The sequence below is a fragment of the Myxocyprinus asiaticus genome, chromosome 2 (genome assembly GCF_019703515.2).
Source record: "Myxocyprinus asiaticus isolate MX2 ecotype Aquarium Trade chromosome 2, UBuf_Myxa_2, whole genome shotgun sequence".
In the NCBI taxonomy this organism is placed as follows: Eukaryota; Metazoa; Chordata; class Actinopteri; order Cypriniformes; family Catostomidae; genus Myxocyprinus; species Myxocyprinus asiaticus.
The window spans coordinates 3286728-3430906 of record NC_059345.1 but is presented as its reverse complement, the minus strand read 5'-3'; the positions used below and the strand labels follow the sequence as shown (position 1 = coordinate 3430906).

Sequence of the window (144179 nt, the reverse complement as noted above, 5' to 3'; positions counted from 1 at the left end):
TTATCTTCAAATTATATTTCATAGAAACCTTGATAAAAAATACATCATAAGACCAATAAAAAAAACATTTTTAGTGAATTGTTGGCCTTCTGGAAAGTATGTTCATTTACTGTATATGTACTCAATACTTGGTAGGGGCTCCTTTTGCTTTAATTACTGCCTCAATTCGGCGTGGCATGGAGGTGATCAGTTTGTGGCACTGCCGAGGTGGTATGGAAGCCCAGGTTTCTTTGACAGTGGCCTTCAGCTCATCTGCATTTTTTGGTCTCTTGTTTCTCATTTTTCTCTTGACAATACCCCATAGATTCTCTATGGGGTTCAGGTCTGGTGAGTTTGCTGGCCAGTCAAGCACACCAACACCATGGTCATTTAACCAACTTTTGGTGCTTTTGGCAGTGTGGGCAGGTGCCAAATCCTGCTGGAAAATGAAATCAGCATCTTTAAAAAGCTGGTCAGCAGAAGGAAGCATGAAGTGCTCCAAAATTTCTTGGTAAACGGGTGCAGTGACTTTGGTTTTCAAAAAACACAATGGACCAACACCAGCAGATGACATTGCACCCCAAATCATCACAAACTGTGGAAACTTAACACTGGACTTCAAGCAACTTGGGCTATGAGCTTCTCCACCCTTCCTCCAGACTCTAGGACCTTGGTTTCCAAATGAAATACAAAACTTGCTCTCATCTGAAAAGAGGACTTTGGAACACTGGGCAACAGTCCAGTTCTTCTTCTCCTTAGCCCAGGTAAGACGCCTCTGACGTTGTCTGTGGTTCAGGAGTGGCTTAACAAGAGGAATACGACAACTGTAGCCAAATTCCTTGACATGTCTGTGTGTGGTGGCTTTTGATGCCTTGACCCCAGCCTCAGTCCATTCCTTGTGAAGTTCACCCAAATTCTTGACAATCATAAGGCTGCGGTTCTCTCGGTTGGTTGTGCATCTTTTTCTTCCAAACTTTTTCCTTCCACTCAACTTTCTGTTAACATGCTTGGATACAGCACTCTGTGAACAGCCAGCTTCTTTGGCAATGAATGTTTGTGGCTTACCCTCCTTGTGAAGGGTGTCAGTGATTGTCTTCTGGACAACTGTCAGATCAGCAGTCTTCCCCATGATTGTGTAGCCTAGTGAACCAAACTGAGAGACTATTTTGAAGGCTCAGGAAACCTTTGCAGGTGTTTTGAGTTGATTAGCTGATTGGCATGTCACCATATTCTAATTTTTTGAGATAGTGAATTGGTGGGTTTTTGTTAAATGTGAGCCAAAATCATCACAATTAAAAGAACCAAAGACTTAAACTACTTCAGTCTGTGTGCACTGAATTTATTTAATACACGAGTTTCACAATTTGAGTTGAATTACTGAAATAAATGAACTTTTCCACAACATTCTAATTTATTGAGATGCACCTGTATATTTTGAAATGTTAAAGAATTTCTATGTTAAAGACATCATGTATAATAACATTAATATTTTTCAGTTAACATGCCAAAAATATAGATCTTTTTACATGTATGAACAGCTAAGAAGTTTACAATGAGCTACAATATGTTTTTTTATGAAAACAATTGGATTATGAATGTTTTATAAGCTTAAACTCCACCGGGTCAAAACTGACCCGTGAATGCAAAAGGTGCATGCAGATTTTGAATGCAATAGGAGGGTTAAAAGTGTTTCATAATTGTTACCCAGTATATTAGAGACTGGGGGATTGTAAAGTGTTTTGGACTGACTTTTCAAACTTTGTAAAATAAATAAATAAATTAATATATTAAAAAAAACGAAAATATCCCCTTACTTTTGTATTAGTCAAAAGCTGTTTTTCCCTGGATAATCTTTGAAGTTAGATCATTTTATGTTTATTTTACAATTAATTTCTAAAATATATCAAAACTTCACATTTACAAGTGCAAACGTTCAAAGAAAAAGCCTGATTATTTTAGGTTTTTTATGGATGCTGAGTCATGAGTCACAACGGGGCTAAAGTCCCCCCTTAACTGGTTAAAGGACTGAGGCTGCACTGGGCCTCCCATTTGTGTAGCTCAGCAGAAATCAAGATTCATCAGACCAGGATATGTTTTTCCAGTCTTTAACTGTCCAGTTTTGTTGAGCCTGTGCCCACTGCAGCCTCAGTTTTCTGTTCATGGCTGATAGAAGTGGAACCCAACGTGGTCTTCTGTTGTTGTAGCCCATCTGCCTCAAGGTTCGACGTGTTGTGCATTCTGAGATGCTATTCTTCTCATTACAATTGTACAGAGTGGTTATCTGAGTTACCATAGCCTTTCTGTCAGCTTGAACCAGTCTGGCCATTCTCCGTTGACCTCTCTCATCAACAAGGTGTTTCCGTCCGCAGAACTGCCGCTCACTGGATGTTTTTTGTTTTTGGCACCATTCTGAGTAAATTCTAGAACTGTTGTATGTGAAAATCCCAGGAGATCAGCAGTTACAGAAATACTCAAACCAGCCCATCTGGCACCAACAATCATGCCACGGTCCAAATCACTGAGGTCACATTTTTTCCCCATTCTGATGATTGATGTGAACATTAACTGAAGCTCCTGACCCATATCTGCATGATTTTATACATTACACTGCTGCCACACGATTGGCTGATTAGATAATCACATGAATATGTAGGTGTACAGGTGTACCTAATAAAGTTGTCAGTGAGTGTATATATATCATGATCAAAAGCACCACTGCTTTTATCAAGAGTATAATCAGCAAACGTTTTGTTCTGAGAAAGTTGAACACAATCTGTTGTGTGATGCCTGCAAGACTTTCCAAATCACTTATTCAGAGACCATCTGTTTAAGGCTTTTTATCAAGGGCACGCCACTGCTGTGCAAAGATGTGAGTAATATTCGCTGGATAAAGACTGAATACTGTTTCTAACACCAACTGTTTCTTAATGAAGGGATGCTGACACCATGTCTAAATGAATTCTCATTACACTAGATGTTTACTAAATGATTTTTATTTAAAATGAAAAAGCAATATATTCCCAATGTGTATAGTTTTTAAAGAAAATGTATGATCATATGGACTACTTTTATGGTGTTCTTCCAAATGTTTCAATCAGATGGTTATTCTCTTTTAAAGCTGCATGTTTGGTCAACAGGTGAGTTGGAAGTCCTGACACATCATTAGCGCTTACACTACAAATGCAATGTGGTCACGTGCATTTCTGACTATTTTTGAATGTGGTTTATCATTCACTAAACATTTTGGACCCCATTTGCACCTGTATTTAGAGCTGCTAATCTACAGTATATAGTGTACATAGCGGGGGCAAAAGTTATAGGGCACAAATTGTCAACTTAAAATACTTTTGAGACAACAAGATGCTTTTTTAGTAACACATTAAGATGATGCTTACTCAAAATAACTATTTCAGTATAGGGTGCATCAGTTCATGTTCATTTCAATCACATTTGACATTTTATAACATCTCAAGTATTCTATAAACAAATGAATCTACATTGTGATTGAATTAGTCAATGTGAGCGCACTCTGAACATTTTTAAGAATATATATATATATATATATATATATATATATATATATATATATATATATATATATATATATAACTTCCCCCCACTTAAGAAAAACAGTGTGTTTAATAGGAGCCTTTAGCCCCTGGAACAGGGGGGCTTTTTACCCCAAATACTATCCTGTCAATTATTGGACAGTTATTGAAATTTATTTCAAAATAAATGTGATCATTTCCAGGATATTCATTAGCTACATACATTTACGACATTTAAAAAAATATTAAATATTAGATCAAACTGCCTCAAAATCAACCTTTAGACATTACACGCAATGATCTTATGGAAGAGGAAATAATTGCAGTGTATAGTGACAAACAGGTGTTTAGGAAAGTAGGGAGTTTTTGATGCTATTTAGTGTTCAGATCAAAGGAGCGTTTTACCCCGTTGTACCCTACTGTTTACATTTGGATGCTTTTTAGTATTCTAAAAACTATTCTAGAAAACTAACAAATGCAATACCTGTAGTAGGAGGTACTTCACACCTTCGTGCTAGGCCCTTAAAAATAGAAAGCGTGTGTGGTTAAATGAGTTGTTTGCTGACCTCTACTGGTTCTAATTTGACAGTGCAAGTTTACAACCATTATTAATAATAATTGTATTTATTTATCACACATTTGCACATGTACAGTGAAATTCTTTTTGTCACATATCCCAGCTAAGCTGGGGTCAGGTTGCATGATCAGCCATGATATGGCACCCCTGGAGCAGATAGTGTCGAGGGCCTTGCTCAGGGGCCCAACAGTGGCATCTTGGTGGTGCTGGTTGCTTGAACCCCTGACCTTCTGATCAGTAACCCAGAGCCTTAACTGCTGAGCCACCACTGCACCTATGTTTTTTTCATATGCAAAAAATCTCAGAAATGCATTTGAACTGAAATGCAAGGGTACAGCAAACATTGTTTTTATTTACATATCTTTATGAAATGTCTTACATTTTCACAGGTAAGGTTCACTACTGTGCCAAGTGTTCTCCATTTGGAGATGATGGCTCTCACTGTGGTTCTTTGGAGTCCCAGAGCCTTTGAAATAGCTTTGTAACCCTTCCCAGACTGATGTATTTCAGTCACCTTTTTCCTCATTTCTGGAACTTCTTTCAACCTTGGCATAGTGTGCTACTGGGTGAGATCTTTTAGCCAACTTCATGCTGCTGAAAAAGTTCTATTTAGGTGTTGATTTGATTGAACAGGGCTGGCAGTAATCAGGTCTGGGTGTGTCTAGTCCAGCTGAACCCCATTATCAATGCAGTGTCATAGATTTGGGGATTTAGTAACTAAGGGGGCAAATACTTTTTCCACACAGGCCCAGCTGGTATTGGATAACTTTTTTGCTTCAATAAATAACATTATCATTTAAAAACTGTATTTTGTGTTTACTCAGATTGCCTTTGTTTTATGTTTGAATTTTTTTAATAATTTAGTATGAGATATACACAAAAACAGAAGAAATCAGGATGGGGGCAAATACTTTTCCACAGCACTGGATAACTAAAACATGAACTAATCTGAGTTAAATATGAATTGGCAGAAAGAGAAGAAAAAACAAATGTTGCAAAAACAACACCACAGTGTTCAGTTGTGGTGACTCTGAGAGAAGCATTTTTACATTTTCTTAAGTAGACTATGTCTAGCATTCATGGGGTAAGATGAGCCGATTTTTTTTTTTTTTCTTCATATGTTGTCTCTTCTACAAGGCAAGATTAGACAGAGGTCAAATTAATAGAGCTACCTTTATTTCAGGGTGTCTGCTATCACTTGATATTATAACAATTTGTCTTTGGCCGTAAGCCACAAACATATGGCCTTTTAAAAAAATGGATCCATTGGGTCAACTTGCTCCAGGCTAGGGGTAAGTTGCTCCTGGTTAGTGTGGGCAAGATGAAAATGGCCTACGATGATTTAGAAAGAAGTATGATGTCTGACGAGATATCTGTTTAAGAGCGTTTCATCTGGAAAACATCACAATCGAATTAACATCTGCAAAACATCTTAAAAAGATTCGATTTATGAATATTCTAAATCATAAACGTCTCAAATTCTTCTGCTGAATGTCTTATTGACATACGAGAGGAAACGTCTTATAGACGATTTGCAGATGAGCAAACAGCCTAAAAAACACACACACATCAAATAGACATCTAGGTGATGTACGCGTACTATATGGGCTAACCTTGTGCGACCCCGCGGCCTCATGCGAGGACTCACTATTTTGGATTTGCTATATGCAACGCATAATTTAAATTCATTTAAACCCATTGCATACTGTTCAGGAGACTCTAAGGAGTCATTTAATGGTTAAACTTCTGACATACAGAGTCACGTGACCAAACACCATGACGTCGATTTCCGTGAACTGCTTCTATGGGTGCAGTGCCAACAAAAGTGCCTCTGGTAAGAAACCTCTTCAAAGTTTTTCACTGAAACCTGTTTGGGTGTAAAGAGTAGCGTCTCTAGTTTAATTTGATATTCCGCTTTAAAAAAACTGTTCATTTTTCACACTTTGGAGCGCTGATAAACATGATGTACACGGATGAGTGCTGTGGAGCAGTTTTCTGACAGACGTTCCAAAAACATGTTCGTTATTTTGAATAACTTTTCACAGTAACAAATCTGTGGTTCATTTCGCTTCATTTTAATCTAAATTCTGTTATATTTTTGTTTGTTCTCACTGTACAATACGGTTCTATTCATTAACATTAGTAAATGCATTCCTATACATTCACTGTGCATTATCACACTGAGAATCAATGGGTTCATCCAAAAGCTGAACAATGTTGCTTTCAGAGGCTTTATATGGAGTTAGGAGGAAAATAAGGAGCATTTCGAACTGTTCTGAGATCAGTGAATTCAGACAGCACACTGGAGGTTAAGTCACTATATAGGGAGCAAGGGTGCATCCTATAGCTTCCCTATGCAGCTAAGTGCATTCAATCCTGTAACGTCTCAAACACATGAATAACCAACACTCCTGGACACAATAAACAGTTTAATGGAAACAATCTGACTTTCCATAGCCTGGTATTCCTTAAAATTTCACAACTTAGTTTTCAAAATTTCATTTTTTGATTTGTAACTAGTAGCACCTAATAAACAAGCAAAAAAAAAAAAAAAAACATCACATGTACATAAGTATTCACAGCCTTTGCTCAATACTTTGTTGAAGCACCTTTGGCACCAATTACAGCCTCAAGTCTTTTTGAGTATGATGCTACAAGCTTGGCACACCTATTTTTGGGCAGTTTCTCCCATTCTTCTTTGCAGGACCTCTCAAGCTCCATCAGGTTGGATGGGGAGTGTCGGTGCACAGCCATTTTCAGATCTCTCCAGAGATGTTCAATCGGGTTCAAGTCTGGGCTCTGGCTGGGCCACTCAAGGACATTCACAGAGTTGTCCCGTAGCCACTCCTTTGTTATCTTGGCTGTGTGCTTAGGTTCATCTTCCAACAGGACAACGACCCTCGCCCCAGTCTGAGGTCCAGAGCGCTCTGGATCAGGTTTTCATCAAGGATGTCTCTGTACATTGCTGCATTCATCTTTCCCTCGATCCTGACTAGTCTCCCAGTTCCTACCGCTGAAAAACATCCCCACAGCATGATGCTGCCACCACCATGCTTCACTGTAGGGATGGTATTGGCCAGGTGATGAGCGGTGCCTGGTTTCCTCCAGACATGACGCTTGCCATTCAGGCCAAAGAGTTCAATCTTTGTTTCTCATGGTCTGAGAGTCCTTCAGGTGCCTTTTGGCAAACTCCATGCGGGCTGTCATGTGCCTTTTACTGAGGAGTGGCTTCCGTCTGGCCACTCTACCATACAGGCCTGATTGGTGGAGTGCTGCAGAGATGGTTGTTCTTCTGGAAGGTTCTCCTCTCTCCACAGAGAAATGCTGGAGCTCTGCCAGAGTGACCATCGGGTTCTTGGTCACCTCCCTGACTAAGGCCCTTCTCCCCCGATCGCTCAGTTTGGTCAGGCGGCCAGCTCTAGGAAGAGTCCTGGTGGTTCCAATCTTCTTCCATTTACGAATGATGGAGGCCACTGTGCTCATTGGGACCTTCAATGCTGCAGAAATTTTTCTGTACCCTTCCCCAGATCTGTGCCTCGATACAATCCTGTCTCGGAGGTCTACAGACAATTCCTTGGACTTCATGACTTGGTTTGTGCTCTGACATGCACTGTTAACTGTGGGACCTTATATAGACAGGTGTGTGCCTTTCCAAATCATGTCCAATCAACTGAATTTACCACAGGTGGACTCCAATCAAGTTGTAGAAACATCTCAAGGCTGATCAGTGGAAACAGGATGCACCTGAGCTCAATTTTGAGTGTCATGGCAAAGGCTGTGAATACTTATGTACATGTGATTTTTTTTTTTCGTTTTTTATTTTTAATAAATTTGCAAAGATTTCAAACAAACTTCTTTCACATTGTCATTATGGGGTAATGTTTGTAGAATTTTGAGGAAAATAATGAATTTAATCCATTTTGGAATAAGGCTGTAACATAACAAAAAAGTGAAGCGCTGTGAATACTTTCCAGATGCACTGTATATATATATATATCAATAGATAAAATCAATCAATAGATTTTATTCTTGTGTACATTTAGTGAAAATAAGCATGGAAAACAAGTCATTATTATTTTTGACTAGATGAACATTTAACATTTAAAACACTTTATCTTCTTGACAGTGGCTGTTTGGTTGAAATGACTGTTCCTCTGCCATTTCAAGCTATCCCAGAGCAAATGCATAAATAGAGATTTAATATCTGTTATATTTTTCGGTATATCGTTCAGCCTTAATCACAATACATTGTCAATGTCCTGTATAGTGTAATCTTTGTCTTCATTAGTAGGCATTTTACAATTACTTTTCCACTGTTGCCACATGTCCTTGAAGGTATTGAATAGATTAATAGGCTGCACACACACTCACACATACAGCACAAGCCTACACATCTCCCTCAACAGCTGAGAGAGAGAGAGAGAGAGAGAGAGAGAAACAGGGGGATGGGTGATGCTGGAGACAAAGAGAGAGGAGGAGAGATGCTGAAAATATTATGCTATTGGCTGGACTGCATGATGAAATATGAATACGCAGGAAAGGCATCATCCCTGACAACATTGACTCTGCAAAGCGTTTATTTTCAAGTAACGGTTTCTTTTTTTTTTTCCTATTGTAAATCATATAGCAATGTAGGTGAATGCATGAATAAGGGGAGAGATATACAGTAATAAAAATGCAGCATTTGTCAAGTGGAGGTAGACAATATGCGTCACATTTTTATACTGGATATAACAGTGAATGGACAATACTGGAACTGCATGTGCTGTTAAAATTAGAATTTCGTCTAAACTGATGTATAAAGTGGCTCACATGGCCGACACAGAAATATGACCAGCTGTCAACACAAATCCATGCTGCACTGCACACGGAATGGACTCCAGCGGTGATGAAAAACAGGAATGGACAGAGGACCAATGGGAGAAATGGTAGGAGATTGAGTGGTAGATTCAGTGGTAGATTATGTTGTGTCAGAAAAACATTGCTGTGGTAGTGTCTATGTTATGGTGGGTAGGATATGCACATTCTTAAGCTACTAGTGTAAAAGCATGGTGAGAAACAGTGTGCTTAAAGGTCATTGAATGTGTGTATGTAACAGTAGCTAGCTGGTAGGTTGCTGTGCAGTGTGTAAACCTCACACCCCTGGCCTCAAGAGGTGCACTAGCGACTGACGCTAGAGGCTGTAGCCTTTAGCCTCCTCGTTAGCGCACCTGCCTCCCATGCCGGACACCCCAGTTCAAATCTCGGTCCAAGCAGGTCAAGCAGCACCAGGCGCAGTGGTGCCGTGACCCGGACGGGAGTGAGGTTTAGGGGGTGAGTGTAATGGTAGCCAGCTGGTAGGTAGCTAACCTCACTCCCCTGGCCTCAAGAGGTGCACTAGCGACTGATGCTAGGGGCTGTAGCCTTCAGCCTCATCATTAGCGTGCCCGCTCCCATGCCGGAGACCCCGGTTCAAATTCCGCACAGAGAGGGTCGACCAGGACCGGTTACATGTACACATAGTAAAGTTCTACTTTTAAATCAGGATTGAATCCCTTAAATTATCACTCTGTGTGGCCATGTGCACACTGCCACTAAATAAAGTTATTTTGTGTTTAATCTTGTTCTGTACTCACTCTGAGATGTTTCTGATTTAAAATGTTTGTAAATCTGATCTTTTTAAGATGTTTAGCAGATGTTAATTAGAATATGATGCAGATGGCACATGTACATCTCCGAGATGTCTGTTGAAGTCAAGTAGGTATAGGCCAGAGACCTCCAAATGGGGCGGAATCTCCGAAAGAGGGCGGGGTTACACAAAAGGGGTGGGGTTACTCCAAAAGGGGGTTGCGCCAGCTCCAAAAGGTTTAAGGTTAGGGAAAGGGTTAGGTTAGGGGCTCCCTACATCTTTAAGGCTGATTTGGAGCTCACGCCCCTTTTTGGAGCTATGCCTGCAGCTATACCCTTCTCGTTGAAGAGCATTTCATCTGGAAAGCATCGCATTCTAATTAACATCTGCTAAACATCTTAAAATGTTTAGATAAGATTTACAAACATTCTAAATCAGAAACATCTCAAAGACATCTGCTAAATGTCTTACTGACATCTGAGAGGAAACGTCTTATGGACGAATTGCAGATGAGCAAACAACCTAAAAAAGAGATGGTTTCAGATGTAAACACACACATCAAATAGACATCTGGGTAATGTCCGTGTGTCCGTCATATTTACTAGTTGAGCGCTGATGAATGCCACCAGAAAGTCGAAATTATAAGTGGGAAACTCAAGATTTTCCTTGAGCACTGACTCTCTGAGTTTGGGGTGTGTCAATTAAAGAATCATAGCGGAAACAAATCGTGATCAAATTATGGAGAAAGGACCCCTTAACGCTATTTGATGAACAAAAAAGCCCAGATGGGATTTTATTTTACCACAGAATTTTAAATTACCACAGAAGCATGCCAAGTCTTAACTATCACCAAAACGCAGAATGAGACGTTTTTGTCTGTAGTGCTTTTAATGTGGAGTTCAAAGTGATGCTTGACACTGGATCATGAATGCAGCTTCACGATTGCTGTAACAAAGCGGATAGCCACAGTCTACCAGCAGATTAATATTATGGAGGATGAGTTTAAGGGTGCTTTCACACTTGGTTCGATTGCTTGGACTGAACCCTAGTTCATTTCTTCCCCCTTCCCACTGCCCCGGCTGGTCTCTGTTGATGTCATATTATTTGGGTCTGAACCATGGTCCGATTACTTCATCCACCTGAGAACAAGCGGTAGCTGTTTACCACTAACTAGGTATGGAAGACATCAATTTCACTGTAATATTAAAGTATTTGTCTGTTTGGATTTACCACCAAAACTTTACATGCACAGAACGACACTTACGTTTGTCTCCTGCGGATGCATTGAATGTGTCATGATGTGAAAAATATTAGCGTTCGTCCGCCGCAAGCCCGCGGATGCATTGCAAGAGATGTGAAGAATGTGAGCTGCTCTCTGGAAGGAGATATATTTTGAGACAAGCAGGTATAAGAAATGAATTGGACCATAATAATTGCGATCGGGAGCCTGCAAAGACGTTAATTATACGTCATCACAAGCAGTTCACTTATGATTGCATTCATATCAGCAGCACCTTTTCAAGCGGACTTGGGTGCGGTTCCCGGGTGCGCACTGGAGTTCGGAAAACACCGAAATCTGACGTTATTCGGACCCAAGTGCGCACCAAAAGTGCTAGTGTGAAAGCACCCTAAGAGATTTAATGCCCATTGTAATGAAAATGCAACCTATGTGGGGACTCAAGACTGCGCCGAGTATGGCTGCTGCGTTGCGAGCTCCGACACAACTTAGCAATGGTTTGTTTGTTTTGTTTACAATTCTTATGTTTCTTGTCTTGGATGTTGCCTGCCTTATTGTCTACGACAGACAAACACTTTTGGACATTGGCTCAGCGATCTCACACCGTAAACCGGACTTCACATTCCTCAATGCCGACCCGCTGTTTACAAACACGCAAGCGGAGCCCTTTGTCTGGGCAGCACGGCCGCGGAAACGCAGGAGGAAAAGGGGAAACAGAGCCGGCGTTCTCATCAGAGTAAGACGCCGCGCAAATCGACCCCCGCTACCCACTATTCTACTGGCAAATGTTCAGTCTCTGGATAACAAGCTCTGCGAGCTGAAAGCGCGGATCTCTTTCCAACGAGAGACGAGGGACTGCTGCGTTATCTGCCTTACGGAAACTTGGATGTCTGCGGAGATTCCAGACTCAGCCATTGAACCCGCGGGGTTTTCCATGCTCCGAGCGGACAGAGCGAAAGACCTCTCAGGTAAAACTAGAGGAGGTGGTGTATGTTTTATGATCAACAAATCCTGGTGCGATCAGAGGAACATACATTCTATCAAGTCTTTCTGTTCTCCTGATCTGGAATTTCTTATGCTTCTGTGTCGACCATTCTGGCTACCGAGGGAATTCACAGCGGTCATTATCACTGCTGTGTACATCCCCCCACAAGCCGACACAGACCGGGCACTCAAGGAACTGTATGGGAGTATAAGTGAGCAGGAAACCGCGCACCCTGAGGCCGCGTTCATTGTGACCGGGGACTTTAATAAAGCCAGTTTAAAATCAGTCGCACCAAAATATCACCAGCACATTAGTTTCAACACACGAGGGGACCGGGTTTTGGACCATTGCTACTCTCCGTTCCGGGATGGCTACAAATCCCTCCCCCGCCCACCATTTGGAAAATCGGACCACTCTTCCATTCTGCTTCTGCCCGCTTACAGGCAGAAACTGAAACAGGAAGCACCCACCCTCAGAACGATCCAGTGCTGGTCGGACCAATCAGACTCTACGCTACAAGACTGTTTTGATCGCACGGACTGGGAGATGTTCCGGTCCGCCTCTGATGACGACATCGAGCTTTACGCTGATAGCGTAATGTGCTTCATCAGAACGTGTGTAGAGGAAGTGATTCCGACCAGAACTGTGCGAATCTATCCGAATCAGAAGCCGTGGATCAACAGCGATGTTCGCGCAGCACTTAATGTGCGGACCTCCGCTTTTAATTCCGGGAACGCGGAGGAGCATAAACAAGCCAGTTATGCCCTCCGAAAAACTATCAAAACAGCAAAACGCCAGTACAGGAGTAAGATTGAGGGACAGTTTAACACCACCAACTCTAGAAGCATGTGGCAGGGAATTAACATCATCACGGACTTTAAAGGGAATAAAAACTCCGCCATGAACACCGCTGCCTCTCTCCCAGATGAGCTAAATACTTTTTATGCTCGTTTCGAGGGAAATAACACCGCCCTCGCGGAGAGAGCTCTCACGGCCGAAGCTACAGAGGTTAGTTCACTCTCCGTCTCTGTAGCGGATGTAACCCGATCATTCCGACGGGTGAATATCCGCAAAGCCGCGGGTCCAGACGGCATTCCGGGCCGCGTCATCAGAGCGTGCGCGAACCAGCTGGCTGGTGTTTTTACGGACATTTTCAACCTCTCCCTCTCTTTGTCTGTAGTCCCCACATGCTTTAAAACATCCACCATTGTGCCTGTTCCAAAACAATCGAAAATAACTTGTTTAAATGACTGGCGTCCTGTTGCTCTGACCCCCATCATCAGCAAATGTTTTGAGAGACTAATCAGAGATTACATCTGCTCTGTATTACCACTCAATCTTGACCCGCTGCAGTTTGCTTACCGTAACAACCGCTCCACTGATGATGCCATTGCATCTACAATACACACTGCTCTCTCCCACCTGGAAAAAAAGAACACTTATGTGAGAATGCTGTTTGTAGACTACAGCTCAGCATTCAACACCATAGTGCCCTCCAAGCTAGATGAGAAACTCCGGGCTCTGGGCTTAAACAGCTCGCTGTGCAGCTGGATCCTGGACTTCCTGTCAAGCAGACGCCAGGTGGTTAGAATAGGCAGCAACATCTCCTCATCACTGACCCTCAACACTGGAGCCCCGCAGGGCTGTGTTCTCAGCCCACTACTGTATTCCCTGTACACACATGACTGTGTGGCAACACATAACTCCAATGCCATCATTAAGTTTGCTGATGACACGACGGTGGTAGGTCTGATCACTGACAATGATGAAACAGCCTACAGAGAGGAGGTGCACACTCTGACACACTGGTGTCAGGAGCACAACCTCTCCCTCAACGTCAGTAAGACAAAGGAGCTTGTGGTGGACTTCAGAAGAAAAGACAGAGAACACAGTCCCATCACCATCAATGGGGCACCAGTGGAGAGAGTCAGCAGCTTCAAGTTCCTGGGTGTCCACATCACTGAGGAACTCACATGGTCCGTCCACACTGAAGTCGTTGTGAAGAAGGCTCATCAGCGCCTTTTCTTCCTGAGACGGCTGAGGAAGTTTGGAATGAACCGCCACATCCTCACACGGTTCTACACCTGCACTGTGGAGAGCATCCTGACTGGCTGCATCTCCGCCTGGTACGGCAATAGCACTGCCCACAACCGCAAAGCACTGCAAAGGGTGGTGCGAACTGCCAAACACATCATCGGAGGTGAGCTTCCCTCCCTCCAGGAAATATATACAAGGCGGTGTGTGAAAAAAGCTCGGAGGATCATCAGAGACTCCAGCCACCCGAGCCATGGGCTGTTCTCACTGCTACCATCAGGTAGGCGGTATCGCAGCATCAGGACACGCACCAGCCGACTCCATGATAGCTTCTTCCCCCAAGCAATCAGACTTCTGAACTCTTGATCTCCCACGATCAAAATACATCATCCCTGCACTTTATTACTCTTTTATCTCACACCGGACTGTCATAAATTATATTACTGTCATTATATTATGTCTCTCTTAACAACTGACTATCAACCGACAGCCTGAATGTCAATACAGTACAATACTGTACATTCTATATATATACTTTTTTCATATATATTTTAATTTTTATTGAATAATGTGTATCTATATAGTATCTATATAGTAAAAAACAAAACAAAAAAAAAACAAAAAACAAAAACAGCATATTGTATACTGTGCAATGTATGTTATTATTGTATATTGTTGAGTGTAATTGTGTATAACAGATGTTTAAATTGTGTTGTGTTAATTTGATGTTTTAAGTTGTGTAATTATGTATAACAGATGTTTAAATTGTGCTGTGTTAATTTGATGTTTTAAGTCGAGTTTAATTATGTATAACAGATGTTTAAATTGTGCTGTGTTAATTTGATGTTTTAAGTCGAGTTTAATTATGTATAACAGATGTTTAAATTGTGTTGTGTTAATTTGATGTTTATTGTAGATTGGCGTATGTCTCATCACTGTCACGACTGCTATGTTGATCGGAACTGCACCCAAGAATTTCACACACCATTGCACTTGTGTATATGGCTGTGTGACAATAAAGTGATTTGATTTGATTTGATTTGACTAATTCTTTCAATTAGTCAAACTCCCACTTGAATTGGTGCTATTTTAGTGCATTTCTATCTTTATACTGTGGACGAGTTTGTTTGGAAAATGTTAATAAAGCATTATATTGTTACATATTGTTTTGTTTTCTTTCCTAAGAAGGAAATAAATGCATTTTGACTGGAAAAGATGTATATATATAGTGTCAGATTTCAGCACTTTCAAAATCTGTGATTAATCGTGATTAACTACAAAAAAAAAAGTGATGCGATTAATCGCGATTGAAAATTTGAATCGACTAACAGCACTAAATATAATACAATCATTTTAGTAGTTTTATGTTACATTTGATTACCTTTGTGTTCCTTTTTTTTGTGTGTACTGGGATGCTTGATACTTGTGTTAGATACCTGAAAAACTTCAAGCACTGTTTACTTCTTTTGTGACTTTGTTCAATTGCTTTTATTTGTTTTATTGCTTGTAACTGGTTTCTTGGTTCATTTTATTTCTGCTAACAGTTAACAGTTAAATAATTAGCCAACTTGAAAAACTTGAAGCAATGTTTGCCAAAAAATAAATAAATAAATGAATATATATATATATATATATATATATATATATATTATATATATATATATATTTTTTTTTCTTACACATTAATTATGATCCAAATACCATATAATCTGAATTATACCTATATAGAAACCTTAGGATGTCTCCTACAGTACCTTAGTCAAAAGCAACAACTAAACACTAGGAACAAGAACCTCTGAAGACCCACTTTTGACCCAATTTATTTAGGCACTACTGGTAAAATGGGACACTTGTATGGTCAAAGTGGGACATGACATTTTATCCAACCTAGGCTTACATAAAGATTCAAATATTCACTTGTAAATATCCATCAACTTAAATGAACAAATTCAAGTTGTTAATTCTCTAAATATTTGTAATGTTTTAAAATACTACAAAACATATTGCAAACACAAGGAAAACAAAATCCATTCCTATAAAACCTCAGAAAACATGCACATCCACAACACAACGGGACAGGTGCTCAACTAAAACAAATCATTAAAAAGAGACAAATAGGCTACATTTATTTGTATTTCATATTTATGCTACGTAAAAATTAGAATGTGATCAAGAAAACATATTACATATAAGTAATTCTTTTTCCTTTTATTGCATGAAAATATGCTGCATTGTCACTTCAGTTTCATTTGATCATTATTATTGCTATGAAGTTAATAATAAACTCATAATTCCTGTTTAAATGACTTGAAATGCTGTCCCACTTTGCCAGTATGCTTTTTGGTAAAGTGGGACAGAGGAAAATTATCCTATAAAAAAAAACATAAAAAAATTTTCAGATGCACTTTTACACAATTATATATAACATTTACTAATATAAAGTCAACTTTTACCTTCTTATAGCCTTAAAAAGTTCTAGCTGAGATGTCTGTAATTTTCCTGACCATTGCTTTCCACAATGGTGGTTTTGAAATGAGCTCTGCCACACATCCCAATTGAACATCTTGAACTTAGCAAGCCAAAAAGTTAATTGTTTACTTCCTAAAATTTGTTTAGCAATGATGTTTAATCATATAAGGAAATACATATGGATATTATGGGGATCAAGCTTTAATGTCCCACTTTACCTAAATCAACATTTAACTTGATTTAAATCAAACAGTGTGGTTCATTAGCATATTACCTTTTGCTGTAGTGTTGAAATTGAGAATCGTAAAACTGTCATCGGTATTGACTAAAAAGCAACCCCAGAACTGAAGTATGTAAAACAGTATGTTTTGATTCTGTTGACAGGTTGACTCATGACATCGGTTTGGATGAATTTGAAGATGAGGATCTGTCTGAAATCACAGAAATCACTGATGAGTTTGTTCTCAGGGGACGCTGCCACGGCTCCGACATCAAGGTGAGGAAATGGTTTGTTAAAAGGATAATTCACCAAAATAATAGTATTCCAGAACGTCCTGTAACAACCTGCACTGGGGATCGCTGTCTTACCTTGTACGTCTGGTCTGGCTGCTAGTATAAATATTACACCATGTGTACAGTAATTAGGGTTTGTATTGTGTGTTTTCTTGTTTAATGTTCATTACATGCTGGTCATTTATAGCCTCATTTTGGTTTAATACATTATTATATCTGTTATCAGTTTCAGTTCGTCAGGATTACTGTAAATAGGCCTACTCATATAAACGGGCACAAACAAGGATTACCATAAATACACTATTAAAAAAAATACATTAGCCTATTTTTCAGATTTACACATTTCTATTTCATAAAAATTCCATCAAATTGAATTGAGGATTTTTAACAAATTAATAAACTTAAAATATTTATATTATTTTGTTAAAGATTACTAAATTAAATTTGATGAAGTTTGATGAAATTGAAAAGTGTAAATCTTGAAATTCTTTTTTTGTATGTCTGTAAATGGGCATGTACAAGGATTGCTATATATACTCCAATGGGCACCATACAATTTATGCAAGTGTATTGTCATTTATTTCTCATCGAAGCAGCATAAATCTGTAACATAGTCACATTTATGGTCCATGTTACATCTGCCAAACCTTAAATAGCACCTGTTAAGAGTTGGTTCGATTGTCAAGTCCAGATTCTAAGATTTTTAAAGGGATAGTTCACCCAACAATGAAAATTCTCTCATCATTTACTCACCTTCATGCCTTCACAGATGTGTATGACTTTCTTTCTTCTGTTGAACACAAATGAAGATTTTTAGAAGAATATTTCAGCTCTGTAGGTCCATACAATGCAAGTGAATGGTGACCAGAACTCTGAAGCTCAAAAAAGCACACACAATCTTAAAGTGAAATTTAAAGTTGAGATTTATAGTAAAAAAGGACTTAAAAGGACACACTTATCATCTCACTTCTAAAGAAATTGTTTTAACCACTGTAGTCTGATGGATTACTTTTATGCTGACTGTATGTGCTTTTTGGACCTTCAAAGTTCTGGTCACCATTCACTTGCATTGTATGGACCTACAGAGCTGAAATATTCTTCTAGAAATCTTCATTTGTGTTCAGCAGAAGATGACATGAGAGTGAGGGAATGATGAGAGAACTTTCATCTTTGGGTGAACTATCCCTTTAATTAATCCTGTGCATAATTGCTTGATGGATCATCATTTATTCACCCTCATGCCATCCCAGATGTGTATGACTTTCTATCTTCTGCAGAACACAAATGAAGGTTTTAAAAGAATATTTCAGATCTGTAGGTCCATATAAGGCAAGTGAATGGTGATCAGACCTTTCAAGGTCCAAAAAGCACATAAAGGCAGCATAAAAGTAATCCATACAACTCCAGTGGTTAAATCCAAGTCTTCAGAAGTGATATGGTAGGTGTGGATGAGAAACAGATCAATATGTAAGTTCTTTTTTTACTATAAATCTCCATTTTCACTTTCACATTCTGAAAGTGGAGATTTAAGCCCAAAGTATACTTCGATTTTGTCACGAACACTCAGCGTCTGTGTATAGTCGAATGCGAGTCTGTTAAAGTATACTCCATTTGATGGTGCGCGCATACAGAGGCGTTTGGCGCATGCGTGCTATGACTACCATGAGATGCCAGACAATTTCTCTTCAGGAGTTTAGACCCATAAAGATGTCTTTGTATTCCTTCAGACATGAGTAATACAAATGCAGGTATCTCCTGACCTGATATGCATGAAGAATGTGAATCGCCAAAAACTGTGAAAGTGAAAGTGGAGATTGATAGTAAAAAGGACTTAAGTATTGATCTGTATCTCACCCACACTTATCATATCGCTTCTGAAGACATGGATTTAACCACTGGATTCCAAAAGGTCCAAAACGTTTCTTGTCACAGTTAACAACCACGGCAGTGACCAAACTTAAATGTAACATATTTTGCAAACTGTTGCACACAATTGAAGCTGAACGCAGGCATAGTTGCATGTGTTAGTGCATCTTATTGTGCTGCAGTGTGTTCACAGGCAATATGAATAGTCTTTGTATCACACCCCTCCCCCTGTCTCTTGTTCTCTCGGCTGAGCTGGCACTGAAAATGCCACCGCCTGATGTCATCTCGGGCTCTAATGGTTTGCTCAGTGGCCCCCTGTCTCTCCTCTTGCTTTATCATACACTCTCTTGTTTGATTGACAACCGATCTGTCCAATCCCTGTAGGATCATGTGAAGAAGGCACCCAGTAGTGGTCTGGAGGAGATGGAGGCGGGAGCAGTAGCTCAGATTCAGTCAGAGGAACAGCCCTTACATCTAATTGACGCTTTGGACAGGACTCCGAGAGCGGCCTGTCAACACGACAGCAAAGCACCCACTATGGATTCACCTGCTCTTCCTGTCACCATGGATACCTACCGTCCAAAAAGACCCACCACTCTCAACTTATTCCCGCAGATACCCCGCACTCAGGTAATGAACACTGGTGGATGAGTGTGTACAGATATGACTGATAGTTTTGATATTCAGTAGGGGTTTAAACAGGTCTATGGGTGTGAATTTTGTTTTCATGGAAAATCTATATTTCATGTTGCCTCAAGCACTTTGGTATTTGTCTGTGTTTGATGACATATTCTGCAGTGTGACATGCTAAACTCCATCTAAAACTATTTTACTTACTAATTCCTGAAAAATGTCATTCTTAATTTAATTGAATGTAATTTTTGGAATATTTCTATATGAACTATATTGTATTTTAAGCATTTTAAGCATTTTACTCATTCTTGTAAAACATTAAATTCTTAATTTAATTTAATGTAATTATAGGAATATTTCTATATAATCATAATTATTGGAATATTCAAACTTTAAAAAAAATTATTTGTCACACCACAGGAGCATATAAAATGAACTAGTGAAGGCAAAATGTTGAAAATCCACAGGACCTAAAGTATACACTTTTCCCTATGTATGTTCATATAGATTTTAACCTAAAATCTTAAAATTGATAAAAAAATAAAAGAAAAAAAGTTATTGGACATGTTATGTGTTACATATCCAAATACAGAATACTACATCCTATACTATTTTTCTGATTTCACACAAATGATTTATTATTCAACTACTATATATAATAATTCAAAGAGTTATGCTTTACATATATATATTCTAACTGTGCAGCTTAGCTAAATATGCAACAGGTAAATGACCAAAAACCCAGTGTCCAAGCAAGGAAATATTTCAGCCACTGAAGCAGAAAGTTCTTGACAGATTCAGTTGTTTGGTTTCAGTCCAATAAACATTAATGCTTAAAAAATATAGCTTAAAAGATTGTGTGATTATATAGTTATAGAACGATAAATTCTGTACAGATTCCTTACTTATTTGTTAGTGAAAAACAAATACATATATATATATATACACAGTTGTGCTCAAAAGTTTGCATACCCTGGCAGAAATTGTGAAATTTTGGCATTGATTTTGAAAATATGTCTTCTATTTAAGGATAGTGATCATATGAAGCCATTTATTATCACATAGTTGTTTGGCTCCTTTTTAAATCATAATGATAACAGAAATCACCCAAATGGCCCTGATCAAAAGTTTACATACCCTTGAATGTTTGGCCTTGTTACAGACACACAAGGTGACACACACAGGTTTAAATGGCAATTAAAGGTTAATTTCCCACACCTGTGGCTTTTTAAATTGCAATTAGTGTCTGTGTATAAATAGTCAATGAGTTTGTTAGCTCTCATGTGGATGCACTGAGCAGGCTAGATACTGAGCCATGGGGAGCAGAAAAGAACTGTCAAAAGACCTGTGTAACAAGGTAATGGAACTTTATAAAGATGGAAAAGGATATAAAAAGATATCCAAAGCCTTGAAAATGCCAGTCAGTACTGTTCAATCACTTATTAAGAAGTGGAAAATTTGGGGATCTTTTGATACCAAGCCAAGGTCAGGTAGACCAAGAAAGATTTCAGCCACAACTGCCAGAAGAATTGTTCGGGATACAAAGAAAAACCCACAGGTAACCTCAGGAGAAATACAGGCTGCTCTGGAAAAAGACGGTGTGGTTGTTTCAAGTTGCACAATACGACGATACTTGAACAAAAATGAGCTGCATGGTCGTACCAGAAAGAAGCCTTTACTGCGCCAATGAAAAAAAGCCTGGTTACAATATGCCGACAACACCTTGACATGCCTCACAGCTTCTGGCACACTGTAATTTGGAGTGATGAGACCAAAATAGAGCTTTATGGTCACAACCATAAGCGCTATGTTTGGAGAGTGGTCAACAAGGCCTATAGTGAAAAGAATACCACCCCCACTATGAAGCATGGTGGTGACTCACTGATGTTTTGGGGGTGTGTGAGCTCTAAAGGCACAGGGAATCTTGTGAAAATTGATGGCAAGATGAATGCAGCATGTTATCAGAAAATACTGGCAGACAATTTGCATTCTTCTGCACGAAAGCTGCGCATGGTACACTCTTGGACTTTCCAGCATGACAATGACCCTAAGCACAATGCCAAGTTGACCCTCCAGTGGTTACAGCAGAAAAAGGTGAAGGTTCTGGAGTGGCCACCACAGTCTCCTGACCTTAATATCATCGAGCCACTCTGGGGAGATCTCAAATGTGCGGTTCAAGCAAGACGACCAAAGACTTTGCATGACCTGGAGGCATTTTGCCAAGACGAATGGGCAGCTATACCACCTGCAAGAATTGCATAGACAACTATTACAAAAGACTGCACGCTGTCATTGATGCTAAAGGGGGCAATACACAGTATTAAGAACTAAGGGTATGCAGACTTTTGAACAGGGGTCATTTCATTTTTTTCTTTGTTGCCATGTTTTGTTTTATGATTGTGCCATTCTGTTATAACCTACAGTTGAATATGAATCCCATAAGAAATAAAAAAAATGTGTTTTGCCTGCTCACTCATGTTTTCTTTAAAAATGGTACATATATTACCAATTCTCCAAGGGTGTGCAAACTTTGGAGCACACCTGTATGTATGTATATATATATATATATATATATATATATATATATATATATATATATATATATGCAGTAGCCTAAAACAATGCCAAAATAGCCATCTGACTATTAGTTAATATTTCCCAATAGCTCATAGGGCTGCAACTAACTATTATTTTTATAATCGACAAATCTAACAATTATTTGAACAATTATTCAGCTATTTGGGCAATTATTGCAACAATTATTCATTCGTTCTTAACCGACTATTCAGCTTGTGCCTCGACTTAAATGTTGTTTTAAACATTTTTACTAATAATTAAGAGGACAAAATAATCTTTTAAAAACACCTATCACCCTTTCGCATGTATGATCAAACCAATGTGATTACACTAATCTGGGCTCAGATGTGTATGATCAAACCGGTGTGATTACATAGGCTGGGCTCAGATGTGTACGATCAAACATGTGTGATTACACTAGGCTGGGCTCAGATGTGTATGATCAAACCGGTGTGATCTGCATTCAGCAAAATCGGTTGTCATAATGACTGAAGCGGTTGTTATAATGAACCAGCTACTCAAATAGTCTTTTCAACATCAAAATATCTTTCTTTTTATATGTTACAAATTTTAAAATACCACTAAATAAAAGTATAAAGCCGTTACCTTCGGAGCGCACTGTTTAGATGTAGAGCTCTGGCCATGTTTTCTGACGTCAAAGAATATACAAACTAGTCAGTCCACTCGAGCCTTCTCCCATTCCGTCCATCACAACCCTTCCAGGGCTGGGAGGGTGAAAGAGCTAGATTTTTAGAACCTTCTATGCTCCTTTTACATGCTTCTGTGATGTTACAGACTTAGAATCCCATCTTGCATTGCAAAGAAAATATGGCGGGGCGCATAGCCGGCAAGTGCATTCGCGATCGCATCTTATCTATCATAATCAATCATTATAAATGTCTAAAAAACCACATTATATGTTTGATAATATATAGTCTGTCCTCCAGTGCATCTGCTGCGGAGTGTAAGGTAAAATTTATTTTAATTACAGTGTGCATTAAAGAACTCACGCTGGGAGATCTGTTAGTACAGAAGAAACTCACGTGCTTATTCATGCGATTAACTAATCAGCCAATCGTGGGGCAGCAGTGTAATGTATAAAATCATGCAGATATGGGTCAGGAGCTTCAGTTAATGTTCACATCAACCATCAGAATGGGGAACAAATGTGATCTCAGAGATTTTAACCTTGGCATGATTGTAGGTGCCAGACGGGCTGGTTTGAGTATTTCTGTAACTGCTGATCTCCTGGGATTTTCTCTAAATACTTTAGTTACTTTAAGAGGTACTGGTAAAGAAAGGGCTATTTACAGAAATAAAGAGGGAGAGTATAAGGGGGGTGGCATGAGTCTTTAAATGCCACACACACACACACACACACACACACACACATACACACAGCACAGACAAAACACTACTGTATTCCACTGGTTTGTGCTCAGTTTATGTGCCAGAAAGGGTTTTATTTAACATAGAGGGTTCAGGAGACCCACCGCTCCCATGAGTTTAACCCTGAGAATTAGAGCAAAAATAATAATCTTTTCCAACAGTTTTCTTGAACACTACACCCATGTCAGATACAGATTGTCCCTTAAACTCACACCACTGGTTGAGCTAATGTTGGTGTGTCTGGCTACATTTACATTACATTTATGCACTTTGGCAGATGCTTTTATCCAAAGTGACTTACAGTGCACTTATTACAGGGACAATCCCCCCCTGGAGCAACCTGGAGTTAAGTGCCTTCTTCAAGGACACAATGGTGGTGGTTGTGGGTATCAAACCAGCAACCTTCTGCTTACCAGTTCTGTGCTTTAGCCCACTACACCACCACTGGCTAGATGGGTCGCTCATACAAACAGGGTAATGTTTTGATAGCGCCACAGAGACACAGTGTTTACAGTTTTCGGGAAAAACAGCCTACAAATGGTTTACTTGTAGTTGTCCCTGAATATTAAGATGGGATAGGAGAAATAATTGTAGCTTGTTTATCTTAGTTGTTTTCTTTATTTCGCTCTTTCTTTCACATGAGTTTGGTTTCATTCCCTCACTTGATCACTCAGAATGTCTGTTCATCTCCTCTACAGGACACTTTAAACAACAACTCATTTGCAAAGAAGTTCAGCTGGCAGGAGAAAATCTCTCAGTCCTCATCGCCCCTAAAATCAGGTGAATGTAGTGTCCATGTTCACTTTGGAAACATATTTTCTTATTAGGGAAGTTGACATGACAGCAGTGTGACATGCTGTACTTCATCTAAAACTATTTTAAACTGCTTTATTATTATTATTATGTTCATACATATCGAGATGACCTCATATTCATTTAGACACTACAATATATGTATGTACATAGAACATTTATATTTGTCACTCCAGAGGACTATCTATGTGAACTGCAAAACTGGTGATAAATGTAAAAGTTATGGCGGCCTGTTACTATGAATCTTATTTTTTTGCCAATCTTAAATAAATAAATATGTTAATGATACAAATAAAAACCTCATTAACCATTTCATTTTTACAAAGTGTCTGCAGATTATGTGCCAAAATTAAAAATTAAATTAAACTAATCAATTTTAATTTTCACAGTGGCATTAGTAAGATCTTTAGCATAGAACAAGCTGTAGATCTTCAACATTCCTTTTAATTACTATTATTGATCAAGTAAATTAATAACATAATTTTGTTTATAATTAATTATTAAAATAACAACCCTGATATACAGTGGAAATAAAAAGTATGTGAAACCTTTGGAATAACCTGCATTTATACATAAATTTGTCTTAAAATCTGATTTGTTCTTCATCTAAGTTACAATAATGAACAGACACAATCTGTTTTAACTAATAACACAAAAATTATTGTTCTTGTACATACTGAATACAGCATTCAAACATTCACAGTGTAGGGTACAAAAAGTATGTGAACCCCTAGGCTAATGATGTCAACAAAAGTGAATTAGAGTTGGCAAACCTGGCATCCAGTTAATGTAACGAGATTGGAGGTGTGAGTTAGAGCTACTTTGACTTATAAAAAGCACTCAAACATTTTGAGTTTGCTATTCACAAGAAGCATCTGCTGACATGGACCATGCCTCACAAAAAAGAGATCTCAGAAGACCTACGATCAAGAATTGTTTCTTTGCATAAAGCTGGAAAGGGTTACAAAGTTATCTCAAAGAGCTGAGATATTCATCTGTCCACAGTTAGACAAACTGTCTGTGAATGGAGATGATTAGTACAGTGGCTACTCTCCCTAGAAGTGGCTGTCCAGCCAAGATGACTCTATATAAGATTATAATTGTGTGTTGTTATCTTAAGCACATTGTGTTTGTTTATAATTGTGAGTTTGATGAAGATGAGATCACATTTTATGACCAATTAATGCAGAAAACCAGCTGATTCCAAAGGGTTATCATACTTCTTGCCACTGTTCACGTCTATCTCTCTTACAACCTGTCTGCGGCCCCTAGTGTGAGAACCACTGTATTAAAGTATCCTCTCTTGAGCACCACCCACTCATTAACATAAACTGTACATGTTGACTTTGAAAATGAAAATTCCAAAACATTTAAAAATAAAATCTAAAATAAATAGAAAAGTACATTAAGACAATGCTTTGGAACAAATGTATTTGCAATTTGTTTTTCACTTTTGCATTTTCATTCTAAAATTGTCAGTCTTGCCTCAAGACTGCAGTGCAAATGGAATGTCAAATGATCAATTGCATTTTAGTTTTTATTTTGACAGGGATGTTGCATTGTCACTATGAAAATAAAAATTAATTCATTTTATTTTATTTTTAATTTTGGCACATATGTCACAGACATTTTTGGAAAAAGAATTTGTGTTCAAATTGGCAGAATATAAGCTCCACACCTCTCCCTTACATATTCATAGACATATTTAACCTACAATCTTGATGTAAAGAAAGCATTTTTCATTTATAATAATTTTGTCAGATATCCACTCATGTCAATTATACTAACTATACAGTATTTTTTGTTGCATGATGTTTGGTTATAGTGACAGAAGTGTCGTTTGGCACAGTATGTGAGCTCAGTTCACTGTATGCAAACTTTCACTTGCTCTGTTATCTCAATGACAAAAGGCCAGCCATGTTTGGCTGCCAACTACAGTCATGTGAAGTTGATTTAGCCCAGTCATCGACAAAAATATGTTTGCATGTGCAAAGAATCAGTCTAGCCAAACAATGGATCGCCACAAGAATGCACACTGACATTTTTTGCTTAGTGTGCTTTTTTGCTTTTGATTTGTCCTTGTCTGTTTCAATAACAAGAAAATTGGAGAAAAATTAGTATTCATTTTAGGTTCAAAATGTATGATTATGTGCCATTATTGTTCCAAACAATGATTTTTGTTACTCCGTGGAACACAAAAGCAGATGTGAGGCAGATTGTTAGCCTCAGTCACCGTTTACTGTCATTGTATGGAAAAAAAGATGTAATGAAAGTGAATGGTGACTGAAGCTAACATTCTGTCTAACATTTTTTCTGTTCTATGCAAGACAATAAGTCAAATGGGTTTGGAACAAGATGAGGGTAAATTAGTTATGACAGAATTTTCATTTTTGGGTGAACTTAAATAAATAAATATGATAACTAAAGCTAATTAGAGTCAGGAGTTGGCAAACCTGACATCCAATTAATGTAACGAGATTGGAGGTGTGGGTTAGAACCACTTTGACTTATAAAAAGCACTCAAACATTTTGAGTTTGCTATTCACAAGAAGCATCTGCTGACGCGGACCATGCTTCGCAAAAATATATATATATCTCAGAAGATAGATAAATAAATAAAACAAAGAGGACCCCTTTAGATCCTCATGAGTGTGTGTAAACTTTTTAAAAATATCAGATATTTTGACATTTATATGAAAGGCACATTTTGTTCAGGTCAAATGGAGTAACCCTAAGAAAACTCAAACTCAAAAATGCTATTTGTAAAAAAAAATTATTTACTTTGCAAAATATGTTTGAAAACTTTTTTGAAATTATTGATTAATGCACTCACATGTATTCAATGTGCAAAAAGTATTTTAATAGCTTCTACTTGATGGTTACACCACTTGACATTATTTGTATCATTACATTTTAAAATTCGATCTTTTCTCTCTTTTTTTGTAGAAAATGCTATACATGTTTTTGAAAAGATTATGAAACCAACATGGACACAAAGAAACCAGCATGGACACAAAGATTACATTTCTATTAACTTGACACATTTTAACTACATTTTTAGAAGATTTCTCAATTTTATCATCTCGGACAACCTTACTTGTCAACGACCAATAAATCATTATTATGGAGTGTTTGGGAGAGAAATTATCCCTTTAATCTCTGAGGGTCTTTTTTAAAGATTTCATGTTTCAGTTGCAAAAGTTACAGCAAAACAAAAATATAATAATAATAATAATAATAAAATAAATAAAAATCCTAGTGTCCAAAAATGTCTCCAAGTTTTCAAAAGCCTCTCTAAACAAATAAAACATAATAATAGTACATAAGAACAAATAACACATACAAATACAACAATGACTAAAGGTTTGCATAGCATGTAGATATGATTTCAGTAATGAGATTTCACAGAATGAGTTTCATTCTGTGCCATTTGAGTCATCAATAAATCTTTGTCATGTACTTGGCACCATCTCCTGGAGGCCATATGTAATTACAGTAATTGATCACATGACTCTCTGCCCCAATATGGAGGACTATCATCACTGGTTGGAGCAATCTGAACCCAATCTGGTTAAAGGGTTAACCGCCTATTATGTTTTTGGTATGTGGACTTAATTAGTAATAAATCAATTCACAATTATTTTTTTCCTTTAATTTTGTTGTATCCAGGAGAGCTGACGCCATCTCGTGAGCACATCTGTCTGAGCGATGATGAGAAGCTCCAGCAGGGCGGCAGTGGAAGTCGGGTTCATCTGAAAGACTGTGGCACCTCGACTGACAAGCTGCCCATCAGTTGCTCCTCTAAAAAGACTCTTGCTTCCTCTATGCCACCCTGTAAAGCCAGCGTTCACCGAGAGGCAGGTCACTGTGAGCGGATTCGTTATCACACCGATGTTTGTCTTGAAGCTACAGAAGAAATCTATCTGACGCCGATCCAGCGTTGCACCGAGGCTGTGGAACAAGAGAGAACCTCGGCACTAGCCCAAGTCATCGAGAAAAAGCCAACGTCCGTCAACTCTGACAATGAAGCACCTCCACCATATGAGCCCCCTTTTCATGAGCATATAATTCCATCCATCAGAGAGCAAGAGGAGATGCTTCAACCACCTTCGTATTCCTCATGTGTGGAAGCTTTGGCCACTCGAGACCTTGACAGCAGCAGTGAAGATGTCTTCGGAGATCTGTGTTATAAAGATTGTGGTGCTGGAGAGGCTCATGCTCCTCACGAGTGCTTGCCAGGAACTCTGATTCACCCTGGTACTCTTCGGATGTCTGAGAGCAACTCGGATGCAAGCGGACTTTCTTACGATTCTGTGAAGTACACACTGGTTGTAGACGAACATGATCAGTTGGAGCTGGTCAGCTTGAAAGAGTGTTACCGTGGCTATAGTGATGATAGCGATTCTGCAACGCTCTATGATAACTGTGTGTCCTCTCCATATGAGTCAGTGCTTGAGAAAGAGTACGAGGAGGATGAGGATGAAGACAAGGGAAAAAAACTGTGTGGGATCCAACGCAAAGCTTCAAGCTGCCCTTCAGAGGACTCCACGCCTGAAGCTGACATTCCGTTTTCTCGGAAATTTGTTAATGTCATCATGAATGGCTGTTCACGCTCTTCCAGTAGGTGCTTTTTGTGGAATTGCAATTGTCCTTTTTATATCTCAACTACTCCCTTTTTCTTTTCTGCATTTGAAAAAGCTTCAAAAACTTTACTTGTATAAACAGGGTTCCCACTCCTTTTCGACCAGTGAATTTACATGATTTTTCCATGACTTTTCAATGTATTTATCGGTCATTTGGATTACTGGATACAGGGTTCCCATTGTTGTGAAAAACCTGGAAAGATCAGAAAATTCTAAAATGGAGATTTCTAGGCATGGAAAAGTAATGGAAATTTCAATAGTGAATATACATTTTTCGAACCCATGTTAAATTAGGTGTCTACTATGCACTTAAGCATTTTATACAATGTACTTATTATGTACATACAGTACATGTTGTTGCATTGTGCTTACATTTAAAGTACCTGCATTTAATTACATCTGTAGGTACACTGTTAACCTTACCACTAAGCTGAAAGGCCCAGATATACTTCATGAGAAATCGAAAAAACTAATGGGTATGACGTCATTTAAAACAAAATCTGGCCAAAAAGAAAGTGTTTTTGCGTTCGTTTCTGTGGTTCTGGGTTAGGAGCCTTCTTTTAGGAAAACTTCTAAGCTGCTGCTAAACACCTTCTTGCTGCCATTGGTCTACATCATTGGTAGGTACATTTACGTATTTCAGTCAGTATTCAACATGAACACACCAACGTGCAAGACCATGTCATGCGATTTTTTGCTTAATTAGTCTACAAAAGTAATCAAATCTACTCAGATACTCTCAAGTGCCCATTCACTCGTGTGCCATCTGCAGCGAAAGCCATTTACACATCTGTTTAAAGTAAGATTATCATTATTCTTATGTCTGTATTCTGCCCATACACCTATCTTTGCAGTAGTATCTGTGCCATCATAAATTACAATAACAGAATGTAATCTGCGCATATTATGGTAGCGTATAGCATGTTAGCGCATTAGCGTCAGGAATTTAGAATCTATACAAGACAAATAAAAAATGTGCTACTGCATATATATTACTTTAAATCATCATCAAGAGGTTAAAACAACTTCTTTTACTGACCTCATGTGAATTCTACTTATCCCTAATATTTAAATGCACTTCTAAACGCCTCCCACAGCGGTATGGTGGGTGTCTGAATGTTCCCAAATAATAAACCGCTGCTCAACTGTTTAGAACTTCTTTTTGCCCCTGAACGAAGAACAAAGAAGAAAATCTCTGGAAGTATATCGAGGCCTTAAACCTAACCCTACCCCAACCCTTACCCTAAACCCTAACCCCTAAATCTGCCTGTACCTCAACCTCAGTAGCAGTAAATGTGAGTCTTGTGAGAATTTTGTAGAACAACATATAGTTACACAATAAGTACATCGTATTGTATGTATTTTAATGTTAGTACATAGTAGTTAAAGGCACCTTATATAAAGTGGGACCCATTTTTCTAGCTACGTTAATTAGCTACGATTACTAAAATAGTTAATTGGCTAGAAATTGCTCCTCAAGTGTGCAATCTCTTTGAAATTATTTTTAAAAATCCTTATCTGTAATGTGAACAACTTGAGAGATCATGGAAACTGCATGGAAATATCAAGAAAATTAATGGTTAAAAAAAGTGTTGGAACCCAGTGGATAGAGATTTTTTTTATCATTTTATAGATATACTATATGTTGCTTACGTTAGTTCCCTGCCAAGTTATGACAAGCGGCATCCCCCATCAGACATTTATGCATCAATTCAAGCATGAACACATTTCCCTCTAGCGCTACTGATGCGGGTTTTGGTGTCGTGGGAACAAGGAAGTAATTGCATTCACACAAACAAAGGTGAGCATGATTCTGAGGCATTTTTGCTCTAAGATTAAAAGTTTACCCTATTGACAGTTAGATTTACGGTAGGGGTTTGGGTGTAGGGTTCATAAAATATGCATTCTTATTGACTGTATTACAACATTTACAAGTTAAACTTCAACTTGCTATTGGCGCCACTCTGTGGACATTTCACATGGAAACTGTAGCTTACAGTAGCTTACGGTGTTCAACAACACTTCCAGCTTCGGCCACTGGGAGGCAGTGATCTGAATTTCAATAAGCACCAATTTGAGCAGCAAAAATTTTGACCCACTGTTGCCGAATTCACTGAATGTGATCAGTCTGCTGGAAATTCCCTGATATTATCAGGTTTTCCATGACTGTGGGAACCCTGTCTACATCCCCAATGCATCTCCAAATGGGGGGGGCGGAATCTCCAAAATAGGGCGGGGTTACTTCAAAAGGGGGTTGCGCCAACTCCAAAAAGGGCTGTCACTTCCACTCACGGTTAGGGGCTCCCTATATCTTTAATGATGATTTGGAGTACATGCTTCTTTTTGGAGCAATACCTGCAGCTATACCCTTCTCAGTTTCTGGGTGAAATGTCCACAGAGTGGCACCAAAAGCATATTTTATTAACTACGCAGCCTAATCCAAACCCCAACGCTAAACCTAATCGTAACTGGAGTAAAATTGCAATTTTAGAATGAAAAACGAACCTCCGAATTGTACTCACCTTTGTTTATGTGAACATGATCACTTCCCGGTTTCCATGGGACTAGAACCTGTGTCTAAAAGACTGCACACACAACACGTTCCTAGGGTAAACACATTTGATGCAAAATTGTCTGATGGAGGGTAAATCGGGAGAATGGGGTCGATTTAAAGGTACATGAACATTAAGAAGCAGCGTGTCGATTTCCTGCGTGATCATGTTGAAACTGCACCCTACAACACTTTTGCAATTGTGTTGTTTGATTCACCCCAATTTCTTTTTGTTCCGAGAGCTTTCAAAGATTTGTTTTTAGAGCTTTTAGAAATCAATTGTTGATAACTACTCAGTCAAATGTCATTTGGAATTAGACCGAATCTTCAACTAGTATGTAGAGTTTTCTCTAATGGGACAGTGGCAGTTCATGTCCACTCATAATCTCAAATCAACATCCTTCATGAATGGGGACATGAAGGGCTGATGACTGGATTAGAATAGACATTTACATTTAGTCATAATGACATGCAATCGGACAGGAATAGCATAATATAATACACTTTGATCAAATTAGAACACTTCTTGTTGATTTTGTGAAACTGTTTTGTATAATACACTCTGCTGATGTCTTTGTTCACTGTAGGTACAGAATCATTTGGCTTGTTTTCTTGCACAATTAACCGAGAGGAGAGGGAACAGACTCACAGAGCTGTCTACAGGTAAAACTGATGAACAAACATTTGCACACCACATTTACGTTTAAATGATCATCAAATAGATAGTCCTGACTTGTGGATGAATGCACAGCACAAAAGCTCCTTTATTTGAACTCTGTTATTTCTGTTTTGTGAAAGTCGGAGGTCACAATCATTTCCTGACCTCATGACTTGTGTTTGTTTTTGTTAGATTTGTTCCTCGTCATGACGATGAGCTGGAGCTGGATGTTAATGACCCTCTTTTGGTGGAGGTAGAGGATGAGGATTACTGGTATGGAGGCTACAACATGAGAACAGGAGAACGTGGTATCTTTCCTGCCTATTATGCCATTGAGGTATTCAAGGAGCCAGAGAATTTAAAAGGTAACGAGTTAAGATATATATACGATCTAACCCTAACCCTAACCTAACCCCAACCATGTCTACACTTATACATTTTTGTTTGAAAACGCATTACTTTTGCTACGTTTACACCTCTCATCCACACTAGAATGGCGGTTTCCTCCACCAAAAATGGAGCGTTTCAAAAACACTCTCAATTACCACCAACTTTGGAAACAATGAGCACATGTTTACATGCACGTTCTTACAGCAATTATGCTTGATAAGCCGACAATGCGTGTGGTCATGTAAACACAATAAACAGCGTTCCTTTATCGGTGTAAGGTCATAAAAGGTCGACACGTGTAGATTTTTGCCGATTACGTCGATTTCGCATGGCATGTAAACACCTTTACCAGTGTTCTCACTGGCTTATCCAATGTGCACACGTGTTGAGTGTATGTCTCTTCACGGTTTGACGTCAAACGCAAAGAATAACGTATTAGTGTTGATGTGGCCTTAATTTTTCTGCGTGCCGTTTTGTCTCACACATGTTCGAGTGCTCAGTCTTTCCAAATATACTCCTCTGATCATGAGCTCCCATGGACGCAATCAAAGCATACAAACTATGGCTGCTTTCACTGTAAAAAAATGAAATAGCATTTTATCCAGGGGGGTTTTTGAATATGTGAATTATTTCGTCAACATAAAAACACATGTTAGACCAACAATATTACCCCAAGTGTTGTCCCAACTAGGCTAACAGAGTTACAATTAGTGTTATAGTCTTATTTGTTGCTTTTTATTGACTTTATTTATGCTGTTATTGTTGTTTTTTGTTGCCACTGTTAGTCAATTGTTCTGTGGTAATGTTAGAAGTAGGGTTGCACCGCTATTAAATTATTTGGCTGATACGATACCGATTTTAACAAAAACCTATAGGCAGATAATGATACCGATATTTTGCAACTAACTTTATTTTGTTATCAGATCACTGTTTTACTATGGAATTTTGCTTTAAAAATGCACACAGAGATACACAAGCTTTTTTACTGTTCTAACGGTAAATTATTTCCATTGGATCTGTTGAACACATGACAGGCCAACATTTTCAAGAGAGCCACAATGAAAGATAATAACAAGATAAAAAGATTAATAATAATAATAATAATAATAATAATAAAACGAAATATGATAACATGATGATTATATGAAAAAAGTTACTTTGTACTTTTTTAAAAACATTTTTGCACTTCTGTTTTTGCAAAAACTCAGCTTTTTACGGTTTAGTTATCGCACAAAGCCATATTGCAATTTCAATGTTAATTCAATCAATCGTGCAGTATTAATGGATATCATGCCGGTATCTCAGAAGTCAAAGTGTTCAGGTTTCAAAGCGTTTTGGATGGTTTCCCTCATCAGGTGGCCTTTAGGTAAGTGCCATTTTCACAACTGCCGCGTCCGTTTATGGTGTTTTTTCCGCATTAATATGAGAAGGAGAAAATTTAATATGAAATGTCCTTAGGAGTGACAACCCTTCTACATATTGTGGCTATTATTATTTCTGGATTGTACATTTTAATTCACAGAGTTTTTTGCGAAGTAAGTTGCTGTTTAATTATAAATAAAGCAATTGGCTTATGTGACGAGGAGGAGGGCATGGCCGGGCCGTGATGATGCACGGGCAGCGCTGAATCAGGCGCCAGTTCGAGAGAGAGAGATGCACGCGGCCGCGCTGCATGTGTGTCTGCGTTTATGTTTGTTTTATGTTGAGTTTCTCATTAAATTTAGTGTTGACTGTTCAGCCGCTTCCCGCACCCTCCTTGCCCATCCTTTACCTGTTACAGCTTAATACTGATATGACTATGGTTTTAATTTGGTCAATAATTGGACGATAAATATCGGCAGTCAATACATCGGTGCATCCCTAATTAGGAGCTCATCTTTTAACTTAACGAGGTTTGTTGCTTGTCAACATGATTAAAGTTTGTATGTTAAGGGTTTAGGTCTATTGCAAGACATACCTCTATTCAGAGGCAGTTAACTGCATGTAAAAATAATTGAAATGGTGAGAAAATTAAAGTCCTCGTATTGCAAATTGATAACTGGCTGAACAAGAAATTAGTAGTTCTCTCAACTAGAATTTTTGCATTAAGTGAACAAGCAAATTCACGTTGACTAATCAAAGCAATGTTATTGAGGACAGTTATTAAGACAGTTGTTGAGAGAACTCAAAAATTGTACAGCATCATGTTGCCTTGATTTATTTTCAGCCTCACCTCGTTTTTAGATTTACTTAACTCAAAGCTCTTGCTGTGCATGCTCTAAGGTGAGAGTGAACCGGATTTATAGACATTAGAACAATGGTAAGAAATCATTTATGTGTGTACAGAAATTATGCATCTGAACACAAGTATGCAACTTCAATGCAGTTAGTGAATTCAGCCTTTTAGTTATTTAACTTTCAGAACCGTTTACATTCTCTCTCTCTCTCCATCTTGTTTTCATTAGTAGCAAGTTCTGAATGGGTGGAGCAGTACAGATTGAAATTTCTCGGCTCAGTCCAAGTGTTGCAGCACAAAGGCAATGATGTGCTGTGTGCAGCCATGCAGAAGGTTCGTATAAGATGTACACATTTTGCCTGGGCCAGATTCAAAATGAACCTTAACTCTACTGCTCTTTATAGGTATCAACTTTGGGTTAAACCTCAAAATGATGACATTGAAATATTCCTCTCTACGATTGATTCCAGATTGCGATGAACAGGAGACTGACGGTGCACTATAATCCACCCTCATCCTGTGTGCTGGAGATAAATGTAAAAGGACTGAAGCTCACAGTGCAGGACGATTATGAAAGAGTAAGAAAACACACAAACACATTTACAGAAATGAAACAATCCGATGAATGCAGCCCAAATACTTCGGCTGTGAATTAGGTGTGAAATGTAAATGCGTCTCACAAGAGGGAAGTGAACGATACAACAAACATGTATGTCACACTTACAGGCTGTTCTGTGCATACGGCTCTTATCCATACAGCCTTGCCTTTAATCAGTCTCATTAATTAGTTAGTCATTTAAGTCTCATTTTAATTAAAGCAAAGAGGTATAGTTAAGAACTTTATATTAGTTGGCTTAACCACCTGAGACCTGAGCGTGACTGCTGTGTGCATTTTCCATTTCCCTTAACGTTTTTTTTACTTTTAAAGAAAAGTGGTGCCAGTTTCCACATATGTGGACATCATGTTTATCAGTGCGCTGACACGCGAAAAATGGACGGATTTTTTAAAGTTGCATATCAAACGAAACTAGAGGCGCTACTCTTTACACCCAAACAGGTTTCAGTGAAAAAACTTGAAGAGGTCTCTTACCAGAGGCATTTTTGTTGGCTCTGACCCATAGAGGCACTTCAAGGAAATCAATGTCATGTTGACTTGATGCATCAGCAGTTTAACCCTTAAATGACAGTCTAGAGCAGTGGTTCTCAACCCTGTTCCTGGAGGCCCCCCCAACACTACACATTTTACATTTATGCATTTGGCAGACACTTTTACCCAAAGTGACTCACAGTGCCCTTATTACAGGGACAATCCCCCTGGAGCAACATGGAGTTAAGTGCCTTGCTCAAGGACACAATGGTGGTGGTTGTGGGGATTGAACCAACAACCTTTTCCTTACCAGTTCAGTGCTTTTGTCCACTACGCCACCACCACTCCACACCACCTTTTTGGATATCTCCCTATTCAAACACACCTGATTCAACTCATCAGCTCGTTAGTGGAGACTCCAAGACCTGGGGCACGTTCAATCTCAAAACGGTGTGTATGTTTCCTCAACATGTTTCCTCGAAACGGTGTGAAACGGTGTGCAACGGGCTTTGAGGTACGTTTTCTCTCGTTTGGTGGGTGTGGCAGAGGTGTTACCCAATCAGCAGTGACGTGTATATAAACCCCGCCGTATTAAAAAGGCAGTGCGCACAATGGATCCAACTAAAGTCCTTTACAAATGTGTCCACTGCAGCTTGGTGTATGCAACAATTGAAGACATTAGAAGAAATGTTTGCCTTGTCATCCTGAAATGCGAGGCAAATGTTGGATCACCATAATTAGGAACCACAGTTTCCACATATCCCTTCATTCGATTGGGATGTTCTCTACTATTCTGGACAGCACGGGCAGTGACTGTAACATTGAGGGTATTTTGTAGTATTAAACACCTATTTAAACTGACTTCAACAGGCTCAGAAAATTCTTCGAAAAGAATGCAAAGAATGGCCTTCTCAGCTGCCATAGTTGCAACGCTTGTGTAACACAACAGGGTGTTCAGCGCACCACCGTTTCCATTTAAATAAACGTTTTGCTACGTTTTGTCAGGGCTGAACGTGCCCCTGAATTGGGTGTGTCAGAAAAGTGAGATATACAAAATGTGCAGTGTTGGGGGGCCTCCAGGAACAGGTTTGGGAACCACTGGTCTAGAGTCTTGTGAACAGTATTCAGTTGGTTAAACTTAATTTAAATTATGCGTTGTGTATAGCGAAGCCAAAATACAATGTATACGCATGTGGACACGGGGTCACACGAGGTTAATGATTACTGTTTAATGTATCAATTCATTATGTGTACAGGTTTGTGAATATGTAATGCGAAAATTTCCATTTTATAAATGTTTCTAAAATGTGTTTCCACAGAGCAGCCAATATAGTCACTTTTTTCATTTGAAAAACGTCTCATTTTGTGGCTACCATCCCAGAAACAGAAAGTAAGTCAACCATGTTCTTGCATCCTTTGAATTTACGATTCTGTCGAGAATTTATTACTATGATTATTATTATTATTATTATTATTTTCTTTTAAACTTGTGCATCTGCAGGTATTTTGGCTTCATTACAAAACACCCGGCTGACGATCGATTTGCCTGTCATGTGTTTGTGTCCGAGAACTCCACTAAACCGCTGGCAGAATCTGTGAGGTATGACATCTTATTTTTAGTAATATGTCATAAAAATAATAAAAAAAAGTGCTTAATGGAGACAATGAACTTTTTTTTTGTATAAATGCTCCTAGTTTTGTGCGTGTTAATCCAAAGGAAAAAAAATAAATCAAATTTATAATAAAAACAATTTTACTTTCTGAATCTTAATAACAGACTTTCTGGATGCCATCTACATTTCTTTGTCTTAAAAAGTGTGTAATATTCACATCAGTATATTCTCTATGTCTTTATAAACAGGAAGGCGTTCCACTTATACTACAAAGTGTTTGTGGATGTCACGTGTCCAACAGAAGATATCTACCTGGAATAAACCTCATCACCTCTTCACTGCAAAGAGCTGTACAACAGTACATAATACCTACACTACAGGAATATATGAGAAATAATATCAGAAAATAATCAAAGACTAATATATCTGACAAACAATAAGGACCAAAAACGAGGTAGAGAGCTGGTTGTAAACGTTGATTATATGCATAAATGAATTGATGAATTTAAGTGATTCATCCTCTAGTCGATGCACAGAGGAACTGAAAAAGCATTATGATACGATATTAAAGACTGACATTATTTTCCAGAACGCTGAGGATTTTGAAAGCTTTGCGAGAGTGCTTATATAATTTTTTACTGATTTAGTGTGTTGTGATTCTGTGTTTGCTTCAAGCTTAACAGAGATAAGAAAGAGTTTTGTTCTATTTGTAATAGCACAAAACACACTTACCATATTCTCTGTAAAATACATCTACATTCATTCATGTGTACCAGTTTCCATGTGATTAACAAAACCGCCTTTTACAGGTTTACCAGCATAATTAATATCTTCCTGTAATGTGAAACTGATCAACGTCATGATAATTCATTTGAAATGCCGAAAAAAGGGTTCCTGCTCAAGCTGGTCACCAAAAATAAAAAAACACAGTGCCATTCAAGAGTTTGAGTCCACGGTGAAAATCAGGGATTTAACTGAAACCTGCAAATCAACAAAGTTTTCAGATTTTGAAAAATGTAAAACAAATAAATGTTATGACATAAATAAGAAGTATTTCAGATTCTGCACTTTTTCTAAGTCACTAATTAAATGTAGTGCATGCTGTCATAAACGGAATATTCCAGGTTCAATATGAGTTAATGCCAATCGACAACATTTGTAACATAATGTTGATAACCACAAAAATTACTTTCGACTCGTCCCTCGTTTTCTTTACAGTAAGGGACTTACAGTGGAGGTGAATGGGGGCCAATCCGTAAACATTTCAAAAGTATAGTCACAAGACGTAAACAATATGTGTGAAAAAATGATTTTAGTGTGATACAATCGCTTCCTAACCGCATCTGTGTAAATAGCCAATTTTACAACTTCGTTGCCATGATAATGACAAAACACCATAAAACATATAATTTAAACTGCTTTTAAACAACTTTACAGGGGACTCAATAGGGAGAGTAAATGTTAAAATGAAGTGTTGATTGTGTAATATTAATGCAAAGGGGGATACTTGTTAGTGTTTAATGTTTTGATATGTTGAGATTTAGAAGAGTTCTTGTAATGTTGGAGTTTTGGGGGTTACCATTACTTTGAAGAGTGGAGATAACAATAAGGACAAGTAGATGTTGCACATATTTTCGCTGAGCCATCGCTGTGTTAACCATAGCATACTTACTAAACCACATTCTGTAGTACTTACCAGCATTTATTTAACATGCTAACATTCACTTTGACTAGTTAGTACATAAAGAAATAAGAGATTTATTTACACGTCTAATTTTGTTGGGTTTACCCAATTCAACTAGGTTCTTTCTACACAAATTGATGGTGTTGAGATTGCATAAGAATTTTTAGTTAAGAAAACTAATTTCAAACAAGTGGAACCACCGTCCACGGTTGAATCAAGTTCTGCCAAATAGCTATTTATTTTGAGTGCAGTATGCACTACACTTAGTGGGGCAAATTTGTGACATTGACCATGTGAACAATGCAAAATACACACGCTTTCACATGTGGACTCAGATTTTGAATGGCAAATATACAGTACTGTGCAAAAGTTTTAAGAACTAGTGAAAAATGTTGCATAGTGTGGATGTCTTCAAAAATAATGACAAATAGTTTTCATTTATCAGTTAACATCATACAAAGTCCAGTAAACATAAAAAAGCTAAATCAATATTTGGTGTGACCACCTTTGCCTTTAAAACAGACCCAATTCTCCTAGGTACACCTGGACACAGTTTTTCTTGGTTGTTGGCAGATAGGATGTTCCAAGCTTCTTGGAGAATTCACCACAGTTCTTCTATCTATTTAGGCTGTCTCAATTGCTTCTGTCTCTTTATGTCGGTCTCTTTATGCTCTGTGGGGGCCATGACATCTGTTGCAGGGCTCCCTGTTCTTCTATTCTAATCTTTTCTATTTGCAAAAGTAATGTTTGGGAGTCTAACATTTATATTTCCTATTGACACACTAAAGCTGAAGATATAAATGACCATCTTAAGACAAATGCTTTTGTGGAACATCTTATGTGCCTAAAACTTTTGCACAGTACTGTATAATTTAGGAAATATTTATTTAAAATCCAAGTCCATAATATCACAACATGCCAGTAGGTGTAAAGCAATTCTCATTTGTTTATCCCATAATTTTACTGGTAATTGTTATCAAATCCAAAAGACACCACAGTGCCATGAACTTCCCTAATAATACAAAGTAATAAATGGTCTCCAGTAGAGCTGTCTCTTCACTGTTGGGTTGTTGTGTGAGATCACCAGAGCTTCAATAAACTCTTATCCTGAGGTATTTCTTGTAAAGCAAGTTTTGAGCTTAAATCATGTACAGATGATGTGTGCTCATTAAAGGCTTGTTCAAGGAAAGCTTGACAATTGCATGTATAAATACAGATATTTCCCCTCCTCAACCCAAAAGTTCTATACCTGACATACACTGGCGGCCAAAAGTTTGGAATAATGTACAGATTTTGCTCTTATGGAAAGAAATTGGTACTTTTATTCACCAAAGTGGCATTCAGCTGATCACAATGTATAGTCAGGACATTAATAACGTGAAAAATTACTATTACACTTTGAATTTTTTTTCAAAATTTCTTAAACTACTTCAAAGAGTTCACATCAAAAAATCCTCCACGTGCAGCAATGACAGCTTTGCAGATCCTTGACATTCTAGCTGTCAGTTTGACATTTCACCCCACACTTCCTGTAGCACTTGCCATAGATGTGTCTGTCTTGTCGGGCACTTCTCACGCACCTTACAGTCTAGCTGATCCCACAAAAGCTCAATGGGGTTAAGATCCATAACACTCTTTTCCAATTATCTGTTGTCCAATGTCTGTGTTTCTTTGCCCACTCTAACCTTTTCTTTTTGTTTTTCTGTTTCAAAAGTGGCTTTTTCTTTGCAATTCTTCCCATAAGGCCTGCACCCCTGAGTCTTCTCTTTACAGTTGTACATGAAACTGGTGTTGAGCGGGTAGAATTCAATGAAGCTGTCAGCTGAGGACATGTGAGGTGTCTATTTCTCAAACTAGAGACTCTGATGTACTTATCCTCTTGTTTAGTTGTACATCTGGCCTTCCACATCTCTTTCTGTCCTTGTTAGAGCCAGTTGTCCTTTGTCTTTGAAGACTGTAGTGTACACCTTTGTATGAAATCTTCCGATCTACAATTTCAAGCATTGTATAGCCTTCATTCCTCAAAACAATGATTGACTGATGAGTTTCTAGAGAAAGCTGTTTCTTTTTTGCCATTTTTGACCTAATATTGACCTTAAGACATGCCAGTCTATTGCATACTGTGGCAACTAAAAAACAAACACAAAGACAATGCTAAGTTTAATTTAATGAGCCAAATATCTTTCAGCTGTGTTTGATATAATGCCAAGTGATTTTCTAGTACCAAATGATCAATTTAGCATGATTACTCAAGGATAAGGTGTTGGAGTGATGGCTGCTGTCTAGATTTGATCAAAAATTACTTTTTCAAATAGTGATGGTGCTGTTTTTAGCATCAGTAATGTCCTGACTATACTTTGTGATCAGTTGAATGCCACTTTAGTGAATTAAAGTACCGATTTCCTTCCGAAACACCAAAATCTGAACATTATTCCAAACTTTTGGCCAGCAGTGTATATGACACACTTCCATACCTCAAACATGAATTTTGAAGCCGTAATTAATTACATACTGTTTTTTTAAAAACACACAGTGGCTTCAAAATTCAAGTTTGAGGTATGAAAGTGTGTCATTTATGTTATTTCAAAAACCCCATTATAAAAACCCATAGGAAAATCCCGAGGGAATCCATAGCGAATTCTCTTTCAGGTTTTTGGACTACAAGTTGAACAGCTATTCTCTAAATGCACCGCGAGGAAGCTTCCTAAGGATGCTTGAGCGAGGAAGCACAGAAATGGGGCTTTGAAGTGAGCAGGACATTCCAATTTACAAATCAGTGTTGTTTCGATTCCTCCATCCTCTTTTCCTTTCCTTCCATCCTTTCCTCGTTTCCTAAGAAGGTTGAGCTAGGAAACGAGGAAAGGAAGCAAGGAAAGGAAACGAGGATGCACAATTTAAGAAGTGAGAAGCACCCAGTGATTCATTCATAACATACACGGATAAGCCAAAACATTATGACCACTCACAGGTGAAGTGACAGGTGAAACAAGGCCACATGTCAAGGTCGGGGTAGATTAGATGGTGAAGCGAACAATCAGTTCTCATAGTCAATGTGTTGAATGCAGGAGAAATGGGCAGCAGTAAAGACCTGAGCAACTTTGACAAGGATCAAATTGTTATGTCCAGACGACTGGGTCAGAGTATCTCTGAAACGGCAAGGATTGTGGGGTGTTGCCGGTCAGCAGTGGTGAGTACCTACCGACAATGGTCCGAGGAGGGACAAACCACAAACCGGTGACAGGCTGTTGGGTGCCCATGGCTCATCGATGCACGAGGGCAACAAAGGCTATCCCGTCTGATCCGAACCGACAGAAGGTCTACTGTGTCACAGAAAATTTCAGTGATGGTTACAGGAGGAATATGTCACAACACACAGTGCATCACACCCTGCTGTGTATGGGGCTGCATGGCCGCAGACCGGTCAGAGTGCACATGATGACCCCTGTCCACTGTCGAAAGTGCCTACAATGGGCACACGAGCATCAGAACTGGACCTTGGAGCAGTGGAATTAGGTCGCCTGGTCCGATGAGTCCCATTTTTTTTTTTTTATATCACGTGGCAACCGTGTACGTGTGCACCATTTACCTGGGGAAGTGATGGCACCAGGATGCACTGTGGGAAGACGACAAGCCGGTGAAGGAAGTGGGATGCTCTGGGCAATGTTCTGCTGGGAAACACTGAGTCCGGCCATTCATGTGGACGTCAATTTGACACATGCCACCTACCTTAACATCGTTGCAGACCAGGTACACCCCTTCATGGCAATGGTATTCCCTGATGGCAGTGGCCTCTTTCAGCAGGATAATGCACCCTGCCACACTGCACACATTGCTCGGGAATGATTTGAGGGACATGATGAAGAGTTCAAGGTGTTGCTCTGGCCTCCAAATTCCCCAGATCTCAATCCAATTGAGCATCTGTGGGATGTGCTGGACCATAAAGTCCGATCCACGGCAGCTCCACCTCGCAACTTACAGGACTTGAAGGATCTGCTGCTAATGTCTTGGTGCCAGATACCACAGGACACCTTCAGGGGTCTTGTGGAGTCGATGCCTCGGCGGGTCAGCGCTGTTTTGGCAGCACGTGGCAGACCAGCAGCAAATTAGGCAGGTGATCATAATGTTTTGGCTCATCAGTGTATTTAAGACATAATTTAATTTAAGACTCACTCATAACATATAAAAGACACTCATTTGATACCATCTACAGGCGTAAAGTTGATCTGCAGAAATTGTGACTAAATCTTTTTGGTGAACAGATTCAAAAGACCCAACTACTTGACAGTCAGGGCCGTAACTACTGAGGCGAAAGGTGGTCTTTAAGAGCTTTTAGACCTTCTTGCTCAGCACATTGTGGACATGGTTCTTTATTTACCATGATGCACGTGAAACCGTATTTAATGTACTGTTCATCATACTTAAAAGGTTGTTTTGTCAGATCTTTTTTGCTTTAAGTATGCCTAAAAACAGTAGTGGTATTTCATTTGTGAATCAATTAGTGTTTTTGGACTGATCTTTTACTGAACTAATCATCCTCGTTAACTTTGTTTCAGTCTTGAACGACTCGTGTTTTATCTCCAGGAGATCAGCAGTTACAGAAATACTCAAACCAGCCCGTCTGGCACCAACAATCATGCCACGGTCCAAATCACTGAGATCAAATTTTTTCCCCATTCTGATGGTTGATGTGAACATTAACTGATGCTCTTGACCTGTATCTGCATGATTTTATGCACTGCTGCCACATGATTGGCTGATTAGATAATCACATGGATGATTGTTGGTGCCAGATTGGCTGGTTTGAGTATTTCTGTAACTGCTGATCTCCTGGGATTTTCACACACAACAGTCTCTAGAATTGACTCAGAATGGTGCCAAATACAAAAAAAAACATCCAGTGAGGGACAGTTCTGCGGATGGACACACCTTGTTGATGAGAGAGGTCAACAGAGAATGGCCAGACTGGTTTGAACTGACAAAGTCTACGGTAACTCAGATAACCACTCTGTACAATTGTGGTGAGAAGAATATCATCTCAGAATGCTATTCTGAGATGCGGGTTGGCGCTGTTTTTGCAACACGAGGGGGATCTACACAATATTAGGCAGGTGGTTTTAATGTTGGGGCTGATTGGTGTATACACACACACACTGTACAAAGTGTACAGTATATTTGAAATAAACAAAGACTTCAATTTGAAAGCTTTATTTACATGGTCAGACAAATCAAACCTTAAGTTACAGAAACTGCATGTTTTTACTGAAGTCTTGGTAAAACATCAATGGTGTTAATCCTCAGTACAGTCTGTGGTTGTATTATGGCTGCAAAATAAACAAAAAAATGTGTGCATTGGGTGGAACAATGTCAAAAAAGACAATAAACATATTTGAAATGTGGATTTAAAATCCCACATACTTCTCTTTCTTTGAAATCGATGTCTCTTCCAGAACCTCATGTGAACCATCGGCCAGGATTCGGTTTTCTCAATGACTGTGGCCTGGACTCTCACCAAATCACTGCTGTGAGTTACACAAACACAAGAGTTTTTAGTTCATACGTTTGTCTTTTACCTTAGTCTATATTACTATTTTTCCAAACTTAATTTAGACTTGCATCTCACCCAAGAAGTGGCTTTCCAATAAGAGTGAAATCATCTCCTCCAACTAACAGCACCTGCAAAAACAGAACTGTTAGCAACCTGTGCATTAGAGGTAGACCGATATATCGGTTTAATATGATTAATCGGAGCCGATAGTTGCTTTTTGGAACTACCGTTTATCTGCAAAAATCTGTCGATAGTTGCCAATAGTTTTTCATAATTTAGTCATTTCAAAATAAGAGTCCCAAGACTATATATAAATCAATTTGTAAAACTATTGGCCAATTAATCGGTCTTTCCCACCACCTTAGTTATCAGTAACACTAAATCCACTATCGGTCGACCTCTACTGTAGATTTCTGTAAAATTACTCCTTTTGTGTTCCATGGAAGAAAGTCACTCTGGTTTGGAACAACATGAGTAAATGACAGAATTTTAATTTTGGGGTGAACCATCCCTTTAAAAAACAAAATTATGAATGCAGCAAAGGCGGCAAAAGCTAAATTAGCTTTAGGAGTAACAGCAAACCTTCTCCAGTCTTATTCTGTCTCCACACTCGGCATCAATGTGGTTTTCAATGAGAATCAGGTCTTCATTTGTCACCTTCCACTGACGGCCAGCAAACTGAACCACAGCAAACAAACGCCCGTATTGTCCCTTCTCAATGAGACCATTTACTTCCTGTACAACCGCTGTGAAAAGAGATTAAGCTGTTAACATCCAATACAAAAAGGAAATAAATTCAGATTCAAAATAAATTACAAAAACTGTCCAAATGAGCCTAAATTTATTGTTTTGTTCTGCAGTCACTGACTGAACACAAGCTATTAACATTGGCAGAGGTTGCATTAATCCTCTATGCCGGTACGGTGAAGCCATGTGGCAAAAATGTAAACACAGCAAAAAACGAAACTTCCTCTCACTTTCAACTGCTTTTATTTTCAGCAAACTTAGCATGTGTAAATATTTGTATGAACATAAAAAGATTAAACAACTAAGACATAAACTGAACAAGTTTCACAGACATGTGACTAACAGAAATGGAATAATGTGTCCCTGAACAAATCTGGTGTGACCACCAGCTGCATTAAGTACTGCAGTGCATCTCCTCATGGACTGCACCAGATTTGCCAGTTCTTGCTGTGAGATGTTACCCCACTCTTCCACCAAGGCACTTGCAAGTTCCCAGATATTTCTGGGTGGAATGGCCCTAGCCCTCACCCTCCGATCCAACAGGTCCCAGACGTGCTCAATGGGATTTAGATCTGGGCTCTTCGCTGACCATGGCAGAACACTGACATTCCTGTCTTTTAGGAAATCACGCACAGAACGAGCAGTATGGCTGGTGGCATTGTCATGCTGGAGGGTCATGTCAGGATGAGCCTGCAGGAAGGGTACCACATGAGGGAGGTCTTCCCTGTAATGCACAGCATTGAGATTGCCTGCAATGACAAGCACAGTCCGATGATGCTGTGACACACCGCATCAGACCATGACGGACCCTCCACCTCCAAATCAATCCCGCTCCAGAGTACAGGCCTCGGTGTAATGCTCATTCCTTCAACGATAAACATGAATCCGACCATCACCTCTGGTGAGACAAAACCGCGACTCGTCAGTGAAGAGCACATTTTGCTAGTCCTGTCTGGTCCAGCGAAGGTGGGTTTGTGTCCATAGGCGACATTGTTGCCGGTGTGTCTGGTAAGGACCTGCCTTACAACAGGCCTACAAGCCCTCATTCCAGACTCTCTCAGCATATTGCTGACAGTCTGAGCACTGATGGAGGGATTGTGCGTTCCTGGTGTAACTCGGCAGTTATTGTTGCCATCCTGTACCTGTCCCGCAGGTGTGATATTTGGATGTATGGATCCTGTGCAGGTGTTGTTACACGTGGTCTACCACTGCGAGGATGATCAGCTGTCCTTCCTGTCTCCCTGTAGTGTTGTCTTAGGCGTCTCACAGTACGGACATTGCAATTTATTACCCTGCCCACATCTGCAGTCCTCATGCCTCCATGCAGCATGCCTAAGGCATGTTCACGCAGATGAGCAGGGACCCTGGGCATCTTTCTTTTGGTGTTTTTCAGAGTCAGTAGAAAGGTCTCTTTAGTGTCCTAAGTTTTTATAACTGTGACCTTAATTGCCTACTGTCTGTAGGCTGTTAGTGTCTTAATGACCGTTCCACAGGTGCATGTTCATTAATTGTTTATGGTTCATTGAACAAGCATGGAAAACATTGTTTAAACCCTTTACAATAAAGATCTGTAAAGTTATTTGGATTTTTACAAAATTATCTTTAAAATACAGTGTCCTGAAAAAGGGAAGTTTCTTTTTTTGCTGAGTTTATTTTCAGAAAAACCTCAATATGCAATGCATTGTTATAAATAAAAGTGAAATCTTTGAAGTAACCAATAATATTCTGTTTTTAAGCCACAGACACCTGCTGACATGCTCCACAAATTGCTCCATTAAACACGGTATGTTTCTTTAACAACATGATTTTAAATTTTTTGCTGCATCTTTGATCAGTTATTCAAGATGTTGTTGTTAAATGATCAACTTTATCAAACATAGTTTTACAGAAAATTGAGAAAATATAGGGGGCCTGGGTAAACAGTAAGGTAAACATCAGAGCATCTTTTTACAGCTCAGCAGACAACGGTGCGGTGGTGGATTGTGTCTGTTGAGTGTTGATTTCACGCTACGTTGTTACCTAATTGGTGAGACGCAATGCTGGAAAGTAAATAAACAACATCCATCTTTTACTCTCCGTGACAACAAGCTTATAGCTAACTAGCTAACCACGTAGCTACTTTCATTGCTTGTCAGCTGAGTGGAAGCTAATGTGTAAATGTGTATTCATCAAACTGTTTTGTTCAGGATTTGCAGTTTGGTACCCCCTTCAACCAAACAATTCCAGTCATGCATTTATAAAATGTAATATTTAAAAGTCTGGTTTTCCATCGTTGAAAGTTTCCCCTGAACTTGTATAGCAGAATACGGTGTAACACCGCTGCCGCTGTTTATCTCGACTCGGCAGCAGCGAACCATGAGTTATTGTTTGTGACTGTTTTGTTATACATTAACAGTGAAATATTGCAGATGATGTTTTGATAAGCAAGAAAACTGTACTTTAGTACAATTTAGAGGTACTTGTACTTTACTTGAGTATTACCATGGCATTTTCTATTACTTTATACTTCCACTCCACTACATTTCAGAGGGAAATATTGTACTTTTCCCAATGTATAATTATAATAATGTCAAATATTCTTTGATAAAAATATTTTTTTTTAAGAAATCAGCCATCTGAGTACCTTTGTATAGTCATATCGGTGCAAAATCGGTGCAAAATCCACATAGAAATGGTCTGTTTTCATTCCAGCTCAAATTAAATATATCGGCCACCATATCAGTAATCTGTGAATTTTCCCCGTCTAAAATTGGTATCAGTCGTGCTCTAGTCTGTTCTCACCCAAAACCAATTGGATCGCTTTAGAAGACATGGATTAAACCACAGGAGTCTTATGGATTACTTTTATGCTGCCTTTTTGGAGCTTCAAAGGTCTGATAATCATTCACTTGCATTGTAAGGACCTACAGAGCTGAGATATTCTTCCAAAAATGTGTGTGTTCATCAGAAGAAAGAAAGGCATACACATCTGGGATGGCATGAGGGTGAGTAAATGTGAGAATTTTCATTTTTGGGTGAACTATCCCTTTAAGACTAAAAGAGCTCTTGATACAGATGTTCTTGTGATCACATTAAAATACCAAACGTTACAATATTTTACTGACGGATAAAAACAGAGCATGACAGAAAATGTATAACCAGTCTGTAAATTGACGGATAATTATTTGTAGCACAACCCCTGAAAAGTCATAGGAAAGAACAGGTATTTTAAAAGCATCAATGCATCTCTGATTCTAAATTATTTTAGCAACTTGGGAGTAGTGTTCCCATCTAGTAGTTCATATCTGAAATGAATCCTGCAACATTTTTAACACAGAGCCAATATTAAACTTCGAGGAAACTTGCCTTGATGCTTTTTAACCTCTTCTTCAGGGTCAAACACCGCTAATTCAGGCCACGGCGGTCTGGATAGTGAAGTCTGTGGTACATAACTGAGAATAAATATAAATGAGGATGAGTAAATCATGACAGCATTTGGGTGAACTACGACTTGGAGTTAAAAGTATTAATTTACACCAAAAATTTTACACACACAAAACTACAAGCTGTTTACCTTGAGGGATACGAGATGCTTGTAGAACTTTGACAGCATGTCAATGTTGGAACCAAACACCCTGAAAAATATATCAATGACTGTTTAGCATATTATATAGCTTAACTCCTGTGAGTCCACAGTGTTATGATCAACCCTGATTACTTAAAGGTGCTATATGTCATATTTTTACTGTACTAAATCAAAAAATGACCATAATATGTCAGAGAATTAGTAAACATGCTAAATTTAAATACTGGCTTCTCCGATAACAATGCTACAGCCAGTATATTCTACTTTGAAGCTTCCATTCCGGGCCGGAATTTCTGTTTATGTTTTGGCCTGTGTGATCCCGCCCACTGCCTACTCACCAATAGTATTTCGACATTGCCAGGTTGCCAGATTTGAACAAGTTTGCAGGCAAACAACACTGCGTGCTGCCGCCATAGAAACCAGCAAACGAATTGGATCAGAGATAACAGATTCCACCCGACCTAAAAAGCCTCGCCAACCGTCTAAAAACCACCATGACCAGAGGCGTAGTAAAACAAGGATAAATATTGGAGATGCCTTTGGAAGACGGAGACAGCTTAAAGCCCAGCAATCCTTTAAAACGGATGCTGAGTTGGCTAATTCTGGCAACCCGCATGAGCTTCGAGTCTGGGGCGGGGCAGACAACTCTCCAATATTTTGAATTTGGCTGCAGCACCCATTTCAAACGCTTGTTGTCAATCTTACATATAGCACCTTTAATCATTATAACAAGGCTCAAACACATATCTAAACTGTGGATATGCACAATATTATGTGGGACTAGGTAAAAATATCAATTTTCTGATGCATCGCGATCTTCATTTGTACGATCTCGATATCAATTCTTAAATCCCAAGATTGATCTTTCACTCTATGCGCAACCCTCCACAACAACATGAGGAAATCACTCGCATTTGCGAACACACTTTGTGCTATACTACTATAAATATCTGTGATTAGCCACTGGCTGCTAAATGTTTAGATTTTACTAGTGATGAATAAGTTACAGTGGCAAGAAAAAAGTATGTGAACCCTTTGGAATTATCTGATTTTCTGCATTAATTGGTCATAAAATGTGATCTCATCTTCATCAAAGTCACAAGTATAGACAAACACAATGTGCTTAAGCTAACAACACACACACACAATTGTAATTATATAACAATAATTTTTTTGAAGCCATTCTATAGTGGATTTACTTTGATGTTTAGGGTCATTGTCCTGCTGCATCACTCAGCTTCTACTGAGCTTCAGCTGGTGCACAGCCACCCTGACATTATCCTGTAGGATATCTTGATAAACTTGGGAATTCATTTTCCCCTTGATGATGGTAAGTGTTTCAGTCCCTGAAGCAGCCCCAAATCATGATGCTCCCTCCACCGTACTTCACCGTTGGGATGATGTTTTCATGTTGGTATGCGGTGCCCTTTTTACACCATACATAGTGCTGCGTGTTCTTACCCAAACAATTCAACCTTAGTTAATCAGTCTACAAAGCATTTTCCCAGTAGCGTTGTGGAGTGTCAAGGTGGACTTTGGCAAACTTCAGGCATGCAGCAATGTTTTTGTTGGAAAGCAGCAGCTTCCTTGTGGTGTCCTGCCATGGACACAAGGGATGTGCACGAGTAGTCGAATACTCGAGTATTCGTTCTGCAATAATTCTTTGAATAGTAAAAATACTATTCGAATTTCGCAAAGTTTTGCTTTGCTGGCCATATATACAGTGAGATGCATGTTAAATCCTGAACTCACAAACTAAAACTGGCAGTTATAACAGAATGCACTGGGTGGCGCTGTTGAGTGTGGACAAAAGTTGATCACATTTGATGAGCAAACCGTTCTGTCAGTACGTTTAGATGGACACCAAAAAAGCGGGTTATTGTGAGAATGTGGCTTACTGTGAGAAAGCTGGGTTCCTGTTTAAATGTACTGGATAAGCGGTGTACACTTTACTCCCGTTTATGTGCAGCTCGACATAAAGCATTTTCCCCGTTGCAACATAATCCCCACGACGCTTCTGTAAACAACAAACATGGCATCCGAGAAAGACTTTGCTAGCTGAGGTAAGGGACATTCCATCATTTAAACTGGTGTGTATAAATGAGTTGTCTACGGAGCATGTGGATAAGCTTGTTTTTCTCAACAAAAACATGAGATACAATACACACATGATAACTATTATATGCCGAGTGTTTATAGTCATCCTGTACGTTAATTACGTCAGTCTACTTTATTAGCGATTTTTTTTTCTTCGCTTTGCGTGAGCTTAAATGCTTTCATTCTATACTTTTTTGTTTTCACGCACTGCTTGTTTAAAAGTTTTCAAAAAAACAAAAAATACAGGACATAATATAAGCTTGTTTTTTGCTGTAATTAGAAGCTTTTTTTTTTTTTATGGCGACGCAACCTTTATGACTAAAAAAATAATTTTACGTCTCTTTCTCATTAATTACCTTCATTTAAATAATAGAATATTCGAATATTTGTTTTTTATGAGCTTAAATATTCGAATACCAAATTATTAATGAATGCCCATCCCTAATGGACACCATGCCTGTTTAATGTTTTCCATATAGTAGACTCATGAAGAGAGATGTTAACCAGTTCCAATGATTCCTTCAAGTCTTTAGCTGTCACTCTAGGGTTCTTTTTACCTTATTGAGTATTCTGCAGTGTGCCCTTTGAGTCATCTTGGCTGGACAGCCACTTCTAGAGAGAGTACCCACAGTATTAAATCATCTCCATTTATAGACTACTTGTCTAACTGTGGACAGATGAATATCTCAGCTCTTCGAGATAACTTTGTAACCCTTTCCAGCTTTATGCAAAGCAACAATTTTTGACCATAGGTCTTCTGAGATCTCTTTTTTGTGAGGCATGGTCCACATCAGAAGATGCTTCTTGTGAATAGCAAACTCAAAATGTTTGAGTGCTTTTTATAAGTCAAAGTGGCTCTAACCCACACCTCCAATCTCATTACATTAATTGGATGCCGGGTTTGCCAACTCCTGACTCTAATTCGCTTTTGTTGATGTCATTAGCCTTGAGGTTCACTTACTTGTTCCAACCTAAACTGTGAACGTTTGAATGTTGTATTCAATATGTACAAGAACAATAATTTGTGTGTTATTAGTTCAACTTGATTGTGTTTGTTCATTATTGTAACTTAGACGAAGATCAAAACAGATTTTAATTCAAGAGGGTTCACATACTTTTTCTTGCCACTGTATAATTGATTTAATATGTGAGCAAAATGGACAATGTAACAGAAATATACCTATATGAATTGATATCGAAATCTGAATCGAGAGCTTGTGTAATAACCAGCACTTATTATATGATATCAGAAGTGAAATGCACTTTAAAAAAAAAAAAAAACACCATTTATTTTCATTTTAAGCTATTACATTCATGTAAAACAGGATGGACATTTTCTTATGGTATAGTGATGGTATCTGATGGAAATACTATACTGTATAATCATGGCACTGAATGATTGCCATATCAATGGCTTTAAATGTATATGGTATAACGAAATATATATATATATATATATATATATATATATATATATATGGCACATATGCGATAATGTTGTGCGTTAACACATTTAAAAAGTGTTGATGTCTAAATGTCATTGAATGAGCGTCACATGACACAAACACGAGCCACAATAACAATAACAATAACAATGACAGTGCATGATGTAAACATATAAACTCATACACACGTTTAGCAGCAGTCTGTGGTAAAAATGTTCCGGTTGTGTGTAAAACTCTCAGTATTCCTGCGATTTTCCCTCTCAAAGTCACCGACATGCTGCCAACAGCCGGAAACACATTGATAAACAGTGAAATACGGTCGTCTAGAAACACCGAACGAAAACAAAGGTTCCTATCAAAATAATTCCCGTCACCGCCGTTGTATCAGGAAATGTGTAACGTTTAAATTTTTTTTAGAAAGCCTACTAACTGTCAAAGTAGCTCTAACCCACACCTCCAATCTCTTTACATTAATTGGATGCCAGGTTTGCCAACTCCTGACTCTTTTTGGAGGGTTTAAAGGCAGAAATGTGAAGCTTATAATTTTATAAAAGCACTTACATGAATTCTTCTGTTAAACTGTATTATTTGAGGTTTTAAGTTGTTTACTTATTTACTATTCTGTAAAACCGTTACAATTTATTCTTTAAATTTGCCTTTAAAATGTATCTTTGTTCATGTATGCCTGGTAGGTCACTCTATGGCAAAGTACTTTAAAAGCATAAAATCTTTGTTCGTTGCACTGTATTTAAACCATCATACTGAATTTCTTTGCAAAGATTAAATCACATTTTGTGGCGAATCAATAAGAAACAAAGATATTCTAAATACTTTTTTAACCTCTCCCACTCTGCGGACCAGCCGGCGTGTCCAAAAGGGGGCGCTATGTTGCGAAAAAAGATTATGCTTAAAATGTTAACATCTCTGAATACAATAGTCAGGCATATGAGGTATCGTTTGAAAGCTTAGAATCTGAATTTTCCATAGATAACCATCACTTCTGCATTAATGTTACATAATATAAAATAAGGCCTGAAAACATTCACGTCAAAAATCAGCGCCATCTAGAGGTCATGTGATAGAAATATTGATATGAATATAAAAGTCTTTCAGATAGCACTGAAATAGACAAGTCATATATCAAATAAAAGCTCTCCTTATCAATAACATGACTGTACAGTTTATTTTGTTGCCTTAATACCACAGTTTAAAATATTTTCAAAAGAATCACAAAGTTAAATATGATTTCTATTAAGTCATCAAATACAAACGTCTCTTTTATGTGCTGATAACTGCTGCTGTTAGCCCCAAATAGTTAAAAACTATTATATCTGCTCTTACCTTAGAGAGTTTTCTAAAAACTGAGCCAGTTTTCACCTGTCTGTGAGTTTGCTTGTGTGAATAATCCAATGTTATATCTTAGATGTCCAGAACAAAATATGCAGTGCCGCAGGAAAAGTATGCAAAACAAATAATCAGAAATATATGTTATACTTCATCACAAAGGGGAAGATCTCAGCTTCCTAATGACACCTTGATTGATCTTCTAGTCCACTCAGAGGCCGAGATATTTGATGAAACAATTGGGGTGGTGCTTGGACTGAAAATGAGATTGAATGTCTATGGACGAGCATATCTGTGGGGCTAAAAAGCGTTAGAGCGCCACCTACATTTCAGATCTGTATATTGTGATGGAAGGTGATAGAGGACAAATTATTATGTCTAGTACTTGCTGCCATCTAGTGGAATAAAATAAGACTTTTTGAAGGGAGATGAGTGAACAGAACCAGAATTATATGCTTGCAAAGTTAGGAAAGGGGGTTCTAAACAAAATAAAAATAAAAATAGACACATTTTTGGCAATTAGTCCACAGTATGTGAATGGTGAGCTTTTTAATTTGAGTTGAAAAAATGTACACAGTTGGACATAAGACACAGGGAGACACTGTCCTGTAATACATCATTATTTTATCATTATTACACATACACACACACACACACACACACACACACACCACACACACACACACACACACACACACACACACACTCACACACACACACACACACACACACACACACACACACACTCACACACACACAAACACACACACACACACACACACACAAGCACTCACACACACACAAACACTCACACACACACACACTTCATAGTGCTGGAATGGGGATATTTTGAATAAACTGCAGTAGATCAAGTGCGTTTGTAATGATGGCTACACATTACTCAACTTATAAAGCTATTAATTGATTCACCAGAAATAAATAATATTACAGCTGATTCCCAAAACAACACTGGAAATCCTTGAAAGAACATCCAATTTATATTTCAAATCTAACTGTATAAACTGTATGGACGGACAAAAACATCATAAAAAAATAAATAAAAACAAAACAAATCTTTTTAAATGGCTTTTAAATAAAACATTTTCTTTTTGGGGGATGCAATGTAGATATTCAAAGAAAACGAATGCAAAACTAAAGCAACAAGTTGTGTTCAACGGCACATGCATTGTAGGGATTTACATGAAATGGATGCAAAATCAACAGTGTGATCATGTAATAGAGCTGGCAGTCTAAAAGTATGTGAGGGATGTTTGTCAGGTTTGGCAAACATAAACTTAGCACCACTCAAAACTGAAGAGCATGGCAGAAAGGGTCTTGCATTCAGTTTACAGCAAACTTTGCTTCTGAAACCACCTGGATATGAAAAAGAAACTATTTCATGCTCTTTATATTACTATAGCTTGTACTTGATGTGATTACTTCTCATTACAAACCTGAACAACATACAGTATGCACCTTTAACAGTATAGGCATATATTTGTGTCTTAAAGCCATCTTGCTATGTACTGTTCAAAGTCTTAAATATGCGAGAGACCACTTGCACAGTTTAGTTCCTGGACAGAGCTTATAGTTACTCGTATAGATGAGAAAATCATCCTTAAATGGATCTTATTAAACCTGTCAAAACATGTCTTGAGTCATTTTCCACCCCAAAATCAAAATCTAAAATATTTTGCATTAGGATGTTTTGCATGTGTGACATTTTCATGTCAGTTATAATATGGGACTATATTTGTGCCAGTTGTTTTGAATGTATTGAGATGAGTTCTCACTGGCTAGTGAGTTTTTGACTGACAGCTCTTTGACCTGGAAGAAGAGGTCAGTCAGTGGAAGGGGCTTTGGTTCAGTTTTGCATGTAAAAGTACGAGAATCTGCAAGCCTCTTCATAATTCATTCACGATAAGTGATGTATATTTAGGCGTTTGCTTTTGTATTATATCTGTATTTTCTTGCGATAAGCTTTCAGGAGCAGCACTGACGAATGTCGTCATCGTCAGCATCGTTTGTTTTTTGTAGTAACCATAATTATAATGATTATACATTATAATTAACCATACTTTTACTCAAGGATCTCTAGCTTTACTACAGTAACCGTAACTAAGGTATTTGTTGTAAAACCATAGTAACTACAAAATTATGATTTTTATTACCATATAGTTTTTCTTTTTCTATGTTATTACTATGGTTTGACTATGAACATCATGGTTAAAATATGGTTACTATAGTACGGTACTATGGTTTTACTACAAATACCTTAGTTCGACTATGGTTACTGTTGTAAAATCATTGTTAATTAATTGCAAGGGACAAAAACTATTTCAGAAAAACAATCCCTCTCTGTCTCATTGAGCAGAACAGTATAAGGCAGTTTGATCTTGGTTTAGCCCGTTCTTTGATTATATTATGTTTAATTGTACATTAGTTGTCAGGACATAGTTATTCTAACCCGATTAAGGAATGACTTATATTTGTATGGATTTAGCAAATGAGAGTTCTGTAATTATTTACATGTATGACGTTATGAGTCAGAATGTTATAATTCAGTTTCAGTACTTTTTTTTTTTCTAATATATACAATGAAAGTGAACGGGGATGGCGGCTGTCAGTCCCAAACATTCTGCCTAACATTTCCTTTTGTGTTCCATGAAAGAAAGAAAGTCATACATATAGGGCTTGAAATAAAATGAGGCTATGAAGCCATTTCTTTAACAATTTTTTTTAAGAGTAGCCACATCCACGTTCTAGAAAATCGTTTTAGAAGTAATCAAAAAACGAATAATATTAAACAAATACATTAATCATTTAGATCAGCCATTTGTAGTGTTTAACTATAATCTCTTTTCCTTTTCATTTCACAGCATACACAATATTCTGATGACCCAGAGGATGGAGTGGTGGAACCAGAGATCCATTGCCCCTTATCAGACTAGAATCTTGCTATTCTGCACGGATAAATACATCCCCTGATATCACCTTTGAATGACCTGGAGCTCCAGACACTATTATACTGTGATAGTATGCAGACTCTGTTCTGCTTAAACTGTTTTGCGTTCTAGATTCAAACAAACCCAGTTCACAAGTACACAAAGAGTTACACGTTATTAGACTACACTAGACACTACATACTCTAGTCTCTGACTAGTACAGGAACACTGAATACATAAAAAGAAACAAGCCCCTAATGTGTTGGCGTCCTCATGAATGTTTCACATATTTTGGTCCATATTATTTATTGTTTTATTGACTGTATATTGTGTACAATGTGTGTAATATGCATATTGTGTATTACGTGTACATATTGTTCAGTGAGTGTTGTGTATACTGTATATCTTCTGCATGACTGCAATGTTGATGGAACTGCACTAATAAAGTGATTTGAGTTCCACAACAATTTTAATCAAGTTTAATCCATTCACATTTTAAAGTCAATCACTAAGCTGGTTTGTTAAAAGATCACATTTTGAAGCACTATTTAAAATGTCTTTAACAAAAACATTTGGATTGAATACCCATGCAATGCAATACCCTTGAAGGTCTACATCCTGTGAAACAAGCTCCATGCTTGATTGCGATTTTCATAATCTGTTTAAATTTTTCAGAATTAATAATATTAATAATAAAGTAATTGTGATGAATTGTGATGGTTTGAGTGCATGCGCCGACAATGGGGTAATTAAATGTGTTTTCATGATGACGACATTCGTCAGTGCTGCTCCTGAAAGCTTATCGCAACAAAGTATTAGGAGAAGAAAAAACAACTGATATAATACAAAAGCAAACGCCTAAATATACATCACTAAACGTTAATGAATTACGAAGAGGCTTGCAGATTCTCGTACTTTTATATGTAAAACTGAACCAGAGCCCCTTCCACTGATTGACCTCTTCTTCCAGGTCAAAGAGCTGTCAATCAAAAATTCACTAGCCAATGAGAACTCATCTCACCTCATCTCGCAAACTGCAGTGAGTCCAGTGATGGAGGCAGCACAGAGCAGATGTAATCTCTGATTAGTCTCTCAAAGCATTTGCTGATGATGGGGGTCAGAGCAACAGGACGCCAGTCATTTAAGCAAGTTATTTTTGATTGTTTTGGTATAGGCACAATGGTGGATGTTTTAAAGCATGTGGGGACTACAGACAAGGAGAGGGAAAGGTTGAAAATGTCTGTAAAAACACCAGCCAGTTGGTTCGTGCACGCTCTGATGACGCGGCCCGGAATGCCGTCTGGACCCGCGGCTTTGTGGATATTCACCAGTTGGAAGGATTGGGTTACATCCGCTACAGAGATGGAGAGTGAACTAACCTCTGTAGCTTCGGCCGTGAGAGCTCTCTCCGCGAGGGCGGTGTTATTTCCCTCGAAACGAGCATAAAAAGTATTTAGCTCATCCGGGAGAGAGGCAGCGGTGTTCACGGCGGAGTTTTTATTCCCTTTGTAGTCCGTGATTATATTAATTCCCTGCCACATGCTTCTAGAGTTGGTGGTGTTGAACTGTCCTTCAATCTTGCTCCTGTACTGGTGTTTTGCTGTTCTGATAGTTTTGCGGAGTGCATAACTGGCTTGTTTATGCTCCTCCACGTTCCCGGAATTAAAAGCGGAGGTTCGCGCATTAAGTGCTGCACAAACATCACTATTAATCCATGGTTTCTGGTTGGGGTAGATCCGTATTGGGGGTGGGATTTGTAGCCATCCTGGAAGAGAAAGTAGCAATGGTCCAAAACCCGATCCCCTCGTGTGTTGAAACTGATATGTTGGTGGTATTTCGGTGCTATTGTCTTGAAGTTGGCTTTGTTAAAGTCCCCAGTCACAATTAACGCGGCCTCAGGGTGCGTGGTTTCCTACTTGCTTATGATCCCATACAGTTACTTGAGTGCCCGGTCTGTGGCGGCTTGTGGTAGGATGTACACAGCAGTGATAATGACTGGAAAATTCCAGATCAGGAGAGCAGAAAGACTTGATAGAATGTACATTCTTCTGATTTGTTGACCATAAAACACACACATAGCATTTTTTTATTTTGTGTCTAATTAAGGTAATGCAAATGTGATCTTTTTCACATTACATTAATGGTAATGTGATTTTTTTTTTGCATTTTACAGTAATGTGGATTGGGGGGAAATGTGCTTTATTGTTATGAAAACAACATCACAATGCAAAAAAATGGCTTCTAATTTTTTAATTTTTGTTTTGATTTTGGGGTGAAATATGACCTGGATCTGTTCTTGACAGGTTTTGTGACATTCACCCTAATGTTTTTTTTTTTTTAAAGTTGCAGTTATAACTTTTCAAGCCACTCCTTTAATTCCTTTCTAAAGCTAAAATGAGCATCATCCCCTGAATGAATGTGCGTCAACAATCACTGTCACTAATACAGAGGATGAAGTGATTGAGGCACAAGGGAAATTAAAGGATGAATGCGGAAACACGGAGGAAATAGAGAGAGATTAAATGTCAAGGTTAAAAAAGGGAGGAAAGCAGGTTCCACTTTCTTCTTTCACTTTCAACTTTGTTGATGATGTCATTATACACATTATCGATTTTTAAACTTTCACTACGCCACCTTAAACTCACTGCCGTTCACGAAACGAAGTGTTTGTCTTTTTAAAGGCAAGTTGGTCTGGACTGTTTGAGTTCCTTTGTGATGGTTTGATGTTCCCCTCTTGAAACAGAAGTGATGTCATCACTTAAGGTTATGTGGTCAGTCTTAGATGGGTTTAAATGATCACGTGGGGTTTCAGGTTTAACCACTGAGAGGATCCTCACGATAGTGGATGGTATAGCATAACTTCTCCAACATCACGTCCAGGGATGAGTACTGAGGCAGTTTCACCATGAACATGCAGGTCTCCACGTGAATGTAACGCAACTCTGGAGAGCCTGAAACACACAGATACACCCACATAAATCATAAAATGTCACCAACAGTCCTTCAAAGACAGTGACCAAAAGTATTTCAATATTTATGTCACGCTTAATGTTGTTGAATTAGATATAAAATATCAGAGCAAGTGTTATTTATTTAAAGAATGAGTGCAAGCACACTTTTCCAAAAAAATTAATTAGATGTTTTTTTTTTTTAAATTTACAAAAAGAAGTTTGAAATGATAATAAATAGCTATTACAGTTCAAAATGAAGAGAAAGAGTACTTTGTAGTTGTCAAATGTTGATGAATCTAGTTCCAAAAACATCCATAATATATTTGTTTATCTACATCATATATGTGTTCTTCATAGCAGCATCATTCACATAGCTTAATCATTTCAATCCACACTCTAAATTTTGCTGGGCTATTTTTTAAACCAGAATGCTGGGTTGAGTCTGCGGGGTCATTTTGTTGGATTATTTTCACAGTGTTGGGTAGTTTTTAACCCTGCTTTGCTGGGTTAATAGTTGGGTCATTGTCACTGACAGTAAAATTCACCACAGTCAACTCAAGCTGCTGGGTCAAAATAACCCACTGTGATCGAGTATGCTTCACGTCACGGCTGTAGTCGTGTCACCCGTTTGTCAGGATGTGAAAATTCAATGTCCAACAGAGACACAAGGTAAAGCTCTTTTTCTTCGACATCACTTTGTAAACATGTATATATTGTCATATATTGAACTGGAACTGACAGTCCTACTGATTCCGGTTGTCTTTCCACAGGTACCAGTTCACTGAGGTTGCTCCTTTTGCTTCTGCCACCTCCTAAAACATAATATAACTGCTTTTCCTTAAAGGGATAGTTCACCCAAACATTTCAATTCTCTCATCATTTACTCACCCTCATGCCATCCCAGATGTTTTTGACTTTCTTTATTCTCCTGAACACAAATGAAGATTTCTAGAAGAATATCTCAGCTCTGTTGGTCCATACAGTGCAAGTGAATGGTAGCCAAAACTTTGAAGCTACAAAAAGCAGAAAAAGGCGGCATAAAAGTTATCCATAAGACGCCAGTGGTTTAATCCATGTCTTCTGAAGTGATCCAGCTGGTTTTAGGTGAGAGCAGACCATAATGTAACTCCTTTTTCACTGTACATCTTGCCTTTGCAGTCTCTAGATATGATCATGATTTCAAGCTCAATTACTCTTCCTAGCGCCATCTAGCGGCTGTGCTCAAGCGTCAAGCAGTAGGAAGCATAATCGAAGATACTGATATTACAGAAGATATTGATTAAACCACTGGAATCTTATGTTTTACTTTTATGCTGCCTTTTTATGCTTTTTAGAGCTTCAAAATGTTGGCACCCATTCACTTGCATTGTATAGACCTACAGACCTGAGATTTTCTTCTAAAAATCTTCATTTGTGCACTGCAGAAAAAAAATAAAAAATAAAAAAATAAAGTCATACACATCTGGGATGGCATGAGAGTGAGTAAATGATGAGAGAATTTTCATTTTTGGGTGAACTATCTCTTTTAATAATTACAGTGCAGCATACATACAGTATTTACATTAGGTTGGCCAGTCATTTTATTTATGATTCAAGTACAACCATATATATGAAAACATTTTTACAGTTTACAATAATTAGTGCTGTAAAGAAGAGATTTACAATAGTTTTTACTTTTGAATGCTTCTAACAGGAAACTCCAAATAAAGTTCTCTACAAATGAACATATCATGGAAAAATATAAAAGAGTAGCATCCAGGCTGTCTGTTTATTATATGATGAACTGTTTCCATACAAAGGCAGTTTATTCAGCCCATACCCCTTATTTTCTTTTCGATCCCATACCAAGTACCATCAAGGCCAATATAACCGATACCAATACAGATACCACTAATAAACTGTTGTTTGTTTGTTTTTAGTGCAAATTCTATGGATAAAACAGGTCATTTAAATATTATTTTGAATATATATATTTTTGTTTACATTTATAGGCCTAAAATGGAAAATTATTAGACTTCTGTTTCGTTTAACCTTAGAAATATTAACATGGTTCTTCTACAGTAACCACCTATCTATATATTTATATTATCCTCATGAGTCCCCTTGTCCACATGCTTGGATGATGTATTTTATAAGTGGGAGGCCCCGGGGTGCGCCCTGGGCACCGCCGGTGAAATACCACTGCTCTTATCGTTTCCTCACTTACCCGGTGAGGCAGGGAGGCGAGCTTCTGGCATCAAGCACCTGGCGCCCCTTGCGCAGTGGTGGTTCTATCTTGTGTGGCGCCTTGGGCAAACCCCCCCTTGCGCACCGTGCCGCCCCCGCCAAGGTGCCGTCCCGGGTGGCTGCCCATGTCACCCATGCCTAAATCCCCCACTGCCCTCGCGGCACAGGTGCGACCTGCCCCAGGGGCAGTGGCAGGTGGGGAGTTTGACTGGGGCAGTACACCTGTCAAACAGTAATGCAGGCGTCCTTAGGCGAGCTCAGGGAGGACAGAAACCTCCCGTGGAGCATAAGGGCAAAAGCTCGCTTCATCTTGATTTTCAGAATGAATACGGGCCGTGAAAGGAAAGTGGGGCCTCACGATCCTTCTGGCTTTTTGGGTTTTAAGCAGGAGGTGTCAGAAAAGTTACCATAGGGTGCTGTATATATATATATATATATATAATTTATATTCTTTTTTTCAGCAAATAATCAGTGAGCGGAGGTGCTTAAAAATTTTGATTGTAAACTAAATATTATATGAGGTGTGTTATTGTCCAATCATTTAATATGAGGTTTGGTTTTGGGACGTGTCTAAATCACCAATATATTAAATATAGTTTAAAACCATAATTTAGTCTAAATTAAACAGATAGTTCACCCAAAAAATGTATTCTCTCATCATGTACTCATCCTCATGCCATCACAGATGTGTATGACTTTCTTTCTTCTGCAGAAAACAAATGAAGATTTTTAGAATAATATTTCAACTTTGTAGGTCCATACAATGCAAGTGAATGGTGACCAGAACTTTGAAGCTCCAAAAATCATGTAAAGGAAACATAAAAGTAATCCATATGACTCCAGTGGTTAAATCCATATCTTCAGAAGTGATATGATAGGTGTGGGTAAGAAACAGATCAAAATGTACGTAATTTATTACTATAAATCTCCACTTTCACTTTCACATTCTTTCACATTTTGAAAATTGAATTCAACAGATCATGTCAAAATTATGATATATTTATATGTGGCATCACTCATGTTTGAAAGAGATTTCAGAGACAGAGACAGTTTCATAAGTGTGTATAAGAAGAGCTGAAATAATGATTGCAAGACACAGCTACAAATGTGTACATTTAGTGTAGGTAAGTGACAGTAATGCATATGAATTAATTTTTATTTCGATGTATTAATTTCACCAGTGTTTATAAGAAGCTTTTCAATCATGCATATAACTGAGTTTCACTAATGTTTAGATCAATAACTTAATTTCACAAGTGTTTGTAAGAGGCATATCAACAATTATGGCCCACATGGCTCCAAACACTGTTCTTTTTATGCTGCTTTTACATACAGAATCACAGTACAACTGTTAAACCAATTCAACAGAGGATTTATGAGTCAAGCACTCCACAAATTGATTTCCATCCCTTGATGAATTGGGCACAGCTGCTGAGGTTTCCACAACGAGCTGTCACGGGCGTTGACTAAGTCGAGAGAGCCCCCCACACATCTGCTTACAGGGAAATCAGGAGTTTGTGCAGTTTGATGTGCAAAATCATCATTAACACGCGCATCCTCCGAAACCAACCGGCTCTCTTCTGCATGCGCATTCACTGGCTCGGCGCTCACTACACGGACATCACTGAATAGTGCGCATTGTTTGCAGTCGCCCTCAAGAGTGGGCTTTTGGCATCAGGTAAGGACACTAAGACATTTTCAAGACAACAGTTTGCACCCTCATGTTATCAATACGCGTTTATTAATACAACGAACGATTCATTCTCTGAATAATAACGCTCTCATTTGCGTCTCGCACAGTGAATTGAAACACGAATTGTGATTTTACATTATGTATATAGGCTGCAATTGATTTATATTATAGTTTCCGTTAAATACGAAGCGAATGCACGAATGTATTTTGCTAACAGTCATCCATTCATTTATGAACGCGTGTTATTGACATGAATGAATTCAGTGGTCAGCTGTAAAATGGGTTTATCTATTGTTTTAGGTAATGCGAAATATCATGGAAGCATTTGAGGGTATTATTTGTCCTATCTGACGGTGAACCCCTCATGTTTGTGTGTTTTACAGAAGAGTAAGGTGTGTCATGTCAATGCGGTTTCTGTTGTTTCGTCGCGAGAGGCGCGTGCGTTCACTCGTTTTATGTCGTAATCAATCACTAGATGATGCGCGACCGCTTGAACCATTATTGCGCAGCAATGCTGCAGCTTTTCATCTTTTAGAGTCAGTAATAATGCTTCTGATGATATCTAAACGAGTGTTTGTTTTCTGTAAAGATTTTTACAAATTGGTTTCACATTCTTAGCCACGTTGAGGCATTCTGCTTGGTCGCACGGTATTGCGTGTTGAGTTTAATTTTTTTTTTTTTTTTTTTTTTTTTGCATCGCTTTGCTTCTATTTTAAGTGCCTCCCGCAAGAGCATGCTGTTTTATGCATTATGCATTATTATGTGCATTACAGGTCATCTCTGTGCACGGGAGGAAAGTGGGAGTACTCTGGATTTTGGCAGTAAGATGGGGATGCATAAAGATTTAAATACTTCTTCAGTTTGATTAGAAGTCCATTATTTGATTGCTATTGATTACAGAAGCAAGGTGCCTTCAAAATCATGAAGAGTAGCCTACCAGCTGCAGTCCACTGTAAAATGCAGTACACATTTTTGACAGTTCTTGTTTCTGTGAATGTACTCACATAGGCTATATTTACAAAATAATGTGTGCATACTGAAGTTCCTGGTAAGAATCATACAAAATCATGAAATGGTGTGAAAATGCATTGGAAGATGCATTATGTGCAAGGCAGTGATTTAAACAACCCAAACAGAAATCTGATATAGGCCTATTACATGAAAAACATATATATGAAATGTACTGTATGTCCATTTATAACTTTAGATTACATAAAAGATCACATACTGGTACATACACTATATGCAACATACTGTATATTTTACAATACTACAAAAATGGCCTTTTTCATACATGTTACATATTTTCCCAAATACTAGTGGAATTTGAACAGTGGCGGATTTAGGCATGGGTGACATGGGCAGTTGCCCAGGGCAGCATCTTGCGGGGGGGTGGCGGCATCTTGCGGGGGGTTCGGCACGAGGCACACACACAGAACCCCCCCATCAACAACTTTGGGGGCGTGTTGAAGCGGGTTTCACCCAGGGCGCCATACAAGCTAGAACCGCTACTGAATTTGAACACATATTTACATAAATATATGAACTATATAAGATTGTACGTGTAGACATTTGTTTTCTTTACCATACAGATACAACTGGATTGTTTATTAAACATGTTCATTAAAACATAAAACTAGTCTTCAAGTATCAAGAGCGCTTTCTAAATTATTTTAGGCTGTAATTGGTTCTATATTAACTGAGTAATAGGTATTGTAAAGTTATAGGCTCTGGTTTCAATTTGTAAGTGTAGTATATTGAAGATAGCAATAATAACAATTGATGAGGGTCACAACCAGAGTGCAATTTACTGGTGTCATCTAGCATCCATACTGGATCCATTGAGTTAAAGGAATAGTTCACCCAAGAATGAAAATTCTTTCATCATTTACTCACCCTCATGCCATCCCAGATGTGTATAACTTCCTTTCTTCTGAAGAACACAAATGAAGATTTTTAGAAGAATACTCAGCTCTGTGTGTCCACACAATGTAAGTGAATGAGGTCCAGTGCTCAAAAAGGACATAAATGCAGCATGAAAGTAATCCATACGACTCCAGTGGTTTAATCCATATCTTCAGAAGTGATATGATAGGTGTGGGTGAGAAACAGATCAATATTTAAGTCCTTTTTAATATAAATCTCCACTTTCACTTTCACGTTCTTCTTCTTTTGTTTTTGGCGATTCTCATTCTTCATGTATATTGCCACCTACTGGGCAGGGAGGAAAATTTATAGTAAAAAAGGACCTTTGAGCTTCAAAGTTCTGGCCACCATTCACTTGCATTGTATGGACCAACAGAGCTGAGATATTCTTCTAAAAAATCTTTGTTCGTGTTCAGCAGAAGAAAGAAAGTCATACATATCTGGGATGGCATGAGAGAATTTTCATTTTTGGGTGAACTATCCCTTTAATTCAGCTGCTCGACCTAAATAACAATGATCATTCCTCTCGAAAAATTAAAATTCAAGTATATTTGTAAGCAAAATTCTGAAATACAATGACACATAAGGGATACACTTCTTGTTCTATACTGTAAGTCACAGCTTCTGCATTATGTAATGCATGTTAAAACACTTTAATTAGAATGTACATTGATTAAATTTGATTTTACTGTAGTCAAGTTTACCCCATTTAAAGTTTACTCAATTTTAGCATGCAAGATAGGTTAAGTATATCAGGTAAGTTCTACCTAATATTACATAGATTGTAAATGCAATTTACCTTTGTAATAAAGGCAACATTTACTTTTAAAAATGGGATAACATGAGCTCCAAATTGAAAGTATTTTTGACCTAATTTTTATTTTACTACACTTAACTAAATCTATTTCTATTACAAGATACACAACATTAATTGTTAATATATTAACATACTTTTTTTTTGCCTGTTTATGTTAATTGAATTGTTCATCACCACTAGAGACAGACCGATAATCGGTTTTACTGATATTTTTAACCAATATTTACACTTTTTAAAGTTAATTGTTTGTATACTGTGCACAGTACTATGCATATTGTAAAGCAGTTCATCTTCATAAGTTAGTGATAAATGATTAAGTTGTCGTTGTGTCTAAAAGTTATTAAAGTAAATCGGTTATCGGACACTTATCGGTTACCAATATCGGTTGATCTCTCATCACCACTGCTTGTTCTAAATTGTTATCAGATTGTATGGCTACGTCCACAAATTCCACTACATTTACGCCTCCCAAACACGCTAGAACAGCGTTTTCCTCCACCGAAAATGGGGCGTTTCGAAAAGGCTCTCCATTACTGCACACTTTGACGTTAGGAAACTGAAAAACGAGGTTTCTAACAAAAATAGAACAGTGTGGATGTGGCCTAAAGCATTAGTAGTGCTTTCACTGGATACTTGTAATATTTAAAATACTTCAACTTGTATTTTCTCAATTTATTGACATATAATGTATTTGTACTAGGCCAGCCAATCTATGATTATATTTCTACCTGACCATAAAGACTTCATTTGAAATGGCTCTGGTCACAGGCTTTATGCTCACAGAGCCTTTGGACTACTTAGACATTGCCCAAGAGACATGAAAAGAGTCAGTCCACCACACCCTCTTGGTAAGTATATAGTACAGACGTAAAGGCATACTGCCCAAGTAATGCCAACAGGAGAAGTACATGGAAGCCTATAATGCATTGAAACAAAGAAACCATTAGTTCAGCTCAGTATTGTGAGGTTAACCTCAGGACTAGAACAGCCTTCTTCCACCTCAGAAACATTGCAAAGTCACAGAACTCAGTTCATGATGTAGAGAGGTAAGTTCATGCATTCATAACTTGAGTGCAAGACTAAATTATTTTAATGCACTATTGGCTGGATGCCCATCAGTCTCCGCAACTTCAGTTGGTACAAAACGCTGAAGTCAGAGTTCTTGATTTATATATACATTTATTCATTTGGCAGACGCTTTTATCCAAAGTGACTTGCAAATGAGAAACAGAAACTTGCTTCAACAGTGTGAAACCTCATTAAAACAGCTGATAAAAAAAGCTTTCTTTAGTCAGTGGTTTAAAGTCAACGTTAAATGGCATTTGCAACCTATTTTACTTCTATAATGTGATGTATTTCTGCTTGGAACAGAATATTCAATGAGAAAACATTTAATAAATCATGCACAAAAGACCAGAAACCTGCATTGAGTACATAAAATAGCTTCAATCTTGTCTTTATCACTTTTATTCACTTTTACTTCAAGGTTCTCAGTGATTGGTTGACAATGACAGACACTGTGATGGGCACTAAAGGTGTCCACGTGCAATCTGGACCCGGTCTTGGTGCTGACCTGACTGATGAGGAGAAGGAGATTATCAACAACGTAATTGCCCGTGCTGAAAAGATGGAGACGATGGAGCAAGAGAGGATTGGGTGAGATGAGTGATCACATGTTTATTGATTGTCAGTACTCAATACTGTCTGTCAGCCCTGTAGTTAATGAAGTGTTGGGGAAGACACTTCAAATCTGTACTTTGTCAAGCTACAAGATACTCAGACTTTAAAGTAGTTCAACCACAGTCAGTCTACCCTTTTAAAGAAGTTGATAACTACAAGCTTCCATCAAAAAGTAGATTACACTAAATTGAAGATATTTTAAGGGGGCAGTACTTTTTCCATGTACACTCTTTGAGGAATATTTCAAGATTATCATATTATGGGGGCCTGGGTAGCTCAGCAAGTAAAGACGCTGACTTCCACACCTGGAGTCGCGAGTTTGAATCCAGGGTGTGACTGAGTGACTTCAGTCAGGCTTCCTAAGCAACCAATTGACCCGGTTGCTAGGGTGGATAGAGTCACATTGGTTTAACCTCCTCCTGGTCGCCATAATGTGGTTCTCACTCTCAGTAGGGTGCGTGGTGAGTTGTGGGTGGATGCCGCAGAGAATAGCGTGAAGCCTCCACAAGCACTAGGTCTCCACGGTAATGCGCTCAACAAGCCATGTGATAAGATGTGCGGATTGACAGTCTCAGATGTGGAGGCAACTGAGATTCGTCCTCCGACACCCGGTTTGAGGCGAGTCACTATGCCACCACGAGGAATTAGAGCACTTTGGGAATTGGGCATTCCAAAATTGGGCCATCATATTATGTTGTGTTTGGGCTTGTTTGAATCGGGATAGTCTGCTGTAAGTTACGATATGTCGTTGTCTATGTTATATGTATGTTTTAGGAAGTAATAAGGAAAAACGTGACAAAAAGACACTTCTGTTTATTATATTTATGTGTGTCTGTGGGAATTTCATACACTAATACTCACTGCAGTTTGGCCTCTGAGTGAAACAAATCTGCTCATTGCATTCTACAAATTGAGACCTTTCCAACGATATACTGTATGTGGTAGGCTTTTTATTAATTTACATCTGCATACTTGGACTGCACTCTGTTTTATTTATGTTAGACGTCTGGTGAATCGTCTGGACAACATGAAGAAAACAGTTTGCGGAGATGGTGTTTCTCGCTGTCTGTTGTGTGGAGAGCAGTTGGGTGCAGTTGGTGTGAGCTCAGTGGTTTGTGAGGACTGCAAAAAGGTGAGAAATGTTATCTAAACCGAACCATATATTGATCCATGATGCGAATCATTTGGATTGGGATTCCTATATATTCTAGACATAAGCTCTGTTCCAAAACCTAGTCACATAGGCATCATAGGCATTGGCACTCTTAACATGAAGGTAGACCGAAATGTTGGTTATAAATATATATTTCATTCAATACAGAAAATTATAGTACAATAAAAAATAGTTCAGACTAATTATAAACAAGCTATTTTACCTAATATTTGTACATGAAAACGGCAAACTATTGAAAGCAGTTGTTAGTTAGGTATTCTCATAAAGTTGCTGCCTATGAAGAGTAATTAAAATCAGGAACTAACAAAATCTTCCTTGGGGAAAAAAAGGATCTTTTGTGTTGAATTTTGGGTCAATCTTGGACCGTAATTCCAGGACGTATAGATGAAGTTACTGTTTACAAATAAACGCTTTGCCCCGCCACTTCCAGGTTCTTTTGGTAGCCCAGCAAAGAACTGCTGTTTATGGGCGGTTCACTCAAATTGCCCAGAAAGTGCCGATTGTGGGATTGAAATGCCCTGTTTGAGTGCTCCACAGATTATTGGAGATTAGGGCTTCTTTAAATTTCCACCAGATCGTTACATCAGGAAAAACTCCGGATTTTACATAAATGATGATCATTCACGGGTCACCGTCATTGTTACCGCGTCTGCTCTATTAGACACAATTGACCTGCTAACGGATATTATTATTATTATTATTTTTTTTTCTCGAAAAAATCGCGCAAACGTTTTTAATTCCCAAAGTGCTGTCGCTCTGACAGATATAAGGTCAAGTATGATCTAATAATTATTTAATATGATCAAAACCACCATATATGATATAACGGGAGGAACAGATCCCGTCACCACCACCGCAGCGCCTGGACTACTGTTTGTGCATGAAAAAGTGAATAAAAATAATGCCATACTGCTAAAATGATGTCTTTGCATTTAATATGAATGCAGAAAAATAATATTGTTCAATTGAAAATGGCTGTTATTAAGTTCTGATATGGAATATGATCATATTGAAGTAAAATAATATTTATTGTATGTGGGTTAATAATATAAGCAGTTAAGACACATATTGTATGCCTGATCAGGGCCGTAGCAAGGTATTCTGGGCCCCCTGACTGTATATTACTCTGGGCCCCTTTCCTATTAAAAATATACAGTTTAGAATTTGTTGTGGGACCCCCCTGGACATGTGGGCCCCTAAAATCATAACCACCTTTCACCCCACTAGCTACGGCCCTGTGCCTGATGGTAGGTTTCATTTTCTTATGCCACATTTCTTAGGCTTTAGAAGTGTGTTAAACATAAGAGGATGCGTATTCATCAACCTGTTACATGTCCCGCATGATCACACAGGCTCATTGAACCAAGTTTAAACTTGTTTTGCCGATATTTCAGAAAAGAACCCACATAATTTCATCACTGTAAACCAAAGATATCCCTTTATAACAACAGGCATTATTACATTCTATAAAGCTTAAAAGATGATTAAAACTGCAGTGCTGCCCATTCCCACCATTGAAATCTGCTGCTTGAAAGAACCCAGAAGTGTGGTTTCCTAGTGTGACATCAGTGTCATCAATGAGTACCAAACTCACTGCCGAAATGTTGCCAAATTCGTCCCAAAGCTATTTTGCTATCTGGGGAGATGTCAGGCAGAACGTTAGTCACCAGTCACTTTCATTGTATGGAAAAACGTATTACAGAAAACGATGACAGAATTGTTATTTTTGGATGAACCATCCCTTTAATGCACATTTTGAATAGTGCTCAGGTGTGTCTGTTGTGAGACTTGCTCATTATTTACCGTATTCTGTACTGTACTTTAATTAAGCAATAAGGCATGAGAGGCAGTGCTATATTGTGAATATAGTCACAGCTGAAGAGCGTTGTTAGGCATGACACGAAACGGAGTGCCTGCAACCCCTTCAGCCGTGACTATATTTCACAATATGGCAAGGCCTTGAGTGTTATTGCTTTTATAAAATGGTCACCACAAAACACAAATGTTTTTTTTCTTGCAAATAAAGTCATTAAATGCCATCCTTCCACCAGAAAATATAGTCCAGTAAACAGAATGTTGCTAGGCAACAAGAATAAATGCCAGCTATGGGTACTGTGGAGTGATACAGATAGAAGTTCTGTGAAGAGGTCAGAGCTGTGATTTATTATGAATAAAGCACGGCTGTTAACCAATCAGCATCCATGACTGGAACTATCCACTTTATAATTAACCGTATGTGACGTTTAGTGTGTTGTTCTCATGTTTTTCCACTCAGAACATGTGTACCAAGTGTGGAGTGCAGACTAACGCTCGGCCGCGGTCTGTGTGGCTCTGCAAGATCTGCAGTGAACAAAGAGAGGTGGGAACTAGTAGTAGTATTATATCTTTAAGGAGTTGAACAAACTGGCCCTTCTCTAAGCCCCGCCTTAAAAACCATCACTGACCTTAGCAACTGTTACCAGCCACCAATTTAAAAGTCACACTTTTTCTCCTTTATAATGTGAGTCTATGGAAGCAGTGTGTTCTGAGAGTTTTTTATTTTTTAACAGAAATTATACCAAAATATGGTAAAATGTTGTTGCTGAAGGATTTGTTGCAATGACACACTTATGTTGGAGAAACGTTAGTAACAGCTGTGTTCACTAACACTAATGTTTTCAGTTGTGATCGATATAAAATGAGGCTTTTCTCTTTTTAGTTGACTGTGATGAGCGATTGTCTTTAGTCTTTGCCGGTTTTCATCACATTACTGTGTGATAACAGTTTCTATAAAGAAAAACAACTGATAAATAAAGAAAAAATGAGCGAACAGACATCCGTGATGTTACAGTATTTGCATCTTTTTCCATTAAAGGTATGGAAGCGATCTGGAGCCTGGTTCTTCAAGGGTCTCCCGAAACAGTTCTTACCCTCACCAATGCCCATATCCCGACCCAAAGAGCCCAGTCCACAGCGGACTCCTGCTGCTCACCCAGCTGCTATGCAATCTCAAGCACAGGTTGCAGGTGAGTTGGACAAACAGTGATTTTAACCATGCAGCCACTAATTACAAACCACTCTGCATACACTTGTCAACCACAGTAGCTGATACAAAACTGCTGATGTTTTTAGGTTCAATGGAGAGTCAAACCTCTGCTCGAAAGTCACAGATTGCAAGTAAGACGACTTTTTGCATTAAGCATTTAAAGAAAAATTCTGGGTTCAATACAAGTTACAGGAATAGTTCGAGCAAAAATGGAAATTCTTTTACCCACATGCTATCAGATGTGTATGACTTTCTTTCTTCTGCTGAACACAAACAAAGATTTTTATAAGAATGTTTCAGCTCTGTTGGTCCATACAATGCAAGTGAATGGTGGCCAGATCTTTGAAACTCAAAAAGGACATAAAGGCAGCATAAAAGTAATCCATATGACTCCAGTGGTTTAATCCATGTCTTCAGAAGTGATAGGATAGGTGTGGGTGAGAAACAATATTTAAGTCCTTTTTACTATACATTTTCCTTCCTGCCCAGTAGGTGGCGATATGCACAAAGAATGTGAATTGCCAAAAACAAAGAAGAATGTGGAAGTGAAAGTGAAAGTGGAGATTTATAGTAAAAAAAAGACTTAAACATTGATCTGTTTCTCACCCACACCTACAGTATCATATCACTTCTAAATAAATGGATTTAATCACTGGAGTCTTATGGATTACTTTTATGCTGCCTTTATGTGCTTTTTGGACCTTCATAGTTCTGGTAACATTCACTTGCATTGTATGGACCTACAGAGTGAGGCATTTACAATGGAAGTGAATGGGGCCAATCCGTAACCGTGAAAATACTCACTGTTTCAAAAGTATAGCCAAAAGACATAAACAATATGCATGTTAACATGATTTCAGTGTGATCAAATCATTTACTAACGTTTTCTGTGTAAAGTTATATTCAGTTTTACAACTTTCTTTCCATGACAACATAATGCTATAAACCCTGCAATCCCGGTAAACAATAATTTAAACAAACAACGTTACATTTTTAAAAATACACTTAAAAGAAAAAAAATATGTAAGTGCTTTTAAAGTGCTTGTTCTGCCTTTAAAGTCCCTGTGAAGTGCTTTGATGAGCATAGTTCAATTTGGTGTTTTGACGTATTTCCTACTGAAACAGGAAGTGAGGGCGTGAAAACGATTTTCCCCATTTAAAAAAATAGCCAATAGGCTTTAGTATACATCCACACACACACACACACACACACACACACACACACACACACACCCTCTTTCACCATGCTGCTCATGTTAGAGCCGCTTACCATGGAAACTTGAGAAGTGATCTCAATACTTGCTTGATTAGACAACATTAATACATAGCCAGCTCACAAACGCATGCAACACATCGCTGTCTTTGCTTTTGACGAGGCTGGCGCCGTTTTGCAGGATGAATAACAAACAAGCAAGTAAAAGATAATACACAATACACTAAGCTTAAAGAATAAAGAAAACTTACTGGTCTGTACATCCCTCCGGCTGCACAAAAAATGTAAATAAACTCCAAAAACCTTTCTCGCGTCCAGCTCCTGTGTTGGCGCGTCGCCGCATCCCATTCCTAAATGATCATCCCAATGCCCTATTCCTGTAGAAGACAATTACGCTCCACTGTGAGAGCTTCAGATGGCTGAAAGGTAATAACGGTCAGTCAGAACTCACTTTTTAAGCAATTCTTATTGGAAAATCTGTTTGGAATGACCCTACAGCATTGATTGTGCTCCCTTCGAAGTGCCCTGCGAAGGCATTATCAGTGCCAGTTAGAACACAGAAATGCTTCTAGAAAGCATTTGATTGGACAAGTCTGAACCTCTAAGTGATGTCATGGGTGTTCCTGAGTCTTTTTAGCCAGAAAAGAGAGAGACTGCAGATTTTAAATGCTTATATCTCCTGAAAACGAATTTTGTCAATGTTTAAGTACACTAGCATATATATAACGGGAGCCAGCTGGCAGGTTGCTGTGCATTGTGTAAATCTCACTCCCCTGGCCTCAAGAGGTGCACTAGCGACTAACGCTAGAGGCTGTAGCATTTAGCCTCCTTGTTAACACGCCTGCCTCCCATGTGGGAGACACCGGTTCAAATCTCGCTCAGAGCGGCTACAGTAGGACCGGTTACAGTGGTGCCGTGACCCGGATGGGAGTGAGGTTTAGGGGGGTGAGTGTAACGGTAACCAGCTGGTAGGTAGCTGTGCAGTATGTAAACCTCACTCAAGGGGCACACTAGCGACTAACGCTAGTGGCTGTAGCCTTTAGCCTCCTCGTTAGCACGCCCACCTTCCGTGCGGGAGATTTTTCCAATAAATGTTGAACACCATACAGTAATAAAATTGTAAATACTTTAATGAAATACTTAAAACAACAAATAAAAGTAATACTAAATAATCTTTAATGCTAAAAAAAAATACAATAATAATTGTAGTAATTGTGACTGACTTCCACTGGCAACTGCTTGTGGTTGCTGTGATTTTTTTTTTTTTGTCTGGGTTAAACAGTCATGATTCATCGTGCTCACATGGTACTAAACAAAATCAAACTAAGATATTTATTTGGAACTACAAAGCTGAATGTTTTTGTGTGCAATACGCATGCACTATATACTTCAATGCCTGAATATGTATGTTTGTTGTATAGCTCCAGAGCCAACAAGGAATCCAGCAATCACTCCAAAACCACCCGTGACTCCAAAACCTGCCAACATTCAGTCCCACTGTTCAACAGAGGCTGATGGAAGCTCCCAGAAGTCTCCAGTGGTGATGAAGAAGACTGTGAATGTTCATGCTGCCAGACCGCTGTCATCAGCCACAAACCAGCCAGGTGAGAACAAACATAGTCTCCCAGTCTGGTCTGGTTTCCTGGTTTTAGAAGCAGTTAATGCAATTATTTTCATTTAGTTTTTGTTTTAGCTTTCGTAAGTTTGGTACCGTACTGTCCTAATGATGTCTCCTTAAACACACACTCAAGGTGAGTATATTCTTAATATTCCTGAAAGAATTTAAAGGGATATTATTTTTTGTTCAGCTGCTTTGGAAGCAGAGAGAGCATTCTACCAGTCCAGTACTGTGCAGGAGAGAGAGCCCCCTGTAGAGAGGGAGGAGCAGCGGTCTGCTGTTTACAACCCTCCACCTGCCCATCATCAGAGCGCTCCATCAGTGGACGATGAAGAGGCAAACAGCTACGACTCCGATGAAGCAAGTAAGACAAGCAAGACAGTTTTTAATTAAATATTATATCTAGTTTTGTCTTCATTAAGCAATCATGTTGCTGTCTGTTTCATGTTGCTTGGTGTGAATTAAAGGGAGGTGGTTTGTTGTCAGAAGTTGTTTCACCAATGACATCTTTTTTCACTCTTTTTAACTACTCAGTCACTAATCTTGAGTACTTTTGATTGATCAATTGTCTCTGCAGAAGCATTTTAGTCTTTGACTACCTCTGAATGTGGTATGAGTGATTTCTACATTTTCTGTTGTTCATGGCTGCGGTCGTTTTTCAAATGATGATCAAATAATGGAAAATAATGTTATGAATGGGCATATATTCAGACGCCCACTTTCAGCATTTGAACACTTTAAGCTCTGAAGGTGTTTTTAAAGATTTCCTGTTTCAGTGGCGTACCCAAAATTAAAGGCTTATAACTCTGCAGAAACAAACAAACAAAAATAAACAAACAAACAAGGGTGGTCAAGTGTTTGGTATCATTGTAAAACTTTTAAAAAAAAATGTATGATATAGATTATAATACATTCTGAGAGTCTCAGCCTAAGAAACTGCTGAAAAAAAACAAAAACAAAAAAACAAAATGACTTTCTTATTTTTCTTATTTGACATTATATATCTTAGGGTGTAAATAAGAAGGCTCCAAAAAATGCTTTTGATTTGTTCCCAATCATGTCAACTATTTATACACTTCATTTTTCTCGCCCTGCATTGCCGAGCAAAAGATCGTTTGATCTTATCTACTTCTCTGCAGTTCACTATGATGCAGCAGTGCATCTGTACACAGACTACAGAACTGCATACATTCACAAATGATCTGCCAAAGATCTACAAAGCTGTCATTGCTGCACGTGGAGGATTTTTGAAGTAGTTTTTTTCTCAAAAAAAAAAAAAAAAAATCTAGTTGTAATAGTAATTTTTCACGTTATTAATGTCCTGACTATACATTGTGATTAGTTTAATGCCACTTTGGTGAATAAAAGTACCAATTTCTTTCCATAAGATATATATATATATATACTTTTTTTTAAAGATTACTCAATACAATTTTATGGAATTTTGTTATTTGAAACTGAAACACGTGAATCTTAAAATAATTATTAAAATTAAAGACACTTGTTTCAGACAGCATTCCAAGACACCATAGGGTGATTTTCACATAACCTGTCAAGAAAATATCCTGGTCATATTTAACTCCTAATAAAAAAAGAAAAAATAAATATAAACACTAGGCCTACATTTAGGGACATTACGATTTTTGACATGACAACTTCCTCTCCTTAGTCTATAAATATGGACTGAAATGTATCACAGTTCAATTCAGCACATCAAAAACAATATGAATAAAAAAAATTTTCATTAAACAATTTTTATCATATGTATTTTATGCACCAAACACTATATTGACATTTAAAAAGGGGGAAACTATAAAAGAAAAATGTCCTGGGTTTCAGAAACTTATGGTAAGATGACATCATAATAGCTTGTAATGTAAAATAATGAGATCATTATAATGAAAGAGCAGGCTGCATACCCACATCATTCATTAGTTCACACTTTAAATATATCTTATAAAATGTATATGTCAGAATTGTCAAAGTTAAAAAATAACAATGTTAAAAACCATAAATGTTCTAAAAATATGTCTCATTTTCTATATACAAACTCTAATTTAAAAAAAAAAAGAAATGTTGTTTAGGACCAGGACATTTTCTTGACATGTTTTATGAGAATTATCCCATAACATCATGTCTAATGATCTAAAACTAATTTAAGCAAGCTTAAAACATAACTAAACAAACATTAAATAAGTGCAAGGCTTATTTATTGCTACAGATGAAGTCATAAGTTTAAAAAACTGGACAAAACACTCTGAGGTGTGAATTCATATAGTAGAAAGACGTTTGACCAATAAAAGATCTAAATGTCACAGATTGACCTTTTGGCTGAATAAAAAAAAAAAAAAAAAAACACAAAGCTGCATGGTTTGCATGTTGCTGGGTTTTAAAGTCTAGTGCGACCACAATAATCTGCGATGCATTATGTGATGAGTGTAATTGGGGAACAGGGGTACAGTGTATCCCTTTACTGGCGCACAGACAGTTACCCATGGTGGGTATATGGAACTGCACTGCCCCATTTTTGTTTTATTACTGGTTGTGTAATATTCCATTTTTCTTTTGGGGTTTCAGGAACGGTTGTCTGACTGGTCATATATTGAAAATCATACTCCCTTTTCCCTGTAGCAGCTGTGGGATTATCTCTTTAATCCTGCTTCTCTAGTTTTTGGAGAGTTGTTTGGCTGTTTTATTTTTGTTTCTCAATAGTACTTAACCGTACACATGATATACGTACAACATATGTAGTATTTCAAAAAAATATATAATAATAATAATAATTAGATTATATTAATAATCAATGTTTGAAATGCCACAAATAGGAATTTGTATTTATATATTTCATCATATTTAATAAATTAACTTTTGAAAAACACACTTTCACAGAATGCTCTAATTTACTTAATATATTGTGTATATACAGTATATGTAATTTACTCACTATATTTTGTGGTGGGCATTTTATTGTGGCGAATGGCAAAATTATAAATTGAATGGCTGTTAACTGTTTTAACAGAATTGAATATAGATTAAGTTTAATTTTATTTTGTTGAAAAACTTGTGTTGAACTAATGAAATTCCTATGTTACTGCATTGAATTTTCAATTGCAATTCAAAAAATGTATCTGTCATTATATCTCAACAACCTCTAGGATGTTGTCAATTCAGTTTAAATTCCAATCCATAAATTGAAAGGAATTTTGCCCAACCCTGATATGTATACATTACACCGATCAGCCACAGCATTAAAACCACCTGCCTAATATCATGTAGGTCCCCCTCGTGCTGCCAAAACAGCTCTGACCCATTGGGGCATGGACTCCACAAGACCTCTGAAGGTGTCCTGTGGTATCTGGCACCAAGACATTAGAAGCAGATCCTTCAAGTCCTGTAAGTTGCGAGGTAGGGCCTCCATGGTTAGGACTTGTTGGTTCAGCACATCCCATAGATGTTCAATCAGATTTAGATCTGGGGAATTTGGAGGCCAAGTCAACACCTTGAACTCTTTGTCATGTTCTTCAAATCATTCCTGAACAATTTTTTGCAGTGTGGCAGGGCGCATTATCCTGCTGAAAGAGGCCATTGCCATCAGGGAATACCGTTGCCATGAAGGGATGTACGTGGTCTGCAACAATCTTTAAGTAGGTGGAACGTATCAAAGTAACATCCACATGAATGCCAGGACACAAGGTTTCCCAGCAGAACATTGCCCAGAGCATCACTTTTCCTCCACTGGCCTGCCTTCTTCCCATAGTACATCCTGCTGCCATCTCTTCCCCAGGTAAATGACACACACACCCGGCCATCCACGTGATCTAAAAGAAAACATGATTCATCAGACCAGGCTACCTTCTTCCATTGCTCCATGGTCCAGTTCTGATGCTTGTGTGCCTTTTGTAAGCGCTTTCGGCGGTGAACAGGGGTCAGCATGGGATATGCAGCCCCATACGCAGCAAGCTGCGATGCACTGTGTGTTCTGACACCTTTCAAGTTTTTCAGCAATTTGTGCTACAGTAGCTCTTCTGTGGGATCGGACCAGACGGTCTAGCTTTCGCTCCCCACACGAATCAGTGAGCCTTGGGCACCCATGGGCCTGTCACTGGTTCACCGGTTTTCCTTCTTTGGACCACTTTTGGTAGGTACTATCCACTGCATACCGGGAACACCCCACAAGACCTGCCATTTTGGAGATGCTCTGACCCAGTCGTCTAGCCATCACAATTGTCAAAATTGCTCAGATCCTTAATCTTGCCCATTTTACCTGCTTCCAACACATGAAATTCAAGAACTGACTGTTCACTTGCTGCCTAATATATCCCACCCCTTGACAGGTGCCATTGTAATGATATTGTCACAGCCTGGACTGGACAGTCCCACCTGTCTGTCTGTCTTGTTGTGTGTTGGTGTGTGTGTCTGTGTTCCCTCTCTCTCCCTCTTGTGTCTTGCAGGTGCCATGTGGAGAATGTCAGCTCTGTTGCCAGGATGACTGATTGTTAATCCACCCAGCTCGTCACCAGCAGAACCTGCCTCCAATTACCAGCTTCTATATATTCTCTCCTATGTTGTTCTGTCTTTGTTGGACTTTTTTGCTGTGTTGCATTTCTGTCAGCGTGTTCTGGTTTGTTCCCTGTTTCCTGTTTCATGTCTTCAGTTTTAGTCAATCTAGTTTCTGTTTTGTTTTTGGTTGTTTATTCTTCTCCCTTGTGAGAGTTTTGATTTGTATTTTGTATTTTATTTGTTTATTTAAATAAAAGCCCTATTCTGCCTTCCTGCATTTGAGTCCTTCCTTGTCTCAGCACTACGTACCGTGACAGAACAATCCAACCAATTCTGGACCCAGCAGAGGCACAATGGGCATCTTCCATTTTATATCTCCCCTCACTGACTTTTCAATCCATCAGCGCATGATTCAGCTCATCTATCTTCACAATGTCCATCAGAGTGGAACTGACGTGAGGGACTTTGCATGTGGGTTTTTGATTGCAGTGGATGAGCTGGACTGTGATGAGACGGATCTTAAAGAGGTTTACAACATCTGCCTCGATCAACCTCTCAGTCAAGAGGAGATGGAGAAGCTGGGGCATTGGGCTTTTGGGACTTTGTTGACCACCTTTACGAGTGCAGGGAGTCTGCCCAGGATCCCAGGAGGGATTTCCATACCATTGTCCCACCCTCAACAAGCCCAATCCCCGGTCCTCCTATGACCCGTAACAGAGGCCGTTTCCCAGTCACTGCCAGCGCTCCCAACCATGGCGGTCAGTTCCGCACTGCCTGTCCAGTTCCCTGTGGTCATCGAGTCTGTCCATTTCCTTGAGGCTGTTGACAAGTCTGTCCAGTTTCCTGTGGCCGTCGACGAGAGGACACAGCACACAGCCTTGTGGTACGCCAGTGTTCAGAATGAGGGTGGAGGAGGTGTGATTGTCAAGCCTGACAGTTTGTGGTCTGTTAGTTAGAAAGTCCAATGTCCAGCTGCAGAAGGAAGTGCTAATTCCAAGATCAGTGAGCTTAGAGATCAGCTTGGATGGGTATAATAAAATCGTTATTCTTTGATGTAATGTAAGCCTATATTGTGTTTGTTTGCAGCAACTCTTGGAGCGCTGGAGTTCAGTTTACTTTATGATCAAGGCAACAACAGCCTCCACTGCAGTATTATCAGAGGAAAGGTAACTTCATATATTTTACCATATTAATTTTTGAACTCACAGTTTTGAACACAAGCAGAACAAACACTAAAAACACAGGTCTTTTTTAACACTATATTTTTGTCTGTTGTCCTTGTGGGATAAAGAGACTGTAGATTTTGTAGGTCAGAATTAGAATAAGTTATATAATATTTATTATATTATAGTACATATTTAAATATGCTCCATTGTCACTTTTTAACAAATTTAACATTGCTCTGTGAAGAGTGTGTTTCATATGTATTTGAAAGTCTAAACTCCTTCATAATGAAAACCAAAGTCAAATTGTTTTTCTGCATGTTTGTAAAAATGCAGAATTTAAGATTTTATGTTGAAGTAATAGTTCACCCAGAAATTAATATTATGTCATCATTTACTCACCCTCATGTCATTCCAAACCTGTTTAACTTTCCTTCTTCTGTGGAACATACAAAATAAAGTGCATTTTTCAAAGAATATCCTGGTCGAATATCCTATGGCTATGCTTTCTGTATATAGAACACAGATGGGGACTAGGTCTGTCAAGCTCCAAAATAAAAAAAGCACCTTGACAGTATCATAAAAGTAGTCCATATAACTTGAGTGCGATATTCCAAGTCTTTTGAAGTCATATGATAGATTTGTGTGAGGAACAGAACCCAATTTAATTCGTTATTCACTGAAAGTCTTTCACGTCCCCTTTCAATTTCATATGGAAAAAAGCAGGCAGGATATTAATTTTTGGGTGAACTCTTCCTTTAATTACAGTGACAATAAAAAGTATGTGAACCCTTTGGAATTAGCTGGTTTAGAAGTGGTTTATTAATTGGTTATAAAATGTGATCTCATCTTCATCAAAGTCACAAGTGTGTAGGCAAACACAATGTGCTTAAGCTAACAACACACAATTATAAACATTCATGTCTTTATTGCACACATCCCATTAAACATTCACAGTTTAGGTTGTAAAAAGTATGTGAACCCCTAGGCTAATGATGTCAACAAAAGCTAATCAGAGTCAGAAGTTGGCAAACCTGGCATCAAATTAATGAAAGATATTAGAGGTGTGGTTTAGAGCTACTTTGACTTATAAAAAGCACTAAAAAATTTTGAGTTTGCCATTCACAAGAAGCATCTGCTGATGTTGACCATGCCTCGCATAAAAGAGATATCAGAAGACCTACGATCAAGAATTGTTGCTTTGCATAAAGCTGGAAAGGGTTACAAAGTTATCTCGAAGAGCTGAGATATTCATCTGTCCACAGTTAGACAAATTGCCTATAAATGGAGGCAATTTAGTACTGTGGCTACTCTCTGTAGAAGTGGCTGTCCAGCCAAGATGACTCAAAGGGCACACAGCAGAATGCTCAATGAGGTAAAAAAAAACCCTAGAGTGACAGCTAAAGACTGGAAGGAATCACTGGAACAGGTTAACATCTCTGTTCATGAGTCTACTATACGGAAAACATTAAAAGTCATGGTGTCCATGGCAGGACACCACGAAGGAAGCCGCTGCTTTCCAACAAAAACATTGCTGCTGCCTGAAGTTTGCCAAAGACCACATTGACACTCTACAACGCTACTAAAATGTTTTGTGGACTGATGAAACTAAGGTTGAATTGTTTGGGAAGAATACGCAGCACTACCTATGGCGTCAAAAGCGCACCGCATACCAACATGGAAACATCATCCCAACAGTGAAGTACAGTGAAGGGAGCATCGTGATTTGGGGATGCTTTGCTGCTTCGGGGGCCTAGACCGCTTGCCATCATCAAGGGGAAATTGATTCCCAAGTTTATCAAGATATCCTACAGGATAATGTCAGGGTGGCTGTGTGGCAGCTAAAGCTCAGTAGAAGTTGGGTGATACATCAGAGTAAATACACTACAGAATGGCTTCAAAAAAGAAAATCCACCTTTGGAGTGGCCCAGTCAGAGTCCAGACCTTATCCAAATAGAGATGCTGTGTAATGATCTCAAGAGAGCCGTTCACACCAGACATCCTAAGAATATGGCTGATCTGAAGCAGTTCTGTAAGGAAGAATGATCCAAAATTCCTTCTGAACATTGTGCAGGTCTAGTCCGCAGCTATCGGAAATGCTTGGTTGAGGTCATTGCTGCCAAAGGAGGATCGACCAGTTGTGATCTCATTTTCATCAAAGTCACAAGTTTAGACAAACACAATGTGTTTAAGCTAACAACACACAAACAATTATAATCTTTCATGTCTTTATTGAACACGTACCATTAAACATTCACAGTGATGTGGAAAAAATAATTGAACTCTTGGATTTAATATTTTATGACCAATTAATGCAGAAAACCAGCTAATTTCAAAGGGTTCACATACTTTTTTCTTGCCATTGTATATTGCGCTGTGCACAATATATGTGTTATTATGACATCAAATCTTGATAAAAAAAATATACAGTATATATTTTCTTTTTCTATTAGGGTTTAAAGCCAATGGATTCTAATGGACTAGCAGATCCATATGTTAAACTACATCTGTTACCTGGTGCAAGTAAGGTGAGACAGAGTGTTTTTAATGTAGTACTTAATGTAAAACTCTTCCTATACACCAGGAATGATCAAATATTAATAATTTAAAATCATTTTGTAATGAGTTCAATGAAATGAGGAAGCGGGAGGCGGCAATTCCAAATCAGGAATGTCACTTTATACAAAATAAAACATGTTCGCTTAGAGCGCAACGGTGAAGCTTCAATTTAATGGCAGTGGCCAACACACAAACAGCTTCTCAGCTGGGCTCTCTCTGCACACTCTGAGGACTGGCCCCTTTTATTTCCCCCTCTCTCACTGCGAACACAGAAACAAGCAATTACCAGCAATTCATCTCAAGTGAGAACCCTTACCGCTTACTCTCTTTCTAGACGAACGCTTGACTATGCCCTCGCATCCACATACCCCACCGCCCGATTCAGTCCGGGGAACTGTCCGGACTGCCCACTCCCCACAACCCTTTCTGGAGAGGAAGTCCATGTCAGTTATCTGCATGCCCTGCCTGTGGACCACCTCGAACTTAAATGGCTGGAGTGCCAGTTACCAGTTACAGGTGATCCGGGTGTTGGCATCCTTCATGCAGTGGAGATGCTGGAGCGGGGCATGGTCCAAACAGAGGGTGAATGCTCGTCCCAACAAATAGTAGCGGAGAGTGAGGACTGCCCACTTGATGTCCAAGCACTCCTTCTCTATGGTGCTGTACTTAGTCTCTCTCATAGAGAGCTTCTGACTAATTTACAGCACCGGACATTCCTCCCCCTCGACCACCTGGGACAGTACAGCACCCAACCCCCTTTCTAATGCGTCCGTCTGCAAAACAAAAGGGAGAGAGAAGTCAGGGGAATGCAGAAGCGGCCCACCACAAAGTGCAGCTTTTACCCGCGTGAATGCGTGTTGGCATGGCTCCGTCCACTGGACTGGGTCTGGAGCTCCCTTTTTAGTGAGATCAGTCAGCGGGCTGGTGACGTCCGAAAAATTAGAAACAAACCTTCGATAATAGCCAGCCAGCCTCAGGAAATGTCTCAACTTCTTTTTGGTCTTGGGTCTCGGGCAGGTCGCAATCGCTGTGATTTTATCAATTTGGGACCACACCTGACCGTGACCCAAGTGGAATACCATACCTCCACCCACCCAATTGTGCACTTCTTCGGATTTGCCATGAGTCCCGCTTGTCACAACGACCTCAGAACGGCCCCCAGATGCTGCATGTGCTGCTGCCAATCATTACTGTAAATAATGATGTCATCCAAATAGGCAGCGGCATATGCAGTGTGCAGTCTGAGGACACTTTCTATAAGAAGTTGAAGAATAGCCGGTGCCCCAAACAAAATGAATGGAAGGGTCACAAATTGGTGTAAACCAAACGGTGTGGAGAACGCCGTTTTTTCATGGGACATTGGCGTTAAGGGGATCTGCCAATATCCCTTTGTCAAATCCAGTGTCAAATAAAAGTGAGCCACACCCAACTGATCAAGCAGTTCGTCAATACAAGGCATTGGATATGCATCAAATTTTGACACCGCGTTGACTTTCCTATAATCCACACAGAACCGGACCGAGCCATTGCTCTTAGGCACCAGAATCACCGGGCTGGTCCAATCACTGTGGGATTCTTCTATTACCCCCATATCGTGCATGGCCTTTAATTCTTCCCGTACTACCTGTTTCTTGTGTTCGGGTAGGCGGTAGAGATGACTACGTACCACTACACTGGGGGTTGTCTCGATGTGGTGTTCTATGAGATTAGTGCAGCCAGAGAAAATCCTTTTGCAACCTGGCAACCTCCGAATGTTGCGATGGTGAGAGGTGGTCTCCACAAGGGACTGGGGTGAACTGATTGGCTTTTAGATTCACCTCTGGTCCGAGCTCCTCCCTCTCCGGAACTACCATCGCCAAGCATACGGGGACCGCTGCTCTCCATGGTTTTAGGAAGCTGAGGTGGTAAATCTGATGTGCCCTACCTGTACACAACACCTCATAGTCAGCTTCCCCAACTCGCCGTGTGACCTCAAAGGGCCCTTGCCAATTCGCGAGTAATTTCGAGCTTGATGTGGGCAGCAATACAAGAATCTTATCTCCCTGTGCAAATTCCTGTAGCCGAGCTCCCCTGTTATACAGCTGGGACAGATGTTCCAGCGCCTGTAGCAAATTTGCCTGTGATAGTTGCACCACTGAGTGCAGAGTTTTGCTCACACGTCAAGAATGTTTTGAATTTCATTTCATTTTGCTCAGTTGAGGTCCCTTCTCCCAATTTTCCTTCATGACATCTAACACACCATGGGGCTTATGCCCATATAACAATTAAAATGGGGAAAACCCCATTTAACAGGGGTTCGAGCCACTTATCCCAGTTCCGAGCATAAACGTGCACAAACTTACGAATCATATTTTTTAAGGTCTGATTAAATCGTTCGACCAAGCCATTCATTTGTGGATTGTACATGCTTGTCCGAATCGATTTAACCCCCAGTAATTTGTACAGCTCACGTAGAGTGTGTGACATAAAAGCAGTGCCCATATCAGTGAGGATTTATTTTGGAATCCCCACTAAGGAGATAATTCTGAAGAGTGCCTCCGCAACACTACGTGCTGAGATGTTGCGCAGAGGCACTGCTTCCAGATATCACTTTGCGTAATCCACCAGGACTAACGCAAAGTGATGCCCATGTGCTGTCTGTTCTAATGGCCGGATGAGGTCCATGCCAATTCATTCGAAGGGGACCTCAATCAACGGGAGGGGATGCAATGGTGCTTTTGGAGCGGCTGGCGGATTCACCAGCTGACTTTCACGGCATGCTGCACACCACTGGTGAACATCTCCATGAATGCCCGGACAATAGAAACGGGCCAACCGATGGCTTAGTGTTTTCCCCTGTCCCAAATGACCTGCCATCGTATTATGATGAGCCACCTGGAATAACATTTCCTGACAGCTCTTTGGTACCAATAACTGGGTTGTATTTTCCTTTGTCAGAGTGTCCTGTGTCACTTAATACAATCAATCTTTTATAATAGAAAAATATGGATATGTGAGTGCGATGCCCGGCTGAGGTCATTGAACATCAATCACTATCACTTGGTCAAACGCGTGCTTCAGGGTTTCATCTCGCAACTGCTCTTGAGGGAAATCCTCTACCGTGAATTCCTTAAGGGCGGGGGAGGATGACACCTCCCCTTCCCTGGCACCAGCCTGACACGATGCATACGGTCCAGGCCACGCCTCCCCAGCCAGCACTTCACGCATCCCACACTGACTCACTTTCTCACAGGACCCATCCACACACAACCCCTTCAATAATAATCGAAAAGCCGGCCAATTAGTTCCCAAAATTAGTGGATGGGTGAGGCGAGGACTAACCACCTCCTCAACATTATGCTTTTGGCCCCTGAACATTATCGTGACAGTCAATACAGGATAATCATGAATATCCCCATGCACACACCTCACCTTCACCTGATTATTTGTATCCAAAGCCCCATTTTGTACCAAGCATTGATGAATGGAGGTTTGATTATAACCTGAATCCACCAAGGCTTGGTATGTACCCCCTTGACAATCACCGGCATCTGGTACGTCCCTGCTCGACCGGGGGTGGTCTGTGGAGTGTCGGGGACCCTGATCAAGGCCCCCACCTCCATTACTGTTCCCTGATCTCAGACCTGACCCGGCTCCCTGCAACTCCAGCAGACCGGCCCAAGCTTCCCGCCCACACCAGTGGCAGCGGGTTCCCTCACCTGGGATGAAGAGAGGGGAGAGATGGGGTTTGTTGGCACAGCGAACCCCCAAGACCGGGGAGCTGGTTTCGGTGGAATGTTCCCCTGTTTCTGGGGGAAAGGAACAGGGCGGAAGGAAGGAGGTGGGGAGAGAGAGCTGAGGAAGAGACAACAGGGGAGAAAGGGCGTGGGACGCGCCGGCCCCCGGATACACCACCAGATGGTCTTCCGCCAGCTGAACTGCTTCATCTAGTGATGCCGGCCGGTTGCACTGGACACAGTTGGCCGTCCCCTTTGGCAGCTGGGAGATGAACTGCTCCAGCACCACCAAGTTGATGATGTCATCGGTGTCGCTGTTCTCCTTGGCCAGCACCCACCGCCGGCAGGCGTCATGGAGCTGCTGAGCAAAGGCAAACGGGCAGCCAACCTCGCTTAGCATCAAGGAGTGGAAGCGCTGGCGGTGTTCTTCTGGGCTCTAGCCAACCGGTTGCAGGATGGACTTCTTGAACATGGTGTAGTCCAGGAGGTTGGCGACCGGAAGTTTTTGCGGTGTGATCTGGGCTTCCCCGGTCAGCAGCGGCAGAAGATGTACCGCCCGTTGCTCCTGCGACCATCTCTGGGCTTTGGCTGTGTGCTCAAAGAGCTCGAGGTAGGCCTGTGGATCGCCTTTAGGCCCCATCTTTGTGAGCAACATGTGAGGGTTCGCTGCTGCCGGGGTCACGGCAGCCACCCTCTCCTGGGGCACTAAGCTCCGCAGCACCTGCCGGTCATCCTCCTGGGCCCGAAGGAGCACCTCAAAACGCTACTTCTTATCCACGCGTAGGTCCACAAGGGCCTGGTGTTGGGCCTGGTTGATGCTGGCAAGGGACCTGAAGACTACCTCCAGCGGCGATGACTCCACGGCAGCGTATCCTTCTTCCTCTTCTCCCGGGTTTCGGCACCAGTGTAACGGGTTCAATGAAATGAGGAAGGGGGTGACGGTGATTCCATCTCAGAAATGTCACTTTTTATTGGTACAAAATAAAACACGTTCGCTTAGAGCCCAATGGTGAAGCTTAAATTTAATGGCAGCGGCCAGCACACAAACAGCCTCTCAGCTAGGCTCTCTCTGCACACTCTGAGGACTGGCCACTTTTATTTCCCGTCTCTCACTGTGAACACAGAAACAAGCAATTACCAGCAATTAATCTCAGGTGAGAACTCTTACTGCTTACTCTCTTTCCAGACGAACGCTCGACCATGCCCTCACCTCCACACATGTATATAATGTTGATTAAAATAATAATTCGTAAGTGCTTAACACTACTTTTGCAATATAACTATTTCTTTAAAGTTTGTCACCATTTTTAATTATATTTTATATGGTCCTGCAGTGTGTCAAATAATTTTTTTAAAGTACAAATATTCAGTGTTGTCTCTCAATTATTATGATGTAAAAAAATGATATCCATAATAATTATAATTATTTACTTAGCAAAATGTTAAATAGTTTTAGATGGAGTTTAGCATGTCACACCACAGTCAGCTATGCATTTGCTTTAGTTTATAAATATAGTACTTTCTACAGTACTTTAATACATCTAGAATACTCAGTGGTTCAGTTTTACTTTATTTTACAGCATTCATATTCTATTTAATCAGTGATGTTCTTTGTTTCCAATGCAGTCAAATAAATTACGCACTAAGACTCTTCGGAACACTCGTAATCCGGCCTGGAATGAGACGCTGGTTTATCACGGACTGACAGATGATGATATGCAGCGCAAGACCCTCAGGTTTAAGACTACTTTAATACAGACACTCTACACTGTACTTTTGTACATTTTCATAATATTAATATTATAATACTATAATAATATAATAATAGTATAATAATTATTAATATTATATTATTATTATATTATTATTAAAGTCACATTTAAGCTAAAAACAATTCAATACTGCAGGTGAAAACAGACACAAAAAGCTGCACAAACAGAAGGTAACTGACCAAAATGACCATTATCTCCGCATATACTGCTGTGGTAAAGGTGTCAATTCAAATACACACGAGAGACTCATTTACTAAATCAACACCACACTGAAAAAAATTATAAGTAAGATTTACTTAATTTTTATTTTTCAAGTTTTTGCACACAGTTTTTCTGAGTAAATTGCAATGCTATAAAATTAAGTAAAATCTACTTAATTTCATGACATAATATTGATTGAAGTGAGAGAGTAAATTTAACTTAAACATTTAAGTAACTTTTACTTACAAATCTGATGTACATGGTATTTAAATAAGCTTAGTAAAATGTAAATACAAATTTTACTGGAACATTCCATTTTGATCATGAATGAGTAATTATGAGTAGACAATGAACGAATGAATGAATGACTTCACAAAGCAAGAATTTACCAAACGTAACAACAAAATCAACAATAAAAATGGTGTTAATAAACTAGCAAACACTGAAAACATGCAAGCTCATTAATTTTTCAAGCCCGGTGCCTGATGGTGACACCAGCTTCGAAAAGTTAAGTAAAAATGACTTAATTTATTTACCAGTGAAATGTACTCACATTAATGAATAAATATGATAGGTTTTAAGACTGATACATGATGACACATTGTAAAAAATAATAAATAATCATAAATAAAATTTACAATATTTAAGATAAAGCATTCATTTTTACATGTTTGAATTAAAAACAAATGTAGAATTTACTTAATATTTTCAAGTAGATGCTTTAACCTATTTAAAACTAAAAGTACTTAATCTTTTCTGCTATATATATTTCACCATAAAATATATTTTTTTCAGTGCAGGTTGCACAAAGGGACACTTTTTGTACCTTTGTTCAGTATGAAGAAAGTTATTATTAATATTATTTATTTATTTTGATTTGTAAATGGAGATCATACAATGCATTGAATTAGTGGTAGCATTTAAAATCTAGCTCATGAATCAGCAAAACTCTTCTGCTAAAGTAGCAAACTGCTTCTTGCGAGAATGAACTTTGATGAGTTATAAGTAGATTTATAACTAGTTTTAATGTATTGACAGCCCTAGTATTTATACATCAGAATTTCTGCTTTACATGTTTAACAAAGCAAAATCGAAGTCTTCCCAAGTACCCCCTGGAATAAACAAGTGATTTTAAACTTATAAGCATTATTATTTTTTATGTTGTTGCAGATTATCAGTCTGCGATGAAGACAAGTTTGGTCACAATGAGTTTATCGGAGAGACCAGAGTTGCCCTGAAGAAACTCAAGTTCAATCAGAAGAAAAACTTTAACGTGTGTCTAGAGAGAGTTGTACAGGTGAGTCCTAAACACTTTTACACATATACACAGAAATACCTATTACTGCAGCTGAATTTATAGTCATATCAAATATATAGGCAAACATTTCTGCCTTTTTTTATATAGACAAAGAGAACTTCGACTGCTGGTGGTGCCCGAGGAATTGCCCTCTATGAGGATGAGGTAAATGTTTATATCCTTAAATTGTACAGTATTTATAGGGTGAGAGCAAAATAATGCAAACACCTAACAGTAAGAGATCATCTACCACGTTGTAAATGTGCGGACCCATTAAACGCTCTTGGCAGTTACAAACCTCAGTAAGTACTAATGGGGGCGAGAGAGTTACCTTCAAATATCTGTTCCATTAAAACAGATCTATTGCTCTGTCATGTCAGTGGTTGACCTGAAAGACAAAACTGACTGTGAAGTCAGTAAAACTCAAAAGGCCCATGCAAAATTGATATATATATATATATATATATATATATATATACACACGAGTTAAATCAACAAAATTAATTTTTACAGTGTATCCTCCACATAATTGTTTTTGTGTATGTTTATCTCTCTAGTCGGGGAAGGATGGAGGTGAGCAGGAAGAGAGAGGTCGTATCCTGATATCCCTCATGTATAACACTCAGCTGAGTCGTCTCATTGTTGGTGTTATACGCTGTGTGCACTTAGCTGCCATGGATGCGAATGGATACTCTGATCCTTTTGTCAAAATGTGAGTCTATCTTGATTAAACCCAATGTTTGAACACATGTTTGGGTTACACTTTTATAACTTTCATTACTTAATAAGACTCAAGGTAATTAGCAAACAGTATTACATTTTAAAAAGGCAGAGACTATTTGCACTAAGTGCAAATAGTCTTAGATGCTATTAACACTCCTAATTAAATGCTAACAGAATAGTGGAATCACTGCAGTATGTTTATTATGTTTATTAAGAGTCCCATAGACACCCTGCACCCGTAAACCTAACTCTAACCTTACCTTTCAAAAATTAACCATGGGTTTACTACAGTATCAACATGGTATTTTGTAGTGAAATCATAGTAACTACAAAATTAAATATGGTTACTATATTAACACCATATTACAGTCGTAAAATCATCGTTAATTGCATTAAAACTATGACTTGATGCCAAAAAACATGGTTACTATAATATTACTATAGTAAAACCATGGTTTACCCAGATCAAACCTTCTCTCAACTCCCAGACCTTCACTGTGACCAAATCACTGCTATATATAAATTTTTATTTATTGTTATAAGTAGTATTAAAGGAAATATTAATAATGGAGACAGGAAACAGGATAGGAAAAAGTGGGAATCGAACCTGGGTCTCTGCACAAGAAAAGCACATATTAAGCGCTTACGCGCTACGACCGTGCGCAAAGTCTTATCCAATTTCGTGAGAGTGCTTACTGTAAGTGCAATTTTCGTGCCAGCGCAAAGCTCAAGTGGCCGTGGGTGGGAGTGTTTGCGCTACTGTGGGTGTAGGCGTGCAAACTGTGGGTGTATTGTATGTAAATGAAGAGGTGCAAAGCGCAATTTGCTGTTTTCTTAACAAAAACTGTATGTCATTGTGCGAAGATGTTTCAATACCACCTCTTAACACAGCGCAAAGTCCAAATTCAGTTCCTGTATTTGCAGTGTGGAGATTTCACCAGTAGGTGGTAATAAAATTCAAATGTCCAAATTCTGAAAGTACAGAACATCAAATTCTGTCCTTGACGATCGCTGTTGAAACCCTTTGTTGAAACAAAAAAATATGATATTTATGTTTAACTTTCTAGAGGTCATGGTTTATTTTTTCCGTTATTATTATTATTTTTATTTTATTGTTATGTTTATATGCATTATTATTCTTGTATATTTACAATTGTATTTATGATAAAATTTTGACTAGTAATTTTCCACCTGTTGTCGTAGAGTGATTTTTAAGTCACTGCAAGAGGGGCCGGTGGAAGAAGCTGGAGAGGGTAAAATGTTTGGATTTTGTATTATTTTTTTTACCACTTCGTTATTTTTATTATATTTTTGTTTAATTTGAAAAGTAACTTGAATTTAGAAATATTTTTGGTTTATTTTTTTAGTGTTTCGTAAAATGAATTAAATTTTTCAAAATCAAAATCGACCTGTAGAAGTGAAATGCGTGCAGATACAATCACTGTTGATACTAGCCATGATTTGTGTGTCAGTAGATGAAAATAATAATAATAATTACTTAATTTAACAGAGCGAACATCCAAATTCTGATGAGAATCACATTTTCCATGCATATAAAAGGAGAATGTGTCACTGTAATAGAAATATGCCGGACGTTCATCAAGGACGCAGTTAATGCACAAAAGAACTTAAGTCCATATTTCTGTTCTTCTAATTTATTGCATACACTACCAACTTCTTATGAATGTGCTATCTTTGTTTAAATCATTGGTGCTTGAGGGAATGGATTATATAATAGGACGCAGACGCTGGAATAACCAGAGAAGAACCTCAGAATTGAATTTTACTTGACCCATCCCATGAGCGTTGCAAACCCACTTGTGCCTAGACTTAGTGCATGCTTGCACGAAAATACCAAAACTTCATGGCCATGCCCACTGACTTTGGGCTTATGACTTGAACGTTGAATGAACGTTACATTTATATAGCACTTTTCTGACACTACACTCAAAGCACTTCACACAGTGAATAGGGGACTCTCCTCAACCACCACCAGTGTGCAGCATCCACCTGGATGATGTGAAGGCAGCCATAGTGCGCCAGTACGCTCACCACACACCAGCTATTGGTGGAGAGGAGAGAGTAGAGTGATATAGCCAATTCATGGATGGGGATTATTAGGAGGCCATGACTTATAAGGGCCATTGGGGGAATGTAGCCAGGACACCAGGGTTACACCCCTACTCTTTAAGAGAAGTGTCCTGGGATTTTTAATGCCAACAGAGAGTCAGGACCTCGGTTTAACGTCTCATCCGAAGGACGGTGCCTTTTTACAGTATAGTGTCCCCGTCACTATACTGGGGCATTAAGACCTACACAGACCGCTGGGTAAGCACCTCCTGCTGGCCTCCCTAATACCTCTTCCAGCAGCAACATCCTGGTTACTTTCATAACCTCCATTCCCTGATGGAGGGAACGAGACATTGTGTCGATGTAGTGACACTAGGGGTCACTCTTGGGAGCCCTAAACACCTCTGCTTTTTAAAAAAAAAAGGCCAATGGGAATTGGCGAGTGGAATTTGCATGCCACTCCCCTGGACATATGGGTATAAAAGGAGCTGGTATGCAACCACTCATTCAGGTTTTGTGCTGAGGAGCTGAGACAAGGTCCTGGCCATTTCAGTGAGTAGTTCAACTTGAACATGACTGGGAGTCAAAACGCACGTCTTCACCTCATGGGAGCAGAAAAGCGCTACGTGCAAGCCGTAAACCTGGCCAGCTGTCCCGGAACTTACCTGCTCGTACCTGACAACACATGGGACGAAACCGGCTCAACCCGGAGATTATAGAACCTCGCAAAGGTGTTGGGTGTTGCCCAGCCCGCTGCTCTGCAGATGTCTGCCAAAGAGGCACCACTGGTCAGGGCCCAGGAGGCCGCTACACTCCTAGCAGTGTGGGCTCGTAACCCCACGGGGGGGCGGCACGTCCTGAGCGTGATATGCCATCACAATGGCGTCAACGAACCAGTGAGCGATCCTCTGTTTGGAGGCAGTGCTTCCTTTCTGCTGTCCACCAAAGCAGACAAAGAGCTGCTCAGAGCTTCTAAAGCTCTGTGTGCGATCCAAATAGATGCATAAAGCACACACCAGACACAGCAACGCAAAAGCTGGGTCTGCCTCCTCCTGGGGCAGCGCATGCAGGTTCACCACCTGACCCCTAAAAGGGGTCGTGGGAACCTTGGGCACATAGCCCGGTCGGGGTCTCAGGATCACGTGAGAGTAACCTGGACCGAACTCCAGAGGTCCGAGAACCGCTTCTGGGTGGGCCAGTAGGGTGCTCCTCATCCTCCCTGACCTTGCACAGGGTCTGTATAGGGTCTGTGCAAGTAGGCTCACTGGGGGAAATGTGTATTTGCATAGTCCAGGGAGCCAGCTGTGTGCCAGTGCGTCTATACTGAGGGGTGCCTCGGTCAGGGTGTACCAAAGCAGGCAGTGGGTGGATTCCCAGGAAGCAAAAATGTCTAACTGTGCTCAACTGAATCGACTCCAAATCAGCTGGACCACCTGGGGGTGGAGTCTCCACTCTCCCCTGAGCGTAACCTGTCATGACAGCGTGTCCGCTGCGATGTTGAGGTCGCCCGGAATGTGAGTGGCTCGTAGCAACTAGAGGCGCTGCTAACTCCAGAGGAGGAGATGGCGGACGAGTTGTGACATGCAATGGGAGCAAAGACCACCTTGACGGTTGATGTATGCTACCATCACCGTGTTGTCCGTCTGGACCAACACATGCTTGCCCTGGATCAACGGCCGGAACCTCCGCAGGGCGAGCAGTACTGCCAACAACTCGAGGCAGTTGATGTGTCAACGCAGCCGCGGGCCAGTCATGCCATTGCATACGGCGCACCAGCCTGTCTTGGAGGCATCCATCATAACCACAACATGCTTGGAGACCTGCTCTAGGGGAACCCTTGCCTGTAGAAATGCAAGGTCGGTCCAAGGGCTGAAGAGGTAGTGACAGATCGGTGTGACGACCACGCGATGTGTCCCACGGCACCATGCCTATCTTGGGACTCAAGTCTGAAGCCAGTGCTGAAGCGCTCTCATATGCATCAACCCGAGTGGTGTGGCCACTGCTGAGGATGCCATATGCCCCATGAGCCTCTGAAAAAGTATCAGTGGAACCACTGTCTTCTGTCTGAATGCCTTCAGACAGTTCAGCACCGACTGTGCATGCTCATTCGTGAGGCGCACCGTCATCGAGACTGATTCCAACTCCAAGTTGAGAAAAGAGATTCTCTGAACCAGGGAGAGCTTGCTCTTTTCCCAGTTGACCCTAAGCCCCAGCCAGCTGAGGTGCGAGAGCACCAGGTCCCTGTGCGCACACAACACATCCCAAAAGTGATCTAGGTTTAGCCAGTCATCGAGATAATTGAGGATTTGGATGCCCACTTCCCTTAGCGGGGAAAGGGCTGCCTCTACGACCTTCATGAAGACGCGAGGCGACAGAGACTGGCCGAAGGGGGGGACCTTGTACTGGTACGCCTGGCCCTCGAAAGCAAACCGCAGGAAGGGTCTGTGTCGAGGTAAGACCGAGATGTGGAAGTACGCGTCCTTCAGGTCTACTGTCGTGAACCAATCTTGATGCTGGATGCTCGCTAAAATGTGTTTTTGCATCAGCATCTTGAATGGAAGACTGTGCAAGGCCCGGTTCAGTACTCACAGGTCCAAGATTGGCCACAACCCACCGCCTTTCTTCGGTATGATGAAGTAGGGGCTGTAAAACCCCTTCTTCATCTCGGCTGGATGGACAGGCTCTATCCGTAGAAGGGTAGTGATCTCCGCACGCAAGGTAGCGGTGTTCTCGCCCTTCACCGAGGTGAAGCGGGCGGCGCTGAACCTGGGCGGGTGCCTGGCGAACTGAATCATGTAGCCGAGTCGGACGGTCCGGGTCAGCCATCGTGAAGGGTTGGAAAGCGCGAGCCACGCGTCCAAACTCCAGGTGAGGGGGACCAAGGGGACAATCAAGTCGGACGTACCGGCGGGTGGGGCCTCGCAAGCGCATTATCCACCTGGGGGAATCACCGAATACCCCTTGACCACCCCACCATCAAGGGTAGTGAGAGCAGGGGAGCTGAAAGATCGGGATCAGGTAGTAAAAGGTGCCCCCCACGATCTTGTCAGCTCCTCCTGCACTTGCGGAAAGAAAGGGACCGGGGCAGGGCGCGGCCGTGAGCGGCGCTCTGGGCCCAGGAACCAATCATCGAGCTGCAAGGGTTCAGGGCAGAGTGGAGGGTTGCACTCTAGCCCGACGCTCGTGGCTGCCTGGGAAAGCATGTCCGTCATCTCCGTGTTGGCCTGAGACTGGGCAACCATACCCGAAGGAGGAAGCCCAGCCGAAGCCTCTGCGTCAGAGTGGACGAGCCCGCTCTCTGATGCTGCGCTCGATAACTCATCATCTTCCCGGGCCCCGAATAAGAGGTCAAACTCACCCTGAGATGAGCCGGCGGTCTCATCCGAGGGCCTGACTGGGGCAAGCGAACGTGCTGAGGAATGGGAGGTCCGTGGGGAGTTACCCAGTGGAGGTGCTCCCATTGGAGTCCCCAAATCGCCCCCAGTGCTAACCGACGCGGCCTCATACCCGTAGGTAGAAGGACCGAGGCGCGAGCCGCTGGGGTGGCTTGCTTTCTTACGAAGGCAAGTCGCAACCGCAACGTTGCCATGGTCATGTTCTCGCAATGAGGACAAGACCTATCCACGAATGATGTCTCCAAGTGGGCAGCGCACTGACACGTAAGACAGCGATCGTGGCCATCAGAAGCGGAGAGATAACGACCGCAACCATGAATAACACACAAACAGAAAGGCATTTTAAAAAGATGTTCCGTGTGTGCCGCTCTTTTAGTATTGAAATATACTCTTTTAGAATATACTCTTTTGTTCTGCCGAAGCACCCAGGGGTGTTCTCTGCACTCCATGGGTGCAGAGGGGGAGAAGCCGTTGAAATGCGCTGTAAATCCAGCAGTTTGAGGTGATCGGTAGGGAGAAATTGAATTCAGTGCACTGAATGCAGCCGCTCGGCTTCGAAGAGAAAATCTGAATGAGTGGTTGCATACTAGCTCCTTTTATACCCGAATGTCTGGGGGAGTGGCATGCAATTCCACTCGCCAATTCCCATTGGCCTTTTTTCAAAAAGCAGAGGTGTCTGGGGCTCCCAAGAGTGACCCCTATTGTCACTACATTGACACAACATCGAGTGAGTGACAGATAGGGAACCTTAGTTTTCCCAGGAGGTCTCCCATCCAGGTACTGACTAGGCTCAACCCTACTTAACTTCAGTGGGCAACCGGTCTTGAGCTACAGGGTGATCTGACTTAAAGCATTGCGCTGCGCTTGCGGTCTTAAAATAGGGCCCTAAGTGTGCTGTGTGGCCAAGTGCTATTTACATATAGTGCAAATAGTCAATCCGTTATATAATATATTCATATTAAAATAGCTAGAAATCATAAATAGCTTGAACCATACTACCAATTAAAGGTTTGGACACACCTACTCATTCTTAATTATGGCTATTTTCCACACTTTAGTATATACGTAAAGTCATAAAAACTATAAAATAACACAAATGGAAGTATGGGAATTATGTAGTGGCCAAGAATTTCCAAACAAATCAAAACTAACTTATACAAATTATACACAAAACTATTTTTAAACATTTCAGGACAAGACTTGAGATAAAAAAAATATATATATATATTTTGAAAATGAGATAAAAAAGATCTTGAAAAATTATAAATTCAGTCCTTTTGACTTTTGGCTTTAATACACTGATCTGTTTAATTTTTAAAAACTTATTTAAAAAATGTTCTGGGTTCAGTACAAGTTAAGCTCAACTAACAGCATTTGTGGCATAATGTTGATTTCTGCAAAAAAACAAAAATTACGACTTGCCCTCGTTTATTAAATAAAAAGCAAAAATCATGGTTATATTAAGGTACTTTTTATTGAAGTGAATGTGGCCAGTTCATGAACGTTTGAAAGTGTAGCCACAAGACATAAACAGAATACGTGTTAATATGGTTAGACTGTTATGAAATTGCTTAGTTATTTCCAGTATTATAACTTTAATTCCATGACAACAAAACCCTATAATTTCGGTACTGGACATAATTTTGCACAGAACATTTTTGTGGTAATCAACATTATGCCACAAATGCTGTTGATTGAGCTTAACTTGTATTGAACTTTGAATATTCCTTTAATAAAAGTTATTACATAGTTTAACCCCTGCCTTATTTTGGTAAAAGTTTAATGGCAACAAATTAGGACAGGAATTTGAATGTGGAAACCATTATAGTCTATTATTTTTACAAAATAAATCACATGATACTATGAATGCTACAAACAAATGCATAAACATGTAAAGGCAAATTCATTAGAATGGAACATAATACTGTATATTATTGTTTGGATGTGAATTTGTTTTCATGTCTGATGGATACAGATGTCTGAAACCTGATATGGGGAAGAAAGCGAAAAACAAGACGCAGATTAAGAAGAAAACGCTCAACCCAGAATTTAATGAGGTATGAAATGTGTGCTGTGGTTTGCACATACGGAGCATTCTTCTTTGTGCTTGTTGCCTTTATACTGTTTTCATGTTTCTTGGATGACCCCTGCTCTGTCTTATGAACTTTTTCTTCTGCAGGAATTCAGCTATGAAATTAAGCATGCAGAGCTGGCCAAAAAGACTCTTGATATCTCGGTATGGGACTATGACATCGGCAAATCCAATGATTATATAGGTAGGACCGTGGTTATATTTTATGTTTATTATGTTTCATGGACGATCATGTAATAAATCATGTAATCTTTTTGTCCCATGTCTAAAGAATCAGTGCTCTACGATTCACATTAACCCTCCTGTGGTATTTAATAAAAAGTGTTTCCTTTATCTGAGCAGTACAAGATTTGGTGACTTTTCCACAATTTGCCAACTGAACATACCAAAAAATTGGTATTTGCGGCTAAAATTGTCCGACCATTGAAAATGAATGGGAAAGACCAAAAAAACAGCATTTTGTTTTTTTATCTGTCAAATGAAATCAATAAATCAGCCACAATGCCATTACAGGGTGAGACTCTAAAACATCAAAAACAAGCACACCCACTCACACAGAAACACACTTACACACACACAAAAATTAACTGGTGAGACTATAACACAGAGCTTTTTTTTTTATTTGTTAAAAATAAATAAATAAATAAACAGTCAAAATGCTAAACACACTCAGAAATGAAGGGGTGAGACAATAAACACTCACAATGCAGAACACACACACACACACACACACAGAACCAGGGCATCAATAAGTGGAGCTCTACAGCCATCTTTTGATCATTGTTAACATTACAAGTCATCTGTTGTTTTCCAGCTGATGACAGCAATCTGACACACACACACACACACACACACACACACACACACACACACACACACACACACACACACACACGTGCGTTTGCAAAATACATTTTTACTATTGAAAGTTTGAAATTTCCTACATTTTTACTCTTATTCTTCTGTTTAATATTCTAGTTGAATTTTCAGAATTGTACAGCTCATTTCTTTTCTTTTTTTATTCTCTCCCATTTTTCTCCCCAATTTGGAATGCCCAGTTACCAATGCGCTCTAAGTCCTCGTGGTGGCATAGTGACTCGCCTCAATCCGAGTTGCCTCTGTGTCTGAGACCGTCAATCCGCGCATCTTATCACGTGACTTGTTGAGTGCGTTACCGCGGAGACATAGCGTGTGTGGAGGCTTCACGCTGTTCTCCGCGGCATCCACGCACAACTCACCACGCGTCCCACCAAGAGTGAGAACCACATTATAAAGACCATGAGGAGGTTACCCCATGTGACTCTACCCTCCCTAGCAACCGGGCCAATTTGGTTGCTTAGGAGACCTGGCTGGAGTCACTCAGCACACCCTGGATTCGAACTCGCGACTCCAGGGGTGGTAGTCAGCGTCTTTAATTACAGCTCATTTATGTTTCTTGATGTGCATTTTCTTGACATTATTATGCATTTACTTTGAGTTATTACTTTTTTATGTTTGAAATAAATTATTGGTAGAAAAATGCTTATTCTGTGTCTTTGTAACACCATGGTCAGGTTTGATTGCAAGCATAAAGACATTAACTGCAAAAACTGACACTTCAAATCAATTTTAAAGTGCTAAACTTTGACAAATAATAGTTTGATAATGTCTAAATATATATCCAAATAAATAACTTGTGATAAAATATAAAATTAGGTTACAACAAACCATCAGACTACATCTACTGGGTGTTACTGGCATAGCATGATTTTCAAGTCATGTTATTTATATTTTGTTCACCAGATGGCAGCAGTCTGCCTCCAATTTATGTCACATTCTCATATTTTATTCATGTTTCAACTTATAGAAGTGTAGGTACTGATTTTTATTTATTTTTTTATTTGTTTATTTGTATATGCAAATGTATCGTACAATTTAGAAAATTACATGTAAATAAGATAAAAATAGCATAAAATCCCAAAAGAAATGCATAATTGTATTGTTCTTACTTCAGGGAAGAAGAAATTGTATCATTATCATCATAATAAAAAATAAAAAAAAAGGTTACACATCTGAACCTTCCGGTCAGAAATGGCCACGAATACCAAAGGTGCCATTTTTAAATACCATAAGAGTGGTAACCATATTGTCAAGAAGCAGAGCTTTATCAATGATTTTCATTTCCAAAACTATGTTTTTATTAAACACAAATGTAATAAGCATTTAACTGTGAATGATTAGAATTATGCATGCTATCTTTCCATTATTAAATGATTTAATGGCACAAGTGTTTTTCTAATATCAGGTGGATGTCAGCTGGGTATCACTGCCAAAGGAGAACGCTTGAAGCACTGGTACGAATGCCTGAAGAACAAAGACAAGAAGATTGAGCGCTGGCACACTCTTCTGAATGAAAACCATATCTCCAGTGATTAGAGGATTCAAGCTTTCTGCATGCCTTAGACAATTCACTTCCCTGATCTGTACCTGCTCTTTTAGGTAACTAAAATTCTCCTCCACTGATTGCATATCTTTGGCAAAACTGATTCTATTCACATCTGATTGTCACCTGAGATGCTTTCAAAATATTTGATGATGCCTGAAGCTCTTCTGCCCATACAATTAATTCATTTTAATATCACTGATGTGCAAAAAAACTACTGCACGATAGACCCCAGTCAGGGCAGACACTATATTTAATCTGACATGAATTAAACTTTGATGCTTTGAGGATAGACGTACAGTCTGTTCAGTATGTTGCACTCTTGTATAACAACAACAGCATGCAGCACCAATAAAATGTCCACAACATTATCAGAGAAAAACATGTTTTTTTTTTTTTTTGTTCTTTTTATTTTTTATTATTATATCAAAATTTCAGGTAAATTATCCATAGCTTATAAAATTAAAGATCAAATATATACAGTATAGAGATATATATATATATATATATATATATATATATATATATATATATATATATATATATATATATATAAAGTTAAATTAATTTTTAAAAGTGAGATTTCCAACATTGTTTTTGTAATAGCCTTATTTTCAACTGCATCAAATTGAATATGGCATCAACACTTCTTAAAGGAAAACTTACCCAAAAATGAAAATTACCTCATCATTTACTCACCCAAATGCCATCCAGATGTGTGTGACTTTCTTAGAAGAATATGTTGTGGAAGAATATTTCAACTCTGTAGGTCCATACAATGTAAGTCAATGGGGTCAAGAACTTTGGAGCTCAAAGGACATAAAGGCAGCATAAAAGTAATCCATACGACTCCAGTGGTTAAATCCATGTCTTCAGAGGAAATTTGATAGATGTGGGTGAGAAACACATCAGTATTTTAGTCCTTTTTTACTATTAATCTCTACTTTTAAACTAGCGCTCTTCAAGAGTTCTTCTTTTGTTTTTGGCTATTTGCATTCTTTGTGCATGTCACCACCTACTGGGCAGGGAGGAGAATGTATAGTAAAAAAGGACTTAAATATTGATCTGTTTCTCACCCACACCTATCATATCACTTCTGAAGACATGGATTAAACCACTGGAGTCGTATGGATTACTTATATGCTGCCTTTCTGTTCTTTTTTGAGCTTCAAAGTTTTAGACCCTGTTGACTTGCATTGTATGGATCTACAAAGCTGAAATATTCTTCTAAAAATCTTAATTTGTGTTCTGCAGAAGAGAGAAAGTCATACACATCTGGGATGGCATGAGGGTGAGTAAATGATGAGAGAATTTACATTTTTGGGTAAACTATCCCTTTAAGGTCTATAATGTCCTTTTTAGATGTTCTCTTATCTGGCCACAGTAACATTAGGATTGAAAACCTTTTTTTTTTTTTTTATGTTACAGTTGATTAGCAACTGTAAAACTGCAAATATTCACCTTGTTGTGGCATGCCTTAATATCATGTCTTTCTTACTTGTTTAAAAAGCATTGTGAATGTTTTGCTCCTTGTAAAAGAGAGGCAGATATATAGAGAATATATAAGAGAAACATGCAGTCAAAGGTTTACATGTCATCGTAGAATGTCAGGTTAAATTAATTCTATAGCAAATTTGGCTAGTTGTTGGCTAAATAATAGTACCAGATGGCGAAATCGTAAGAAATCGTACGAGTTGGCTCACAAAAAGCCTAGCTGGGATATGTGAAAAAAAGAAGAATTTCACTGTATATGTGCAAATGTATAATGTGATAAATAAAGAAAATTATTATTATTATTAAATTATAAAAAAAGGTACAGCTTTTACTACCATAGCGAACCCAAACCCTCACAACTACCAAACCATAAAGTCTAACCCTTTACCCAAACTGTAAACCTTACCATGATTTGAATAGGAAAATAACTGCTGTGTCCCCCGGAAAAAAAAAAAAAAAAGTATGTATATATATATATATATATATATATATATATATATATATATATATATATATATATATATATATATATGTGTGTGTACAGTATATATTGGGGTTTGGAACGAGACGAGGGAAGAGTATTACAGGTTATTGACATACATCAATCATTTGTATTGCATAAATTAATAAGAAATGAGCAAACTAATTTGTTCAGAGACATTTCCTTTCTTAAATTATAGTATTGGAAAAGAGGCTAGCTAAAATTTGATGCCTGTATTGTATCGATTTTAAATTCTGTTTGTTGATTGGTTGGTGTCTGTGAGAACAAAAGTTGTTTCCTTTTGTTCTTACGATTTCTCCATCTCATGTGAATTATTATGAGACTATGTTGCATTCACCTTCAAAATCACGTCAAAGCTCAAAACCTACTTTTACAAGAAATGCTTTGAAATGATTTGAACTCTAGAGATGTTTACACAGCACAGATGATGCAAATCAACTGCTGAATGTTTAAAAGCCCAAAACAGCACATTTTAATTCACTATTATTTTGTGTGATCTGTTCTGCAAATGACACGTTTACAGTCTTCTAACGAAGACAAGCAATATTTTATGACTCATCCTGTTTTCTTGCATGTGTTGCCTTGCTTTGATTCATTTGTGTGGTACAAACAACCACTGCTTCTGGAAGCACATTGTTGCAAAGGAATGTATATTCATTTATTAATTTTAATGGAATTATATTATATTATATTATATTATATTATATTATATTATATTATATTATATTATATTATATTGCCTTTAAGAATTGGTTCTCACAAATTCAAAGTTTACAAAGTCTAGAGTTTGAAGTTTACAAAGTTAAATATAAACCATGTTTACTTGTTTATGGTCTATAATGTGTTAAAGGTGTCATATCATCAGGGATCACATTTTCCTTGATGTTTTGAGATAAGAGCTTGATGTAGTGACTATGAAAACATGCTGTAACTTTAGAAATTAAGGCACCAAGCCTTAGCCAAGCCAAGCCAAACTCTAGTCTCTCTCTTTCACAAGAAATATGAAAGGAAAATGCAATTGTAGTAAGGCTGCACAATTTATCGAAACAGTAAACAACTGACTAATCGGAAAAATTGACAATTACAGCATTCCATTTAAAGGAATATTCCGGGTTCAATATAAGTTGAGCTCAGTCGACAGCATTTGTGGCATAATATTGATTACCAAAAAAAAAAAAAAAAAAAAAAAAAAAAATTCGACTCATCCATCCTTAAAATCTAAGTTACAGTGAGGCACTTAAAATGGCAGTGAATGGGATTAATTAATTGATGGTTTAAAGTAGGAATGCACTGATACCACTTTTTCTCTTCCGATTCCGATATCGGAAATCTCAGTATTGACCGATACCGATCCCAAGCCGATACCAGTGTTGTTGTTTTTTGCATTATCAGTTTAGAATATCTTTACATTATTGTGTGGAACTCTTTAATATGTAAAGAAACACAAACCTCTAACTACACATTATTTCAATATAAATGTATAGCTTATTAAGAAATGCTTAATTATTAACTAATATAATGGATAATGTAGCAGCAAAATTAACAGTAAATCCAATATAAGTCTTCAGTAGAAAAGAAGCCGATTTTCTTTTTCAGGACTTTAAAGGATTCAGATCTCTTTTTTTTGTTCAATTTAGTTGTAAGACATCAGTCCACTTTTCATTCGCACAGTTATTTTTGGAACCCATTCAACTTAAATATTGTTCTAAATTGTAAACATACTAATGATGACAATAATAATAATAATAATAAATTGTTGTTAATATTATTATTATTGACTTTTAATTTGAAATACAACAGTAATATATTTAAATCGTGCACTTTTTAAACCCTCACGCTTTTATTTTGACATTCTAAACTCTCCAGGAAGTCCTGTATGTGTCTGTTTGTAGGCAAGTTCATAGTAGTTTAATTCGCTTCTTATTCAAATTCTGGTAAAATGCTTCTCCGGTGCCGTTCTAAATGCATATTATAAGTGAACTGAACTATTGAGCATCTACATCTGAGATGTGGTTCTTGAGTAGCGCTCCAATATTGTTAACCGCTGTGAAGAATAAAAATATCTGTGAGTGCCTCACCAGCCTGTGCGTGAGTTTGTATCAACAGAGCAGCACCATTCACTAACGCGCTGGAGCTGCGCATACTATATATTTACTTATTAAACACAGCCTTTTGTGATTCACAGAGCTATCGCACATCTTCAAGTGGCTTAGAAGAAAATGCACGAGTCATATGAACTGCATTAATGGTGTTTTTATGGTTCTTTTATGTCATTTTTGGAGCTTGACAGTAACGAACATGACTAACACACAGTATCAGATTTGTATCGGGCTTGTCGGACCGATACCCGATCCGTCTAAAAGCTTCAGTATCGGAGCCGATACCGATCCAGGTATCGGATCGGTGCATCCCTAGTTTAAAGGCAAAAATGTGAAGACCTTAATTTTATAAAAGAACTTACATTAATACTTCAGTTAAAATGTGTGTATTATTTCAGCTGTAAAGTAGGACTGTGTTTTGATACAGATTTCCCAATTCAATTCTGATTCACAATCTCTTGATTCTGTTTCAATATCCCATTTATGCATTTGGCTGATGCTTTTATCCAAAGCAACTTACAGTGCCCTGATTACAAGGACAATCCCCCTGGAGCAACCTGGAGTTAAGTGCCTTGCTCAAGGACACAGTGGTGGTGGCTGTGGGGATTGAACCAACAACCTTCCGCTTACCAGTTCAGTGCTTTAGTCCACTACACCACCACCAGTTATAATGCTGCATGAAATAAATTATCTTCCAGATAATGCTGTTAATTATACAGTGGACCTTCTAACTAGGTACATTATGACAATATTAATTTTTAAAATTATATTTTATTTGTTTTTCATCATTTTGATTACATTTTAGCTTTTTAAAAATGTACAAATCCATGTTTTCCATCAATAAATATGATATTATATTGTATATATTATATTTTGTTACATGTTTATCAGTTAATGCATTATCTATACTATTTTCAAGTATTTCAATTAATTTGTTGAACACGTGCTAAAAATCGGTACTGTCTCTTTAAGAAAACCGGCAGTTCTGTTAAGAGTGTCTGTCAATGAGCGCATATTAACGAGGAAGGACTTGAATGGCTTCTTTTCCTCATACGTGCTGTTTGTGATTAGATTTAAATCTTAATGTTTTGTTTATTTTGATAAACCATTGACTGTATAGAACCGAAAGGTTATTAAAAGAGACATTATTCAATGCCAAATGGATTGCGTGGATCTCGTCTTTGGACACACATTACACAAAACGAGTCAAACCAAACTTTAACTCTCAACACGCAGTGAACGGATGCTTAACTTCTTAGCCAATATACTAAATTACTGGTGAGAAATCTGAACATTTACTAGCTAGTGCTAGTGGCTAATCAAATACATTTTTAGTCGCGTAGAGCGAAATTTGAAATTTGAATTTGATATGCGAGCGATTTACTCACATAGTAGAGAGTTGCACATATACTAAAAGATCGATCTTGGAATTAAAGAACCAATATCGAGGTTGTTCAAATGGAGACCGCGATGCATCGTAAAATCAATATTTGTACCCAGTCCTACTGTAAAGTTGTTTAAATCTACATTTTTATGGTCATTTCAAGGGTTCAAGGTTTACGGTGTTATGTCATCATGGCAACACTGTAAAATTACATACAACTTCACACAGAAAAGATTATTAAGTTATTTTATGACACTAAAATCACGTTAACATGAATATTGTTTACGTCTTGTGGCTAAACTTTTGAAACAGTATTTTAACGTTTACAGATAAGCCCCATTCACTTCCATTGTTACTCCAATTTTTGCTTTTTTTACAGAAAACGTGGGACAAGTCGAAATACATTTTTGTGCTAATCAACTTTGTGCCACAAATGCTGTCGATTGAGCTTAACTTGTATTGAACCCATAATATTGCTTTAAGTCTACTGTTGCGTTGGTGTTTTCGCAGCGGTTGAGTATTCTAACCAATCCCAGATATGTCCATTAAGCAATGAAACGACAGTTTTAGTCTTAAGACCTATCAGTAATGACAGCAAATCATATTGCACAAGTTTTAAACAGATGCTTGCTTTACAGTATGTTTCACCTCTGTTCGTGGTAGCACATGAAAATTAATGCTGAAGAAACATCACATGACACTTGAAAAGAAGCTTTAAAACAGAAGCAAAAAACAGATGTCATTTGGAATTATTTTGGATTCGTTACATGTCGCGCATCTCATTTGCAATGTAGACGGTAAACACACTGCAAACGAGCAACGCAGCAAAACGACAACACTCCCATTTTAATCAGCAAGGTGTAGACACTGTGTAAGTGATTGATTTATTGTGCCATGTAGACCACTTCATTTATAACGAGAACATTCGATATAATCGCGATTACAATATCAAGGGAAGTAGGATTCATGTCATAATTGTGCAGCCCTAAATTGTAAGAGATCAAATTTTAGACTAGGCTATTTATATTAGTCACAGCTCTTTCTACCTAAAGATTTGTCTTTTGACTGCAGCCCGATCACATGTGAACATTAAAGCACATTTACAATGGAATGACCTCAACATTTCTAATGCTCTTTGCATTTATCATTGCAACCCTTATGCATGAGAGTCTCTTTGTTCTTAGTATAGAAAATAATTCATTTTCTTTGTAGCATTTACTCCCGATTGTGTCCAAATAGGTCAATTAGTTTCTCAAAATAATGTATTTGATCTTTATTCTCATGCAGCGCTATGATTCTGTCATTTTCAAAAACAAAACAAATACAGCACACCAGTCTAAACATGTAAAGACTGTATTTGCCAGTTTAGTTTGTGAATGTATATTGGTATTTGTTCTGTCATTAATGATGCATTTGTATATACTTTGCATGTAAAGATTTTACTAGGAGTTCAAACCACAGAGGCCAATAAAAGCCAATGTTAACTGCAGTCATTTGTTTACTTCATTTTTTTTGTGCACTGTGAATTCTTTGTCATTTTTGAAACAGGAAAGCCAAATCATGTTGTTTTGCCTTACAATGTCATCATCAAATGTTCATACACTGAATGAAAATGATTGATTTGAATTGATTTCTCCGTTATTCTGTCACATTATGGGTTTCATATCTTTATATTAACGCTAACCTTTATCATAATCAACACCGAACTCAACTCTACTTACCATAGATGAATTAGCACAGTGGGTTATTACAAGAAAAAAAAAAAGGCTACTTGGTTTACAACAGTTTACAAAAAAGGCAGTTTTACAATAGTCCTTTACAGTTGAAGCATTTTCAAGGGCATTTTTAATATAGACAATACCAAGAATTTTGATTAAACCCTCGTATAAGTAATCAAGCCAGCTGCAATAATATAAATATTAAAGTATGTGAACCCTTTGGAATTAGCTGGTTTTCTGCTTTTATTGGTCATAAAATACTTGTGAAGTCACAAGTATAGACAAATAAAATGTGCTTAAGCTAACAACACACACACAATTATAATCTATCTTGTCTTTTTTGAACACATCCCTTTAAACATTCACAGTGCTGTGGGAAAAGTATTTAATTATGTAATAATAACCTCAACCAAGCATTTCCAGTAGCTGCGGATTAGACCTGCACAACATTCAGAAGGAATTTTTGACCATTCTTCCTTACAGAACTGCTTCAGATCAGACATATTCTTAGGATGTCTGGTGTGAACGGCTCTCTTGAGGTCACTCCACATCATCTCTATTGGGTTAAGGTCTGGGCTCTGACTGGGACACTCCGAAAGGTGAATTTTCTATAGTGGTTTAATTCGATGTTTAGGATCATTGTCCTGCTGCATCGCTCAACTTTTACTGAGCTTATCCTGTTGACATTACAAAACTTGAGAATTAATTTTTCCCTCGATGATGACAAGCGGTCTAGGAGCCCGAAGCAGCAGAGCAGCCCCAAATCATGATGCTCCCTCCACCATACTTCACCGCTGGGATGATGATTCATGTTGGTATGCGGTGCCCTTTTAACACCATACGTAGTGCTGTGTGTTTTTCCTAAAAAAATTCAACCTTACTTTCATCAGTCCACAAAACATTTTCCTAGTAGCGTTGTGGAGTGTCAGTGTGGTCTTTGGCAAATGTCGGGCGTGTAGCAATGTTTTTGTTGTAAAGCAGCTTCTTCCTTCGTAGTGTCCTGCCATTGACACCATGCCTGTTTAATGTTTTCCATATAGTAAACTCATGAACAGAGATGTTAACCAGTTCATATGATTCCTTCAAATCTTTGACTGTCACTCTAGGGTTCTTTTTTTACCTCACTGAGAATTCTGTGGTGTGCCCTTTGAGTCATCTAGGCTGGACGGCCACTTCTAGGGAGAGTAGCTACAGTACTAAATGATTTCCATTTATAGACAATTTGTCTAACTGTGGACAGATGAATATCTCAGCTCTTCAAAATAACTTTGTAACCCTTTCCATCTTTATGCAAAGCAACAATTCTTGATTTTAGGTCATCTGAGACCTCTTTTTTTGCAAGGCATGGTCCACGTCAGAATAGCAAACTCAAAGAGTTCGAGTGCTTTTAGAAGTCAAAGTAGCTCTAACCTACACCTCCAATCTTGTTACATTAATTGGATGCCGGGTTTGCCAACTCCTGACTCTAATAAGCTTTTGTTGACATCATTAGCTTAGCAGTTCACATACTTTTACCAACCTACACTGTGAATTTTTGTATATGATGTTTGACTGGGAGCCAGTGGAGAGAGACCAGCACTGGTGAAATATGTACTCTCTTCTTTGTTCCAGTCAGCAGACTAGCAGCAGCATTTTGGACAAGCTGAAGATGTGACAGTAGAGACTGATAAACACCCAAATACAATACATTACAATAATCTAATCTGGGTGAAATAAAAGCATGTATTACAGACTCCATATTTTTGGAAGATAAGAATTACTTCATTTTAGCTTTATTCTTTAGCTGATAGAAACAACTTCTGACCACAGCATTGATCTCTTTATCAAAACTCAAAGCAGAATCAAAATTAACACCTAAGTTTCTAGCATGTGTATGAAGGTTACCAGATAGAGGCCCTAATTTACTGGCAACCATCTCTGTAGAAGCAGATGGGCCAAAAATGAAGACTTCTGTCTTTGCTTCATTTAACTGAAGGAAGTTGGTTGACATCCAATGTTTAACATCTCTCAGACAATGAAATAAACACTGTAGACTTGAAACATCCTTTGGATGTAAGGGAACGTAACACTGAGTATTATCTGTGTAACAGTGGTATGATACATTATATTCCTAAAAATTGTATACAAAGGGAGCATGTATAAAGAAAACAAAACCGGACCCAGAATTGAGCCCTGTGGGACCCCATACAAAACTGGTGCATGAGACGATGAATAGTTGCACAGTCTCCACAGAAAATCTATCAGTTCAATCCTTTAATTAGGAAGCAAACCAATTTAAAGCGCGACCCTGGATCCCAATGAGCTCTAAACGATTTAGAGGAATGCCATGATCGAGAGTGTTGAATGCCGCACTGAGATCGAGCAAAATTAGAACAGCACAATTACCAGAGTCGACAGAAAGCAACAGGTCATTTAATACTTTGAGCAACGCAGACTCTGTACTATGCTGTGGTCTAAAGCCAGACTGATATTTATCAAAAATACCATTGTCCTTTTAGAATGAAGAAGGCTGGTTAAACACAACCTTCTCCAAAACTTTTGATAAAAAAGATAATTTAGAGATGGGACGATACTTATTCAGGAGAGTTGGATCAAGATTTGGCTTTTTGATTAGCGGCTGCACAATGGTATGTTTAAAATTAGATGGGACTATTCCACTTGTCAAACTACAGATAATTATTGATAATAAACTAGGACTTATAATGTCAAGTATATCTAGTAAAAAGCGAGAATGGACAACGTCCAATGAACAAAAGGTGGGCTTCATTTTTCGGAGAGTTTGTACCACTGTGAGACACTGGGGTAAATTCAGATAAATATGATAAAACTAGTGTGGGCTGAGAGAAATCCAAAGGAGAGGGAAAAATACATGATCTTATTCCTTCAATTTTATCCATAAAAAACGTGAGAACATTTTCACAAGCTGTAGGGGAGGGATCAGGATAGAGATTAGACATTGGATTTAACACTATTTATGGTATTAAATTATATTTTTGAACTATGTGCATTTTTTGCAATAACATCTGAAAAGTATTTTGCTTTTGCAGTCTTAACAGCTTTTTGATAATTAATCATGCAATCTCGCACACATTCGTAAGAGATTTGTAATTTGTCCCTCTTCCATTTTCTTTCCGCTTTCCTCCATTTCTGTCTAATAGCCCAATTTTCATCATTAAGCTAGGGTTGTACGTGACTTTTGGTTTGCTTCATTTTAAAAGGGGCAACAACACCCAGGATATTTGAAGACAACATATTAAACATACTAACTAACTCATCAGGATTTACACTAAGATGGAATGACTCTATGACGTGAGTGATGGGGGAAGTAATATAGACATCTAGAAATTTTCCAACTGTAGACGAGTTAAAAGAACGAACATGCAGTGATACAGGGCTAGAAACAGCTATATTAAAAATGATAGGCTTATGATCAGACAGGAAAATGTATTTGATATCTACATCGCTGACCAAAAGGCCTAATGATAAAATCAAATCAAGCGTGTGCCCTTGTTTATGAGTAGGGCCAAGGACAGACTGTGTAAGATTGAAAGTATCAATGATTTGTAAAAACTCTTTAACCATAGGCTTAGATGGGCAGCACACATGTATGTTAAAATCACCTAAGATCAGAAGCCTATCAGCATTTGGCACAATAGAAGATAAAAAATCTTAGAATTCCCCTATAAAAATCCTTACTGTACTTGGGGGGGGGGGGGTCTATAAACAAGTATGCAAAGAACTGGGTTACTACCATCCATCTTAAATAACTGTACTTCAAAACTAGAAAACGGCCCTGTAACAAGTGGACAACATTTGAATTTATTTCTATAAATATTAGCTAAACTCCCACCACGACCAACTGGCCGTGTCGTATTGAAATAGTTACAATCTTCAGGACAAACTTCAGAGAGTGGACCTAATTTGCCGGCATACAGCCATGTCTCAGTCATAAGCAAAAGGTCCAACCCATGAAATAAAATTAGTTCATTAATTATAAATGTCTTATTAGAGATCGATCTTACGTTTAATAACACCATATTTACTTCAGTGCAGTCCGTTTCCTGGGCTGAAGGTTGAAGGTAGAATGATGTAAGATTATGTTGAGGCTCCGACAGCGGGGAATAATCCAATGGACGGAGGTTGCAGAAATTTAGTCCTCTTCTGCAAACACGCAATCTAGCAGATGAACTCCTTGACGAGAGCAACGATCCTAGCTGTTCTGGATGGACAGAGACAGGACCATGCTCGAAAAAGCACGAATAAAAAATCCGGTCGTAACCACGGCTGGAACCAAGACTCTATAAGCCTGCATGACTCGGGCCTCGAAACGGCGAGGTGCGGAGGTACCTCCTCACGCATACCAACACACCACCGCGCTTTCTGTTGAAAATTTCAACAGAGGTTCGTAGATTGAGAAGAAACGAACGATCGTAAGCAAGCACCATGGTAACTTTTTGTGCAGATATGCACACAAACAAGACAAATATACACAGTATAGAGAGCACAGACAGCAGGCGATGGCTTCCCAAACACCACACTGGCGCCATCTTGCCTGACACTTTAGGGCGTTACGATCCCTCCTATGCAGAACAGCTCTCTGCAAGCTCATTTCTCTGTGGCCGATACCGCCATTGTCCCTTCAGTGTTTCAACTTGCATTCCCTCTCCAATCTCTTACTATCCTACAACTCCCAGTTTCCTATCCCCTGACACAGACCCTAGCGTGAGGCCACCTCAGCTAGCGGCCCAGCTCGATTCTATATTCTTTGGCACACGTGCCCATTACTCACAGGATAGGCAAGCGATCATTTCCAGTTCATCTTTTGTTGGATAAGAGATTCCATATAAATCACATCTCCTTCTAAATCCAAGGCTCCGTAGCTAAAGACTCGCTGTCCTGCTTATAAGCTTCTTTTGGGGGGTATTCGAGCTCGGGTCAAGTCTCGAGCCTCGAGCCTTTTGCCCCGGACAGAGAGCCACACATGTTTACACTATCCTTAATACATGATTACATTAACTGCAAACCACTGAAATGTAGTTTCATTAACAAGGTTTGGGAGGAGCAAGTTCATTTAATCTGACCAATCACACAGCCAGGGTAAGAGTATATAAACAGCTTCTTACCTCTATGTAGCATTGAGAGTTTACGGCATCCCACCACCTCCCCATCTCCTCCTATTTATTCCATCAATACTAATCCAGTCCAGGGGGGTATTCGAGCTCGGGTCAAGTCTCAAGCCTCGAGCCCTTTGCCCCGGCCAGCGAGCCACACATGTTAACACTATCCTTTGTATAGGATTACATTAACTGTGAACTGCTGCAAGGCAGGTAATTCCAAAGGGTTCACATACTTTTTCTTGCCACTAAGTAATAAAAGCCATAGCAAGAAATGATGTCTGCATAAGTGTGCTTTGACTAATACAAAAGCCATTTTGAATATAAGTGGTATATAAATGGTAGATAATCTTGAGAGGAATATTTACCTAGCTCTAACCTTGGTCATAGCTTGTGCACATACAGTAAATGCACAAACAAAACTTATCTCCCTTTAAGCAACTTTGCTTATTCATGGAGGGCCACTGGAGGGCAACAAGGGACACCTGAAGAGATCTCTGTTCCTCTCTTCTAAAGTGCTTGTAATCTACAGTAAATATGTATTGAGATTTTATTCATCCAGACTAGTGGTGGAGGAAACTTCTAATAAATTAACGATAAAATAAATAAATAAATAAATAAATTAAGAAACACAGCATGCTGGGGACATCTGCTGATTTGCAAGAATGGTGAGTTAAAGACTTATTCCTATGTCATAACTTGTTAGCAACCTAGATTTTGAAAGCAAGTTTGAAAGACAGTTTAAAAAATCATGTTAGAATTAAAAGCTAGATAAAAGTTTAAATGTAAAATATTAAAAGGAATAAAAAAGTGATATAGAAATAACATATTTGTCATTGAGAAATAGGCCTAAGCCAATATGCAAATAAGGGAAGTATCGAGGCACCTCGTTTTTCCGCTTCAAGCTCTCCTTTTCACTATAGTAATTTTGCTCAAAAATTAAAGGAATACCTAAAGCCTATGTGGTCTGAAAGAGTAATCTTACTATACCTACATTTTTGCTAAATTATTTTATCGTGGCTCTCAGATGGCACATTTAGCCTACATATCTGAGATGTCTGTTGAAGAGTATTTCATCTGGAAAGCATGCATTCTAATTAACATCTGCTAAACATCTTAAAAATATCTAAATCATAAATGTTTCAAAGACATCTACTGAATGTCTATTGGACATCTGAGAGGTAACATCTTATAGATGTATTGCAGATGAGCAAACCATCTAAAAAATATGTCTTCCAGATATAAACACACACATCAAATAGACGTCTGGGAGATGTACATGTGCTATCAGGGTAGAGGCACTACAACAACAACTACTTTTATTTACTTTCACACAAATCACAAGAATACTATCTTATGACATCTTTTACTATAGTGCATGACTTGTAAGGTGATATATTTTAACATTTGCATTAAACCAACTATATTTACAATGTTGCTCAATTGTATTTAAATTACACAGATGTCTGTATTTTTGGGCTGCCGTCAGCAATTTTTCACACTCAAATTTAAAAGCTCACCATTTACACATAATGTGGATTAACTTCCAAAAACTATTATTATTATTTTTTTTTTTCAGAAACCCTCCTAAATAATTTTTTTTTTTTCAAATTATTAATAAATAATATTGTAAAAGTTAACAATCTTATGATGAATAGAATTTAAATTTTTTTTGTGTGTGTGTGTTTTTGGTTCTGTTCACCCATCTCCCTCAAAATAGTCTTATTTTATTCCGCTAGATGGCAGGAAGTATTGTCACTTTCTGTCACATAATGCCGATCAGAAATGTAGGTGGCGCTCTAATGCATTTTAGCCCCACATATATGTTCGTTTATAGACATTCAGTCTAATTTTCAGTTCATGCACCACCTCAATTGTTTCATCGAATATCTCGGCCTCTGAGTGGACTAGAAGCTCAATCTAGGTGTCATTAGAAAGATCCTCCCCTTTCCGATAATGTATAACATTTTATCATTAATAGTCAATAACATATATTTCTGATTATTTGTTTAGCATGCTTTTCCTGCAGCACTGCATATTTTGTTCTGGACATCTAAGCTATAACATTGGATTATTCACACAAGAAAGCTCACCGACAAGTACAATTTTTTTTATTTTACCCAAGGTAAAAGCAGACATAAAGATTTTAGCTATTTGGGGCTTACAACAGCAGTGATCAGTGCATAAAAGAGACATTTATATATGATATATACTTGTATATATCATATTTCTCTTTGTGATTCTTTTGATATTCATATTAATATTTCTAATACATAACCACTAGGTTGCGCTGATTTGCAACACGGATGTTTTATGGCCTTATTGTGTTATTTTAAATAACATAAATGCAAAAGTTCAGATTCTAGGCTTTCAAACGATACCACATATGCCTGACTTATGTATACGGGGTATTGAGCATTTTAATGCGTAAAATGTTTCCAGATATAGCGCCCCCTTTTGGACCCGCCGGCGGGTCCACAGAATTTGACACCTTTTGTTGCCTCATCACTTTGGGAGAAAATGTAACTCACTTTTACTACCACGTAGTGGACATTTCACCTCGGAACCATCCCAAAATGTCAAATGAACATGTTATATCATTTTGCAAGAATGTCGCCACAGTCACGTAATTTTCATGTGATCAGGCTGCCTACAACACAGCGTAAATGTAATATCTATACAGATTTGTTGAACAAAACAAAAGCAAGAGCCTTTTAACTTTCTGTAAGAGGTCAGCTACAGGTCAAAAATCATTCTCATGTTTTCTGTTACATTTAAAATATATTTGGCCAAAAAGATGATGACTTGACACATTGAATAGGCCTATTTAATTTAATGGAAGGATTACAACTTTAAAATGAAAATACTACCCAAGATAAATTTATCTTTAGTCTCATTTCTCTTGTTATTTACTCACCCTCATTCCATCCCAGATGTTTGACTTTCTTTCTTTTGCTGAACATAAACAAAGATGTTTAGAAGAACATTTCAGCTTTGTAGGTCCATACAATTCAAGTCAACAGAGTCCAAAACTTTGAAGGTCCAAAAATCACATAAAGGCAGCATAAAAGTAATCCATACGACAGTTTAATCCATGTCTACAGAAGCAAATGATAGTTGTGGGTGAGAAACAGATCAATATTTAAGTCATTTTTTCTATAAATCTACTATAAAACAGCCCTCCTATGTGTATTCACAAGAGTTCTTCTGTTTGTTTGTTTTTTTGCCGATTTGCATTCTTCGTGCATTTCCTCACCTACTGGCAGTTCGGAGAAAGAAAAAAAAAGATGGAATAAATGATAAATAAATCATATTTGCACAACAGCTCAGTAGTTGGTGATATGCACAAAGAAAGCAAAGTCCTTTATCATTAGGGTGACCACATCAGTCAGGTCAATTAGAGAGTTTATCCATGAGCATTCCTGTTCATCTCAATGGCAGTTGCTCAGCTGGCATCTAAACCCCCTGAGGTATACAACCTGCATGCTGCCATCTTTGCTCATAGGCATACTTTGCAAGTGAAGTAAAGTTGGGATTCACTAGTTCCTGATGTGGGAAGCCACGGCGACTGATGATCATTCGTAAATGATTAAAAATAAGAGTTTTGTAGCTGGGCAAGATTATGAAATATGAATCTGAAATATACATATCCTACATGCACTTATTACTAAGATTGTCGTTGTAAAGTTATACCTAACAGTCCGTGTAACTTTAATAACTATACTTTATATACGTATCTAATAAATGAGGTTGATTGTTTTAAAATTTACACATTTCAATTTCATAACAACATTTTGTCAAATTGAATTGTGTAATTTTTAACCAAATTAAATTAATAAAACTTAAAATATTTCGATTTACATTTTTTTTCTCAATTTGATGGAATATTGTTATGAAATTGAAATGTGTAAATCTTAATTATTTTTGAGTGAATAACACAAATAGCAAGAAATATGATTTTACTGCAACATTTTAACTGAACAGCTTTGTTTTACATTTGTTAATTTAATGAGAAAACCCAAATACTGTATTTTTGATGAATATTTATTGGTAAATTGATTCATTATTGGCTAAATATACATTGATTAATAGTTAATAGAGTCTATGGGTGTCTTGCAGTTATATTCACAGTAGCTGGTGAACAGGTTTTTCACATCATTTCTGGGATGCACTTAAAGAATTACAAAATGATCACCTTAAGTCCACACAATCATTTGAGTAGTTTGTCAATGTCCACTGTACCATACCTGAGTTATTGCCACTCCCATCTGCCCAGTGCTAAAAATGCCACTCCTGCTTGCCAAACAACACTCACTCACATTACGGCACAATGACAATGGAAGGTGCTTTTATGTAAGAAACTGAGCTTGATACGTTCTATTGTTCTAGAATATCACTACAACAATATACCAGTGCGAATGAGACCTTTTGCATTTATCAGTACTAATGTCTGCTAGGATGTTGGAAAGGCCGAACATGACTCAGGCTTAAATTGCAATATTATCTTTGCCATTTTTTTGATAAATTATTTTTGAGGTGTCTAAATAATAAAAAAAAAATCACCAGGAATGTTAGTTAAAGTCAGAAAAAAAAAAAATAATAATAATATAGTAAAAAAGTTTGCATACCCTGGAATTGATTTTGCTCCTTGAAACAACCACACTGTCTTTTTCCAGAGCAGCCTGTATTTCTCCTGAGGTTACCTGTGGGGTTTTCTTTGTATCCCGAACAATTCTTCTGGCAGTTGTGGCTGAAATCTTTCTTGGTCTACCTTACCTTGGCTTGGTATCAAGAGATCCCCAAATTTTCCACTTCTTAATAAGTGATTGAACAGTACTGACTGGCATTTTCAAGGCTTTGGATATCTTTTTATATCCTTTTCCATCTTTATAAAGTTCCATTACCTTGTTACGCAGGTCTTTTGACAGTTCTTTTCTGCTCCCCATGGCTCAGTATCTAGCCTGCTCAGTGCATCCACGTGAGAGCTAACAAACTCATTGACTATTTATACACAGACACTAATTACAATTTAAAAAGCCACAGGTGTGGGAAATTAACCTTTAATTGCCATTTAAACCTGTGTGTGTCACCTTGTGTGTCTGTAATAAGGCTAAACATTCAAGGGTATGTAAACTTTTGATCAGGGCCATTTGGGTGATTTCTGTTATCATTATGATTTAAAAAGGAGCCAAACAACTATGTGATAATAAATGGCTTCATATGATCACTATCCTTAAATAAAGTTTTTTTTTTTCCTATTTTTGTTGCATGATCAGTCATATTTTCAAAATCAATGCCAAAATTTCACAATTTCTGCCAGGGTATGCAAACTTTTGAGCACAACTCTATATATATTATTTAAATATCTGTATATATTATTTGTTTTTTAATTGGGTGTTATAGATAATGAATATATTATATATGTTGTAGAAATACAGCCAAAAACACACATAACTTTAAAAAAAATAAAACAAAAAAAAAACTGGGGTTTTGAATCATGGTCCAAAACCACACACATTATCTTTTCACTTTTCCTCTCCTCAGCTCCTCAATGTGATTTAATCATTGCTGTTTTCTCTGGTTGTGTCTACTAGCACATTGCAGAACAAAGACTGGTCACAATTAAAGACTAAAACATGTTTTATCCAGCAAGAAGAGCTTAAAACTATCTAGAAACTTTCTACCATGTCTTCATCTTTTATTTTGGCTACTTTTCAGATGCCTTTTATGTATAGATTTAATTGTTTAATCCTTTTACCAGACCCAGACTTTCAATCTTATATGAAAATATATCATAAAAATATAAAATATTACATTTGTAAAACTATGATACATTTTTAAACAAATTATGACTCACAAATCATTTCCAGAACCACCAAAAAAAAAAAAAAAAAAAAAAAGTTATACTGGAAACAACAGTGTCGGTGAAGAGTTGTTTAAAGAAAAAAAAAATAAAAAAAAAAAAAAAAAGGAAAACAAATCACAGAATAGTTTATTGAACATATGAAATATGATTACTTATGTTGCTGGGGCAAAATTTTGAAGACATTTATCCATATATAAGTGTTTATTATCATTCTTATTATGTATTATTTTTATGTTCAAATCAATGACCGCAATTAATTCCCTCCACAGCATTAATTCCCGTATTGGCTCCAAGTGCTCTAATGCAATATTTTGAATTAGTATGTTCCCAGCAGTTCTAATTATACACATAAAAATATTGACATTGTCCTGGACTAATGAAAGATTAGTTATTGGTGTTTTGTTTTAGTCTAGGACAAGGGGTTATATGAGTTCCTCCTTCAAAACCTGAAATAAGTGACAGGTATTATGCTAATGCATGTAAAAGTCCCTTAATAGCGTGAGAAAACCAGAACATTCTGTTTTGTTTTCTGCAGTTCTATTTGGAGCTATCGACGTACATTCACATCAAATATTTGTTAAAGAAAAGGCTGCATAAATATTGACGCTCTGACGTCCAGTTGTGGCTCTGCGTTTTAATCACGTTGGCAAATATTTCATAGTGCGTGCCAGACCATTCATGGTTACAATTTTGATTGTAGCAGTTTGTGTAATTAAGTGTGAAGACTAGACATGACGCCCATTCACTGGACCATAAATAGAACCTTTTTTATTTTAAATAAAAAAACACATTCAAGTGATTCTCAAAAGTACACAAAATGTGTTCTACTTCTTTTTTTTATCTATCTTTAAGTATTTTAAAATGTCAGTGATCCCAGAAAATGAATTTTATTCTTGCTGCATTGCTATATTATTTCATTGCAACATGCAATTCTTACAATATCCCTAAAACATTTATTTTCTTTTTTTTAAAGGTATGGCTGGAATAATAACTTTAAAGTGAATACTAGTAACTAAACAAGTAAGTTTAACATGATAGGTACAAATTAACAACCAGTCTTGCAAAATCAATGCTATCTGCAAAGTACTAATTATTCAATATAGACATCCATACAGAAGCAGGTATGTGTATTTTAGTAAATGGTAGGTATTTCCTAAGTGGTTGAATGCTTTTCTTTTTTTCCAATAATTTTTTTTTTTCTGTTTTATACTAATTGTCTTTGTGATTCTAATTTTATGTAGATACTCTTTAGATTGATCTTTAGTGGTTATTTTAAACATGTACAGTAAATGTAGACCCTATTGAAATTAAACACCAAGGGCCTTATGTACTAAGATCCCAAATAAATGCTACTATTTTGCGTGTGCAATTTACTGTAACAAACTGCGTGCGTGTCTAGTGGCCGTATTGTGGGTGATTCACTAAGAATAACTGCACGTGCAAATAAGTTGGACATCCATATTTAAAGGGGGATTCTTGCATGTTGTAATCATAGTAAATGCGTGAGTAAATGATGACAGAATTTTTATTTTTAGATGAACTATACCTATTCATGAGCCAATCCAAGACATAGTTGGATTCATAAATTTAGACATGCGTTACAATTGCGATATGATATTGCTTTTTATACAACAGTTCAACAAGCATGAAGTTAATATCAAGTTTAGGCTTACTTACATTTCAGACTAAATTTGGCCAGTTAGTTTGTATATCGTCAACAAAAGTAGTTCTAAAAGAAGCCAAAGTATCAAGCTTTGCATGTGAGGAAGCAGAACACGGACTGGGAAAGAGTAAAAGTTATATTTGTCAGGTGAATCAACCTAACCAATGACTTACTTATAGTTGTTTCTGCATATTAAAATGGAATAAGAAAGTATTTTAACTAGGGCTGCCAATCGTTTTTTTTTTTAAATTTGTTTTATTAATCAAATTAAGCACAATTAATCACATATATAAATATTTGCTGAGAAAGCCACTAAAAATAATAATTCAATATATAATCATTATAATAGAATATACAGTATAATATAGAATAATTCAGATAATTAAAATGCATTAGATTATTGTGCAGATGAGTAAAGTATTGATAAGACAATACAAAAAGTTGCTTTAGAATGCTATATATTTATATATATATATATATATATATATATATATATATATATATATATATATATATTATTGAACATAAACCTATCATTGGCATACAGTCCACAGCAATCTATTTTGCAAATGAGATTTGTTGAGATTTATTTATTATAAGTGCTTTCTAAGGACGCGTCAATGTACATGTGTCAGATGGTGTTTTTGAAGCATCTTTGGTTGAGTTTTTAGGTTGCTGTGTGAAGTTAAACGTAGTTTGAAACTTAGAAAAATACATCTTTAGATCCCTCCATTCATAATTGTGCTTTGTCCAGCTGTGTTTGAATGCAAGAACATGTTCTCATCTTGTTCTTTCGCTAGTGTCAAGCAAGCCTGAGTGTGGTTTGTTCTCTGTATAGCTGCGTGTTGCCTATACAGCTGGAGTTTCACTTACTGCCCCCTGCTGAAAACAGGTGGTACATCAAGCTTGAATTGCTCCGATGGTAGGAATATTCCTTATAGAGCACAACAGTCTGTTTCCGGAAGTAAAAATCCCATTAATTTATCCCATAGACTGATTTTACTGATTTTAAACTATAACTTATAAACCTTTAAAGACTGACCTACTGTGAGCCACGAGGTTGTTCATCGATGGTATACACTTCCGTTGAAGTCATCTGCCTGCATTATTCCAACTTTATTGTTTAAAAATCGTGTTTGATAGCGGAATTCATGGTAAACAATTACATTACCCATGGTACAGCAGAGAAAGATCCACCAATCAGAGAACAGCGTCCAAAAAACCCGCGAAACGTGCCTCGGAGCAACCGCCCACTCCCATGATGCACTTTGAATGACATAATTGAGTCGGTCTCCCTTCACCCTTAAACTACTTATCTATTTGTACATATTGGAATATTTTACAATAAACTTAAAATATATTGTTTCTATACTTAGAATCAGCCACTTCAAATCAATAGTATTATATATTCACATTGTTTTTGTTTTTTTCAACAACATCATTCGCAATGCTTCATGGGATTGCTGTTTGTGTCCTCATGAAAGACGGTAAGTACACAGTCTTGTACCTTTGTCTTTAAGTCCGATTTTCAAATACTTTTTTGCTTCAAAACAAAGCTGATGTTTTGTGATGTTGTGATTCTCCTCAGAGCTGGTTGGATTGGTTCATGGCTTACAACTCTTTTATGAAGGATTTTATAAAAAAATACTTCCGGAACCCAGATGGCTGAAAAAATGGGTGGGCACTGTTGCGCTCTATTACAGTCCTGGAACATGATTAATTGCATACTTTTTTAACACATAGTTTTTTAATAATTAATCACACTGAATTAACATGTTAAATCAACAGCCCTAATTTTTACAATAACAAGACAAGACATCAGCTGTAAATTGAGAAGTATTGAGCCTTTTTATACTTCTGTCTCATGTGACCTATTCACTGGAACACTCACCTCTCAATAGAGATTATTAGCAGTTTGTCTGGAAATGGGTTTGATCAATGCCATGTTCCATTGGCATTTCACAGGATTTTCTAAGTGCTTTGATGGAGTTGGATTCTCTCATTGAGCAACACAAGGTGGCAACTGTTGTAAAGTTTGAAAGACCACATGGATGTGAATGTCCAAGAATACACATACCAGCAAATGGTGTACTCCATTTACTGGAGCTTGGATTGCCACAGGATTAATCAGTTAAATGTTAGGTGTCTCTTGTACAATTCTATATGGTTAAATGAAAGAATGTTATTTATCAGTCACACCCCTTTGCAGTAGTGTCACAGAAGAAGAACTTGATGTTGTGGTGTCTGAAATCAAGAATGCAATGCTAAATTAAATATATGGTACAAGCAGAATTTGTGTATCTATGCTTTGTGTTGACAGGAATTCTTCTCTCTTTGCTTGCCAGGTGGACCTATTCTGTTCCATACCCAAAGTATCCTGTACATAAAGATGATACATTGATGTCACCTTTAAAAGGGGAGGTAATACAATAGCTGCATTTCCACTATTAGGCCAGTGCGATCCAGGGCTTTCAACTGGTCAGCCAGGGGAAATAGCCTTGGAACTCGAACCAGGAGACCAAAATCAATCTGTATTCCCTCCATCGGGCCAATAGCCCCACAGCATTTCCCTAAAACCCACCCCTAATATGCTGCCCTGGTACCAACATCACACACCCCGCCCATTTCACAAGCAAGAAGGAAACTCAAGCTGAGGTATCAGACTCTGGAGATTAGCTAGACCTCGAAATAAACATGGTGGAGATTGAAGCTGAAGTTTGGTCTTTGCTTAGTGGAAAGCGAGACCTCACTCAGCTAAACTCTGCCTTTGACATTGACCCCGCCTCAATCCCATGTTGGCCTACTTTGGCGAAGGGTGATCGGCGGGCCAAAGGCGCTTGGTCGTTGGCCCCAAGGAAGCCACGAGGAGCCATGATGAAGCCCCTGAAGTGACAGTGGAAACACAACTGTCCCTGGCACGCACTAGCACACCCTCATTTAGCCCGACAGTGAAAACGTGGCTAATGACACCCTGGGCCATGTCATGTTATCTTTAGAGATGTGGATGGATATTAAAGGAATTAAAGGCATCTGAACTTGCTTTTCCAATTTACAGTATGTGGCCAAGTGTGCATGGAATGTGCATAGCTGATTGGATAGAAATGTGATCGATTAAGACACATGAAGTGACTCAGTGTAATTAGTCTAAACTCATTTCTATTTGCAGGTGTATTTTTTGAAAATGGGAAAGTTTTTGCAGGGGAAAGTGTGCAGAGCCCCAGTGTCCTGGCCAAAATTCCCCCATTGGCCCTTATCTATCATGGCCTCCTAATAATCCCCATCCATGAATTGGCTACATCACTCTACTCTCTCCTCTCCACCAGTTGCTGGTGTGTGGTGGGTGTTCTGGCACACTATGACTGCCGTCAAATCATCCAGATGGATGCTGCACTCTGGTGGTGGTTGAGGAGATTCCCCCTATACTATGCACTTTGAGTGTAAACATATATGTTTACAACATCACATTAACATCCTCTATAACTGTTGTGTTCAGTTTCACCACAAGTTGCAGAGGGTGAAAGGGAAGTATAGTTTAAAAATGGTAAAATGACTTGTATTACATAGTGCTTGTTTTGTGGATTTTTTATTATATTTAAATTTTTTATTTATTGTTTTGCGTTACTGACTACCACCCCTGGAGTCGTGAGTTCGAATCCAGGGTGTGCTGAGTGACTCCAGCCAGGTCTCCTAAGCAACCAAATTGGCCTGGTTGCTAGGGAGGGTAGAGTCACATGGGGTAACCTCCTCATGGTCACGATTAGGGGTTCTCGCTCTCAATGTGGCACGTGGCAAATTGTGCGTGGATCGTAGAGAGTAGCACACATGCTGTGAGTCTCCGCGGTGTCATGCACAATGAGTCACGTGATAAGATGCATGGATTGGCGGTCTCAGAAGCAGAAGCAATTGAGACTCGTCCTCCGCCACCCGGAATGAGGTGTGTAACAGCGCCACCACGAGGACCTAGTAAGTAGTGGGAATTGGGCATTCCAGATTGGGAGAAAAGGGATAAAATAATAAAATAAAAAAGTCTATAGTATTATTTGCATATTTTCATCAGTTGACTTAGGATAGCAGTATCATATTTTGAAATTAAAGTGGTGGGTACACAGCAAGTCTTTAACCTGTTAGAAAATGGACTTGACGCAGTGGAAAATGTTTGTCACAGTGTGAATGAATGATAATTACAGGACATGAATAATCACTTCTTTCAAAGAAAACAGAATGAAAACTTTGACCTTGGTTTGTCAGTATTTATGCAAAACTAGCATTAGCTGGCAACATCCAAGGGTGCTTTTGTGCAAATCTCATTGAAGAAAACTGAAGTCTCCTTTCAGCTCGCAACAATTCATCCTTATTGACAAAAGGATTAAAATATTTTATTTTTAGAATTTTGATCAATTCCTCCCTTCAGTTTTGGTTGTGTTATTTCAGTTGCAAAGTACTGACTCTGTTCAGCTGTAGACATTGGTTGAGCACGTTTCTAGTTAATTTTAGCTCCTAATGGCAGACCTACTTTTGTCATTCATCTGATAGTTGTCTTGACATTTACACTTGGCTTGAGACACTCAACAGTCCACTAAAATCTGAGCACATCGCTTATCGTCAGAAAGGCCTTTGTAATATATGAGTGCAATCAATCATTAAGCAATGCTTTCATTATGAACATCTTTGATCATGAGAGGATACATTAAATGTGACTCTGAGCTTGGTAGTAAGACACTTTTCATTAATGACTGGATAATGAGTCAACAGATGTGATTATTAGATTAGTTTGTTCAACAATCATTTAACAATCGCTTGCAATTTCATAATCTTTCAGTCACGTCACTGTACCTTTCATATACCTTGGCAATTGTTTGAACTGTTTTTATTTAATAGTCATAGCATTTCATTGCTTTTTGAAAATTTGTTGACAGTTGTCAATTGCTTCGGTTTTGCATAGAAGTTTCGCTTTATATCTGTTATCATTATATTTAAAATTTTCTTTGAATTCCTGGAAAATATCTTTGTACATCGGTTTTTCGGGGGGAGGGCATTATGATGCATATTGAAAATAGATGTATGTTAATAAAATGTATGTTAAAGATAGATATTCTGCCTTTCTATATTAAAAAAAAATATGTGATAGCATATTTCATTTAGTTTATAAAATTCCACTTATTTCAATAACACTTCTGTATCTTTAACTACACATTGTCATATGAAAAACAAGTCAGTAACTGTGCTGCCTGATTAATGTCTCACAGGTCGGAAGTACAATATTAAATAAACAGAAACAGTTCAAGGGACAGTTTAGAGTAGACTGTGTTATGTAGTGTAATGTTGTATTTCAGGCTTGTGAGACTTCCACAGTTCTTACACTGCCTGGCATAAAAAAGTTGCATACACTAATATTTAGTTGGACCGCTTTTAGCTTTGATTATGGTGCGCATTCGTCGTGGCATTGTTTCGACAACCTTATGCAATGTCACAACATTTATTTCCATCCAGAGTTGCATAAACATTTGGCCGAGATCTTATATTGATGACGGGAGAGTCAAACCACTCCGTAAAGTCTTCTCCAGCACATCCCAAAGACTTTCAGTTGGGTGTCAGGTCAGGCCAAATCATGTGTGAAAGGGAGCCTCATGCTCCCTGAACCTCTCTTTCACAATTTGAGCCCAATGAATCTTGGCATTGTCATCCTGGAACATGCCTGTGCCCTCAGGGAAGAAAAATCCATTGATGGGTGTAATGGGTAAGGATGGGCAAGGAGAAGGCGGGAACCGGCAGAACAGTCAACAAAACTTTAATGACATAAAAGAACTGGAACATAACATAAAACACATAGACGCACACACACAGCGTCCGCGTGTTTCTCTCTCTCGAACTGGTGTCTCCGGCTCCTCTTTATCCCTCTCCCAGCTGATTGGGCTGATTCAGCACTGGGTGTCCATCGTTACAGCCTGGCAATGCCCTCCTCCTCGTCACACTCCTCCACCGCCCCATTCAAGCTGAGGAAACCTCCGGCATGACGTACTCCCCTCCCTTCCTAGAGGGGAGATTTTGCCCTTGGGAGAGATGAGGGGAGGAAGAGGGGAGAGGGAAAGAGCGAGGGGGAGAGACAGAGAGAAAGAGAGAGGAGAGAGAGAGAAAAACTCGCTCGCCGGTCCCCGGACACGCCATCGCCTGATCCTCAGCCACTCCTCTGATAGACGACAACTGCTCCTCCCCTGGCAGAAGGCAGCGAGTCCTCTGACCCCTGGCGGATGGGAACGGCGAGGACTCCATGACAGTGCATCCCTCCTCCTTCCCGGGTTTCGGCACCAGTGTAACGAGTAAGGATGGGCAAGGAGGAGGCGGGAACCGACAGAACAGTCAACATAACTTTAATGACATAAAAGAACTGGAACATAACATAAAACACATAGATGCACACACACAGCGGCCGCGTGTGTCTCTCTCTCTAACTGGTGTCCCCGGCTCCTCTTTATCCCTCTCCCAGCTGATTGGGCTGATTCAGCGCCGGGCTTCAATCGTTATGGCTCCTCCTCGTCACAATGGGATAACCTGGTCATTCAGTACATTCAGATAGTCAGCTGACTTCATTTTATTTCCACAGAACGTTGCTGAGCCTAGACCTGACCAATTGAAGCAACCCCAGATCATAACACTGCCTCCAGAGGCTTGTACAGTGGGCACTATGCATGACGGGTGCATCGCTTCATGCGCTTCCCTTCTTATCCTGACGCGCCCATCGCTTTGGGATAGAGTAAATCTGGACTCATCAGACCACATTACCTTTTTCCATTGCTCCACAGTCCAATCTTTTTGCTCCATAGCAAACTGAAGTTGTTTTTCTGATTAGCCTCACTAATAAGTGGCTTTCTTGTGGCCACACAGCTGTTTAGTCCCAATCCTGTAAGTTCTTGTCACATTGTGCGTGTGGAAATGCTCTTACTTTCACTATTAAACATAGTCGTGAGTTCTACTATCGATGTTTTACGATGTGACTTCACCAAGCGTTTTAGTGATCTCCTCCGGACTATACCGGAAGCACCGTATGTTTTTGTGCTGTATCTTCAAAAGAACCAGCTCATTAGAGTCAATAATTTGGATATTGGACTATAACAGAATTGCTGTATGTTTCGTGCTGTAGATTCAAAAGAGCCAGCTCATAAGAGTCAATCGTTCGGGAATCAAAATACACTGGTAGCGCTGTGTTTTCACACTGTAGACCCAGTAGAGGAAAGCGCTGCTGCTGAAATGTGCTGCTGGAAACAAGGACAGGGTATTTTAGTACAGTTTTCCATCTGCATTGGTGGAAAATTGCATGTATGGGGCTGTTAACAGAAAGTCATGAAAATCATATGGTTCTGGCATTTTTTAAAGAATGGAACTCTGGTACCCAACCCTATTAAAGATGTAAACCTATACAGACCTGTTAATTCGACATGCAAATGGCATTATGCCGTGTCTCTGCAAGTTAGCAACATGATAAAACTATCGCTCTTGTTTATAACCAACAAAGCTGTCTACAGTGAAAGAGTGATATTGAAGCAATCTGATTTGTCACGCACAGTGCCACTCGCTCATTATACAGCACCTTTGACTAGTTAGGTTCAATTACTGGATTTAATTTATGTCTCAAAGTCTGCAAACACACCTTTTACAAAAATTTGTAATAAATGTATTTCTGATTGTTATATCTGCTCTGTAGAAATCTGCAATGATCTTACCATTTGGTATCAGGCTTCATGAGGTAAATGCAATGAGAATTTCTTATTTCCTCAAAAGAATAAAACAATCATTACTGGAATCTTTACTGGGACCGGAATGGGATAGTTCACCCAAAAAACAAAACAAAAAACAATTCTCTCTTCATTTACTCACTTTCATGCCATCCCAGATGTTTGACTTTCTTTCTTCTGCAGAACACAAATGAAGATTTTTAGAAGAATATCTCAGCTCTGTTGGTCCATACAGTGTAAGTGAATGGTGACCAGAACTTTGAAGCTCCAAAAAGGATATAAAGGCAGCATAAAAGTAATCTATATAACTCCAGTTGTTTAATCCTTGTCTTCATAAGTGATATGATAGGTGTGGGTGAGAAACAGATCAATATTTAAGTCCATTTTTACTATAAATCTCCACTTTCTCTTTCACTTCCACATTCTTCTTCTTTTGTTTTTGGCGGTTCTCATTCTTCGTGTATAACACCACCTACTGGGGAGGGAGGAGAATTTATATTTCAAAAGTACTTAAATATTGATCTGTGTCTCACCTACACCTATCATATCGCTTCTGATAACCACTGGAGTCACTGGATTACTTTTATGCTGCCTTTATGTGCTTTTTGGACCTTAAAAGTTCTGGTCACCATTCACTCAAAAATCTTTGGTTGTGTTCAGCAGAAGAAAGAAAATCATACACATTTGGGATGGCATGAGGGGGAGTAAATGATGAGAGAATTTCGTTTTTGGGTGAACTATCCATTTAAAAGGAATTGAAATTGGAACCGGAATCGTTAAACTCCTTACAATTCCCATCTTTAATCTTTAACATCTTTAAGTTCAGCAGATGCATGAAAAATTTGCTCATTGCATATGCTCACATTAAACCTCAACAAGTGTCCAATGAGCAGCTGTAATGGACAAAAATCTACCCGTGCCGATGGGGTTATTCATAAGCCGTTTATGGCATTTACGCCGATAAAGGAACATGGTTTATTGTGTTTACATGACCACACGCGTTGTCGGCTTATTAAGCATAATCGGTGTAAGAACGTGCATGTAAATGCTATGATATTAAAAATTAGCCATTCAAAGATGAACTCGGTCTCTCTGCTTTACCTGATATTTCTCAGTAATGATCTCCTCCAATGAGAATTCCTATGTCTTGGCCTTTCGTTCCATGAATTGCTGTATCTGCAAGGTTAAATCTCTTTTCCTCTAGATTTTATTTATTTTTATTAAGTACAAAGGTGAGGTGTCTCCAGTAATTCAATATCTGTATATTTTCCATTCTGAGACAAGAAGGGTAAACATGAATTTGTATCATTTTGATGTATTAACTTCTAATGCCATTGTGTAAATGGGTTGCTGTTGATAGAAAAGACAGTAAATTATGGTAGCGAGAGTGTTAAAGTCAAGAAAGGGTTTTGAGAGATACATGTCAGATACATGTGTGAAGTTAAAACACCTAAAAAACCTTGCTTGAATTTGTGAATTCTCTTAAGAGGATCTGCTGATTTTAACTGCAAATTAATCTCAGCTTGTTTATCACAAATTTGTAACCGAGACATTTAGTGATGCCATTGATAATGATGAAACACTTGGCCCTGTGGATTTTAAGAAAATAAAGTCTTTTAAAAGACACTTTACACAGGATCACTAGTTTATTTAACCAGTTTACTGATCATTTCCAAACAAATGTTTGACAATATTTTGTGGTGGATATTACATTTTAATAAGTTTTTCAATGAACTATAAATAATTTTATATTGCTTTTTAATTTGACATTGACATTGTGGCACAAAGCCAAGTTCAGCCCCTCCTTTGCCTTTACACAAAAGCAGGTGGTATAAGGCGTATAGCCCAAGGAGGTTCCGTTCTCAAACACCTGTGGATGATCAACGAATCCACAGGACAAGGATGGAGAAATGTCCCGGAATATTGAAATGGACGCTTGAATGGATAGTACTATATGTTGGAATAATCGCCGCACAGACAGGTAAGAAATCCAGCTTTTTGAAGAATATTATTAATTGTCCACTGAAGTATAAGAGAGTACAGAATGTGAACTTGGTTGATTGACCAGAAAGGGACCTTTGAAAATTCTCTGTCTTGCTCTTCCAGTTTTACTTCTTCCATTGTGACACCATAAGCCTGAGATATTATTCACCATTAAGCAATCCTAAGGAGAGGCATTAGGATTTCCTTTAACTAGGTGTTAGTGGGCATTGTTACATAATCTTAGTTTCACATTGATCATTGATGTCACTCATACATGAGACACAACAGTCAATATCATTCATCAAATGAACACAATGCGTGCGGTCTAGAGTTATAAAAGAATATTTATTGTTAATTGTTGACTTATCATTAAACAGTGTACTATAAATATGGTGGTATCCAAAGGGCAACATAGATTAAAAATACATATTTTTAATGTACTATGAATTTCATAGAGCTTTCAATCTAAAACCCGGAAAGTTTTAGGATTTTTACTAATTTAAAGAAGTATTTAAATAAGAAATATTTCAGATTCTGCACTTGAAAAGTTGTGACATTTTCTCAACTGCTTTAAAGCAAAAAAAAAAAAAAAAAAAAAAAATTGTTTTTTAGAAAATGTCAGATTTATTTTCATTAAAACACACATTTGAAGGTGTATATATATATATATATATATATATACATACACATTCTCAAATGCTGGGATAACATGGACCATTAGGTTTTATCCAGAATAAGAAATTTTGAAATTCATATCCATATTTCAATTTAATTTGTCGCTCAAAGCTAATAATATAATTTTGGTAACACTTTACAATAAGGTTCCATTTGTTAACATTTAAATACATGCATAAGGTATAATAAACTAACAATGAACAATATAATATTTTTACAGCATTTATTAATCTTGGTTAATGTATAATTGTTCACTGTTAGTTTATCTTCATACTGCATTAACTAATGGAAACGTAAACAAGATTAATAAATGCTGTAAAAGTATTCATTGCTTTTCATGTTAACTAATATAGCTAACTAATGTTAACAAATGGAACCTTATAAAGTGTTCCCATCATTTGTAATGAAAAAGAAAACTGTATTAAATAAAGAAATGCACAATAGTTGCATTTTCACTAGTTGTCTCGGACATTAGTAGTACACTGAAAACTCCTTCCCTCAATTTAATCGAGTAATGGTGTCTTCAAAATTTGTGTAATAAGTTCACATAACTTGGTCTTGGTGTTCATATAGACTTAATTTAAATAATTTAAGGTAACTAGATGAAAGTAGACTTAACTCAGATTTACTATTTTAATATTTGTTGTTTCTACTTAATCATTTCTATTGAATTGACTCAAGTTTAGATATGATTATCATACAATATCACAGCACATAAGTGGTTCTAGGTCGATTGTTAAACTTGATTATATGTAGAAGTGCATATAAAACTGCAGTTCAGTTGCACGTGCGGTCCGACTTGACTGAAGGGGACAACAGTGACTTCACAAGAAAAACATTTCCAACAAAACAACATAAATGAAATAAGTTCCCTTTGACCAAGTAAACATGATTAAATAATTCAAGTGCAAGGTGGATATTAACCACAGCCTCAATTTTGTACTTGATTGTTTGGGTTATTAACACTTAAAATATGAATTCTATGTGGCGTAGTGGACTAAAGCACTGAACTGGTAAGCAGAAGGTTGTTAGTTTGATCCCCACAGCCACCACCATTGTGTCCTTGAGCAAGGCACTTTACTCCAGGTTGCTCTGGGGGGATTGTCCCTGTAATAAGGGCACTGTAAGTTGCTTTGGATTAAAGCGTCTGCCAAATGTAAATGTACAGATTTTTGAGATAAGTTCAAAGAACATGGATATTTGAGTTAAGTGCCAACATACTTGACATTTCAAGTAATGCTTAGTTAAGAGAACATTAGGGTTTACATTGTAGGGATTTGAAAAAACATATGATCACATTATTGAACAGGAGATACAGTAGCAGCTAATCGCTTTTCAGCTGAATTAAAAACAAGCTTCTTTTTGCTGGATCAGCCAATTGTTTGTAAACTTGTGAACCTCCCATTCAGGAGTAAACCCCGCTCATAATGGACAAATCTGTAGTACATGGGGGAACTACCACTTCAAGACATTCGATGGATACAGCTTCCAATTACCATCCACTTGCAATTATATCTTCACTGCAATGTGTGGAAGCAGCTATGAGGATTTCAACATTCAGTTGAGACGTCAAGTGCTACATGACCAACCAACCATCACTAGCATCACCATGAAGCTGGACGGCACTGTAGTGGAGCTCATCAAGAGTTCTGTCAGAGTAGATGGACAACTGTAAGTATTTGGAAGATTCTGTCATTATCTGCTCACTTTTGTTTTGAGTTGAACCCATGTGACACAAAGGGAGAATTTAGACAGAAAGTTTGCCTCAGTCACAATTCACTTTCATTGTATGGGGAAAAAAAGATGCAATGAAAGTGAATGGTGACTAACATTCTGCTAAACATTACATGAGTGTGACTCATTGATGAATGAATTGTTATTTTTGGGTAAACTATTCCTTTAATGGCCAATATTCGCCTTGTGGAATTGATTTTCAAGGGCATTTTGTTTTGTTTTTTTACTTTTATGAGGGCATATGGTTTTTCTAACCATATATAAAAATAAATAAATGTCAGTGTAGATCAAATGCCAGAGGCCTAGGTAGCTCAGCGAATAAAGACGCTGACTACCACACCTGGAGTCGTGAGTTTGAATCCAGGGCGTGCTGAATGACTCCAGCCAGGTCTCCTAAGCAACCAAATTGGCCCGGTTGCTAGGGAGGGTAGAGTCACATGGGGTAACCTCCTTGTGGTCGCTATAATGTGGTTCTCGCTTTCGGTGGGGCGCGTGGTGAGTTGCGCATGGATGCCGCGGAGAATGGCGTGAAGCCTCCACACGCGCTATGTCTCCGCGGTAACGTGCTTAACAAGCCACGTGGTAAGATGCGCGGACTGACCGTCTCAGACGCGGAGGCAACTGAGATTCATCCTCCGCCACCCGGATTGAGGTGAGTCAGTATGCCACCACGAGGACTTAGACCGCATTGGGAATTGGGCATGCCAGTTGGGGAGAAACATTTTTTATTTTAGATCAAATGCCAAATAGTTCAGTTAAACCAATTAATTGAAATAAAAATTGTCAATCTGAACATTTATGGCTGGTTATTGTTAATTATAGAATCACATCAACATCATACACAAAAGTAACTGTAAAGAATGCGCAAGATATCGTAACACAGATAATAAACACTGTGCTGGAATACATTTTAAACAATCTTCCGTTCCCTATGTTACTGTAAGCCATAATGATTTCATTACTGAAACAAATCAAGTTGTTTAATTAAGCATTACTTAAAATGTCAAGGTTCGGGCTCGTGACTCAAATATCTTTGTTCCTTGAACTTATTTATCTTAAAGGTCTATAGAATTAATATTTTAAAGGAATATTCCAGGTTCGATAAGCTTAATCGACAGCATTTGTGGCATAATGTTTATTACCATGAAAATTAATTTTGACTTGGGGGGCCAATCCGTACATTTTAAAATACTCACCATTTCAAAAGTATAGCCACCAGAAATAAACAATATGTGTGTTAACGTGATTTTAGTGTGATAAAATCACTTACTAACATTTTCTGTGTAAATCTATAGCCAATTTTACAACTTCGTTGCCATGACAATGTAATGCAATGTCAACAAACTCTAAAATGACTAAAAATTACAACTTTACAGCTCGAATAATACACACGTTTCAACAGAAGAATTAATGTAAGAGCTTTTATTAAATTATTAGCTTCACATTTCTGCCTTTTAAACCCTCCAAAAATGGGCCCCATTCACTTCCATTGTAAGTGCCTCACTGTGACCTGACTTTTGCTTTTTTTTCAAGAAAAGGAGGGACGAGTCAAAATCATTTTTTGTGGAAATCAACAATATGCCACAAATGCTGTCGATTGAGTTTAACTTGTACTGAACCCGGAATATTCCTTTAAGCGTTAATAACTCAAACGATCAAGTTACAAAATGTAGGCTGTATAATCTCAACCTATAGGCCCTTACGCCTGAATTATATAATTATTAAGCTCGGTCAGACAGAATTTATGGGGACATTTAAATAGTTGTTATTAAGGATTCATAGAGGTTTTTTTCTCTTTTTTGGTATCATTTATGTTGTTTTATTGTAAATAGTTATTTCGTGTAAAGGGCGATCTGTGTGACCCCTGTGGTCAAGCTGGACCCTGTTAACTTTAACTTAGTTGTCTTTGTGCATGTGAAAATGAACTGCAGTTTTATATGTACTTCTGTGTGGAATCAGGTTTATTTAACAATCGATCTAGTATCCGTTATAATTTTCAGTTTGTGTGATGTATTATTTTACGATTATCCAAATTTGAACCAGTTCAATTGAAATTCTGACGTAGAAACAACAATATTAGTCAAGTTAACACTATATGAACACAAAGTTATATGAACTTAATTACACAAGTTTTAGAGACAGCATTACTCAATTAAATTAAGGGAACAAGTTTACTCAATTCAGTTGAGTAAAGTCAACTTATTAGGGTTTTCAGCTCTCTACCATCATGGTAGATTTGTATTTAATGGCTGTATTAAGTTATGGAGTGGTGGGGAGTGTTTTGTTTTTCACGTTCAGAGTTTTTAACTCTACTATTAGTTGTATTAATAAAACACACTCCATATTATCTACATTCAACAACACTTATCTCTGGTTTGGAGGAATTGTTGTGCCCCATTTGAAATATCAGTGGCATTTTTATCACTTTCGGTGGCATTTTTGCCCACAGCCCTTTTCTGACTCTGCCTCAAGGTTAAAGTTACAATTTTTGTTGTTGTTAAAAAGACTGAAATTCACTGTAGTTTTCTTGTTAGGACGACTCTGCCTTTCAGCAACTATGGAGTTCTCATTGATAAAAGTTCCTCGTACATCAAAATCAGTGCCAAGCTAGGGCTAGTGGCCATGTGGAATGTGGACGACTTTTTCATGGTGAGTATAACACCAGCATGCTAACATGATCTCAGTATTCAAAGGTCATGTGTGATTGTAGCACACGTTTGGATAGACACTGAAATGTACAATATCAAAGTATTGACAGTATTTGAAACAAACACATTTATATACAACTTCAAGACATACAAATGTTTACAAATGCTTTGAGCTTTCCAAGAATATTGTGTTTGTAAGATGATTTAATTGTACTTAATGCCATTTATTTATTTGACTAATTTGACATTGTAACAGTTTCATTCTGTTCTGTGTGATTTCTAAATATGTTAATGTTTCACTTGTATTTCATACTTGTTGAGCTTTGTTGATAATTACATTCACTTATGCAAATAGTGTGAATGGCTTTAGTTTTATTAGTCCCATTTGGATTTCATTTATTAAAAACAAAAAATAAATGCAATTAAAAAGGTCTTTCTCTGACCAAGTTTCTCTGTCATTTACTGATCAATAAGTCTGTTTTTGTATAAAAGAGTTCCCTTTTTTTCAGTGTGTATGCAAATGTAAACTTAATATACAAATAACCAGGAATGAGCCTGAACATGAACAGCACCTATTGCTTCACGAGAAATAGAAGCTTTAATTGCATTTTCTTTTTTAGGTTGAATTGGACAAGAAGTACCAAAATAAGACTTGTGGTTTATGTGGAGATTTCAACGGCATCCAGCTGTACAATGAGTTCGTCAAAAATGGTGACTAATAAACACATAATACAAATGGAAACACTTTTCAGTAAGGTTGTGTACATTAACATTAACACAATAGTAAACATGAAATAACAATGAACAATCCTGGTTATATTTAATTTCTGGTTAATACGTTGGCATTAGTTAACGCATTATGAACCATCAATGATCAATAGTGTATTTCTAAATGAACATAAATCAGGATAAAAAAAATACTGTTAAAATGATTGTTCATCGTTAGTTCATGATATCTAACACATTAACTAATAACTTATTGAACCTTATTGTAAGGTGTTACCAGATCCTCTTTATCCTTTCCCCAATACAACTGTCTACAACTAAAATATGTTTTATTTGCATACTTATATAAAGGTAAATATAAATATTATTATTTTTATTTTTTTAATTAAGGTGTTGAGATGTCTCTTTATGACTATGGTCACCTTGCAAAGATGGATGGTCCAACAGAGAGCTGTACAGAACTAATCCATTCAACAGACAAATCATGCCAAAAACTGGTAAGATCTTTGATCTTCACTGTTTGACGATCTAATTTTGGAAAATAGAATTACAATTACATTTATTCACTTGGCAGACACTTTTATTCAAAGTGACTTACAAGTTAGGAATTTACAACACAAGAAATGTAGATATCATTACTAATAATAATCATTATTATTATTTTTTTATTATATAATTATTTCTTTGACTGGAATAAAACCAATTAATTTAGATATTAACCATATGACATACACTCACGGAGCACCAGTACACCTACTTATTCATGCGATTATCTAATCAGCCAATCGTGTGGCAGCAGTGCAATGCATGAAATCATGCAGATATGGGTCAGGAGCTTCAGTTAATGTTCACATCAACCATCAGAATGGGGAAAAAATTGGATCTCAGTGATTTCGAAAGTGGCATGATTGTTGGTACCAGACGGGCTGGTTTGAGTATTTCTGTAACTGCTGATCTCCAGGGATTTTCATGCACAACATTCTCTAGAGATTACTCGGAATGGTGCCAAAAACAAAAAACAACATCCAGTGAGCAGCAGTTCTGTGGACAGAAATGCCTTGTTTATGAGAGAGGTCAATGATGAATGGCCAGACTGGTTCGAGTTGACAGAAAGGCTACAGTAACTCAGATAACCGCTCTGTACAATTGTATTGAGCAGAATAGCATCTCAGAATGCACAACACGTCAAACCGCCACGTCGAGGTGGATGGACTACAACAGTAGAAGACCACATTGGGTTCACTTCTGTCAGCCAAGAACAGAAAGCTGAGGCTGCAGTGGGCACAGGCTTACCAAAACTGGACAGTTGACGACTGGAAAAACATATCCTGGTCTGATGAATCTCGATTTCTGTTGAGGCACACAGATGGTAGGGAAATTGGCGGCAACTGCATGAATCCATGGACCCAACCTGCCTTATGTCAACAGTCCAGGCTGGTGGTGGTGATGTAATGGTGTGGGGAATGTTTTCTTGGCAAACTTTGAGCACGTTAATACCAATCAATCATCACTTGAATGCCACAGCCTATTTGAGTATTGTTGCTGATCATGTGCATCCTTTCATGGCCACAATTTACTTATAATGGCTACTTCAGCATGATAATTCACCATGTCACAAAGCAAAAGTCCTCTCAAACTGGTTTCATTAACATGACAATGAGTTCACTGTTCTTCAGTGGCCTTCCCAGTCACCAGATCTGAATCCAAAAGAACACCTTTGGGATGTGGTAGAACGGGAAATATGCAGCATGAATGTGCAACTGACAAATCTGCAGAAATTGAGAGATGCAATCATGTCAACATGGACCAGAATCTCAAAGGAATTTTTCCAACATCTTGGAGAAGAATTGAGGCTGTTTTGAGAGCAAAAGGAGGCGCTACCCAGTATTAGCATAGTGTTCCTAATAAAGTGCTCAGTGAGTGTATGTGTTTTAGGCTAACTGAAAAAAATTTTTTTGATAGTGTAATAAAATGATGCAAGCAAATGTCATGGAAAGTACTGTAGAACTAAGATAGATTTGTTCATTAAAGGAATAGTTCACCCAAAATGAACAAAACTATATTTGATATATTTTAATATATTGCATGAACAATACAACTTAAAACAGTTGTAATCAACTTGACACAAGTAGCAAAAGCAGAAGGAAAATTTTTTTTATTCTTCTTAGCCAAAGGGTTCAAAAGTTATAAGCAAAAGAAAAGTGAAACTTTAAGTTGATGGTGAGGCTATAGAGTTTGACTAAGTGACCCCAAAATTGGCCTGGTGAATTTTCAGACCACCCCAAATCAGTGTGCCAAATTTCATAACTTTCCTCCAAATGGTTCAAAGGGCAAAAGACTCCCAGATAGAATAATAATAATTATAATACTAAGAAGAAAACCAACAATAACGAAGACAATAGTGGCTAAGCCCCCCTTCTGGGCTTGGCCCCTTAAAACCAACCAACATACCAAATGATGAAACAAACCATTTTGAAATTTATTTGTATACATTTGTTGTGTTCGAACATTTCTTCTTGTAATGCACGCCCTAGACATCACTGTGTGAGCAGCTGCTCTCAGGCCCTCCTTTCAGTAGCTGTAAGGGCCTCGTAGACTCCTTCATCAAGACCTGTGAGTTGGACTTGTGCCACTGCACCAACACCACCAGATCCTTCTGCCTCTGCAGCACCTTCTCAGAATACTCTCGCCAGTGCGTTCATGCTGGAGGAAAACCTGATGCATGGAGAACTGAGCAGTTCTGCGGTATGTCTAAATGAACTCTTCAACAGTCTGTTTTAAAAGTGATGCTGATAATATTCCAGTTAATAGTGTGAAGTTGCTTTAGCATTACATAAACTTTTTGCAGGTCAATCATGTCCTTACCACAATATGGTGCACCAAGAGTGTGGAAACCCTTGCATCAACACTTGTTCAAACCCTGACAAATCTCATATCTGTGAGGACCACTGTATCGATGGGTGTTTCTGTCCTGAAGGTAAAATCAGTTTTTAAATCTATAATATTCCATCTTTTTGATTTCACTTTCACTTTTTGACATGCAAATGATTTCCACATTAAAGACCCCATAAAATTGAAATTGGAGTTTTGTGGCTTTTTGTCCATCTATAGCTCTGGAAAAAAATTAAGAGACCACTGCAATATTATCAGTTTCTCTGGATTTACTATCTATAGGTATGTGTTTGAGTAAAATTAACATTTTTGTTTTATTCTATAAAGTACTGACAACATTTCTCCCAAATTCCAAATAAATGACAACTGGTCAAAATAACAAAAAAGATGCAGTGTTTTCAGACCTGAAATAATGCAAAGAAAAGAAGTTCATATTCATTTTTCAACAACACAATACTAGAGTTCAGACATCAATATTTGGTGGAATAACCCTGATTTTCAATCTCAGCTTTCATGCGTCTTGGCATGCTCACTTCAAGTCTTTCACATTGATGTTGGGTGAATTTATGCCACTCCTGGCACAAAAATTCAAGCAGCTCAGCTTTATTTGATGGCTTGTGACTATCCATCTTCCTCTTGATAACATTCCAGAGGTTTTCAATGGGGTTAAGGTCTGGAGATTGGGCTGGCCATGAAAGGGTCTTGATCCAGTGGTCCTTAATCTACACCTTGATTGACCTGGCTGTGTGGTATGGAGCATGGAGCAATGTTCCCCAGAGTTGGGGAACATTGTCAGAGCAGAAGGAAATTTTCTTCCAGGATAACCTTGTATGTGGCTTGATTCATGCGTCCTTCACAAAGACGAATCTGCCCGATTCCAGCCTTGCTGAAGCACCCCAAGATCATCACCGATCCTCCACCAAATTTCACAGTGGGTGCGAGACACTGTGGCTTGAAGGCCTCTCCAGGTCTCCGTCTAACCATTAGACGACCAGGTGGAGGATCGGTGATGATTAGGGGGTGCATCAGCAAGACTGGAATTGGACAGATTCGTCTTTGTGAAGGACGCATGAATCAAACCACGTACAAGTCTATCCTAGAAGAAAACTTGCTTCCTTCTGCTCTGACAGTGTTCCCCAACTCTGAGGATTGGTTTTTCCAGCAGAACAATGCTTCATGCCACACAGCCAGGTCAATCAAGGTGTGGATGGAGGAGCACCAGATAAAGACCATGTCATGGTCAGCCCAGTCTCCAGACCTGAACCCCATTGAAAACTCTGGAAAGTGATCAAGAGGAAGGTGGATGGCCACAAGCCATCAAACAAAGCTGAGCTGCTTGAATTTTTGCGCCAGGAGTGGCATAAAGTCACCCAACAGCAGTGTGAAAGACTGGTAGAGAGCATGCCAAGACGCATGAAAGCTGAGACTGAAAATCAGGATTATTCCAGCAAATATTGATTTCTGAACTCTTCCTATGTTAAAACATTAGTACTGAGTTGTTGAAAAATGAACATGAACGTTTTCTTTGTATTATTCGAGGTCTGAAAACACTGCATCTTTTTTGTTATTTTGACCAGTTGTCATTTTCTGCAAATACATGCTCTAAATGACAATATTTTATTTTGAATTTGGGAGAATTGTTGTCAGTACTTTATAGAATAAAACAAAAATGTTCATTTTACTCAAACACATACCTATAAATAGTAAATCCAGAGAAACTGATAATTTTGCAGTGGTCTCTTAATTTTTTCCAGAGCTGTATATGCTAGCATACTCCAAAATTAAGGTTGACAAAATTAACCTTTAGCAAAAACACATTTAAAATTTCTTCTATTTTGTCTATTTCTTCTGTGAAAAATAATTGTGGCTGTAAACAAATTTTTGTCTTAAGTGCTCTCTAGACTTTAACCCCTTATACTCTTGTGCATTTTTGGGCTGCCGACTGCAATTTTTCACACTCAAATTTAAAAGCTCACCATTCACACATACTGTGGACAAATAGCAAAAAATTGGTCTAATTTTTCAGAGAATCCCACAAATAAAAGAAAAATACTCACATTATTCATAAATAATATTGTATGTGTTTATAATCTTATGATAAACAGAAAGTGTTGTTGTCCTAGCTTTGTAGGCATGTAAGTCTGGTTCTGTTCAATCATCCTCATTTTGAAAAGTCTCATTTTATTCCACTAGATGGCAGCAAGCACTGGAAAAATTTTTTTTTTTCTTTATATCATATTTCATAAAGATCTGAAATATAGGTGGTGCTCTAATGCATTTTAGCCCACAAAGATGTGCTGGTCCATAGACATTCAGTCTAATTTTAAGTTCAAGCACAGAGGGTGATGCCCCCTTTGCGATTTTATATACACTACCGGTCAAAAGTTTTGAAACACTTACTCATTCTTTATTATAATTTTTATTCACATTTTGGAATAATAGTGAAGTCCTCAAAACTATGGAATAACATAAATGGCACTATGGGAATTATGTTGTGACTAAACAAAATCCAAAATAAATCAAAACTGTGTTATATTTTAGCATCTTCAAAGTAGTCACCCTTTGCCTAGAATTTGCAGACATGTACTCTTGACATTTTCTCAACCAACTTCTTGAGGTATCACCCTGGGATGCTTTTTAAACAGTATTGAAGGAGTTCCCATCTATGTTGGGCACTTACTGGCTGCTTTTCTTTATTATTTGGTCCAAGTCATCAATTTTAAAAACTTTTTTTTATTTTTATTAAATTTTAGTTTTGTAATAAAATAAATTAATATGGTGGCACAAATATATTTTTATCTACAAAACTAATTTCAAACATTTAAACATACGCCTTCAGATCAAAAAAAATTTAAGATCATGAAAAACATTTCAGTCAAGTGTTTCAAAACTTTTGACTGGTAGTGTATACACACTGATCAGCCACAACATTAAAACCACCATTCAGAGATGATATTCTTCTCACCACAATTGTACAGAGTGGTTATCTGAGTTACTGTAGACTTTGTCAGTTCAAACCAGTCTGACCATTCTCTGTTGACCTCTCTCATCAACAAGGTGTTTCCGTCCACAGAACTGCCGCTCACTGGATGTTTTTTGTTTCTGGCACCATTCGGAGTAAATTCTAGAGACTGTTGTTTGTGAAAATCCCAGGAGATCAGCAGTTACAGAAATACTCAAACCAACCCATCTGGCACCAACAATCATCCATGCGATTATCTAATCAGCCAATCATGTGGCAGCAGTGTAGTGCATATAATCATGCAGATACGGGTCAGGAGCTTCAGTTAATGTTCACATCAACCATCAGAATGGGGAAAAATGTGATCTCAGTGATTTGGAGAGTGGCGTGATTGTTGGTGCGCTCATTTTCAACGCGAAAGTTTTGAGGCCTTATTTTGTTATTTTAAGTAACATAAATGCAGAAGTGATGGTTATCTATGAAAAAATCAGATTCTAAGCTTTTAAATGATACCTCATATGCCTGACTTATGTATACAGAGACTCTAACATTTTAAGCATAAACGTTTTCGCAATATAGCGCCCCCCCTTTGGACCCATCAACGGTCCCTCTCGTAATACCACCTGTCACCGACTAGCAATAACAAATCATGGTTCATGACTGTGACTTTAAAGCTATTGGGTATTTTACAAATAAAAGGGAGAAATCATTCAATATGTTCCTCCCAAACTTCTTGGTTCAGTAAAAAATAGATCAACACAGGATACAAAACAACCATTTCATGGAGTCTTTATGCAACTGGCTATATAATTTGCTGTGTTACAGGATATGTGTTTGATGACCTCACTGATAAAGGTTGTATTGCCAAGGATCAGTGTCCCTGCATTCACAATGGAAAAATATACCAACCTGGACAGACTTACAAAAGCAACTGTAAAGAATGGTGAACATGTTTTTTATTGCATATATAGACTAGCTTTATCATTTAAGTCACTTTGCACCTCTACACTACCACTGAAACACTACACTACTGTACCACTTCTATAAAATTATCTGTTGGTTCCCATAATTGGGGACATCACATTTCTTTGTTTTGTTCACCATGAAGCACTTGTGTCAATGACCAATGGAGCTGCAAAGAAAATGATTGCCCCAGGACATGCTCAGTGGAGGGCGGCTCCCATATCACAACCTACGATGGGAGGACATACAGTTTCCATGGAGACTGTACTTATGTTCTTACTAAGGTCAGTAATTTCCAAAAGTAGAAACTGTACCTAGGTTTACAGAAGTAACAAACCAATGTATGCTGTAACTGACATTGTCACATTTACAAAACTCTTTACTTCATTTACTGCAGCTTTACTATATCTATTCTAGACATTTTTTTTTTTCTCAAATATCCAAAGAATACTAAAGATAATGCAATGGGGTAATTAGAATGCAAATTTTCATATGACGTCACACTTGATTTGAAAGGTACTCTCTACAAGGTCACAATTTTTAATTATGGTGCACAAATACTTGAAGGAATGTTTCAGGTTCAATACAAGTTAAGCTCAATCAACAGCATTTTTGACATAATATTGATTACCTTTTTGACTTATCCCTTCTTAAAAAAAAAAAAAGCAAAAAAAAAAAAAAAAGAAAATGTGTTGAAAAATATTATGGTGAATGTATTGAATCTGCAGTATTCATTTAAGTCCAACAAAATGCTGCATTTCATTAGTTTTGGGTAAATATTTGTTAAGGTAGCAGCAAATATAGATAACTAGTGTTAATTAGTAAGTAAGTAATCAACCTTGAGAATACTTTATTATTTATTTATTTTGCTTCAGTGCAGCTGATATTAATATGGATGTAAGTATAGTAATATATTGTCAGTTTTGTATATATTGGTGTACGTTATTACTTGAAAGGCGTTTTCTATATTTCAATAATCAGAATTGCTTGACCGTCATTTTTAAAGAAATTATTCTAATGAGACTTAAGTGTAGGT

General features: G+C 38.2%; 3 protein-coding genes across 5 annotated transcripts; 2 read left to right on the top strand and 1 right to left on the bottom strand.

Moving 5' to 3' along the window:
• Positions 1–8643: 8643 nt before the first annotated feature.
• On the top strand, positions 8644–38435 carry LOC127415760 (C-Jun-amino-terminal kinase-interacting protein 1-like). 2 transcript variants are annotated; one of them, XM_051654652.1, is made up of 12 exons: positions 8644–9032; positions 16822–16933; positions 19201–19446; positions 24114–24195; positions 27898–28848; positions 32010–32085; positions 32273–32445; positions 34918–35018; positions 35156–35263; positions 37092–37162; positions 37274–37372; positions 37634–38435. In XM_051654652.1, the coding sequence occupies exons 1-12, from the start codon at positions 8977–8979 to the stop codon at positions 37704–37706; spliced, it is 2148 nt and encodes a 715-aa protein (XP_051510612.1). In that variant the 5' UTR covers positions 8644–8976; the 3' UTR covers positions 37707–38435. The 2 variants fall into 2 exon arrangements, with proteins under 2 accessions (XP_051510612.1, XP_051510603.1); XM_051654643.1 differs by having other exon boundaries at positions 34915–35018.
• Positions 38436–44258: 5823 nt separating this feature from the next.
• mrpl21 (mitochondrial ribosomal protein L21) lies at positions 44259–52781 on the bottom strand. The gene is made up of 7 exons (XM_051646069.1): positions 52657–52781; positions 48915–48975; positions 48707–48792; positions 45197–45360; positions 44690–44742; positions 44485–44588; positions 44259–44390 (listed from the first exon to the last, which is right to left on the bottom strand). The coding sequence occupies exons 1-7, from the start codon at positions 52742–52744 to the stop codon at positions 44326–44328; spliced, it is 621 nt and encodes a 206-aa protein (XP_051502029.1). The 5' UTR covers positions 52745–52781; the 3' UTR covers positions 44259–44325.
• A 10760-nt stretch (positions 52782–63541) lies between these two features.
• Positions 63542–101342, top strand: LOC127410550 (rabphilin-3A-like). Of its 2 annotated transcripts, XM_051645752.1 has the most exons (17): positions 63542–63612; positions 67857–68026; positions 69053–69182; positions 71500–71583; positions 72079–72229; positions 72336–72380; positions 74884–75066; positions 75271–75444; positions 80667–80746; positions 83197–83271; positions 88645–88754; positions 90162–90288; positions 90397–90453; positions 90846–91000; positions 98452–98533; positions 98656–98752; positions 100853–101342. In XM_051645752.1, exons 2-17 carry the CDS (start codon positions 67878–67880, stop codon positions 100981–100983), a joined length of 1830 nt encoding a protein of 609 aa, XP_051501712.1. In that variant the 5' UTR covers positions 63542–63612; positions 67857–67877; the 3' UTR covers positions 100984–101342. The 2 variants fall into 2 exon arrangements, with proteins under 2 accessions (XP_051501712.1, XP_051501713.1); XM_051645753.1 differs by lacking the exon at positions 72336–72380.
• The last annotated feature ends 42837 nt before the right edge of the window (positions 101343–144179 follow it).

Bases quoted from the DNA above. Each gene is read 5' to 3' on its own strand.
- LOC127415760 (XM_051654643.1), top strand. From the start codon at position 8,977: ATGGACTCCAGCGGTGATGAAAAACAGGAATGGACAGAGGACCAATGG. The intron at 37,163-37,273 runs GTAAGTCAACCA...GTGCATCTGCAG, and splicing joins TACCATCCCAGAAACAGAAA to GTATTTTGGCTTCATTACAA. The intron at 37,373-37,633 runs GTATGACATCTT...CTTTATAAACAG, and splicing joins CCGCTGGCAGAATCTGTGAG to GAAGGCGTTCCACTTATACT.
- mrpl21 (XM_051646069.1), bottom strand. From the start codon at position 52,744: ATGTCGGTGACTTTGAGAGGGAAAATCGCAGGAATACTGAGAGTTTTA. The intron at 48,976-52,656 runs GTGTGTATGAGT...TATATTTTTCAG, and splicing joins ACCACAGACTGCTGCTAAAC to GGTGTTTGGTTCCAACATTG. The intron at 44,589-44,689 runs GTGAGATGCAAG...TGTAACTCACAG, and splicing joins ATTGGAAAGCCACTTCTTGG to CAGTGATTTGGTGAGAGTCC.
- LOC127410550 (XM_051645752.1), top strand. From the start codon at position 67,878: ATGACAGACACTGTGATGGGCACTAAAGGTGTCCACGTGCAATCTGGA. The intron at 68,027-69,052 runs GTGAGATGAGTG...TATTTATGTTAG, and splicing joins ATGGAGCAAGAGAGGATTGG to ACGTCTGGTGAATCGTCTGG. The intron at 98,534-98,655 runs GTATGAAATGTG...TTTCTTCTGCAG, and splicing joins TCAACCCAGAATTTAATGAG to GAATTCAGCTATGAAATTAA.